Consider the following 125449-nt stretch of genomic DNA (forward strand, 5'->3'; position numbering starts at 1 on the left):
AATTTTTGCTCAACCGTGCCACCGAGTTGGACAACAAGTAATGTCTGTTCAACCACACTGGTTCAAGACAATCACATAATTGGTGATTGAGCTGAAGCAGCCTATGGTTGCATGATGATGCTCCAACCATCAGGCTAGTTTAGGACAATCACATTTAGTCCAAGCCTGGTTTAAGAAATGAAGCAAGTAAAGTGTTGGTAGGGTTGTTACTCTACAAACTTTAGGTGTAGGCTAAATCTTGAGAAGACTCGAGACTGGTAATCACTTGAATAGCCTGATGTTGATGCCTCGAATGCTCCCACCAATCATGACACCACAACTTGTGTTCTTCGCTCCAATGGCAATGATTGAATGCATGCATCTGCAACTGCTTCTTGTTTCTACTTTGCAAGGAGTCTTCTTTCTTCTCGTTGCTTCTCCCTTCGTAGATGTTGCAAAAGTGTCTTCCATTGCCAATTCGATACCATGCCAGTGCTTTCCTCGATCCGCACTTTGTTCCTTGTGCCTTGACTTGGCTTTTCAACTTTCTTGTCTCACAACCTCTGTTTGCTTCTCTTGCAAGCCATGGCGAGCTGCATTTTGCCATTTACGCCATGGCCACGATCAGTCCAAAATAGACCAACAGAACCTAGCTTGTGAGGCAAACAAAGAATTAGCAGTTTTGGCTCATCTCCGATCCACCAGAACAATTGATTTGAAAATGGTAGCCTATGTGATCGGGTTCAATAGACGAGTGTCCAAACATAGGAAGAAATCAAAGAATACCAAATGGTTGAAATGGTTGCTTCCAATGGGCTTTTCCTGCTCCTGCTGCTACTTTCGGGCTTCAGGTCTAGAAGAGCTTTGGAAGGCAATGGAAACTCACGAGATATTTTGTAGCAACGCCAGAGTCTTAAGAAGAAAATTGAAATTGCATTTTGAGCTCAGAAGATGAGTAAAGAGTCCAAGAAAAGGGAATGGCAGCACATCCTCTTATTGGAAACGGGCAGGCAGCCAATTGAATTCCATGCACTGATCAGAGTGATGCAGTACCTAGTGGAAGTACAACAAATGCCAAAAGAAAGATTGCCACATAGAGCATGGACTGCTAGTATGAAACTTCAGAAGAATCATAAAAGCAAGATCATCTGCACAGGATGGGGGACAGATATAAGGAAATGGTTCAATAGATGGAAAGTGGAATCATACCTGACGATGCCCCCTAAAAAGGTCAAGATGCAAGAATTCCAGTTGTCCCTACTATGCACTCTACAAACCCAATGGTTGACATCAAAAAAGAGGACCAAGCTAGAATACTATCAAGATCAAATAAATCCTTTACGCTGGTCATCTTTCATGACACCAGATGCCCCTGCTTAGCCATACATCAGTACTCCCATACCTCTTCTCTATCGCAAGAATATTTCCAGATTCCGCACACGGTCACATACCTTTGCAATAGAGACAGGAGCTTGGCTAAATCTGCCGCAACATGTCAGAGTTTGCAGATTTTGTGATTCGCAGACAGTAGAGATAGAGGCACATATAGCCCTACACTGCCCCCGATATGTACACATCAGAGACGACTATCAGCAGATACTGGCACACACACCACTCAGATCTCGTCAATTCTCTCCACTGCCTCTCCAACAGCGTTGGGATCTTTTGTCACTCGTCTTTTTTTGTACCATCAACGCACCATTTCTACATTTCAGATGATAAGGAACATGACACCTTATTTGTGTAGCATGCTTTTCTACTGCATTGAGATTGTCTAAAAAAGGAAAATCCCCATGCAAAAAATATAAAACAACATTGGGTGTGGTTAGATGGTGCTGCCTCTCAATTTAAATCTACCCGTGGATTCTACTTCGTCTCAAGGTTCAAATCCCTTACCGGTCTAGACATGATGTGGAATTTCTTTGGGTCTAGCCATGGCAAGGGTGAACATGATGGATGCGTTGCTGTTATTAAGCAAGCTCTATTTAAACACCAATTAGCATGCCCTCAAGAAAAACTCAATGATGCCCATGATGTTGTAACATGGCTTATAGCCAACCTCTCCACAGGTGCACATTCAACATACGGTAAACAAAGCCTTAAGAATATTGTAGTATGCAGAGTGTTCCATGAAGTGAAAGTGGATGAAGTGCAAAGGAGAAGCTGACACGATTGCAAGAAAATTAAAGGAGTTCGTGGTTTGCACAGCATATGGGGCTTTTCAAACACCCAACTGATTAAAACAAGAAAATTTTCTTGTTTCTATAGTGTGTGCATCATAGGGGATCATGATGATTGTGAGAACATTGCAACTGTGAATACATGGGAGCAATTTCAAGTTTTCCCTCTACGTTCAGATGGAGTGACAAACAATGGAGAGACAAACAACTCGCCATAGTTTGGGGAGAGTTTCAGTGACCTCACTGACTGTCTAGAAGAGGGGGATAACTTTGCAGTTGTCGCAACATATGGGGAGAATGAGAAAGATGACCCATACTTTCTGTTGTAGTGCACAAAACCTAAGCACAAGGTTGAGGCAACATTTAAGGATAATTGGAAAACAACCTATGAGAAGTGGGATGTAGTAGTCGGAGATTTTTGGTACAAAAAAACATCCAAGAGAGGTCGCAATTATGAACTGCTACATAAGAGTCCACAAACATGTGTGTACTTTCATTTAGTAAGATTTTTTAAGTTCCAGATGCAACGTGTGCCACAACGAAAAAAGGGCAAGAGTGTCTTCAAATTGGATTTAGACACACATGAGCACATCTTGGGGTGTTGTGGAGTAGTGGATGAGGACGACTGAGATAATACTAAGAAAATGTATGTAGTCTCATTGCAAGGAAACAATATGTCCACTTGTCGTAGAAAATGGAATTTGTATTTGAGACTATGCTTCTTGTACATCCCAAACAACCACCGTGCTGGTTTTATTAAATTGTTTTTGTGAATCCGAAACGGTAAATCCCATGCTTGTTTTTAGCATATCCTAACAACCACCGCGCTGGTTTCCCATAATGAATCCACACATTCTACAAATCCATTCATCTTGTAATAATAGAAGCAATCTTGCACTACTACCGTGCATTTGTAAACTACTGCTGTGCTATCCTAAAATTTATTGCACAATGCTATACTAAAACAGTCCCCTTTAGAGTGTTTATTGTTTTGTTAACCATCAGATTTCATCCCATGCTTGTTTTTAGTATATCCGAACAACCACCAGAATGGTTTCCCATAACGAATCCACACATTCTACAAATCCATTCATCTTGTAATAATAGAAGTAAACCACTGCATTGGTGGTGGCTATTAATATCAATCAACCACCATGCTGGCGATAACTTATCTTGCACTACTACCGTGCTATCCTTACACTACTACCGTGCTATCCTAAAATTTATTGCACATTACTATACTAAAACAGTTCCCTTTAGACTATTTATTGTATTGTTAACCGTCAGATTTCCATCCCATGCTTGTTTTTAGTATATCCCAATAACCACCGTGCTGGTTTTCCATAATGAATCCACACAAATCCATTCATCTTGTAATAATAGAAGCAAATCACCACGCTGGTGGCTATTAATATCCTAGTGCAACCAACCACGATGGCGATAACTTATCCTACATTACTACCGTGCTATCCCTACACTACTGCCATGCTATCCTTAAATTTGTTGTAAAGTGCTATACTAAAACAATGCCCTTTAGACTGGTTATCGTTAACCCCATCAGATTTCAACCACCGGGCTACTTAAAACATTTAAGTACTAACATGAAATTAGGGACCCCCGAATTGAATTTGGGCCCTTATTAATTAATTTGTGCGGGGGCGAAATTGGTGAAGGCGATTAAGGTATGTAAGAGGTGGGGGCGGAAATGTCTGATTAAGGTATGTTATGACTGAATCGAGAAGTGCCTCCACATCCAAAATTTTCTAACAGTCCTATAAAAGGAGGAGGGAGTAGATTGTAGGCAGGCGAGAAGGGGGCTGTGAAGCCTTTGAACGACAAGCAGGAAGAGAACGGGATGAAGGGAGGAGGGAGTAAGAGGGGGAGGAAGCGGGAGGACAGAAGAAGATAGTAAGCAAATAGGGAGCAGAAAGCTTCTTCCAAAAGCCTCTTTGAGTGGCGATGGTGCTGGCTTCTTCCAAAAGCCTCTGCCTTGGAATATAAAAAGAGGGGGGAAGAGGATTGCATGCAAAGAAGGGGGGTTGTGCAAGCCCTCCCAAGGAGGAAAAAAAGCGAAAGAATGGGGGAGAGGACTCAAAGCAGTGAAAGAGGGGAGGGGGAGGAGGGAGGGAGTGGAGGGAGAGGGGAGGAATAGGGGAGCACTGACGAGAGAGAGTGGAGGGAGAGGGGGAGGATAGAGCAGAGGGAGAGAGGGGAGGAAGGAGAGGTGAGAGGCAAAGCCAGAGGCGAGAGAGCAGGAGGTAGAGGGGGTCGATTAATTGATGATTAAATAGGTTAATTGCTAGAAAAATGTGGGGGCGATGAAGCGATGAAGTCGATTAATTAATTAATGGTAGGAGAGATAGGAGCAAATAGGAGAGATAGGAGAGACATGAAAGTAGGTTGATACAAAATCAGGTATTACGAGCATTATGAGAAAGTCCACAAGTCCAAGAAATCTCGGCAAGTTTTTTATTTTTTCAAAATACAATGATATTTTGCGGCTCAAGGAAATTCCAAACTCTCAACTATCTTATCAGCCTCTCTATAGCAAGCATCTCCCAACTCTTTAGGCTAGTCTGATGCACAATGGTAGACCTCTTCACACACTTGGATTACACATTGCTTGCTTGACTCTACCGACTTGTATGCCCATAGTAACTCCTCCTTTTGCAAGGGGTCCTCTTCATCCTGGTCTTTGCACTCTATATATCCTCGTGCCTCTATCATGTCCTGCTAAAAGGAACCTACATCATGAGCTTGACAAGTACCTTAAAGGAGCAAGAAAAACAATAGCCAAGGAAATTAATATTCACCGTCTCTGCCGACTCCAAGTAATACACCCACCACCAAAGCATGTCCTCCTTGTAGCTATTTTCCTCCTTCTCTGGGTCTGTTTCTACAAGGATGCCATCCAACATCATTTTCAGATAGAACAAAAGCATTCCAAAGTTATTTGGGTATGCCATATATTTGCTGTAGGCGGATCGGTGTACAGAGTTTTGGGGCTAGATTTCATAATGGGCTCTTAGTTGTGTCTGCATTGCACTTAAATAGGGAGAGAATTCATTGAGCCCGACCTTCTCAATCTTCAGTCTCATGCTAGTTTGGTAATCAAAATCTTTGAGTTCATTGAGCCCGACCTTCTCATTCTTCAATCTCATGTTAGTTGTTTAATCAAAATCTTTCGTCTCACATTAGTTGTCTAATCGAAATCTTTCGTCTCACATTAGTTGACTAATTGAAATCTTTCAGTCTCACATTAGTGATTTAATAGAATTCTTTCGTCTCACATTACTTGTCAAATCAAAATATTTCATCTCATTATTATCACCGTGCTAGCATGGATCAAAGGACACTATCTAGTCACATAGCTGAGAAAACATTGCCCAAGTAAACTCTGGAGAAGATTAATAATTCAATAGATTACACACAGATTACATAGATTACATCTCAAAGACTCCTTTCCTTCAGATTACGTCTCAAGGACTCCTTGTTGAGCTCCCTGATTGTAGGCTCGGCCCTCCTTGCTCCTTTCTAGAGTGGGGCTAGTTCCTTCCTGTAGGGGCCCGCCCCTCCCTTCATGCCGCTTTCTCTTCCTTGATTTCAACTTCTTGGTTGTAGGCTCAACCCTTCTTGCTCCTTTCCTGAAGGGGGCTGGTTCCTCCCTTTAGGCTCCTTTTCCTCATGCAGTCAGGCTCGGTCTTGTCCTTCTTCAATTTGAACTCCTTGTCTTTTGTATCTTTTTGCTCAAATGGCAAATTGAGCTGCAGCATCTACTTTCTTGTTGTACATAGCTGTAGCAGCCAGGCACATTTGATCTATCCATGACTTGGGCAATGGCAAATGGCATTCTCTACATAACAATTTTGTATGCACAAACACCCCAAAGCGAAAAATGTGCATAGGGTGGTAGCACACAAGCCATCAAATACAGCAATAATCTATGTTGGGGGTATGGCAGACCATGCATTTCGAACCCTGCTACATAGCAAGATAGGCGTCTGATTTAACTAGTGTAGCAGATCTTGCTCTGTACATGACAAAGTTGCTTCTTGATTCCTTCCTCCGTCATCCTAACCGGATGTTCTCCTTCATCTCCTCCACTTTTTGCTCACTATGTGTAACAGCTTCATCTGAATCCCTCAGCATCTGTCGAAGCTGCTTAAATTGCTCAAAAATATCTTCATGGGCCATTTCCAAGACTTCCACTCTAGTTTGGAAATCTCTCAGGATGACGGACTACTTTTCATAACTATCAAAAGCCACGACAAGCTTGCGCATAGCCCTATCGTAATCGTCTTGCAGGGTCTTGTAGCTTACTCTTTGGACTTCCCACAGTATTTTGAAAAAAAAAACCTCGCCGTGGCTATTGCACATTGCTCCACTGTGACTGCTCTCTACATCCTTCCTAGCCTAGAGAGCTGCCTCGTTGTCTTCTACACCCGGCTGCTCTCTGCCCTGTCCTTCATAACCTTGAAACTCTCTCGCAGTTCCTTCATCACCTTTCTAGTTTTTGCATTCTCCCTTTTCAGCTCCTCCATCATCTGGTCTTTTTCAATGTTTAATGCATTCTGTATATTGCAGAGCCATTTGTAAAGATCCTCCTTTTTGGCTCTCTGATCTTCAAGACAGGACATGATGTATCTTTCTCAAGAGCGATCTCCAAGAGCGTGTTAACCAACCTGAAGAATTGCGCGAGTGACAAATCCCAATTGTCATCTCGGTCCATTGGAGTTGCAATGCACCTGATGGCATCTACCCTCAAAGGGATTTTTGAGCAATACAATAAGTAGATGTCTCAGAAGGTGACTTTCCCTACAAGAGAAAGCCACCGATGCAGCAAAGGCAGTGCAACTTTAGAAAAGTCTCAGGGAAGGTGCAGAAGCCAAGGTAGAGGAGGCATAAGAGCAAGCTGAGGCCGCTACAAAAATGGTCGACATGGAAAGGCATAGAAGAGAAGAAGCAGAGAGCACATGAAGGAGCTCCAAGATAGGCTCAAAGAAGTGAGAAATGATGGGGACATGGCGGACAAGGAGCTAGAAAAGATGCGAAAGGAGCTTGAACCTGCTAGAACTTGCAGGTTCCTCTCGTATCAGGAAAGAAGTGAATGGTCTTCTTCAGCACATCTTAGAGGTCTATTAGCAAGCTCAAAATCTTGACTACACCATCTTTACTAATCTGAGTGTTGGGGTATACATCTAGAATATCCTGTCTCTTCCACTACTTCTTGAAAAAGTGTGCTTGCAAACTGCCTCTATAAATTCCTAGAGCATTTTCAATTACACTTTCATTGATGGTAATCTTTTGACCTTGACATATTAGTTGCCCCTACTTCATGTTCACCTCCTGTACCAACCTAGTGAAGTTTTGGAGAGCATCCAAATTGGGCTTTTGAAGAGCGAGAGAGGAGCTCCCATATGTCATGATTTCAAGATCAGGGGAGAAGGGGCTCTCGCACTATGTTGGAGAGGGGGAGGAAAGATTGTGTGAGGAGCTCTCGGACTACTATGTAGGGTCCATTACGAGAGGGTATAGAAGTTGCAAGAAGAGTGCAAGGGAGATAGAAATGGTTGAGAGGGATAAAAGATGAAACAATGAAGGAAATGGAATAGTGGAGGCTTAAGTTTTTAGTCCGATGGTGGAGAGGGATAGAAGATGAAACTGTGAAGGAAATGGAATAGTGGAGGTTTGAGTTTGCAATCCAATTGCAAGGGAGAACGAAATGATCAAAAGGGATAGAAGACAAAACGATTAAGGGAATGGAATAGCAGTTGGTAGCCCGACTACATTGTCGAGGTGAGAGCCACCACGGCGGTGGTTATAGCCTGACTACACTGTCAAGGTGAGAGCCACCGTGGTGGTTGGCCCAAATTATGATTAATTCAAGGTGGCAGTACTAACTTGCATGGTAATGAGTGATTAGAGGTGGTGGCATCTAAGATTCCCAGCCACATTTGTGGTGGTGGCTAAGACCCACCGGGCTGGCAATTAATTACCAGCCACCACAGTGGCCCACAATTACTCACCTTCTAGTTACCACCACCGGGCTTGCATGCATGATTACTACGAGTGCAGTAAATTACCAGTCATTGGGCTTGCATGCTCAGGAGAGTACTAGAGTGCATGGTAATGAGGGATTAGAGGTGATTAGGATTCATGATTTACTTTTGTGGGAATTACTGCCTGGTGGCTATGATTCCATCGAGCTGGCAGTTAAAATTACCAACCACCGCTCACCCACCACCAGGCTTAAGCATGCATGATCACTACGAGTGTAGTAAAAATTACCAGTCACCGAGCTCGCATGCTCCAGTAGAGTACTAGAGTGCATGGTAATGAGTGATTACAACCATGTCTATCATGGCTACGATTCCACTGGGCTGGTAGTTAAAATTACTAGCCACCGCTCACCCACCACTGGGCTTAAGCATGCATGATCACTACGAGTGCAATAAAAATTACCAGTCACCGGGCTCACACGCTCAGTAGAGAACTAGAGTGCATGGTAATGAGTGATTAGAGCTTCATGATTTACCTTTGTGGGAATTATTACCCGGTGGTGGTGGCTCTCATTTGCCATGTCTGTCGTGGCTAAGATTCCACTGGGCTGGTAGTTAATTACGAGCCACCAGAGTGGCCTGCTCACCCACCACATGGCTCTCTCTACCTCGGCCCATCCTTGAGCCCCTCAGTCGCACCCCTCATCTCATCGCGACCCATTTTCAGGGGTTTTCTACCATGGTAACTTAGTCGCTCCCCCTCGCGATCTGAATTGGGGGATTGCTCCTTGTTTTCAGGACTTGCAAAGGCTGTTGTCAGTAGCACTGTTCTTGCACCCATACGACCAAAGGGTTGTGTAAGCCCTCGCCTGCTACTGGCGGGGCAGTCCTCACACCCGTACATCCAAGCGGTTGTGTAAGCCCTCACCTCTATTGTGGGAGATGCTTTCACTCCTCGCTTGTAGCCTCGCCACATTCTCAGAACCCCGCCATTCCCTCAGCAGCACGTCACACCCTCAACGCCTTGTCACGTTGCCCGTTTGTTGCCATCTACCTCGCCTTTGCTTTTAAGTCACCTGTATTGCCTCACGGGTCCTCTATAAAGCTCATTACCACACTTGGGTTCAATTTGTACAAGAAGGTTACACTCCACACCTACAAACAACAAAAGAAGTAAAGCAAATCAAGCAAGATGATCAAATGGAAGTAGATTTCAAGCTAAAGCTCTCTTAAAATGTAAGTCCAATGAGGTCTACTTTAGCTTTAGCCTTAGCTTTAATTTCAACAAAGGTCTCTCATATACAACAATTGTAATTGAGGGATTCAAATTTTGGCAATTGGAAAATGGATAACTTGTTGGATACGAAAACATGTGGGGAGAAACAACAAAGATATAGTGCCATTGGGACAAAAATTTACAAACTGGATGATACAAATGCCAAGGCATGCATATCAGCAACTAAGGATATTATCAAGATACATGGTGCTGGGAGGATTGAGTCATTATAGAAAAGGATTGGAGGAACCAAAGGAGATGGAACTATGCACAAGGTAAGAGACTCTATGAAGAAGGATTTCAACAAATGGAAGGAGGAAATGCAAGTAGAGTGGAAAACTTAGCTGAAGCAAATGCAGGAGGATATGACGCGGATGATTGAAGAAAAAGCTAGCCAACATGAGGCCTTTCAAAGACGTTAATACATCTTTCTTTCTTTTCTTTTCTTTCTTTCTCTCATGTTTGTGCGTGCCACAACATGAAAATATGCATGCACACTTGGGCAGGTGTATATGTGCACACACACATGCACACTTGAGCGCATACATGCATGCAAATGCACATGCAAGTGAATGTATGTCTACTTCATGATTACTAGCCCGTCTAGGGTGGCGCCTGAGATTCCACATGGTGGCTTGAAATTAATATGGATGAAACCCCAAGTTCCAACCACCACGATGGCTCAAACTTTATAATATATATAAGATCCGTGGCATTTGGCATTTTACTACGTTGCTCTCATCCACCCCTGCTGCTCCACACCCCTCCTCTAGCTCTTTTCAGCCCCTGCTCTACTTTGCTCCACACTCCCTCCTCCAACTCTTGTCACTCATCTGCTCCCTTGCTCATCTACTGCTCACCCACTCATCTTCACCATGCGTACTACCATCCCCCCTCAATGCTCTGTGATCCCAATGCTATTTGCCTTCTCATATAAGGTGATTGCGTTGCACTCACCTGGAGTAGAAATGCTAGCACTAGTAGAGACCCTTCATTCCCACAGTCAATTCCCCATACATCTACATGTTACCAAAGTTAGATGACATGCCCACAGAGGGTGTTGACCCATCTACATCTAAAAGCTGCATACATAATGTGACTACAGATTTTTGATGAAGATATTGTGGTCAAGTAGTATCATTTGTGAACTTGTATCTTACTTTTGAAAGGCACTTCATCATTCTAATAGCATATTTCCATTACTTAGAGCCATAGATATGAATCCCTTTTTGAATAGTCAAGCAAAAATGTAAAAGAAGACGGATTATGCGATAGTTCTTATTTGCTTCTTATAACACTATTACTAACATAAAAATAATAATTCAATGTGAAAGCAAGTTTTGCAAAACAAAAAATTTGTAGTTAGTTAAAGATAGAAAAGATAAAGCAAGGAGCAATAGCAGCTTCGAAGATGATGATTTAGATTTAAATATGATGAAGATACATAAACATGGCTAAAGTTTTGAACAAATCTAGAGAAGAAAATCGAATAAGTAGGAGAGAGTTGTTGGAAATCTAAAGCATCTAGAATCTATACTAAATCAAAGGATTCCAATTTCTAAAGAAATGGAAAGTAAAATTGTGAAATTCATTTAAAGAAGCATCATAATACACCAAAATGCTCATTATTCTTGTGAACTATGTGTAAATGGTGATACATGCAAGTATTGCTACATGGTGGATTTAGAGGAGGAGTTATGTGCCATCATTAAATCTTTATGCAATGCTTCATCTAAAAGCTAGATAAACTTTCTATTTTTTCTCAATCCTTGGATAATGCCGATGATTGGCATTAAGTTCACAAGGCAAGTAAACATAATCATGTTCTAGCTATAAGACGATAGCATCACTACAATCAGCATTGGAGTAAGTAGAGGAGGCTTATGAGAGTGGCTCATATTTAGAATTTTGATTCATATTATAGTGAAGATGATGTGGATAGTGCTTGCCAATATGTTGGGATAAAGATGCTTAGAAGCAAAAAGAGCCAAGGAGAGTTCTTGAATGCTCCTTCTTTACATCAACTTTACTAGGTGATTAACCAATGCTCATGGGATGATGTTGGATATATATTCTATGCTAATAATGGAAAATTACATAAAGCTCTGGACTAGAAGAAAATTCCATAGCAAAGGAGACTTTGGAGTTTGAAAGTGGTTCTAATATTTGCTTATCACCTTATGATTTAGCGGTGTGGTTTTCCATGGTCTTGAAGCTATACCTACCATGTTAGCTTTTCTAAGTCAACATCCAACATCTTCTTATGTTTTCATTGCTTTATGACATCCATATGACCAGAGTGGTCTTGTTTCTCCAAAGAAGGACGTGTAGATCTTTAATGCAATTTTCAATTATGAGGAAACTCTCATTCAAAAAAATGATCCAAACATAAGTAGAAAACAAGAAAATGACATAATCAAGAATAATGATATTGACATACCCAACATTAGGAAATAGATCAAGAGATAATGAAAAATCAAGGATATGATTTAAAGATGGTCAAAAAATCAAAATAATGATAAAGTGGAGAAAAAAAATCAAGAAAATGCAGGGTAACAAATGAAAAGTCTGCAAGAAACTAAAAATCTCTAGTAAACTAAAAATTTGTAGACACTAAGAATTTCTCGCAAACTAAAAGTTTATAGGAAACTAAAATTCCAAAGCACCTAAAAATCTATAGCAACCATTAGCTCAAGATAATGCACAAGATAAGAAGAGATTGTGGGCAATATGTAAATTGTGAGTATGTAATAGAATACAAATAATCAAAAAAATATTGAAGGATCAACAAGGGTTTGAAAATAATACGTTCAAATGTGAACCATAAAACCAAGCTTAAATAAAGTATCTAGATTTTTACATTTGAAAAATCCAAATGTCAAGTTGTAGTCTTCAATCTGCAATGCCAAAACACAAAGCTTGTTAGAGGGTCCTGAAATCACAAAGCCAATTGCATTCGAGGGTGTAAGCAAAAGTTAGAACAACTATTATCAAGGAAACTCATTACAAAAGGCAGATATTTACCTATTTTTGAGATGGATAATGAGCAAAGTATGCAAAAATAGCAAATCAAAGATGAAATCGAATTGAGGATTTGAACAACAAACAAAAATAAAGAGAAAGAATTTTTAAAATCACAAGATGAAGAAATGTTAGAAATACACAAAGTAAAAAAATATCAGTTGTTGATATTCAAGATATCGTTCAAGAAGAGAGGTCTAATCATGAATATTTTAGAAAAACATTCATAGCTACATAGGATAAATGATAAGATATGGATTTGGGTTCGAGAAAAAAACCCAAATTTAGTGTTCAAGACAAAGAACAATTCAACAATGACCGAAAGTAGTTGTTGAAAAGATTTAAAGATATTTTTATAGCTTTGATGCACCTAGGATGGATTAGATCATTCACAATTGAATCAAGAGAATTTGATATTTGGGATTCAAAGTTTATTTGCCTAATTTGGATATATTTAAAATTCAATCTTTTAACATAGATGAGTAGGTCAAGGATAGAAGAAGGAATTTTACTCTTAAGGTATTTTAGGAAACTCAGGAATGTATTTCAAAAGTCAAGGTAATTCAAAAATTTTAGATTTTAAGAAAATAGAAAATTCAAAATTCAAGAAAAAAGAAGAATCACATTTTAGGAAGACAAAAAAATCAAATTTCAAGAAGACTTATTTTAGAATATAACAAGCCAACAATCCATGTTTTCTTAATGTAATAAGATCCTCCTCCTCTCGAGAAAGAGCACAAACTACACTCAACTTTTCTAGATTTTGTCTTTAAGGACCTCTAAGAGTTTTGAAAAGTGGAGCAATAAAAATGGCCAAACACACCAAATGAAGATCAAAGCTATCAAAGAAAACTACTCAATTAACAAGATGAATTTCATTCATTAGGCCTGCCCCAAAGAAAGTTCATCAGTAACGAACAAAGAAGATGAGGAAACGAATAAGATTTGTGGAATTTACCTTTTGCTTCATTGACACATTTTCTTCGTGGGGTATGCCATTTTGGTACATGTTCTAATGAGATGAAGTATCTATATCAAAGTAAGTAGACAGTCATAGGCCATTTTCAGCCTAAGATGTCAATACAAAAGCTTCATGCCAATTTCTCATGTGGTGGTTTGACATGAAGCACTCCATGTGCTTGGAATGCAGACTTGATTCTTGATGCACGATTATACATGTTTATATTGTATGATCTTGCATGGCATCACATGTATATGCTATATGTACAGCATTGGCATGTTGTTTTAGCAAGGGAAGTTAGAGGGTTCAGATATAGGAATTCTCAAATCCTGCCCACTAGGTGAGGCTAGGTATTAAGCCTACACTTAGCCTCAGTCTCATTGAAAGGAATATGGAAAGTCATGAGTCATCTGAACATGGAAAGTCATAGGACATAGGATATGAAAATTCATAGATATGGAAGGTATGGGTCTTAGATATGTCTATATATAATGATTTCTCTTTAGTATCTAAGATTAAAGAGAGAACTAAAAACAGAAATACACAATTTTTGATGTATAAACCTATCAATATATGCATACTCTTCTACCTTCTTCAAACTCTCTTCTTGTGCAAGCTTCCTTCCAAGAGTAAAGTAAGGCACAATGAACATCATCACTATTTCATAGTCTTGTCCAATCTTCTAGGCACTCATTTTCCCTTTTCTCATAGTTTTCAAATGTGGATGGTTTTCAAGGTTCCTAACTCTAATAACAGTTTCACGGTTACAAAAATATAAAGGGCTAGGAGGGATTGACAATGTTTAAGAGGTCAAAGGATAAAGCACAAGACCATTAGATTATGGTCTCCCATTGAATGGAAGGTGCTAGGGCTTAGGGTCATGTTATTAAGAAAGGGATGCAATGGTCAAGGTCCAAGAGAGGCAGGTTCCTCATGTGGACATACCGCATCCACTAGGGGTTCCACAAGTTGACACCGAGAATGGCAGAGGATTCAAGAAAAGAAACCAAAACACAAAGAGGTCTTAAAGTGATATAAGAGTCGAGGATGGGGTTCAAGAGTCCTCTGGTAGGGTAGTTATGGTTGATCTAATAGTTTCCACACACCCAAGAGGCAATAAGTACATCATGGTGGTGGCAGCTAACTACATCACCAACAAAAGCCTCGAGGGATCGTACACCACAAAATATAGCAAGGTTCCTATATGAGAATCTCATAGCAATGTTTCTTGCTTGCCCAATCAAAGTCACGTCTGATTAAGGAATTCACTTCATCAACTAGTAATACAAAGTATTGCTAAATGAATTCCTAATTCAACATAAGAAGTCAATAAACTATTACATGAAACCATCCTTTACAATACCATGAATGAACCTGGTAAAGAGAAAGAGATATCCCAGCATAGAAGAAGGGAAATAACAATGGGAAATTCCAAACATCTAGCCCCTCCAAAAATCAAGAGGGCCGCTAGTAGCTACTACTGACAAGCTCAAACGAATAGGATTGAGAGATTTCACGGAATTGCCATGGAAGTAATTCTTTGACCACACCACAACAAAGGAGGCCATTGACACAAGCCGAGAACAAAGTTGAGTGATAGGCAAACAAATCTAGCGTACATGTTGGCGATCTTAAAAGTCCCAAACGAAGATGAGAAATCTCTAGAGCTTGTAGGTGCAGAGTGCAATGGAATGTATGGTTGGGCTTAATCAAAAGGCAAATTTCCAGGCATGGAGTACACTCTAAGCATTGTAAGGAGAGAATATGTTTAGGTTTTCAAGTACTCTAGTAGTCTTTTAGGTCTAGTAGCTCTGTGGGTTTTGATGATTGGAAGAGGGTTGATAGTTGTGCAAAGTGTGGAGGCATAGGCATTAAATGTAGTGGGGGATGTGTTAGAGTGTGAGTATAGACAAGGATATGGGTGCCTCGAGTATGGCAATGCTAGTTGTAATTGCTTTGCATAGACGATGAAGTAATGAATGTAACACATCTTTTATCGAAACACTTATGAAGCCTTTAAGCAATTGATATACTTTTAATTGTGTTATCAAACAGATGAATGAGCATTCTACATGAGAGGGTATGATGCACAGTGAACGTGCCTTTTGAATAGCAAGAGCTTCTATTATCCGAAAATAGGCAATTTGAATCATGTCTAGCAAATAAATGTTAGCACCATGCTTCATAGCTAGTGCCAACTCTAGCCTTACTCCGTTTCCCAATATCACCCAATGCTCTCATCCATGTTTCATATAAAAGAAAATGATTGCAAAGAGATTTTCCATAGTTCATGTTTTATTCCATATGATTCTAAAACCTTAAGCAATATGCAGGGCACTTTGTCCCATTGACTCTAAATATAACAATGGAGGCTACTAGCTATGGCAAATAAAGTTACAGGCAAGGAGCTAAAGCCATAATGGAACTAAGGCTATGCAGAACTAAGGAGCTAGAACCATAATGGAACTAAGGTTATGTGGCGAAGCTATAGTGCAATTGAACTAAGGCAATGATAGTCAAGTTGTGGATATGACTTGGGGCTATGATAGTGGTGCTTCAATTGCTACCATAAATTATGGTTGTGGCAATGGAGGTATAGGTATGAACTACTATACCATAAACTATGGTTGTGGTGCATGTGCAGCCTAGAGTTGTGACTTAGAGCGAAGAAGCTACACTATTAACTTAGAAATATTGGCAGTGAAGTTGTACTTGCAATAGGAGCACACCATGATTACTATTTATAAATTTCACTGGTTATGAGCTTGCACACCGCACAATTTAGTTTCTGTCTGAGAATATTGTTAGATCAGTTAGGATTCTCAATCATGAGCACAATGGTGTATTTATGGTTGCACGCCACACAATTCAGTTTTCTATATGAGAATATTATGTAGACCGGCTAGGATTCTTAATGAGCACAATGATGTGTTCATGGAACTTAAATAATTGCCATTCCCAATGACATGTAGAGTTATTTCATTGCCAACACATGGGAGTGTGGAGATCAGTTCAAAGAATTTCATTTTGTAGCTCATTGATAGAAGGTTTAGATCATCCTTAACTCGAAGTCACAAATTGTAAGAGGAAAAACATAAAAAGGAGAACATACACCCGTTTTTGTGTAGTTGAGGAAATCAGCTTTGCTTTGTGAGATCCAAGATAGTTTGTGTTGAGCCAGAGTATACAACACATTGATTATCTCAAAATCCGAGTTCCACTATGTGGCTTGCAATCGTCTTGTCTTACACATGTAGTAACAAATTTTCGTACTCTTTACGTAGTTACCCATTTAATATTTCAGATGTGTACAAAGAATTGAATGTGGGTGAGAGCATGATATGCGGTATGGGTATTGCCTACGAAGCCAATAAGACTGCATGTGGGTATAGAGTGGAGGCAAAGTGTGTAATGCATGAAGGGAAGTTTGATGGAGAAACGAGGGGGTGCACGATGGAAGGTTCACATGGATGTAGGAAATAAGTGGGTGGATAAAACGAGGGTGGGATGCGGGCTCTACATAAGAGATATAGATAGGCAGGGCTCTACATACATACATCAAAGGCATACATGGAGATAGAGAGAGCATACATCAGAGGCACAAAGAGACTATTCCTATGAATGGGACATCTCTGAGTGGGTTGCACGATGGAAGGTTCACATGGATGTAGGAAATAAGTGGGTGGATAAAACGAGGGTGGGATGCGGGCTCTACATACATACATCAAAGGCATACATGGAGATAGAGAGATCATACATCAGAGGCACAAAGAGACTATTCCTATGAATGGGACCTCTCTGAGTGGGTTCACTATGCTAAGAAAGAGTGCTGTGTGGATCACTAAGAAGGGGGGACCTAAAAGGCCTTTGTTCATTCCTCCTTGGAGGATTTTACGGTTGAGGCAGTTTGCTCTTAGGACTCCACACACATCTGGCCTGTATAACCGGCCTTGCCAAATGCCCAACCTACCCATCATCATCATCTTCTTCTTCTCCCTTCGGTTCAGAGACCTTCATCTCAATTCTTAAGCAGTTGACAGATCCTCTCCTCCATCATCAGGTTGGTGTCTCCTCCTGCAGTTGAGAAATCTTCTCATCAGCTTGGTGGGTTGAGAGATCTTTCCCTCCCTCATCAGTTGAGAAATCTTCTCTTCAGCTTTGTGGGTTGAGAGATCTTCCCCTCCCTCATCAGCTTGTTGGGTTCAGAGATTTTGGAACCCCCCACTCTCGATCAAGCTCCTCTGTTGTCATTTGCCTTGCCCTTCCCATGGCTCTCAAGGATGAGCTCGACATTGTCATCCCCACCATCCGTAACCTGGATTTCTTGGACATGTGGAGACCCTTCTTCCAGCCTTACCATCTCATTATCGTTCAAGATGGCGATCCCACCAAGGTTATCAACGTGCCTGAAGGTTTCGATTACGAACTCTATAATCGTAACGACATCAATCGGATCCTGGGTCCCAAGGCCTCCTGCATTTCGTACAAGGATAGCGCCTGCCGCTGCTTTGGATACATGATGTCCAAGAAGAAATACATCTACACTATAGACGACGACTGCTTCGTAAGTACTTTTTGTTGCCGCTTTTACATCGTTCGGCATTTAGTCATGTTTCTACTTCGAATTGGGCATCTTTCGCAGCTCTTTGCGGGAGAAATCAAGCGATTTAAATAAATTTGTAACATCCTTCGATGTCTCGTGACGTTTAGGTGGCCAAAGATCCCTCTGGCAAGGATATCAATGCCTTGGAACAGCACATCAAGAATTTATTAACGCCGTCCACTCCGTATTTCTTCAACACACTCTATGATCCGTATCGTGAGGGTGCCGATTTCGTCCGTGGCTACCCATTCAGTTTAAGGGAAGGTGTACCGACCGCCATATCTCATGGTCTGTGGATGAATATCCCTGACTACGATGCTCCCACACAATTGGTAAAGCCAGCTGAGAGGAACACGAGGTACGAACATGCTCTCAGCATTTTTCAAAAGCTGATGGCACATAGGTCGGCTCTGGTTTTAGAGAAGTGTTGTTTGTTTATCAGATCCAAGCTGACGGTTCACAAATAAGTTGTAGTTTCGTTGACTGGTTCAGAGAGGTGGTCCAGATTTTACTCGATGCGAGGGTAGGATTGGCAATGATGTTTCAACTTGGGCATTTTTCGTCGTAGGTACGTTGACGCTGTGATGAGCATTCCAAAGGGGGCTTTGTTTCCAATGTGTGGCATGAACATGGCCTTCAATAGAGAGCTGATTGGTCCAGCTATGTATTTTGGACTCATGGGAGATGGTCAGCCTATTGGGCGGTATGATGATATGTGGGCTGGCTGGTGCTGCAAGGTATATTATGATCCTTTCCATTGATATGTAGTCGAGGTTTAGTTCCACACGTCAATGTTTTGAGACATCTTGTTGGCATAATGCGCAGGTAATTTGTGATCATTTAGGCTACGGTGTGAAGACAGGGCTACCTTACATCTGGCACAGTAAGGCCAGCAACCCCTTTGTGAACCTCAGGAAGGAGTACAAAGGAATATTCTGGCAGGAAGAGATTATCCCGTTCTTCCAATCCTTGAAACTACCTAAAGATTGCACCACAGTGGAGCAGTGCTATGTTGAAATATCGAAGGGGGTCAAGGATAAGCTAAATCTCCTTGATCCATATTTCGGGAAGTTGGCAGAAGCCATGGTTACGTGGATTGAGGCGTGGGGGGAAGTAAACAGCTCAGCTAAAGGAGCCAAGGCAAATGGAGACGTTGAACGTACCTGAGTCCAGTCTGCATCATGGAGAGCTTTTGAGTTCAAATGGACTTGTACCTTGTGGGACAACATTCCTGCATCTTACCTGGGAATGGAAGAGTTGATGGGTCCAGGCAGAAGATATCAAATGAGTTAATTTGTGGACTTAGATAGTTTTCAAAAGCAGTTAGATAATTTGCTTCTCTTTGTAGGGAAGTCAAATTTATTAATTTTGCTGAGCTTTCTTGATTATTTGACTACATAGTCGAAAGAATTAAAACCGGATCTGTTCTTGTTACATGAGGGTCTACCATAGATTTTTGTTTTTCATCATTTGTTTGACATTTGCAATTTAAACAAATTTTGTACTGAAAGGTAGATTTTCCCCCTTCTCTTTAAAAATATAAGAACAGGGGAAGTTTCAGGCTCTCAAAAATGTTTTAAAATTTTGGATATATTCTTCAATTTTCATGAGAAATACTGCACTGAACCGCACACACTCTTACCAAATGCTGTTTTGGTGCTAGTATGGCTTTGTCATTGCATGTCGCATGTAATTTTGGATGAGCGTAGTGACACCTGTGTGGTTTTCAATACTTGGAGCTGCAAAAAATGTTGATATTGCCTTATTAGAGGCCCCATCTCTTTTAGATGTCACCACCAGTGCTGTGAAAAGTGTTGGAAATCTCTCATCAGACCATAGTTCTGTATAAAGGGGAGGTCGTACATCTCTCTTTTAATTTGAATGGTTCGAAATGTTGTATTTATCAGGAGAAATCCTGAGACACAGGGGCCTCCTTTGGTTACAATGTTCTTAAGGGGCCAAAATTTCCATCTGCACATCTGGAGGGAGATCACCAGGAGTGATGGGACAAAACCTAGCAGACCAATTACCACTTTATAACTGCCCGCAGCTAGTTGTACAGGCGATTATAAAAAGCATTGTCCTAGGAGGGCCAAGCGGGAGGACAAGGTCATGAGTTAGCACTAAAAACATTATTTGTTGGAGAAGCCAGTCATGTTCTAATAGCTCAACACCTCTGCTACCATATTGGAAACACAATAATACTGTACTGCAGGCTCTGATACCACCACATGGGGAATGTCGACACTGTGTCTCTAGTTCACAACTCAGACAACCATGTAACAACGACAATGACCTTGCATCAATCACCAACCTTGAACACAAGTTACCTTTGGTGGAAGTCGAATTGCTCATGTGTAGATAGAAGAATCAAGTACAAAACTTGCCACACTAGCATACCACCACTTACTGCAAGTTAAAGTCAAGTATGGCACCACTATAGGCACCGTTTGCTGCACCTACTGCCATGTAGGATCCTCCCTAGTGCCACATGCCTCTTTGTAGGCTTCAGTAGCTGCTCAAGGATGAGCTCGCACTGCACAATGTATGGCACCACTACAGGCACCGTTTGCTGCACCTACTGCTGTGTAGGATCCTCCCTAGTGCCACGTGCCTCTTTGTAGGCTTCAGTACTGCTCAAGGATGCTCGCACTGCACAATATATTGACTTACATGCACCCACAGCTGATCTCCTATATGCACACTGTGGTGTCCTGAAAGACCCCTGCTGGCTGAACTGTCAAATGATCTCCAAGTGAGGTCTTTACATAGGGCTGAAAACCTCTACACCTGGCTGACTGGCCCATTTGGGTTGGCCGACCAGACAGGGCCCCAAAACTGACCCAACCAGGGTCTTTCTGCCACCAGGGTCTGTGGGTCTGGCGACCAGCAGGCTGAACCCACTCCCATGGTTTGTGGGTCTGCCAATAAACTGGCTGAACCTTGCCCCTCCTGGCCCAACCCTTCATTCTGTGACTGGTTAGGGCAGCAAAGCCGCCTATATTAGGCCTTTGTTATACGCGTCTTTCTGCTGGTTCTTATCCCAGCCCATTTGCCCACAACCTGGGCCAATGGCTGGGCATATACCAGCCCATCATCAGCCCTACACCAGGGCTACAATCAACCCTAAATGCTGGCTTGGGTGGCCCATGTGGCTTCCCTAAAACTAACCCCATGTGGCAGCCTGCTTGTTGCCCACATGGCAGCCTCTCTCAATCCCTCTCTCCTATTGGTGCGACTCCCCCCTTTCCTCCTCGTATGGGGGCTCACAGGTGGGGAGTTGACCTCTGCATTCCAACATTCTTGCCCCTAAAATTCTTCGTGGAAGTCCTAGAGAGGGCACACTCAAGCTTGTGTCTTTACATTTCTAGCACTGTGGTTCCTGAATTGTTTTCCAAGAGGCAGCTAAAATAGAGGGGGTAGCCCCTAGTATTTCCAAGGATAGCATGAGACCTATGCAGCCACCTTTTGATTCATCCAAAGAGACGAATCAGAGGACAGATCCAGAAGGTAGGATAGGGCCCTCTTACATATGACATTTAGAATCAACATTTAACTATTTATGATCCAGCCACATGCATTGAGCCACAGGTGAAGAGTCTCGTCAAGAAGAACTGTGGCCAGCAGCCCAAGGTCTTGCAGGATGCTTGTGATGCTGTTTCAACAGGAGTTAAGGTCCCTTCTGGTCCAAATTTGATAACACCAAGAGATTGTCTCCCAATCAGCTTTCAGTTCACTGTAAATCACCCTGGACTTACCCATTGCCCTTCGAGACAGCATTTTATGACCCATAACTTAAATTGTACCAGTTATATGCACAGCCAAGTTTTCTGTGCTATTCTATCCACTCATTAATTACTTTCTTATAAGCCATTATTGGGTTGCAATTTTGGCAGCTTGTGAATCATGCTATTGCATCATCATCAGGCTTGCTAGAGTTGAAAAGAAAGTATTTTATTCTTTAGATTGCAGAATGATCAGACTCATATGCAAAATGATAAACCTATCACACATTAGAATTATTTATTTTACTCCACAAATGATCCACATGGTGTAGCAAAGTACTGTGGCTGCTAGTGCAAATAAAAAAGGCCAATAAAGGAACCATTCTGTCATTTGCATGGACTGTATCTGAGGCTTTAGGCGCACAAGACTAGCTCAGGAACCCTGGGGAGGCTTGGGCCTTGCAAATCCCTGGTAATATGGGAAAGTATTTCTGTGGATTATCACCGGTGTGCCAAGAATGCGCAAGGGACATGATGCCTTCTTGGTTGGTTACAGTAGACTGTTTGACAAAGATGGCTAGAGTAGATCAACCGTTTATAGCAAGTCAATTCTCTAATTATTTTGCTTGTATGGTTTGCCAACTGACATAGTTAGTGTTCGAGATTCTAAGTTTACGAGTGATTTTTGGACATTGTCTTTGACAAGTAAATAGCACTCTTAGTTTGAGTTCCCTCAAACGTCCATAGTTTGATGGCTAGATAGAACTAGTAAACCAAGTTTGGAAGAGATGCTTTGTGCATGTGTTTCCAAGAGAGAGTCTTCATGGAAAGAATACTTACCCATGACTGAATTTGCTTATCATAGTGCAAAGCATTCAAGTACATGTTTTAGTTCTTTTATGCTTTAAATACGTATTTCAACCTAAGTCATCAGTAATGGTTGGATTCAAGGGATTCAAGAACGATGTTGCAAGATCCTTTTTACAAGATATGCAAGAGATGTTGCAGTTTGCCAAGGAGTCTATTAGAAGTGCCCAAGATGGGGACATGTTTTATTCTAATAGATATTGTTCACCTAAAGAGTTCTATGAAGGAATGACGGTATATTTACGTGTTCTGCAAGTAATCCAAGAGTCTAAGTACTTGTAAGGTTAGAAAATTATTCCCTAAATATTGTGGTCCATTCAGGATTATAAGAAGAATTGGACAACTTGCATATGAACTACAATTGCCTCCTAATGTAGCAGTTATGTCAATATACTAAAGGAATTACTAGGTGTAAGGTTTAGTTGATAATTCCTCAAGGACTTATAGAGGTTGAAGATGGTTGAAGATTTAACCTTTGTACCACATGAAGCTAAAAGTATTCTTGGATTTCGTGAGTTCATAGGTCAGAAATAGGACAATCACGGAATACAAGATTAAGTGGAAGGATCATGTTGAGGAAGATTCTACATGGGAGACATTGAATAACCTTTAAAGAGAGTTTCTAGACTTTCTTATGAACTCAAGAGAGAGTTCTTAGAAGAGGGGAAGGATGTCATGCGCATGGATCATATCTGACTAGTGCTTTAGGCACACAAGACTACCTCAAGAAGCCTAGGAAGGCTTGGGGCTAGGTAGGTGATTCTCGAGTTGAGTTTGTAAGGGGACCGATGGATTAGGGTTACAAATTAGGTTTTTTTCTATTTTAGGCATACTGAGACCATATAAGGAGCCCAGGGGTTTAGTTTTCAATAGCGTAAGCTAGAGCAAGTTTAGTTCTTCCTAGGATGGTGTGGATCCTGAATCGTGTCATGGACGTGCGCTTGCTTCCTAGTGTAGCCCAAGGCCCCGTAGCAGTTCTAAGGCCTTGGGGCACCACCTAGTGGTATGGGACTCCAAGATGGTTGGGAATTGGTTGGGAGACGTGTCAAGAGCTCAGCTCGTAGCTCAAAGGGGACGTCCTAGTTTCTCAAGTCCTTTCCTCGTGGACATCATGATGAGCTAGCCTACACCCTTCTATGTTGTTTCTATGGTAGTCTTCTTTATGCTTGTTTTGTAGGTCCAAGATTTAAGGAGCTCTGGAGTCATGTCACATTCCACCTTTAGAAAACAAACTATATCCCTAGATATACAAACACAGTGCACACCCTATTATTCCTTGGGGTAAGTGTGGTGTCATCTGCAAGGAATAATGTTCATCCTCCCTGTTGCTGCTTGTGCATAAATATATATCTAGATGAATCCAGGAACATACTCAAACTCTTTCGCTGCCAATGAACAATATTTGAATTCTATAATACCAGTGTAAATATTATAATATGCACACTAAGATTACAACAATTGGATGCAAAAGCATTTTTATATACCTAGATGAATCCAAGAACATTCCCAAACTCATCCTCTAAAAGCACAACATGGTGCAGTTTCAATCTCACGATAGTCACTCATAAGATGGAAAACCATAAACTCCATCATGCATAATAGGGACTAGCTACTATGACATCCCCACTAACGTCATCAGCGCCCAACAATGGGTGTAGACCATAGTATAAAAATATGCTCTCACACATACAAATCCGCACACCCACACATACTTGATCATCCGTTTATACAAAGTCTTCGTACTGAGTTTCTGTCGGTACTCTAGAGGTGAAGGGCAGACTTAGCCATGATGAAGGCTAGCACTAAAGGAGAAGGCTAATCAACGAGAAACCTCAAATATAGAATTGACTATCCATAATAAAGACGAATTTGCCTTTAAAAAGGTTTTAGCAATCAAGGTTTTGCTATGTGCCCATTCCTTTAAAACATTCAATACAAGTGTATAAACTCTCATAAGAAGTTTTGCAAGGGAAGAATAGATGCAGTTATGAGCATTGGTAATCCATTTATGAGATCCTTTGTGTGGTTTAAATATTGAACACAAGAAAGGTAGATCATCATGAGATGGTGTCACACTAGGTGAAAGGTGAATTAAATCCTTAAAGAGATTAGAGGCAACTTGTTTTGGGATGGTCCAAGTATTTCCATCCATGCATGGGTTGTAGTCTGGCCCATTAAGTCTATGGCCAGCCATATCACGTATCCAGTGAATGCATTCAAATACCATAGTATTATAGCATTTGTTTGATCTTGAAATGTACAAATGTGATACCCCAAGGTCAAAGATTGCCAGGCAACGGGCGCAAGTTGCAGGTTTCAGCTCACAAGTTGTAGGTTCCAGCTGCAAGCAGTGGTTAAGTGTCTCACGGGAGTTAAGCCTCGCCACTCCAAGTTTTGAGCCTCGTATAGGGGTTTGAACCCCAAATAGCTTAGGGCTTGGAGGCGCGAGGCTAACACAAGCACTATTTGGGAGCTGGTTAGGAACAATTTCTAAGCGCTCTTATATAGTTAACACAAGCGCTATTTCTGCTAGTAGGGAGAGATGGAAAGAATAGCAATATGCATTGGCACCCTACGGGCCCAAGAGCCTTTTAATGTAAAGAGAGGGAGAGTGCTAAAAGGAAAAGGGTTGGCCCTCCCTTCAAAAGGTGACATGTATAAAAGGCCAAATGGTTGACTTTGGTCTTCATTGTTGTTTGCACAAGTTTGAATACAAGCACCCTCTTCTCTTCCAAGAGTGTTTTGGGTGTTTCCTTGTTTCTATTGTAGTGCCCTTGTGTTTGCCACTCCATCCCCCTTCACTCTCCTCTTCCCTTCTCCTTCTCCTTCTCCCTCCCTTCTCCCCTCTCTTCTCCTTGACAAAGTGCAGATCATACTAGCCTAGAGCACACAAGATTAGCGAAAGGACTAAGGAGGCTCAAAGCACACTGAATAAGACATGAGAGGGAGATAGCAAATCTATATCTCTTGCAATGCGTTCTCAACAATACATGATAGGCCTCTGATAGAGAGTGCCCTTTGAATAGTCAACATGTGTGGGATCCTTGGATCCACATCTCTCCTTGTGGATATTCTTGATCCACATCTCCACATCATGTAATCCACATCCTAGGGTGGCTACTTTTATTTTTTCCTATACCATACCTTTGCCTTTAATCTATGTGCTCATGGCACCATATCTCAACACCTCCCCTTGGTGCCATGATCCTTTTGGCTATTGCAAGGTTGTCAAATGTGAGTTACATTCCATCACCTCCCCTTAGTGCATGCATTGCTACTTAAGGTGGTCAAGTGTGGCTTTTACAAGATCAAATCCTCCCCTGGATGCTTACATGGCTGCTCTTAGGTGGTCAGGTTTGATTTACACAAACATATGGGCTGAAGGTGGCAAGGATGTTGCTTCTCAATGCTTGATGTTGATGGCGTTCATTTCTTTGCATGATGCTTTGTTCTTCCATGTGCCTTATTGCTTTATGTGTGGATGCCATGTTCTGTGCTATGGTCATCTAGTGCACTTGTGCTTTTGGCATGCATATGACATCCATGTGTGCATTCATGCTTTGATTTGTCATTTGTTGCAAAGGTCTTACCAATTGATTTCTTTCGATATTGGTAGTGTTTAATTGCTAACAATGCTTTTGATTTTAGAAGCGCGTAGAGCTCGAAAAGACTATCACTTTTCCTTTTTGGAGCGTGTGCAAATTCTTTCTGGATTGGAAGTTATGGCTTGTGGAAGTTTCTATGAAGAAGAGGTGGCCTGATGACGTGGCATAGGGATTCATATGCTGAATTTCAAACTGTGCTTGGCAAGGTTGTTGCGTGCTTAGGTGGCACTGCTGACTGTGCATGCTTATGTGGCATTCTGCCATGTGTCAGTCTTTTGAGCCAAATAAGTTAACCCAAGGTTATCAAACTTACCTATGGTTCAAGTAACTGAACCTGGCGCCACTAACTGAACCAATCCTGACCATGGTTATCTTTTAATCTAGCCACAGTTAAATCCTATCTTGACACGTGTCAGTCAATGGAAGAAGCCTTTGGAATTTCTGATGGAGATTTCCGTTGTTTGGAGATCTCTGTTGTAGGGTGCTACCGTCGGCCGTGATGCTCTTTGGAGAGGAGTTCGAGTCGTTGCAGATCTGGAGCGTGGGCTGAGCAGGAGAGTTGGCTGGCTGTAGTGAAGCTGTGGAGAGCCAGGAGCTGAGGCGGGTCGCTATGAACCCGGAGATTGTTTCGTAGCTGGAGGTGGTTGAGGCACCGTTTGCTGGAGGTCTGTTGATGCTTTGGGCATTCATTTCGCTATGGCGCTCACGATGGAGGCTGAAGACGTTGAAGAAGGTGGGCGTGTCACTCTGCTCTGTGTTGGGCGAGAGGTAATGCAGTGTCGTTTGCCAGCTATTGATCGATGCGCCTTGACTGTTTGGAGGCTCCTCGGTGATGTATGTAGCTAAGGGGTTCCTGCTCGAGAAGTCGTTGGCTGACCGTTTGGAAGGAGCTCGTCGATGAGCTTTGGTCATTTATGCAGTTGCATGGAGGTCCTTGGTGTAGTGGCTCTAGATGGCCGAGATGCTCGTGAGCCGTCCGCTTGAGGGGTTGTGCTGTGGACTATAGAACTTGGATAGTCTTGGAAATCAACGACTTCTACATTCGCAGGCTGTACAGCGAAGGAGAACAATGGTCACGGATGAAGGTCGATGGTCGCTGTTATCATTCGGAGCTTTCTACTTTAATGCTTCAGATCTTCTTGTCCATCGTTGTTTGAAGCTTATTCTATTTAGTTGTTCCCAGTCAAGCCTTGTGTCTTCAGGGACTCGTGGCTATTCTTGCATTCTCCACAAGCCCATGCTTCCCTGCAAGCTTTCTTGGGCAACTCTCTTTCACAAACTCTCATTTTTGGGAGCTTGCTTTTGTAGCCCGTTGCTCTTCTACTCGTGCTGCTTCTTGAATTGCCCTTCTTCACAGCCCACAATTCGTTCTGGCTACCGTGCTGCCTTCATGAGTGTCTATTTATTGGGACACCATTTGAGGCTCAATAATCTTCTCACAAAATAGATCTCTAAAAGGAGTGAACTCTCTCCCTCTCTCTCTCTCTCTCTCTCTCACATCAGGAATGACAAAAATATCTCAAAGCAATGAATGGAATTTTCATTCAATGGACAGAATTCTCTCAATCTAAAACTAAAACTAACCTAGGAGAAAACATGTGCTCCTAAGGCAAGCTTACAACTAATCTAGGAGACTAGACCTAAGCTCTGATACCATGACAAAGTGCAGAGCGGACTAGCCTAGTGTACACAAGATTAGCGAAAGAACTAAGAAGGCTCAAAGCACATTGAATAAGACATGAGAGGGAGATAGCAAATCTATATCTCTTGCAATGTGTTCTCAATAATACATGATAGGCCTCTTATAGAGAGTGCCCTTTCAATAGTCAACATCTGTGGGATCCTCTGATCCACATCTCTCCTTGTGGATATTCTTGATCCACATCTCCACATCACGTAGTCCACATCCTAGGGTGGCTACTTTAATTCTTTTCTATACCATACCTTTGTCTTTAATCTATGTGCTCATGGCACCATATCTCAACACTCCCCTCTTCCCCTTCCCTCTTCTCTTGTGTAAACACATTGCAACAATCCGAGAGCTGCTTGAGTGACACATGTGGATGGCTTGTGCCTTGCATTTCTCTCACAAGGAGTAGCTTAGAGTGGAGGCTCCATTGACATCTCTTCAACATCCCCTCGACATGTGAGTCACCATCGAGACTACACATTTTTGGCGCTGCTGTCGGAAAATGGAGGTATGCTTTTGCAATGCACTTGCCTTCTTTCGTGATCTACCCATTGCACAAGGCTTTAAGCTTAACTTGGAGCTTTTTAAGTGGAGTTGTAGGAGAGGAAAGAGTGAAGAAGTGAGAGTTTTGGACAGAAAAGTTAGGAAAGCTATCATTTTTTGTTGGAGAGTCTTTTTGATAATTTGAAGCTTGTTTTCTATGTTTTGTAGTGTTTTGAGTTAGTAGGAAGTTAGTTGGAAAGATTGCTAAGGAGTGTATAATGTCTAAACACACAAAAAACAACAAAAAATGATGATTTTTGCTGAATTTCAAAGTTTTGTGTGGTAAAACTCACCCCTCAAAAAATCTTGCATTTTGGCTTGCAAAAGTTGTTTTTCTTTCAAGTTGTTTTCATTGAGTAGGTAGACTAGGTAGTGTAGCACACCCCCTAGCATAGAAAAACTGAATAGAAACTCAAAATCCCCCAAAAGGGTAGGTGATGGGTGTCCTCATCCATGATGGTTCTGATGAGGAGACAGCCACCCTCACCACCTCCTCTGCCTCCGAACATGCTTCCACCCAGGGTGACCCAGAGGTACCCCCGAGCTCAAAGGTAAACAAGCCAGTGCAGGCCCAAAGCCTAGCACCCCTACCCTCCTATAAGGAAACCTATCTTGACCCGGTCCTAGAGAAGCAATACGTAATAGAGGCTTAGAACTTGGTACGGGACTGCCAGGAAAAATTTGAGCATAGGCTCAAGGCGAGCAGAGGATCGGATACTATCCATCAGCCCACCTAATGGACCACCGAGGGGCAAAAGCACTCAAGGTGCCCGAAAAAGGTGGATGAAGAGGAACATTTTAGCTTCGATCAATTAGAGGCTCTAGATCTGATGCAAAAAATGTTCCAGGAGGATGCAGTCTTGCAAAACCTATAGGAAGGAGACCTTTACGGTTTCGAGGACCTGTTATCCATGGAACGAGAGTCTTAACAAGAACCCTACAATAGTGTCGGGTTGGTTGCCTTCCTATTGACCGATGTAAAAATGCCAATTGCCTCCCTGCTAAGAGGGAATCCCATCCTTTGGTGCGACCTATCCAACTAGATGAACAGACCATTCCTGCCCCCAGGCCGTGCTAGCCCTAAGGCCAACCAATCATCACCGAAAAAGGGGCAGAACTTACCCAAGGTTCCCTTCAATAAGCTAGGCCAATACTTTGAGGGTGATGACACGAACGCCACTATCCCCATAATCTATCAACACCAAAAGGTTGATGCCATCCTAGATGGAGGGGCGGGAGTGAGTGTCTGTACCAAGGAATGCTAGGTAAAGTGGGGAAAACCTGCACTCGAACAAACCCATCTAGTAGTGAAGTTGGTCGATGGCAAAATTGCAGAACCCTTGGGAGTCCTTACTGGCATTAACATTAAAGTATTCAGATTCACGTACCCTATCACATTCGTAATCATGGACTTCACCCGACAGCTGGGATATGACGCTATCCTAGGCAGACCCTTCTTACAAATGTCCAAGCTCGTACACGACTAGCATACTGATAACATCTATTTGTGACACGAGGAACAAATCATGCGAGTGGACTTGCACACCTACAAGGCCCACCTATTATCAAGACACCTTTTTGCCACCACTGAATCTGACACAACCACTCGGACCACATGCCTGAAGCTATTCCAACCCTGTGAAAAGGAAGAGGATGAAAAGGAGTCCGATGAATTCTAGTATGCACCTCTTCCTGAGCCGGAATTCTCTCATAATTGGATGCACATCTTAGCCAACATTGATGTCCCAGAGAGAATAGGGTTCCATACACTACCCTCGAGCTTGAGGGTCTGACCCCGGTGGTCCCCCTTAGAATGTTTAACATGCTCAAACCCCGAGAGGTGAGCAAAGGAACAGTAAGGGTCAAATCTGATCTCCATTGGTTATCATACGTCGGTGCCACGACCGCTCACCATGAGTTCTCTTCGATAAGTGCAATGAAAGAGTGCCCTTCAGAACCGAAACTCCCCTTATCCAAAAGCTCGACTAAGGCCAAAAGGATCACTTCTCCTGCAGAAATAAAGGAGCAGGTTGAAGAAAAGGAGACTTACGATAGGTTCCAGCACACTACAAGGCCAACACGATCGAGGATCACAAGATCTTATACAAACAATCCAAGAGATCTCGGGAAGACGGGTGCTCCCAAGGATACGATGGGCCAACCTCGGTCAAGGAGGTAAACCTAGCTCCGAAAGGGCAGGACCCCCAATCTATATTCATCTCGCTGATGATCTAACCCCAACGAGGAGAATGCCCTCTCCTACAAGAACATAAGGATTGCATGACCTAGAAATACACCGATATGAAAGGGGTGCCTGCCGAAATAGTGCAGCACACAATCCCCATGCTAGACGATGCCAGGTAGAATCTCATAGATGCAGGATTCATCTATGAGATTGAGCATACAGACTGGGTGTCACCCATCGTGAGAGTCCTAAAGAAAAATGGAAAAATTAGAGTATGCGTGGATTTGAAAAAAATTAACGCTGCCACTAGGCATGACCACTACCCCTTGCCATTCATGGAACATGCCCTGGAAAGGGTAGCTGGAAAGGAAGCCTATACCTTCCTAGACAGATTTTTTGGTTACAACCAAGTGTCTATCGTCCTGCAGGATCAACATAAAATAGCCTTCGCAACCGAGTGGCGTGTGTATGCAGCTAGAGTAATGATATTCGAGTTAACCAATGAGCCTGCCACCTTCCAACAGATGATGATCACAGTATTCAAAGAGTACTTGAGAGACTTTGTGGATGTCACATATGCATGAACTCGATGTGGGATGATCACCTGAAATACCTCAGACTCATCCTAGAGAAGTGTCGCTTATACCGCATATCCCTAAACCCTCTTAAGTGTCAATTTTGGGGTCAAACATGGCGTAATTCTCGGCCACATAGTGTCTCGGAATGGAATCTCTATGGAACACAACCAAAACAAACTCATCTTCGAGTTATCACCCCCCACCAACGCCAAGGGAGTCCAATGATTCACTGGCCACACGGGCTACTACAAAAGGTTCATCTTGTTCTACATGAACATAGCCCGCCCATTTTACAAACTACTAGTATCCTTTGAGTGGACCAAGGAATGCCAGAAATCCTTCGAAACCCTCAAACTAGCCCTAGCCACCACACCGGTGTTGAGAGCACCGGACTGGGATCTAATATTCCACATCCATATCGATGCTTCCAACTTTTCTATCGAGTGTGTGCTAGCCCAACCAAGGGAGCATAACTTGGACTACCCAGTGTACTTCGCGAGCTGCCAAGTAAATGAGGCCGAGGTTAACTACACAACAACTGAGAGGGAAGGTCTGGCCATGGTCTATGCAATCAAGAAGTTCAGGCACTACTTGTTAGCTAACAAGTTTGTCTTCATCATGGACTACCAAGCATTGTTATACTTGGTCAACAAGCCATGCATTACGGGACACATCACTAGGTGGATGCTAATTCTCTTGGAATTCAACTTCACAATCGTTGTGCATAAGGGGAAAACCCATGCCTTAGCTGACCACCTATCGATAATCCCAAATGACGAAGCCTCGATGGGAGTTGAGGATGACCTCCCTAATGCTTCCCTCTTCTTCATCGACATCATACCTGAATGGGCCATCGAGATTGGTCACTACTTGACCAACGGTCTACCCCTTGGCCAAGCTCTTAAGAAAGATAGATCCCACAAACTCATTAAGGACACATTGTCGTATTAGCTAATTACAGGCCAACTATACTGCATGCGCAAGGATGGCATCCTGCAAAGATGTGTGTGCGAGCACAAATACATCGATGTGCTCGAGGAAGCCCACTTGGGAATTGTAGGAGGTCATTTTTCCATTGATGTTATAGCATGTAAGGTGCTCCAAGCTGGCCTTTGGTGGCGAACTCTCTTCGAAGACACAGCCGAATTCATCAAAAGGTGCGACCCCTGCCAACGTGTCCAAATCCCACACAAGGTGGACATGATGCCCTTAACTAGAATCTTAACCGATCAGCCCTTCGAGAAATGGACCATCGATTTTATTGGACCCATAATTCTAGCAGCTAAAGGATCCAAGACCAGATACATCATCTTGGCCACCACAGATTACTTCATCAAGTGGGTAGAAAGGAGAGCCAAAGTGAAGGCAGATGCGAGATCCATTGCCAAATTCTTATATGAACAAGTTATCATGCAGTTTGGATGTCCCTTAGAGTTACTCAACAACCGAGGAACTCCTTTCCTCAATGAAACGATAGCAATCCTTACTAGTGAGTTCATGATCATACATAGGAAGTCAACGCCATACTATCCTAGGGCGAATGGCTTGGCTGAGAGCTCCAATAAAGCTTGCTGCAAGATCATAACTTGTCTTGTAGACGCCAGTTGTACTAACTGGGAGCATAAGCTCATTTACAACATTATGGGCCTATAGAACATCCTACAAGGTGGCCACGCTCTGTACCCCCTTCAGCCTAGCCTTCAGGTGGAGGCGGTGATGTCGATGGAGTATGTAGTGCCTAGCCTTCGTCTTACCGTCAAGGAAAGGCTTATAGAGAATGCATTGGCAAAATGGCTAGTTGACCTTGAAAGGTTAGAGGAGACAAGGTTACGTGCAGCCTACTCTCTCTGCATGGAGAAGGCCCGATGCAAAAAGTGGTTCGACCGCAACCTCAAGAACAAAGCCCTGGTAGAGGGAGGTTTGGCATTCCTCTACAACATCCACAATACTAAGCGCAAGCTCAAGTACCGAGGTATGGGTCCCTACCACATGGTTGAGATCGCTCCACAAGGGGCGTGCTGAATAGCCACCCTTGATTTAACATAAATGGATGGCTACCTTAAGGGAGCAAATTAAAAAGATACTATGGAGCACTCACATTGTCTACTCTTCAAGCCATCCATAGAGAAAAAGAACTCAAGGCCGAGCTAGCCAGAATTAAATGCTAGGCCATCGAAGAAGCTAGAGCACATAATGCTAAGCTTAGACAGTGTAGGCAAATGACACTACTTAAGGCAATGCTTGAATAGTGGGAACTAATGAATGAGTGAATGGTAGAACCAGCTAGGTTGCTTGTTCAACTATAGGGCCTGCGCATACACATCAAAGCACTAGTGGATCCGGGAGTGAGCCACAACTTCATCTCCCGTGACATATGGGAAAAGCTACAGGTACCCCTGAACCTCACCGTCGCTTCAGTAAGGGCAACTCATAATAAGCACCTTGGGTTTTGTGAATTTAAGTCTAACAATTGTTCGCCAAGTAGCAGAAATACACTTTTATGTTTCCCCATAGAAGCAATTGATGAACAGATCATATTGGGAAGGATCTAGTGCTACGCGGCGGTGAACTGTCAAATTGAATGCCACACTTGGATAGCTTCTCTCACAAATGGTGGTAGAATTGTGGTAGTTCTATTGTGTGGACCAAGTCTTGCTCCTTTAGTTTCACCCTTGCTGACCCACGATAAGGAAGTTCTACGGGAGGGCGGACTGGAAGACCCATCCACCTCCAACCCCTCGAAAAGAGTCCAACCCTGAAAGGAGGAGAAGGCCAACTGCAGTGGCAACCCAGTGCTATTGCCCATTTCACCCGCCATTGCCGTCCTCCACTTAGGAAGGTCATGAACAACAAGTACAAGAGGCTATTCTCCATGCTCAATGCTACTTCAACCGGAACCGACAACCAGAGGGGGTCCAAGTTAGCATAGAAGTCCCTAATCGCTCGAGAGACGTATCCTCCGAAAGTATCCAACCATCTCGTGCTTCGAACTCCAGGCTCCAATCGACCTCCTCAACCGTAGCATCCCCCCAAAAGTTGGGTCCCCACCAAGCCCTTGGAAGACCGAGGCAAGTAGGTCATTTGCGTGCCGAAGGTTAAGTTACAAACCGCGAAGGTTTCAAAGGTCGCCACACAAGAAACTGTGTCGACCCGAGATGCAAAACCACAAGAACCTATCTATGAACTGACCGCAGCAAATCAGCCCCAGAATCCTGAACGTGCTGTATTACCATGAATCATCCAACTCAACATGAAAATTGCACAAGGCGGCGAAGGAGCAACACAAGAACCAACCCCTACAATGTGGGATGTTACACAAGAACCTTTCTAACAATCCGAAGGCGAACCCTCGAGGGCAGTTGTGATCATTCAATCTCCAACGATGCCTTTCGACTCACGAGAGCAAATGTCTATGTCGAAGGGGATCACATAAGAACCCGCTTCTTCCGCGCGACAAAGGACCCTTCCACGATGACTAGTCATAATTCCAATGTACCTCTGGCATCCCAGGTAAGACACAAGCTGGACACGTGCTCCACATGGCTTTTAACATGCTATGTGGTAGCACAACGACCGTCGCCATACAGAGATCCCACCAACCATCGCTATCCAGAGATCCCACCAACCGTTGCCATCCAGAGATCCCACCAACTGTCACCATACACATATCACGCCATCGGTCACGACCATATCCGTATTCCGTCGACCGTTGCTATCTAGAGATCCTGCCAACCGTTGCCATCTAGAAATCCCATCAACCATCGCCATCCACAGATCCCGCCAATCGTCATTCCACTGACCGTCACCATTTGAACATCCCGCCGATCATGGGGATGCAAAAATCTATAAAAAGAGGCCATATCCCACCGGGTCGTCACCATAGCGATTCCCCCCAAACTCTGCCAAAATTTTATCAAAATTCTTCTGAAGAACCCAAGTGTCTTGAAGAGGCACAGGGTGATGATAGGTGGATGGAGACTATGCAGTCGGAGTATGGCTCCGTAATGAAGAACAACACTTGGGACCTTGTAGATGAACCACCAAAACACAAGGTAATTGGCACCAAGTGGGTGTACAAGACCAAGTACAAGTCTGATGGCACGTTGGATAAGTAGAAGCCTCGGCTCGTGGCAAAAGGATTCCCACAAGTACATGGTTTTGATTATCAGGATACTTTTGCTCCCACAACTCGACTAACCACAATTCGTAGTGTTTTGGCCTTAGCAGCATAGGAAAGTTGGCCCGTGTTTCAAATGGATGTAAAATCTGCCTTTCTAAATGGAGATCTCAAGGAGGAGGTATACATGGAACAACCACCAGGATTTGTGATCCCTGATTCAGAAGGTAAAGTCTGTAAACTGAAGAAGGCACTTTACGGGCTGAAACAGGCCCCACGAGCAAGGTACCAACGGATTGATGCCTACTTTCTACAAAACAGGTTCAGGAGGAGCCCATCTGATGCAAATTTGTATATCTACAGAGAAGGAGGCAGGTGTATGATCATGGTCCTTTATGTGGATGACCTTGTCATAACAGGGAATCATGAAGAAAAGATCTCGCTGACAAAGCAGTTGCTAGGAAGAGAGTTGGAAATGACAGACCTCGAACTGATGCATTTCTGTTTGGGGATTGAAGTTTGGCAAGAGCCAAAACAGATCTTCATCTCACAGCTGAAGTATGTTGGAGAGATACTGAAGGCATTTGGCATGGCTGAGTGCAAGACAGTTGGCACCCCTATGGAGGTTGACGTGAAGCTCTCAAACGAGGATTCATCACCATTGCTGGACAAAGTGTAAGTACAGAAGGCTTGTGGGTTGTTTGATTTACTTGTGCAACACGCGGCCAGACATCAGTTTTGCGACTGGTGTACTAAGCAGGTTTTCCAATAAGCCCCGGGAGAACCATTGGAGGGCAGGGATGCAGGTGCTGAAATACATCAAAGGCACACTTGATTATGGCATCACCTATACCAAGGGCAACATCTTGACCAGATTCTGTGACTCGGATTGGGCAGGAGACGTGGACAGCAGGAGATCAGTAACAGGTTACTGTTTCTCACTTGGATCTGGAGCTATGTCATGGGTCAGCAAGAAGCAACCTACAGTTGCTCTTTCTTCTACCGAGGCTGAGTGCAAATCAACATGTTTTGCTTCTTGTGAGGCAGTGTGGTTGAGGAGGATTTTAGGGGACATGGGTGCAATGCAGAACAAGCCTACACAGTTATCATGTGACAATCAGAGTTGCATGGCAATTGCAAAGAACCCTATGTTCCACACTCACACAAAACACATTGAGATTCAATATGACTTTGTACGCGAGCTCATCATGATGGAGAGGTCAACTTGGTGTACTGTCTGACTACAGAGAATGCTGCGGACATCTTCACGAAGGCTCTTGGAAGAGACATGCTGGAGAGGCATCTGCATCGACTTGGCATTGGGCCGAAAAAGTAAGTTCACTTGCGGGTGGACATTGAGGGGGGGTGTTAGATATCAATGCTCCACTCTCGTGTAACTACGTGGGAACTAGCTAACTCTACTTGTAAGCCCCCGATATGAGGAGAAGGCATTTGAGTAGCTCGATTATCTGATAAGTCGTGGTTTGGACACTAGATGGGGGCAATGTGTAGCTTGATGGCTGGACGGCTTTAGATAGAGTTGGCACACTGCCAACTAGGCTACATGCAAGTGTGGGAAGGCATCCCATGATTGACCGCATTGAGGGTAGATGGAGCATTTCTCGAGGTAGCTCACTATCGGGTTACGGGGCCCGTTTGGAGCCCCAGATGATCCCCAATGGCTATGGGCCGAACGGCGACCATAGGTCAGTTGCTCTATTCTGTGCCACGGTTCTAACGTGTGGTCAGTGGCCTATTTCGAGACCGACCTCCAGTCGGCCATTTTGGGTCGACTGGGTCGGTCTCCCAATTGGGTCTAACCGACTACGACTGGTGGCTATATAAGAGCAAGCCCGTGAAGCCCATATTCATCACTGGCTACAACAACCCTGATTCCTTAGCATCCAACCTCCATCCTCTAATATTTCCAGCATGCCATCGAAGCTTCTCACACAGGAGCGCACGGCTAGGAGGCAGCGCCATCTATTGTATCAGTTTTATAGTAATCAAATTTTTGATTCTCCATACTATCTGCTTTTCTCTCTTGCATACGAGATCCTGTTATTTGTTGAGCACAGATGTATTATTTTCTTACAGACATAGCAAAATGTTATGAATCTTTATCTCTATATGGGAAGGATGGATTAGTTACCATACTTGCTAGAGTAGTTACTCTATCCTTTAAGCAAAAATCCATGCATCCCTTCATCGTGACACATTTTAATGAGTCAAAAGGAACATGGGTAGACCAAAGTGGTCTAGATCTATGACAAATATACAAGGTTCTATTTGCCTAGTCCAAGATAAATTGATCTTATTTACAAACATGGCTTATCACTCATTGTTTTGCATAATGTGGTGACAGAGTTTGGAAACAGGTTAAAGGGATTCCAATGGGTTTTTCGTGCTCCCCATTATGGTGCAATTTATATTTCTTTTGGTATGAGTCTTCTTTTATTTTAAGGCTCATGAGACTTGGCAAAATCGACTTGTTACCACTATTTAAACATGTGTTTAGATACATTGATGATATTCTATGTATTAATAGTAGTTGTATAAAAAAATTTCTTCATCCAAATGCTATCAAAGATCCAAATAATCCTTTTTGGATTTATTCGCTACCTATCATTGAGATTAAGGAAGCCATTCACAAATCCATTTGTGTGTTAGATAAAGTAATAACTCTATCCACAAATTTTATGAATCTCTCTATTGAAATTATGGGAGATGGTAGCTTTATAGTGGATAAGTTTGATAAAACAAAAACACTTTCTTTTCCTATATCCAAATTTATCCACTTTCAATCTAATAGACCTATTGGCCAAGCCTACAAAATGATCCTTTCCCAAATCTTTCATATTCCCTACTTGTGCAACAGTAATGCCAAAGTTGTTACGGCTATTTTGGAAATGGTCAATTTTATGAACAACAATGGTTTCAAAAAGAAAAAATTATTACACGTCATATGACATTTCCTAACGTCCTCGGAGTTTCCTGGCGCACTACTTAAAGTACCAGAAATGGTTGAACTCCTTATGAAGAACTTTATATGGTTGTGGAGAATGGTAGACACTTCCCATATTGGGGTGTCTACCATCACTCCAATTATGGTGTTGTGCCCACCATGGGATAAGGGCAGGTGCACACACACACCATTTCCTGACAAGTTCTAGAATTGATGTTCCTTATACACCATCTTTTTGCATAGCAGTTAATGAGTCATAAAGCTCGTTGCTTGATTTGGTCAAAGAATGATTCCCTTTATAGCCAGTCCCAAAAAATAATTTTTTTTGTACACGGCATTTAATTAGTCATAAGGTTTCAGGAAAAAATGAGGGCCAAAAGCATTAAAGTAACCTCATAAAATTCATATCATATAGCACATGACCTTCTATTATGATAAAATCACTCAACCATAGAGGTTTGCTATTTGGTCAATAACATATAATTAACCTTTGCTTATTGAGATTAAAGAATAAAAATGTATGCACAAGGGTGGTGGGATATTTGAAATTAACAAGTGACCCTTAATTTTCGAGCATAAGGAATTTCAAAAGGCATAAGGAGTTTGAAAAGGCAAATGGCCCTTCATTTCGTGGGTGACCCTTCATTTATAGGGTTGAAACCTCTATAAATACCACCTCGTCTCCCTAGTATTTCACGGCATGGAGGACAAGTGTCAACTTACTTCGTGGATTGCATTACCTTTGGCTTTGAGTGCTCAGTACATTCTCTTTAAAGGTATGAGAATACGTATACCTTTAAAATCTTGATGTGTACAAACTTCATTAATTCACTATGCTTTGGGATCCACCATCGAGCCGCCGCTCAGCTGCATCCTCCCAATGCATAAGTCTTGGATATGGGTCGCATCGGAATCAGTCGAATCACTCTGGACAGTGGAGTCTATATTACTAGTTCATCTCGATCCGCGGAGTGGAGTACGTTCTGAAGGTCTTTGGATGCCTATTGCCTTGCAATATGCAAAGCATTAAGTAGGGAAGCTTTGGTTGGAGTGTCATGCTAGTCATGGTGCGTTCACTGCGCTGCCAATAATGCATAGTACCAGTGGGTGCAGCAGCTGGCCTTGCAATGGTATAGTCCTGTATAAGGGTGTTTTATCTCCAAGGGCGGAGGAAGCATTGGGATCTTTTCGCTGAGGTTGAATAGCAGGTGGCAGAGGAGCTTCGTGTTTTTGACCTAGAGGAGGTAGGTAAGGTGGGTAATAAGGCCTTCAACTTTGTGTGCATGAAAATGCCTGACTGATTGTATATTCTGTCCACTCTCCTTTTACCTGTCTAACGTTTCAAACCTTGTGCAACCTTTTGTAGACGACAACAAGAGAGAAACAGAGAGAGACAGAGACGTTGGAACAAGTCCACTCCTCGCAGAACTGATCCTTAGCCTTTTTTTCCCCTGCAACAGATCGCCCATCAAGATTAAAAAGTTTCTACACCTAAGATGGACTATTCGATTTCATGCGAGCCTGTTAATTGCATGGATCGAGACGTTCAGAACCCTATGCATTTCCAGACTCCATTGCCCCTGTTCGCAAAACAGTTGGCAATGCTATGAGCTTCCAGAGCTACTGTCCTAAAACCTTCGAGCTACAACTTTGTAAGGATCCGAGATAATCAACCTTGCCTTACTTGCACCTAGGTTTTCCCTTGCGATTCAAGACGTCAAGCTTGCGCTACATGATTACTCAGCCTTACATTGTCTGCTTTAACCTTTAAAGAACTCTATTCGCAACACAATCTCTAAAAGAATAGCCTCCAAGGTATCCTATGGGTGCTAATTTTACACATCGACTCGCGTGGTTTTCTTAGCAGAAAGTGGCAACCTTTCCCTGGTGCATTTGCTCCAAAATCGTTGGGCAGTAGGCTCTTTCGAGCAATTTGTTGCGAAGGCAACCTTTCGACACCAGTTCGAGTGCAAAAGCTAGTTTTCTTAGCAAAAAGTGGCAACCTTTCCCTGGTGTATTTGCTCCAAAATCGTTGGGCAGTAGGCTCTTTTGAGCAATTTGTTGTGAAGGCAACCTTTTGACACTAGTTCGAGTGCAAAAGCTAGTCCTCCCATGACCCGCTTGAAATTGAAGTTGACGAACCTTAGTTCTATGATGCTCTAAGCGCATTTGGACTCATGTAAAGCCAGAAAGGTAGATTGACAGAGATAATTTGTTGTTTCTCCATACAAGAAAGTTGCGGCATATCTCACTCTAGGCCCCATGGTGAGTCAGAATATCTCACCCAATGCTCTCTCTGTAAAATTCATTTTTGCAAACAGTAGTACACTGCCTTGAAAGTTGAAGTTGTTGATGCCCCCCAAATCTTCTTCAACACCGTGAACCAGGGAGCGCTATGTTGAGAAGAGGCTTCAACTTGATGTTATTGATGCAATTGTTGGAGTCCATTGGAGGCACCTATTGTAAGGATCTGCGGTGGCCACTACTTGCCCCAGAAACTTGAGGTTATACGTGATGGTGAAATTTTTGTTAGTTGGAAAGGTCTAATGTCGACAAGCCACTCTGTTGTGAAAGCCAGTCTGGAATAGGACCCGAGAGGTTATTTGAGGACAGATAAAGCATAGAGAGATTCTCGATAATGTTCGGTGCCACCCCATCGGTGAGGAAATTGTTGGATATGGTCATTGTATCTATATTGCAAAGCCGATTGTCAGAAAGATCCAACACCATTGTGCTCTGAAAGTTTTCAAATTCCGCTGGTATAGAATCATAAAGGAAATTGCTCCAAAGCTCTAAAAACGTGAGATTCACTATCTTCGTTAGCTCCATCAGGATTGGACCTGACAATCGATTAGAGCCAAGACTGAGCTCAGAAAGATCAGAAAGGTTTGCAAGCTCGACAAGGATGCTGCCACCATTAAGGCTTATCAGATTCACAAAATCCAGATGAAATGGCAACAATTTTAATGTCGAAGTTGTCGGTTGATCCTCCAACTGGTTCCACGTAATCCAAGCATACCTCATTTCTCCACTTTGTCGAGGAGCATGGATATGAAGCACAGGTCCGAGCAGTCTTGCCACTGCTTCCAGGTGCCCCTCAAGCCCAGGGAACTCAACATATACTGGGCATTCAGACTGCAAAAACTTGGGATCATGCAATAGCGGACATTGAACAAATTGATTTGGAATCAGAGTGTATGTGATGACTTTTTGGGGCTTATTGCGGATGAGATGAAGAATGGCTATACAAGGTTCATTATCCTTAGTATTACCGGGATTGGAAAGTCTTTGTTCTCTATAGTATGGATGCTACAGCTTGTAAAAGATTTAAAATTTATATAATTTTTTTATATAAAAGCTAGACTAATCATTTTTTCTTTAGTAATATCGTATTTTAATACTATTTCCATTTCAGACGTGTTTTTTGGATCTTTTCACAAAGTGAAGCAGACATACATACTTGGTGTGTACGCAAATTTGGATGTTCAACTTGGAATACAAACACGCCCATTGAGATTTAGGTAATTCTTAGTGATTCCAATCTTGACGCACGGGGAAGGGCCCGTTCCCTCGGATTATAACTCTTTGGGGAAGGAAGCACGCCGCCTCCCCGCCCACACTATGTGTGGTTATATAAAGTATATTATATATATGTTTTGAATTTCACCTTGTTTGTTGACCTTTGCTTTTGCATATTCTAAATTCTTATCTGTTTTTGTGTTGAGGTACTCGCAACAAGAGAATGCTTACTCACACACGACATTTGCTCGAACCTACTATTGCTTGCTTAGTTTATAGTAAGGTATTTCCCTTTCTTGACTTTCAACACTTACAGAAATTATATTCTTTGGTTTTCTTCCATCTCCTTGAGTCACCTGTAACGAATATGAGCCCCTAGATTAATTTTAGCCCTTACAAATACGAGCCCTTAGATTGACTTTAATTACTGTCAATCATGAAGGTTTTATTCAAATAGCATAAAAACTCATGGGTAAAAGCATATCTTTGCTTTTCAAGTACAAAAAAGGGAAAGGCATACAATTCTGATATTCTCAGCTTACTTTTTTCATTTCAATTTAAAACATTGTTAGTTTTAATCAACTTATTATAAATTTCGTAATTCATTCCGTCATTCCCCTTAGGCGGCCTACCGCACCCTAGTTGCCATTAATACATTCCCCTACTTATTTTCATGGTAGGGGTAATATAGAAAAAAGAATTCCCGGCAAAGTTAAGTTGGTATAGTAATTTAATGGTTTTTTTAAAAAAGAGGATGGAAATAATTCTTCCCCTTTCAAGATATCTTGTAGGTTGCTCACCTTGGTGATTGGCATCCTCATTACTTTACTTTCACATGGGAAAGATAAATACATGTATGGGATGGAAGTAATTTATTTGCATGTGTGGATGTAATTTGTGTGTGCATGGATAAGGAAAATTCCAATCCATTTATTTTCCATTGATTAATCTTTTACCCTTTTGGTTTAAGCTAGGTTACTAACTTAAGCTTGTTGGATGGTGGCAGGTATCAGCAAAGTGTAGTACAAACGTTCTGTCATGGAAAATTTCTTTATAAATCCTGGAAATATTCTCTTTTTAGGATTCAACCATATTTTTGTCTCTAGTAATACCTTCTCTCATATATCATTTGATGTAAAAATGTTGTTCATATATTCTTGGACCTTCTTGAGGGGTTCTAATCTAAATCTTAAACACACACACACACACACACTTCCTATTCCTTTCCCCCTTTATAGTCACTTTACCTTATCCCCCCCCCCCCCCCCCTCCCCTTCCTTCCCCCTTTTTTTGTCAAAACCCCATTCAATCTCCACTCAAATTCCTCCTTTTTCCTTTTTTTCTTTTATCCTCCAAAACCCCCCTTTTTAAATTATTTTTTCTTTTTCTCTCTTTAAAAAACTTTTTATTTCTCTTCTTTATATTTTATTTCTTATTTAATTTCCTTTCTTAAATTCCTCTATTAATTTCTAATTACTACTTTCTCCCTTCTTGTTTTCATAAAATCTCTACTTTTTTATTAACTTATTCTCTTTATTGCCTACTTTATTTTTTGTTCTATTTATTCCCTTTTATTTCCCTTTTACTAGTTTATACCTTTTTAATATATTCCCTTTTCTTCCTAAAATGCATTTTTTCCTACCCCCCTAACCGACTACCTTATCCCCCTCTCTTCAATTTTAAATTTCCCCCCTTTTTAAAAATTTCCCTTTTCAACATCTCTTTATTTTACCTAATCTTTCTTAATTCTTAAACCCCCCCTTCTTAATCTAACTCTACCTACTTGTTTTTCCTTAATTTATGTTGGTTTTTTAACCCTTCTTTATTAGACCAACTCCCCCTAACTCCACACGCGCGACGCTTTCTAACTGCGCCTCGATTCACACTTCCATCCATGCCTCGATTCGTGTTCTACGTGCCTCACTTCATCCTTTGTACTGACTGTCACGCTTCTAGACCCCCTGTTCCACACCTCTCCAAGACCTCTTCATCTCCCCGACGCTCCCGTCTCTGACTGACCTTTGTTTACCTATAAACATGACCTTCTCTTTATTATATTCCCTACCCCTGCTCTCCCTACATGCTCGCCTTCAATTCCCTCTGAACCTCTCCTACTCTTTACTGGCTGTCGCAATACACCTGCTCTCCATTCCCTGGCGCTTCGTACTCTCACCACCTCCTTCCTGCTTAAAGCTCTCCTGCCCTTAGTCCTTTAGCTCCGTGCTCGATTACCATCTACGAGCGGGCTATCTGATTTCGTGCTTGCTCTCCTCTCCATTCCTCGACTGTGGTGTCGCTTTTGATTTCTGCATCTCAATTGCGAGTCTTTGCTTATCAAATCTCGCCCATCCTGCGCCTCCACGACCCATCGCACGCGGCACGCCATGGACTCTCAGACTTGACAGTGCTCCTCGTGGTTCGTGCGCATCGACACACCTAGACTTCACCACCCTCATAACTCCTCGGGAGTCGCGGAACATGGATTCATAGGTTTCTCTGTCTTTTATTTCAATTGATTATTATACCCAAAACACCCCCCTCCCTTAGCTCTATAACCCCGCCCTCCCCCTCCTTTTCTTTTACACTGCTTTCATAACCCCTCTCCTCTTCCTTTTCTTTAACACTCTCGTAGCTCTATAACCCCCCACTTCCCCCCTTTTAATGTCTTAATTCTTTCTATATGAAAACCAAACTTTTTTTCATCCTACTAATATTTTAAAATTTTCTAACCTTCTTTATACCCTCCCCCTTCTCATCATACACTAAATTCTGTTTCATAACCCCCCTTTTTTAGGGTTATCTTTCCTTTCTTATCTTTCTATGTGTTCCAAAAATCCCATATTAATTCCATCATGCCCTCATAATTATGTTAAACTCTTCTGTTATCCCATGATTTACTTGTAAATGATCATCCTCTCTTCTAAAAACCCTTCCTCTCTCATTGCAAATCTTTCACACACTTATCTAATTTTTCCTTTTTGTTACTCTTGTTTTCTCCTAACCCTTGAAAAGCTCCCCCATACCAATTTCAACTTGACGTATTCTCTTTCATTTTTCAAGTACACATCTAGCTGGTTAAGTCTGTAACTTAGCTTCTATTTTTATTGTGATCCCGATAACAAGGGAGGGGTGTTTATGACACCTGTCTTCCCAACTAAGTTAAAACATGGTTGTTATCATTTTTCTTGTTGGATGGTGGTAGGTAGGTAGACTCCCCTCTTCAATAACCAACGACTCAACTGCTCACATTTCCTTTTTTAGATAAAATTGTTCACCCTCTAGTGATGCTACTTCACTCTTAGTGGATGCTTATTTTAAAGTTTATCTATAAAACATTTCTCATTCCTACTCTAAATTGTCTTCTCTTCACTATGGAAAGGGGTGTGGTAAATGTCTTCCACACACACATATCACCAAATGATATGTTCCAAAGATTAGATGAATGCTAAAAGTAAAAAATAAAAGTTAGAATTTAGAAGTAATCCATATACTTGCTTATGGCCGTCTCAAGAGATTGTTTTGTTTCCACATGATTTCTTCCTCCTCAATTAGATTGTTATAATACTAGCCATGTCTCACCATGCCATTGCTCCCCTTATTCAACTGAATTTTCGGTTGAAAAGCATGAGTCTCTTGATCTCTCTCATATCATTAGAGTTCATTAAAAAAGAAGAAGGCCGTATCATCTAACTACTTCCAAAGTCTCTTCAAGTACTATGCTGTCACACTCCAGCTATCAAACGCCACTATGCTATCAAACGCTAGCTATCAAACACCATATATCCCTTGGCTTTTGATCTGTAAATGGTAGATTATCGTAAAGCCCCCAAAAAATATAGGTGGACTGTGGAAGTTATGCACAGAGAAGAATTCGCATCCCAATATCGACCATTTATTTGACCATGACGATGGTAGAAGAAGCGACATTCAAAAGTGCCAAATGTTTTGTTCCCTCCCGCTAAATTGCATACACAGGCCAAACCCGAAATGTAAAGAAGAATGCAGGTTTGAATCAAGTTTCAACAGCCCTCCCAAATTGGCAACTTTCTACTTAGAATAGAACATGAGATTCTTGGACGAGCGTGAGAGAAAGGGAAGCGGAAAAAGGAGGTTGAAATTGAGTGTGACTAAGAAAATGGTGACTTGTTACCCTTCATAATAGCTTGGTGAGAGAAATATATCTCATGTGTTTTGTGGATGGATTGGCTGAGCGCTATGGCGCATGTACAATGTTGGTGAATCGTACACTCCTTCCTCTTCCGTCCAAGCCCATTTTGCTCTGTCGCCTAAGCTCCTTTTCCATTTCACCACTCCTCCTTCAAAGCACAGCTCAAACTCGGTTTCCTCTAACTCTATTCCAAGCCATGGCGTCTTCTTTGCTCATGAGCCTGCTCTTTGGGCAACCACCTTTCGTGCAACACAGTAACTTCTTCAACCGACCTGTAGGCTGCCACCCGTGACCACATAGAGTAATCTATGAACAAAAATAGTATTGTCAAATGATTAAATCTTCAAAAGGCTTGAGCGTTGATGGCTTCAACCTTCCGGCAAGGCAGAAGTAGAAAAAGCTGTAAGAGGTTGAGGCTTGAGCGTTGAGCCAGGAGCAATGGTGAGTGGGTAAGTTAGTGAGTGAGGAAGCCAACTGCCATGGGTGGGAATTTTGGATAGAACTAGATATCTCGAGATTCTATTCCACGATGCCACCTGAGGGAGTCTAGGGGGTGGAGTATGGACTCTCTAGCATAAAAAATCTTTGAAGTCTTTCCAATAAAGCTACTCTCCATAAGATGAGCCTTCTTCGTAGAAGGCCAAAATATGTTTTTGGAGTTTCATTTGCAACGCATTAACCTTCCTATAAAGCTTTGGAAGGCTATGAAGGCCATTGAAGGCTTCAAATTTCAGGAGACTCCATAGTTCGCCCGCTCGAAAGTGCTTGCTCGCCCATCTGTGAGTCAGATTCCACTTCAAATTTTTGGACCGTCGAGGCGAGCGAGGGACAGGGTGTGCAGAGTTGGAGGGGAAAAAGGTAAAAACCCCTTGGGGATTGTGTATGTTTTTCCCATTTTTCGCACTTGAGAAGCGTAGTTGAAATTCGAAAGAAAAGCATCTGAGGAAAGGGAAAGGGCGGGAGCTCAAAGCAACAGTTTACTATAGAAACCGCGGGAAAGATGAGGCATTTAGACGGACTAGACATCACCTGTTTCCGTGATTGTTAAATGAGCTGATGCTAGTTTGAGTAGCAAAACGCCCAGTGCCAAAATAGATCTCTTGTGTAGCCACAGGGCGCAATCCATTCCGAGGACGAGCTAGAGTAAGGGAAAGAGAACGATTCATTTCTCCAAGAAACACACCAGTGCTCTGCCAGATCGTCGCAAGCGGCTACAGTGCAGATACTCAAGCAGAAGCGAACGGATATGGATTTTGAGGTGATAGCGAAGCCGTTGCAGCTAAAGGGTCTCCCCCCTTCTCCCAGAGAGGCGCATAGTATGCTTCCCCTTGACGCTCATCGCATCTTGGTCTACGGGGGTGGGTGCATCTCTCCCATCTTCGGTCCTCAGCAATTCAACGATTTGGTAAGTTTCCTGTGTTTCTGGTTGTCGTGGCTATTTATTCTGGCGCTCTCTTTGACGAATATAATTGCGTGATCTGCAGTTCCTTCTCGATCTGAAGGAATCTGGTTGGTCGTACATCCCCTCCAAGGGCGATCCGCCGAGCCAAAGAACGGGGCAATCGGCGACCTTGCTTCAGGACGGTCGGGTGTTGGTCTTTGGAGGATCGTCAATGACTGCGGGGTAAGCCACCGCCCAACGGGTTAATGTTGATGGGTGTCTTACGTTTAGTTAAGCAATGTTTTAAAATGGTCTCTGCTTCGTTATTTTGCAGATACATGAACGATGTGCACCTCTTAGATATCAAAGAATGGGGATGGTCTACTCCCGACGTGACGGGGAAGCCACCCAGCCCTAGGGATAAGCACAGTGCCTGTTTGTGCGGAAATAGGCTATATATCTTCGGAGGATTTGGCCCTACTGGAAAAGATGAATGTGAGGATGAGGGCAGTGAGTATCAGGTCGGATCTACGAGCAGTGGGGATGAAGGGGGAAGTTCTGATGAAGAGGAAGAGGATGATCTTAGCATGTCGTTCACATGGTTTAATGATATTCATGTGCTTGATCTCATATCTATGCAGTGGGAAGAATTGCACGCCAGGGGAGTGAAGCCAACTCCTAGAGCAGCACATGCTGCATTTGTTACAACCATCAAGGACGGGGAAAGTTGTAAGCTCCGTGAGAAGATGATGGTTTTTGGTGGGAGAGACCCCAGTGGTAGACAGAATGATCTCTTTTGCCTGGATCTGGAAGCCATGGAATGGAGCAAGGTAGATGCCAAAGCTCCTCCTCCCTCTCGCTCTTTCCATGTGATGTTACCTTTGGGCGGTTCCAAGATGGCTGTTAGCTATGGAGGGGTTGGTGCAGCTGGAGGTTGTTTTTCAGGATTGGAGGTGCTAGATCTTGACACTATGCAATGGTCAAATCTTAGAAAGTGTGGGGGGGCTTGGCCTTCAACGAGAGGGCCTTCTGCAATGGTCGGATTTGAGCATGGTGAAGAATCCAAGCTGGTTATCTTTGGAGGCTCTTGCAGCTCTGAGGAAACGGACACCGTTTATTTCAATGATGTCTATGTCGTAGATGTGACCCCCCTTCTCAAGAGTTCCCCCTGAGCATGCTGCGTGATGATATAGTTTGGCTTTATTTTCATCCCGAGTCACATATTTGCCAGTCACATGTTAGCTGTTGGAGAATTAGAGAGTTGCATGTCAAGTCATGCATTCTTTTCCGCAATACTTCAATACACTCAGGCTTATTGTGTATGGAATAGCGTCGTAATTGTAAGGCATGGGTTCAGTCATGTCAATCTGTGACATTATAATACATGTTTTTTGATTTGTTCTATTGTTTTTTTTTGGGGAGGGGGGCAGCTTGTAAAGTTTTAGTTTTGTAAAAACATTTAGACACTAATAACTTGGGAAGAAAAAGTTGTATTGTATTTGCAATGTTCCAATTCTCAAAGAGTTACAAGTCTTGTTGATTTTATGTATATATTGTGTTCTAATATTCAAAAATTGCCAGCCTTTAGACATTAGTAACTTGGGAATAGAAAGTTGTGTTGTATTGTTGTTTCAATTCTCAAAAAAAGTGTGGATCTTTGGAGAGAGGTCTTTAAAAACCTTGTTTCACTTCTTGTGTCCATAATTATATTTGTTTCTTTTGTTCCTCACAAGAAAGGATAAAAGTAGTTACTTGCTCTATAGAAGAACAAATTATTAAAGCCAAGGTTTAGTGCTTAATTGAATGTGAATGAAATGTTCATATACTAACAAGGACTATTGAGTTTGAATTGTGCAAACACTTTCACAAGAGTTACCAAAAAACTCTTAGTTTGCTTACTATGACAGCAATTTGATGAGTACCCTTACAACTTCAAATTTATACCAATTTAAACTTGTATGCACCTTTGTGAAATAACATAGTGCCTAAACAAATAGAGTTAACAAACAAAAAGATTTCCCTAAAAAGTAGGGTTCACCTTAAGTTGTATCTTTGTGAAGTAATTGTGTGAATAGACAAATAGAGTGCACCTTAAGTTGGCTAGCTAGCTACTCATCTCCAACTTTGGGGGAAACCCACCTTGTCATCAAGAAGCTTGATCAATTGCTATTGAACTTGCCATAAGAAATGATCACCATAGTAGATATAACTATGGTCGAGTATTGGGTAGCGTGGGATGTAGAGCCCTAGGCCATCATCATTTGGACTATTGCAAACATTAACCTTCCTCCTAATTGGTTAGATGAAACATTAGTGGAGGAATGGAAGATGATGAAGGAGGTGTTCAAGGTGAATAATGAAGCCTAGATTTTGACCTAAAAATTGTTGTTTACAACTTGTAGATGGGCAAGGGCAATTCAATGCATGGCTACATCATGAAGGTGAACATGGTGGGATGATATAGATGACTCAAGACTTTGGCATGAAAAATTATGCCATGTTAACAAGTCACTCCTAAACAATAGGTCAACCTATTCAATAGGTAATGTAGATTGGAATCTAGAGATGGTTGATTGTGGTTAGGTCATCCCAACAAGGTAAGTGAGTGAATATGGTGCTCAATGATCATTTTGGCAAGAGAAGATGAGTTGGATGTGATAGACCTCAGCCTTCTTCATTACTTTCTTGACATCAAAATCTAGCAAGAGTAGGGTAGGATGATATTGAAGTGATTTTGGATGGAGGATTGTTAGGTAAGAGTCGCATTGAATGGAAGTCCAGGCTAATTTGGGCATAGAAGCTACTACTCAGTTGATAGACTTGACATGGCATTGATAACAAGACAAGAGTCTACTACATCCATCCCTAACATTGTGTTCTCCATTAGATTGCTTTGCATCTGCACTAAGGGGGAGACATTAAAAAGCATGCATGTGTTTGCTTCGGTGTTTGGATATCTTCGAATATGGAATCGCGTACTGGATTGGAATTGAGTTTTAGGGTATTGTGATTTAAATTGGGCCAAAGATGTGGAAAATTGATGATCCACTTTTGGATATTGTTTCTTGTTAGGTGAGGGGCCATCTCATGGCAGCCCATACTTGCACTATCCAATGGGCAGCCTCGACTTGGTTCTAGATAAATAAACCTAGATATGATCCGAATAGAAACCAAACTTGGACTTGGATGAAACCTAAACTTGCAAGCATCTTGAATGGAATCGATCCATCCAATTAGGAATGGATTTTGGAATGATTCTCCATTCAAAATCAAGGGGTAATCACCATGATTTCCAGAAGTGCATTAAAGGAACTAGAACCACTGCTATTCCAATTATACCCCCCCCCCCCCCCCCACCATCCCTTGAGTAGTCATAGTTGTAGTCAGTTAGTGCAACTATACATTTTGCTAGTGGTTAGAAGGATCAAAGATCCTTGATGAGCTTTGTGGGATTGAAGTTCTAGTTTTGAATTACATCATTGTTCTCAGCTATTATGATGCGATAGCGGTCAACATAGGACCAGAGAGAGGATTTAGTCCAAAGGCACCTAAAAAATAGTTTTTGCTATGTAATCTAAGCGAAAGATGGTTCCTCCCACAATATCAGAGTCTCACTGTCAAAACCTAGGAGATCTCCTATACATCCATACTCTACAAAGGGAAACATAGACTTACACATTTCCAATTCTCAATCAAATCTTATCTTAATGTGCATTGGAAGGCCACAAAGTATCTTGTGAAACTAGGTGGGATTAGCCATTTAGTGTGCAAATTGGTTAATTTTCCCTTAAAAAACTTGGGTGTGGAGATTGAGTAGGACACACACAGTTTGCAGCCAACCATGAGTGCCAATGCTCATGATGATGGACAAGAGGAAACTAGTACATGAGTGAGCTCATGTAGCCAGACTCAAGCTAGCATATGCGGGAAAGAAAAGGCTCAAAAGCATAAGAAAAGTACAATCCAATGCATGATCCTAACCAACAAAGTTAGGCTTAGTTGACCTACATGGACTAGTGCAGCCCAAAAAAGAAGCTTGAGCAGATACAAACACTAAGCCTTAGGAGCCATAAAGTTAGGCTTGGTTAACCTGGATGAACTAGTATAAACAAAAAGATAACCTTGAGGAGATGCAACAATGATATATAAAGGCCTAGACAAAAGTCATAGAGTAGTGAATCCAATGCCAATGATAGATTACGATAGAACCATGCCCCAAAAACTACTTGACATATTAAAGTAGGCAATAGCCAAGACTCTTGACGCCTTAAGGATAAGGTAACAAAAACTTAGAAGAACCTTGGATGAAGTGCAAGTCCAATGATGGCTTGCATTTAACAAAACAATCAAAGGCCAATGATGGCTTGCATTTAAGCAACAAGGTCAAATGATTAAGCCAACTCATAGAAGGGCTTAAGGCTATTTGAGTGTAGAGTGGTGTAGTGCTCTCCTAGGAAGGCCAAGATAGCAAGCTTGCTAGAAAAACTTTAACCAACATGCATAAGAAATATTGGAGCTACATGGATGAATTAAACATATCCTAAAAAGGGCATTGTGAAGGCATTTATATGAAAGCTCATGATCTCCAAGCAAAGTAGCATTAAACACCTAGAAGGGCTACCAGCCCCACTAAGGCCTAATAGGGTAGAGTTTCATGACGTGAAATGGTGAAAGAATACAAAGAATTGAGAGAGAGACTCTCCTTGCATGACCCATGGTAGTATGGCATTTTTGAACTTGTCTCCCCTTTTACAATCATGCAATCCCTCATGGAGGCATGGCTAGCCCAAGGAGCTAATATATAGAAGACTAAGGATTTAAATCTAGTTTGTGGCAACTTTTTCTATTTTTTAAAAGGATTTTTTAGAGAACTAAGGGAGATACTTGGAATTATGAGAAGCCCCCCTTGATGACATCATTTAGCACAAATGCATTGGAGGTCTTGGAGGTGAAAAGATAGTTGACTTTGCTATGTTGAGCATCTTCACTCACATCAAAGTTTTTTTGAAAAACTTTAAATCTAAAGATAGCAAAATTTCCTCTTCTTTTCCATGATTGTACTTGGAACCAAAATGCACTAGATTTACAAAGGCATATCTTTTTTCCCATAAGTCCAAATACCGATCCATTTGCATTACTCAAATAGGTTTGGAGGGAAAACATTACACACCATCAGTGAGTGCATATATTATGTTTTGATATAGCATAACTAATTGCATTGATCATTGACATGATGACACCAATGGTAGAATTTCAAGTGCTAGGCGACCTAGTCCTTAGTGAAAACAACTTTTACATTTAGAAGCATAGAATGAACAATTTATTTGTGGGAAGGAAGTTATTAGACACTTATTGATGGTTACTTGAAGATGGGATATCAATAAACTTCTTTGTATACTAGCTCAGCTTAAACTGCAATGGTGAATTGAATGCTAAGGGTATGCATTGACATATATGGTCTTTAATCAAGTGATAGATTTTACAAAAGTAGTAGAGGCATGGGTAACATTGAACTATTTATGAGGGTTAGACGTTTATTACCTACATTAATCTCAAGGCATAGTTGGCAAACTTGAGGATGCAAGATGGTGATGCTATCATGAAATAATTGAATAAGAGATAGAATGAGGGGAGAAGGGCTTGTCATGGAGGATACAAAGCTCATGTAGAGGATTCTATAGAGATTACATTTGAATCCCTTTGCACAAGGATATACTTAGAGGGTATATCATCAAATTAAATGAGTTGCTTAGGCTCATAATTCAAAATGGTGCAAAAAATGTGCAAGGAATAACTATATTTAAGCTGCATTGGTTTCCAAGGTGTGTCATATATAGTTCAAAGACAAGAAGCATCATAGAAATGACAACATAGAGGTCCTTCATCCAAGCTTGGATAGAGCAAAGAGAATCAACATCAATAGCTATCAAGAGTAAGGTGAAGAATTCCAATTATTGTAGGCTAGATTATATTGCTAGACATTGCCAAAATAGGCCCAGGAATGGGCAAGACGATAAGGGAAAGACATAGTTTCAAGCACATGTAGAAAATGCAGGATATGATTTTGATAAAAGGGACATGCCACACAAGAAACATTGTGCTATGGCTAAGGGTTGATAATTCCATCAAAGACACACATAGACAATGGACACCTTAACCTTAGGTTAAGACAAATGTATAGTGGGTTTTGGAGCATCACAACCTATGTGTTGCAAGAAGAAGGACTAGCTCAAGAACCGTACTCCAACCAAGGAGATAAGAATCTATCTTGAATTCATTGAAACCTCTCGTGTAATGTAAGCAAATACATCAAACATGTGTGTGTGTGTGTGTGTGTTTCCTAATACCATAGCACTACTAGTGTCATGGTCATGCACCCCAAGGCAATGCAATCATAACCATCACTTTTCCATAAATTGAATTAGGATTTCCACATGCATAACATCCATTCTCCTAAAGGATACAATATCCAATAAATTGAACAAGTTTCAATGGCTAATGGACCCCAATCCACAGTAATACATTCCTACGTTGACTAATACATCAATAGAAATGTACAACAAAACATTTCTCAAGTCATAGTGTTCTATCACAAGTGGTGGCAAAGCGCTCTAATCTCATTTCGGCTTCATCCATGCACTGAAGGTAAGCCGACTCACCTGGCACCATCACAATACGATGACTCTTAGTACATTTCATCGATATTGTGGAAGCCAGGATTCTATGTTGACTTACAATTATTATCCCTATCACCAATACAAAGCAAACCACAAATGAGACATACAGGAATGACCTTTGTCATTAGAAGCTTCAAGTAAGCTACTTAGTATATTCTATAAAAAATAAGTGTAACTTATCAAATCACAAAAGAACAATTTAAGACTTAGTCTAGCCTTCCATTTTGCATCACACACACACACACACGATCATGCCTCCAATAAGGGACCTAGCGTGTTCAAAGATCACAAGCCCAACTAGACAAAGGAAGGCTTAGCAGGACACATACACACACACACACACACAATCACGCCCCCAAAAAGGGACCTAATGGGATAATAGACCATAAGCCCAATTAGACAAAATAAGGGCAGCCCCTAAAACTAAAAGAATTACAACATTCCCTCAAAGTAACTAGCTAGCCTACAGTTAACAGGCTAAGGGATGCTACTTGGTAAATTCAAGATTTGCCCCTATAAGGACTACGACCATGGTAAAAGAGACCCCCAAGGGGGATACGAACCATGTATTTATCGCTCCACCACCTAGGAGCATGATAGTCTACAAAAATACTAGCCACCTAGGCCACCCACCCATGAACCTTGAAAATGATGGAGGCCGCCCCCGAATCGCACGACATGAATGCTATGTGATGGGGTCTCTATATAAGTACAAAGTACTTAGGGACCTTGGCACATGCTTGACTTCCTTCTCGCCTCTCCACCTTCACAACGGCCATTCGGAGACTCAGCACCGGATAGGATCCAAAGGGCATTGAGCCCAACGCTAGAAAAGACAAAGAGGCATTCACAGCAAACCTCTGACAAGCCCGGTCTTCGAAATTACTCACGCCCTGGAGAGAAAGCGGAGCAGCCTGGCGTGACGGACCAACCCTGACATCAACAAAGGCCCCTCGATAAGCACTCCTCTAGCACCACCTTAACCAATGGAAGGCACCCAGGTGAGTAGCATAAGCTCACTCCCCACCTCCCACCGAGCCACGAAATGGCATTACACTCTCTGATCCCCGCTTGGGATGAGCTCACGTGTACGTTACCTTCTAGCCCTTAGGAGCCCCAAGTGTTCAAAGGAACACAGTGAGGAGGCGCCTTGACTCGGAGCGAGAGGTCGAGATGATGGGTTGGCCAAGCAAAGCACCCCAAACAATGGGGACTACGGAGCTGTATAAGGGCGACCCCATTTCTACGTAATAGTAGTAGAACCCATAGTCCTACATATCCCACCGAACTATGAATGCCTCCCTGGGGATGGTGTAAATAACATCGAGTAGAAAACTGCGTATGTGTAAAGATTAAGTGGGTTATCTGTAAGCTACAACGATGCAAACGTTTGACACCCCCAAGGGATAACGTCAGAGTGCTGAAATAGCACCGAAAGGATGAACAGAAATAGTCCATGCATGGGAGAAAGCCAAGATATGAACGAATGCCCACTTTGGCTAGTTCTCTAAGCATGGAGCTTATTTTGAGCGACCCAATGATGAGATTTGTCTGCATATAAAGAATGCAAAACATTGCAATTCTTACGTGATCACAAGTACTTTGGTGCGGCTACGTAGACAAAGAATAGTATAGATTCAATGGATAAACGTTGGCCCCTAGTCGATAATAAGAAATGCAATCTCGGTAGAAACAAGAACTATTTGGACCTTGTGATGGAGGCGCACACTCAAGGAGCATGCCCCATACGATACAGGTATCCGTCATGTCGTTACGTTCCATACACTTCTTTGATAATGACCGCACTAGATAAATGCATTGCACGATAGGTTTGTGCTCAGGAGACCCTTGATCGAACAGGGCCTGAAGGTTATCCACCACATCCTCACATCAGTATGGAGCCTGGGCACTCCTTGCAAGAACACATGTTGCAAGGATACTAATCTGGAGGCTGAGGGCTCACATAAGCCCTGTGAAGCAGCGAATAGCGGTTCGTAGCCAGCTAATATGAACTTGCACCAGTAGTACAAAACTAGTCAAGCCTTGGGACACATACTGATGCTGGATCGAAACCAAACGGACATCTGAGCTCATGCGCTTGTTTTTTTCCTTTGCTTACTTTAGTCTGTTTAGTGTCCACGTCGTAGATGCTATGGGATGGCTAGTTTATCGGTGTGCTCCCTACCTTAGTGACTACCCAATACCCACCCTTGTGTATCACTACGCCACCGAGCGAGCACGGCCCTATGAGCACATTCCCATACGTTGAGAACACTATATTCATGAAGTTTAGCGGGATCTGCTCATGTATGAGCAGTACGCTTGAAATTACTCTCCTTTTAAATACTACGCTCCTATAAGCCTTGGTCTTTAAGTTACGCTACTGGAACATTTTATATGGGAGATAAGGTAGCTTGAGATCCTCTTGAGCTATGTGGACAAATATGTATGAAGTAGGACTTCAATCACGACTGAGGCACATGCAACTGCCTTATGTTTCCCTCTTTGGCTATCTAGGAGGAATATTGATGATCTATAAGAGGATGCTACGATATCAGGAGTAGCTGTTCGACTCTAGGACATGTTTGTGATTTACTGAGATATCAAGATAGGCTTGGTCTATGGCAGTATTGTATGTACATATAAAATTTTGCTTACTGCAATTATAAAGACTAACACTGTTATGGGTTTATGGCAACACTTTTTGCTTAAAAATCATTTAATGATAGGATGAAAGAATGGCGCTAGTAATCAGTCACATACCTTATGACCTTTAAGGCCTCCGGGCAAAGGAAAAAGGATTATTAATGACTATTCCAGACGATAAGATCTTAGAAGAAAAATCATTAGTACTCTCTAAAAATCATCACCATAAGCATCTCCTTCTTGATCAAAAAATTGTTGGGGTTGACAAGGATAACAACTGTGGCTAGGCTTTGAAGCTTGTAGTCCCACATTGCATTGTGTTCATGTTCTAACATGCTGTGCTTGTGGATGGATGTAGGTGAGTCCGGCTACTTGCCTCAAATTTCTGATTAAAGGGAGGAAACTGAAGGGATGCAAACAAACAACTCAAACTAGTTTACTGTGGTCCTTGGCTTAAGTACAATGGCCAATGAAATACACCTTTTGATACCCACGGGCGTTTTTGACAGTTTTGAGATTTTTCTGATAGTTACTTAGAAATTCCATGGAAACATTATGGATTTGGCTAATTAACTGTTCAATATAACCTGGTTTCTACACAGACCAAGGATTCATAGCTCTTATGAGTCCAAAGAAGTTGAATGAGCTAGGGATAGGAAGAGAAGAAAATGGAAAAGAAAACCATCCATACCCTTAAACAAATCAGCATAGGGGTTCCATCCGGCCATCAAGCGATGAATGGTTGCATGATGGAACTAAAGAATAAATCAAGAAGCAAAGACATAGTAGATGACCTAGTAGTGTAGAACCAATTCATCACGGCCTAGGAGAATTTCCAAGAAATGAAGATGACAATTTCCATTGCCAACTTTGGAACTCACTCTCCATTGTATGAAGTTATTACAGAGTCCACAATCAACCAATGACCAATTGCAAAGCCCCTAGCCACAAAGAATTTGGATATAGATGTGCCCATGATCGATGTCAAAATGTAGAATCATATATTGAAAGAAATGCTCACAAAGTCTCTGGAGTAAACATCATCTAAGGAAGTCCAAAAGAGGCTCAAGCTGAAAATTTGAAGCCTTCTCTATTCAAAATTCACATGGCAGATTACAAGTTAGTGATGTTGATGGGCACATTCAAGGTTGTTTGCATCAATATGAATGGACAATACTTCATGGGCATGTCCATTGTTGTCATGATGGAGAGTAATCAGGATACCCCATGTTGGAATGACCATGGCTCATGGAGGTGGAAGAGGCATACATCCATAGGCATTGAAGCTAAGCTACTCACCCTCAACATTGTGCCAATCACAATGGTTGATGCAACGTAGGTAGCCACTGAGATGTTCTCAAGAATGTCTCTACCCTTTATAAACCCATTTTGCTGCCTATCAACTAATTGCATACAAACTCCTTGTAGTCTTATCGCGAGCGTTTTGGCTATCAATTTGTAGGCCACGTTGAGCATGGTGATTGGTCTCCAATCACCAACACTCAGCTTATCCTAGCATTTTGGAAAAAGCTTCAATAGCCCTGCATTCAGGTCCTCAGAAATGCAGCCCCTTTCCACCGAGGCATTAGCCATTTTAACAAAATCTGATTTCAACATGCTCCAGAAATGCTTGAAAATTTCCACGAAGAACCCATCTGGGCCCGGGGACTTGTCTTTCTTCATTAGCCTCAAGGCTTCCCCAAATTCTTGCTCTGAGAAAGGCCTGGCTAGTCTTGCCCTTTGTTCTTCTGACACTCGAGCCTTCACTAGCTCCAAGATCCTGGCAACATGCTCTTTCCACTCACCAGCCAAGGCTGGTTGTGAACCACTAACTGCAGCAAGCTCTCTTCTAAACACTTCTGCAACTTGCCAAAACCCAGTGACTAGCTTCCCGTTCTTATCTTTCACTCTATCAATTGCCTCCCGCGTGTGTTTCCTTCTGACAGATTGAAAAAACATATTCGAGGGACAGTCCCCCACATTCAGCCAGAGCTGTCTACTGTGAATTCTAGCTGTCTCCACCCTGCTCAGTTCTGCTGCTCTAATAGCCGCCTCGCATTCCACTAATAGGGAGGTAAGGACCACCACATTCGATGGCAAATCCATTACTACTCGACTCAGGCATTCCGGCACCCAACTTAGGTGAGACCTCTCTTTTTGAGCTCTATCTCTTTGTTGTTTGGCCCAACCCTTGGCAAAAACATGCATCCCACGAATCCCCGCATCCCGAAGTGTCCATGTTCACACATGCAACGGTTGAGAGAGGCCGAGCACTTATGAATTGTCGCCAAGGACGATGGGAACGAGGTTGTAGTAGTGAAAAACCGCCAAACCGGGACAAAAGGGCCAAAAACGAGGCTAAAAAAACCGCCAAACATATGAAAAATTTGGAGGTTTTTTCTTCATCATCAAACAGAACGTTAATCTTGATCGTCTTCCTCAGAGCTCTATTGATCGTCTTCCTCAGAGCTCTGTTGTTGTTTTGAGCTCTCCATCGCCATAGCCATGGCTGCCTCCTCCCTCGTTTCTTCCCCCTCCTCTGCTTCTTCCCTCTTCCTTTCCTCCGCCTCTCGCCTCTCCTTCCTCTCCAAACTCCACCATCAATATTCCTCGCCCCTCCTTTCCTCCTTCTCCCGGCCTCATTCCCTTCACCTCCACCTTCGATCCCCCCCCACCCCCGGTACGTGCATTTCTCTTCCCTTCGTCCGACAATCTTTGAACCCTCCCTTCTCCCTCATTTCTCTCCTCCGATTTGCGGGTTTTTTCACCTTTGCATCCATCCAGTTGCGCTCGCTTTTTTGGAGCCCGTGCATCGGGAAGTCTGATTGCTGTTCTTAGCGAATTTAGTTAGAATCGCATTTGTGGCCTCAACCTATGAGCGACACGTAGCTCAGGGGTCAATTTGTCAGCGCACATGCAAAGGTTGTTGATTGCTGGAGTCGAATCCGCGTCTTGCGCAAGGCTGTTTCTAGTGCATTGCCTAGACTTGAATTCATGCCCCAGACTACGCAGCCAGCTCGTCTACCTTGATTTTTCGTTTGCTTTGCAGCATGCACTCGATGGTGTTCTTTCTTTGCATCTGCGTTTTTCCGAAGGTCTGTTGGTACGAGTTGTCTATATTTTGACATCTCATGAGTTCTTCGCACTTAAACATATAGTTAATTCATTATGAAGACTACACAATCGAAGGATTGATGGGATTTATTTTATGAAATTCCTGGTGAAATCACAATAGAGAAGGCTTGTGTTGCTCTGCGTGGATGGTGCTTGACCTATGCGATGATTTTTGTCAAATATGTTGGCTGTATTAAAGGAAAAATTCCATGCTTTACTCAAATGGTACGGCTTGGTTTTAAATTGTCAGCGAAATCAGGGGGTTAAATTTGCTTCTAGCCCGCTCGTATGGAGACTGGAAAAGATTGTTGTCAGTCGCATCGTGGCTAAAAGCTGAAACTATATTTTGACCCTAAACCAATTCCAAGGTTGAGATAATTTTTCTGATATCGACCACATTATGTGGCAGGACACACTAGCACGATGCTTCAGCTTTTCAATTTTTGGAGCTCACGGGTCGTCGAATCGTCCGTCTGAGGCTGCGTTTGTAGTCATAGCCACTTATAGGCCTTGTTTAGAGGGCTAGACGCTCAGTACTTGAGGCTTTAGTACTGGATATTGTGCAGTCCGCCACCTATTATCATCTCTTGATGTTGTGATCGATTTGTTTTGGGCATTCAGGGATGGTTCTTCATTCCGTTGTGTGATTGCCATTGCTGCTAACATGATATCAAACCATAGGCACCGGCATGGCCACCAGGAGTTTCCGTTAATGCCAACATCAGAGTAACCTCTAAGCGAGGATAATTCATCTCGGGAGCGTGCTACATCATATAGTTTGTAGTGAAGCATCCGGAAGGTGCACATGGGAATTTGCAGCCTGCTGGTTTGATCTTCGTGGAAGCACAACTGGGCTGTGCAACGACCAATAGTTCCTGAGCACATACTGCCATACCAGCAGTGTGGGACTGCTATGCGAGACAATAACACTACTTTGGTACACAAACAGGACAAGTGGTGTCCTTTTTAGGGGTTCAAATTTTTAGCACTGCCTCCTTAGAGGAGTGTTATAGAGAAATAAGTAGACCATGATAGAAATAAGAGGGCTTGTTCCAGTCCATGTCTTTGCACAAAACTTGCATACTGTCTTCTTTATGTTAGAGGTGCCATACCCGTTGATGCAGATGGTGTCTTGCCATACGTCAAGCTTTGTGCTTTTGTCTCTTCTTGGCCATGGTGGGTACAAGGGAGAGAATGGGCTCAAGAGAAGGAGAGTAAGAGAAGAGGGATTGGATGATGAAGCTTCAGGGAAATGACGGTACTTTGCCTTTGTTTTCGTAGAAAATGGCAAGTTGGGATATTGACGTTTTTCAGGATCATACGATGAATAACTTGTTGCCAAGCATTTGTGCAAAGTTTTACTCAAGACCTTACACTTAGGGTGAATGCAGATGTATGAGGATGTGGAGATTGTATAAATGGGGTGCATTTGTTGTGAATTTGTATTGTGATATCAATACATGCAATTAAATAATATTTGCATTTGAAACGTGCAGTCTCTATGTTTATGCAGCTGTAAGGTCAATGGTTACAACAACACAAGAGGCTTTTGTGGAGGCTATTAAGCTTGTTGAAGCTCCAGTTGCTATTGTGACTGGGGCTTCAAGAGGCATTGGCAAGGCAGTTGCTCTTGCCTTGGGTGGAGCTGGTTGCAAGGTAATTTCAAAGTTTTGTATGTGTTTGAAAGTTTACAAACCTTTGCTTCAGGCAGGTTTAGGGTTATACTTCCTTTTCTTTTTGCTTTGGGGGATTTTGTTGATCTTACGCTTTTTGGGCAATTTGATGTTGATAGGCACATGAAAAGAAAGTTCAGGTGTGGCACTGGTGAAATCTGCTTGTTTGTTTGGACTGGTGCAGGTTCTTGTGAATTATGCTCGTTCATCTAAAGAGGCAGAAGAGGTTGCTAAACAAGTGAGTGTATAGCACTCTCTTAAGAATTCCCTAAGCCAAAATTTCCATGTTGTAAAGGTCAGACTTCAAATGATTGCTTTTTTGTCTGCTAATTGATGCCTTCTCATATAAGGACCTCGCTGCTCTTCACCATATGGTACAGCATCATGTAACTGCAAACGCTAAAGCTTAAAATCAGATGGTGTAGAACCCTCATGCCTTTCTTGGAGAATGATTAAGCTGCATGTTATGGCCCTCTGCAAAAGCTACGCCTTTGCTGAAAACTATCTTTATGGCGCATCCATTTCATTTAAGATGTCCAATAGTACTAACACCAGTAACTTAGCTTGTTTTCCCCCCTTCATTACAAACATCCCTGCGTAAAGAGTTTTGCCCTTAATTACATACAGCTCTGTGCCTTAGGGAGAGTCTCACACAGCCTTCAATTTGCCAAAAGGTGGGGGTGCCCCCACACGATTCTCTATGGCTACCATTAGTCCTCATCTTTTGATAGGCCCTTCCATTTGATGACATACTGACTCTATGTAAACCTTGTTTTGAAAGACTGGATCTTCAAGCCCATGATTGGCTTTGGGACATAGTGGATGTCACCCTCATCCATAGGTGTCACCTAAAAAATATTTGCACATTTTGATCCTCATGCGTTTGAGTAATGAAACACGAAACACATCGTTCGCCATCGTTGTCATGCTCGAGGTGGATTTGCCCGCTGAGTGATCACTTTCATGCTTGACGTGGATAACCTTGGCAATTGGTGGAATTGCTATCACGACATTGCTCAAGCATCTGCCCACAACACTCGTGGAATTGCCGTCACAACAATGCTCGTCGTTTTTGGGTTGCCGAACACCATACACACTGCTCAAGCATTTGTTGAAGGGCTGTGGAACCCATGTTGCTGACTCATTGCTGCTATTCGACGGATATCCGTGTGGTCGCTGCCTAGGCCCCAAGTTCCGAAACCCAATTGCAAACAGACTATAATATCTTGTGGTCCAAGGAAGTAGCTACCTAGGTCCTACCTATGATGTCCACGTTTGGGCATACGTGTCTAGTGTTATAGGGTCAACTGACCTAGGGTTATGTAACCTATCCTTGGGATAGCGAGGACATGACGTAACCTTTGGTACAATTAGAGTAGTCGTAGGGTTGAGACCTGGCTTTTCCTTTTGCCTACTTGTTGGGAAACAAATTTCACTTTGGAAGCTTATGGATTGGAATAATCAAGCACTGCTTCTCATAGTGCAAATCAAAAGTTGTGCGTACCCTCTGTTTGGTCATTTCTAACATTTCCTTGGTATGTACCCCACACATCTTATGGCTTTCTTACTCCTGCTTTAGAATTGCATAGCTCATATCCGCCAGTGGAGACCAATTACCTGCCTGAGACCCCATCTTCTGGATATCATCTGTGAGACGCAAACTGGCTTTGTCCAAGAGTGCATCATCCTGGATAATATCTTCACCTTCTGGGAGGCAGTGGATTGGGCCAAGGAGGAGGCACAACCTCTCGCTATCCTGCTTCTTGACTTTGAGAAGGCATATGACAGAGATAAGTGGTCCTTCCTGAAGGGGACTGTGCGGAGACTCGGCTTTACAGAGAGATGGATAAGAGGGATTTCAGCTCTTTATGTAGGCAGCTTCAACCAGGTGATCATTGGGGGCCATACAGGAGAGATCTTTCCGCTTTCTTGTTTAGTGAGACAGGGCTGCCCATTGGCCCCTTATCTTTTCCTTTTTGTGGCGGAAGCCTTGGGCTATTTTTTGCATTCGCAAGCACTTGGCCTTACATGGATGAGCTACCAATCCAGCAGGAGGAGGAGCTCCTAGATTCAGAGTTTGCAGATGATACTGTGCTCTATGTTGACGGCTCTACAACTAGCCTAGAGAGCGTCAGAGGAGTGTTGTCCATTTATTGCGAGGCCTCCGGAGCTCGCATAAATTGGACCAAATCTGTTGGCTTCTTCACAGGTATAGAGGTGAGTCATGAGTCCAAGGGTGGGGAGCATATTTTGGCTTTCGGTGGATTCCGAATGGAGAGACGGCCAGGTACCTGGGCTGTCAAGTAGGCATCGACATTCGGCAGAGCAGCAGCTCAGCCCAGTTCTGGAGAGTGTTTGACGGAAGCTCCTATACTGGAGCTGCGGCAAGCTCTCGCTAGCAGGTCGAGCACTAGTGGTGAACCAGATACTCCTTGCCACATCCTGGTACATCACTTCTTGCTGGTGTTTTCACCGAGGCTGGATGGGGCAGCTACAACGCTTAGTTCGGAATTTTCTTTGGTCGGGATTGGATGGTACGTGCGATACCAGGGCCAGGGTGGCTTGACAGACAGTGATTTTGCCCCAGGCACAGGGTAGACTTGGCATTATTGATCCAGAGATGCAGAGTAGAGCCCTCTTGGGCAAGCTGATAGTGAGAGGCCTCACCCTAGGGGCAGAACCTGGGAAGCTCTACTCCAGAGGGGGCTTCTAAGGAATACGCCTTGCATCGGTGGACAGTGGCAGCATTACTATAGGTGGATTTTCTCTGAAGCCCCGCTGGCAGGGAAAGGTTCTGTGTTGATGAGGAGTCTCTACAGAGTGTGGCAGAGATTGGTAGGAGGAGTCACTCGGGTTAGGCCGTCTTGTAGAGAGGAGTTTGAGAGACAGTTGCTCATTTGGCATCCGGAGGTCAGAGATTTGGAGGGGCACATGCTTGGGCAACGGACTCCTATCGGATGGGCACAATGGGACAAGGGACAAGCCAAATCTTTCGGGACATGGAGACGATTTCCTAGAGAGATAGAGGCCCGTAGGTAGGCTCTCTCTTACCTCCGCAGAGCAGGCACTAAGATACAGGAGATGAGGAGGCGATCCCGAAATTTTGGTGGGAGGGATTATGGAACCCTTGGACCCCTCATTGTTGGTTGAGGTAGTTCTCGCGATAGGGATACCGCTCCGGATACGCTTCTTTTGGGAGTCTCTTGGCCTCCCCCAGTCTTGATTCTATAGGGTGGGACCGGGAGGCTCACTATAGGCTGAGTTGGAGATGGAGGAGGAGACAGAGGTGGGGGATGGTGGCCTTGCTCGCGGAGGGAGGCCATGCATTTGCGATCGACCCCGTCACGCCGGCCTGCAGGATACATGGACAACATATCTCCCGGATTGAGATCCATGACACAGCTCAACCCTCCCGTTCACGCCCACCACCTCTCTTGAAGGATGATGTTTGGGAGACTGTTTCCAATATAATTTATCTTTTTCTAGGAAATATATAAAAATATAAAATAAAAGCATGTACTTGGGTGCTTCTAATTAAGTGAGTCATTTGAGTCGTGTACAATCTCGATCTCGTGTATTGTTACATTTCTCTCTCTCTCTGCTCTCACATGCAATACCGTGGAGATCTTCCCTTAGCTAGGTCTCTACTTGTGCAGCTCCAAGTCAGCATTGATGAAATAGGGGGCTGAGCATGCCATTTAATTCATTTAAGACGGCGAGAATGCCAATAGGGCAGCAGGTTGAATTTTGGAAGCACGATATCTACAACTCTCTTTTAGTCCATGCATAGCACATTGCTCTAATAATCTTTTAAAGAACATAGGCAAGCTTGGTGGGTGCATCCCATAATTGATTTTTCCAAGCATGTTATCAGTTTCATCACTAGACACCGCTACATCATTGTAGTGTATCACGACCTTGCTAAAAAGGTTTTGTTGAAGTAGTCCTAGGTGCTTTTTCCTTACAACTTTATTATGTTGGAGTGTCTCCAAGATGTTAAAACAGCCCTTAGTTAATTTGTTGTTTGTCATGAGTGAGAGGGATGGTGAGGCTCCAACTTTGTAGCTGCAAAGGAATGCAAGTCCATTTCTCTATTTGATGCTTTTTGGGAGGATGTCAGTTATGTGATTCAAATAGTGAAGTGTATTATTGTATTGATGAGGCTTATGGACAATGATGAGCCTTGCATTGGCAAGGCTTACGAGTGGATGGACAAAATGATTGAAAAATGGAAGGAGTTTGGTGAACCCCCCTAAAAAGCATGAGTTGGTGGACTTAGGAGTAGATCGGTAGAACCCTCATCATTCGCCCTTGCATGCAGGAGCTTATGTTTTGGACCTTGAGTTTCAAGAGGCTAAGCAAGAGGTAGATAAGGAAGTAATGCAAGGATGGGAAATAATATTGAAGCAACTCGTTCTTGATCGAGTAAAGCGCAGACAAGTGAGGATGAGTTGGCCTTTTATGGACTATTTGGTTTTGAGGCTGCACAACAATATAGATACAAGGTGACACAAGATAGGGGCAGCCTTATGGTGGGAGGATTATGGAGCGGAAACTCCTTTCTTGCATAATTGGTGGTCCTCCTTGGGAACGAATATGGAGGAGCTCTAGCATAAAAAATAAGGAGCAAGCTTGGGACACAAAGGGCCAATGAACTCATATTTGTGCATGCCAACTTGTGCTTGCTTGAGAAGGTTGTTGGTGGCTTCAAGCATGTGGAAGCCGGAGTAGGGTTAGCTTGGTGGTACACCATTGTTGATCTTGAGGTTGAGTTAGATGATGTGCAAGATAGACAAGTAGAAGCATATGCTAGTGAGCATTGTTCACCTTTGCCTGCCATAACCAGAGTCGTCCCAAAAGGAAAATGTACTCCGGCCGCAGTGTCTCCATGCAGAGCACGATGAAGGAAACTATGAGGTCGATTCTGGCAACCTCCATGCACACGTCTCGCAACATGCCCAAAGGACGTACCCGTTGATCAGCCATTCAGACAAAAAACGGCGCCGGCTCCGAGTCATTCCAGCCCAATTCTTCGCACATGATGATATTCACCCCAAATTCACCATCGACCAGTACATGTGAAAAGCTTCGTCCATTGATGCTCGTGGAGATAACTGGTATCCGCATGTCCGTGAGGGGTACGGCCGCAATTGGCACTGATGCGGTATGAAAGACATCCACCTCTGGTACCATCTGCTAAGTGTCCCCGTTTCTAGGTACCTATGTCCTCATCATCATTCAGTGTATAGAATGGCATAGATCACTAGTGCTCAACTCGTGTAACTTTGGGAACATGGTGTGCAGCTAGTGGTGGGTTGAAATTTGAATAGTAACCCTTTTCAAATCCTCAATCCCAAGGTGTCGTATGCAAAGCACCGGTATATTCACTAGATCCCAAAAAAAAGAGGGACTTAGTCCATGTTTTTTCAAGGTGGTTCCACCAACTCACATTATCTTTTCTTGAGAGAGTCATTATACTCTTCTTTCTTGGGATGTAGCCACTCCTTGGATTGTACTGTGTCTTGGAAGGATACATGTCCTTTCACATGTGCAACATATTGTATATACATAGCTTATATACATAGCTTGTAGTCTTTTGGGTTTTATATAATGCACCCAGTGAATTTGAGTTCGCCATGACCTTGGTGATGCTCTCCCATTCTGCTGAATAGTCTTGCTAGTACTACGCGGTAAGTCATTAAATGCTCCACAGAATATGTATGCAATTTTGTATCTCTAACATTGTCTTCAACCAATGTGGGTCTTCTCTTTCATTTGGCTTTGCATGAGCAAGATGGCCTCTTGCATGCTTGACCTTCTCATCAGACACCATATATTTGGAAGTAAACATCTTGTGGGTTGTTGGATTATATAGCTTGTATGCCTAATGTAACATTTTCAATTGTAACATATTTCTCACTTTTGGCATCAACTTATCCCATTTCTCTTTTAGCACATGAGTTTAGGCAGTTGATCCAAAACATTGCAATGATGAAAACTAGGTTTTGTGTCCAATCCATGCTTCCTTTAGTGTGATATTCTATTGATTAACTACATCAGAGTGCATATTGCTTATGCTAACGCATATCCTTGTTTGCATCATATTGGGATCTAGGAGGCAGTTGGTGATCTATTCATTAACTACATGACAATGCATACTTGCCCAAATTAAAGGCCTATCCTTAATTTGCATCATATTGGGATCTAGGAGGCAGGTCAATCCAGGAGGATAATGCAGGTGCCCTACTTGTGCACTACCACATCAACAAAAATTTGCAGCTCTTCGCCGCCTACCCCAGTCCCCCTCATGGGAGAGCCATTGGCTTTGGAGCAAGAGATATTGCACGTGGCGCTTGCGAAGTTCTAGTCTCGGCTGGTCTGCGAAGTTCTGGTCTCGGCTTTGGACCAGCCCTTGGCCATAGAAGATATTGTACTTCTTCTAGCTAATGGTACATATTGAGGAGGGATGATAGTTGTCATTGTTACTCGCCTAGGTTAGAAGATGTTTTCCCATTGTTTATGGATTTGTCCTTCAATGTAGAGAATGTGGTGGTGCTAATTAACTGCTAGCCGAGTGGATTCTTAGCCACCACCACAGATGTGGTTGGTAATCTTATATGCCACATCGGTGGAATCTTAGCCGCCACCACAGATGTGGTTGGTAATCTTATATGCCACATTGGTGGAGTCTTAGCCGCCACCACCACGAGTGGAAGGTGGTAGTAACAAATGTAAATCATGAAGCCTAATCACCTCTAATCACTCATTACCATGCACTCTACTGAGCATGCAAGCCAAGTGACTGGTAATTAACTTCACTCTACTGATCATGCAAGCCTGGTGGTTGTAACTATCCTGGTGTCCGATGAGTTTTACATTTGAGATGGTAGCTTGGTTGACAAAGGGGAGGCATACCTTCTTCATCAATATGGTATCTCTTGCTTACCTAGTGAGTGGAAAGATAGCTATGAGCCATGAGATACACAAGATGTCTCCGCCCTCTAGATAGTACCTTGAGTTCTCTCTAAAGGACAATGTTTAAGAGATCATAGCCAACAGCACCGTGTAGAACGTCTATGCAGCACAATGTAGACTTGCAGTGGGGGGCAATAGGTTTGTCTAGCCGCTACTCTTGTCAATCTATGGCTCGACATTATTTACACCCCTTGTAGGATTTGGGACAAAGAGTCCCACGAAAACCGTCATACGGCGTGAGTGTTTCCACAAGACATAGCCTGCAAGTATCTTTATTGTTCTCACAGATCAAGAAATCCACTTGTTGTATAGTCCACCATGTTGGTTGTTGGCATATGCTCCCAGGTTACGATAGGTAGTGAGCCACGATTGGAGAAGTAGGTTGCAAAGTAGCTTGGATTCTCCCTCAACACCTCACAAATAATTGATCTTTCTTACTATTTTCAAAGCTTTAAATAATGGTTTTATTAAAAAAAACCTACCTAGCCAATCTAGGTGGCTAGATGATCTGCTATATCGCTTGCACTTGAACTTGAGCCATGCTCTAAAGCATACTAGAGACTGCACTTTTGCAGCAAGGGGTGAGTAATACAACCATGCATATCGAGCCACTAGTGGTTACCCAAGGAGTGACATGCAATGGTTTAGATGGAGCTATCTCCATCTAATCCTCACTCATAGGCCCAAGTTCATTGGTCACTCAGTGCCAGATCCATGTTGTATAAAGGCCAAAGAATGCCACATCTACAAGTTCTGAAACTGGCAGACACAGCTGCCTCACAAGTACTCACATAAGATACAAAAAGTTGGAAAGCAAAGATAATAGAGTCACTACAAGATCTATGAGCACCTAGAGTAGCAGGATGATCTCAAGTCACCCATTGCCATATAGTAGCCTAGTAGTAGGAGAAGCTTAGTATAAGTACACTAGTAGTAAGAGAATCTTAGTAGAAGTACAAGAAGCTAAGGAGGCTGCAGAGGAGGGGTGGGAAAAGGGAGCGGTAGAGGAGAGCCTTGAATGGGTTTAGGTAATTTATAGTGTCTCTATAGTTTTTGATGAATGGTTCCTCAATTGAAAAGATAGTGCAAAAATTATGCTTATAGTGAAGTGTTTCTAGAATTCTATTGTGCATGAGAATATGTGTGATTGTTAATTTTGTGCTTATATTGCCATAGATTGAGGACATAGGTGGGGCCGCTATTGTGTGCGGAGGAGATGTTTCCAAAGAGGAGGATGTTGAGGCAATTATGAAAACTGTGAGTATGGAACATTTGTGGAGGAGTGAGCTATGGATTGAGTGGGATTCAATTCTATCTTTTAGGTACGTTTCAATTGAATAAGTTGTAATGTTCATTGTAGTACTTATATATGTTTGATTTTGCTCTCTTGATTTGGATTCATGTGCAGGTTGTTGACAAATGGGGCACAATTGACATTCTAGTGAACAATGCAGGTATGATATTGTCCTATGAGGTGTTTGTATATGTGCACGTGTGTGTTTTGGGTATCACTAAATTAGATTTACGTTATTATAAAACTTGGTGATGTGATATACTAGGTCTGAGATACTTGTTATAGGAGAAGGGGGCTTAAAATTTTCAAGCTGTAAATTTCACGTAGGGCATGATGATATGATATAAATAGGTAACTCATAGTCGACCATATGTTCACTGCAGCCTTGGACTGATGCCTTTTTTATGTACTAAGTGAAAGAGTCTGTTAGCACGAAGTACAATTTGTGGAGCCAAAGTTGGACTCATGCAATTGCAATATGCATAGCTAGATTTTAATTTACATCATGTTACCATGTATAGAGCACACAATCATATAAGTCTTGTTGTGCGAAGTACAGCCAAGAGGCACACAGCAACGATTGAGCAACCAAATATAAGCTTCTCCATCACCAGAAGCAGTGGCAGCATCATCTCGAGCATCTCGAAACCTCCAAGGTTTCACATCATCTTTCATTGAAGTCACCACAAGTCCCACAATCTTTTAGCCGGAGCAGGAGTTCATCTCACCCTTCTGTTTGCAAAGTTGGCCTCATGCATGGTAACCACTCCTAACTCGCAGACCTGTGATGCTTGGACTTACTACTAACCATTTAGATAGCCCGACTACCCTAACTATTTATAGCAAGTACCAACAAGTTCTCTCTCAAGCTGAGGCAGCTATCAAGGCGAACTTGAATAGAAGAAGTCCAATGTCACTCAACCATATGCTCCACTCATGAACTAATGAATCTGTGACAGTTGCATTTTGCTGACACCACTTAGATAGGTGTGACCAATCAGCTGCTAGACTGATTAACAGTTCATGCAACTTCTACCATATCTCCTTAGAACCATGCTTCCTTTTTAGAAAGTCAAAGTCTTAATCAACAAACCGCTTATACTGTAGTCCTTGTAGATCCATGTAGCCTGGAATTCCTGTTCTCAGTCTCAACTCCTGTGTTTACATCTTCTTTTTGCTTTCTCGAAGCGACACTTCTCATCATTGTTGTCATGTCCGCATTAGCTGCAAACACCTGTCTTTGGACCAGTGCCTCTTACCTTTCTTGCCAGTAAATGCATTTTGTTAGGGTTGAGGAAGTCCATCTTCCTATTTTGCAGCAGAATGTCAACAGCAACTCATCGAATTACAAATAGGGGGCTATCCTTAAAAAGCTGTCATATTATGTTCAGGCCATATAAGCTTTTCCTTCGAGAATTCCTTGGCACTTCTTATGGTACAAAATGTTTTTTCTTGGTATAATTACGGTATAGTGCTGTCAAAGAGACATCAAGATGGTGCAGAACTCACCTAATGCAAAACTTATCAACCCATGGATTTCTCAATCTTCAGGTCTCATGCAGCCCTACTGGTTGGGATTGCTGCACTTTTTGCTCTGGCTAAAACACTCCAGATCTCCCTTTGCCATCTGCGTATGCGTCTGCCAAGCATGGTGTGGTTCCTCTGTTGAACCTTGCAAATACATCCTTAGGCAGACAGCTCCATCTTGGTCACAAGCTCTGTTCACACGCTGACCTTCTTCCTCTAACATTGCATGAAAGAATCTGTCAACCCTCACAAGTAGCCAGCTTTAGCAGTGGTCAAAAGTGGCCATATATTTGCATGGTTGGCCTCATGCATGTTACTCCTAAATATGATGAATACATGGCGCTTGGACTTTCCTTTCCTAAGAATCATTTTAGATATCCATTTGACCATTTGACTAACCTAACTAATTGTAGTACGCACCAATCTACCATTCTTTGCAGTCATCAAGGGCAAGCGAGTTTAAGTTTCTGGATCTGTTCCATGGCGGCTTCGGGTTTGTGATCACCATTGTACTTGCAGGTACTCACATAATTTTTTCCAGGCTTACTCTTTGTAGAGATATATACAATGATATGGTGGTGTAGGATAGACTAGGACTTAGTCTATTGTGGAGTTTGAGTGTGTGGACTATATATACCAAGTACTTGTACTTCATTTGGCTGAACATTTTTGTTGGATTTCACTTGTGTTCACTTCTTGTTCTCGTGTCCACAACTCTTCTCCATTCTTGTTCCTACATGTGGTATTAGAGCTAGTCTTCCAGCCCTGTCACTTGCTTCTCCATTCTCCCGCATGCTCTTGTTGTACTTCTGTCGTGGGGAGAAGAAGTTAGTTCTTGCTGGTCGACTTCTCTTTTGGCTGTCTTGAGCTCACGAGCTTCGCGTGATCTCGAGTTTCATTTTTTTGCGAGATTTTGCACCAGGAAGAACTCCTCAGCTTGGCGACTTCGTTTTGCATCACGCGCACATTTTTTTCAGGCAATTTTGGATATCGGAATTTTTGTAGCTGCATCGGGCAACCTGGAGAAGTTTTTGAGCACTCGTATGGGGGTTTTACCCCCCTTTTGGAGCTGTTAGTGTTCTCAGAATTTCATTATGAGAAACAGATCAGAAGATACCAGCAATATCATTTACGTTTTGCTGATTTTTACTGATTTTCGTACATTTGGCCTACCCACAGCGTGGGATAGCTGCCTCACCATCCATATAGCCGTACACCTTGACTTTGCAGTCCGAGACCAGCTCTTGCTAAACCTACACCTCGACACTGCTGCCCATTGCCTCTCCAGCTCGCCATTTGCCTCTCCAGATTGCCATTTGCATTCCTGGCTCAGCTATTTTTTCTGCTCAAGCTCTTGATCTTTGTTGGAGCTCATTTTCAGCCTCTTCCAGTTGGTTCTTGTAGATAGCATTGCATAGGTGTCTTGCAGATTGCATTGCATAGGTGTCGGTGCATTTGGGACAGTTTTGGGCTGCACATTAATTGCAAATCATTGCTCAGGTGTTGCACATTTTGAAGCCAAGTGTTGGCTGTATGTTGATGCACTTTTGGATGCCTATTGAGCAAGAGTTTGCTATTGCATTGTGAGCCATTGTTTGGCTGAGATACAGGCTGATTTTTGGGCAGAAATATATTGCATTTGAGCCAGTGTTTGGCTTTGGTTGAGGACAACTTTTTGGGGCAGAAATATAGTGCTTGATTGCATTTTGTATACCGGAAGGGATTGAGTTTTGAGCAGAATTTTTTGGGACAGATTTATTGCCGCCACTGTTAGTGAATGCCATTGCAATGATTGCATAGCAGTGTGGTCTTTTAGTTGTCCATTTGTTGTCTTTTCCTTTGTAGGTACACTTGCAATTATTCTTGAGCTTGCAATCATGTCTCTCATTGAGAATTTTGGCACCATGACTGAGGCAGATAAGTTGGATGGACCCAACTATGCTTTGTGATCGTTGACACTCAAGAATATCTTAGTTGGAAAGGGCTTATGGGACATTATGAATGGGGATGAGACTAGACCTGGTGCACCTAGCTCTAGTGCATCTTCCACTACCACTCAGGGTTCTACTGCCACTACTCATGTCGCTCCCACAGAAGATAAGAGGAGGTTTGATTGAAGGGATGCCCAAGCTTTTTCTTTGATTGCGTTGTTTGTGAAGACACACATTAAGTCCACTATAAAGTCTTGCAAGACTTCAAAGACAGCTTGGGATTGAGTGAAAAGTATGTGGAATGTGAAGAATGAAGCAAGAAGCATTGCCTTGCACAATAAGCTTAATGACTTGTACATGCAGGAAGGTTTGACTATTTCAGCTCATATTGCAAAGATTACTGACATTGATGAGGATATAGAAGACAAGAAATTGGTCTCTATCACCCTCAATAGTCTGGGACCCTCATATGATACGTTTGTTACTTCCTTGACCATTATGCTCAAGGTTGCTTCACTCAGTTTTGAGGAGTTAGCTGGCTTGCTCTTACAGGAAGAAACGCGGACTTCCAATTCAGCCTGTTTCTCTAGTCAGAGTGAGCAAGCACTTGCCACTTATGAAAATGGTAAATTTCAGAAAAAGACCAGCCATGCTTATTAGCCCAAGAAGAAAGGGAATGCAAACATAAATGCAAGGAATGCAGATAAAGGTGCAAAGGTGAAGAAAGGTAGATGCAATTATTGCAAGAAGCCTGGTCATTACATTGCAGAGTGCCAGGAAAGGATTGCCAATGAGAAAAAGAGGCAAGGCACAAGTAGTAATTATGTGGCACCAGCTGAAAATGCCATTGCTTCACCATCTCATGCAAACTTTGCACAAGAGGGAAAGGATTATGTGTTTACTGCATTTCAGGACAGCTTTGGTGCTAGGGGGATTTAGTTGCACATGATGCTTCTCTTGCTTTATCTGGTGATTCTTCATTTGCTGCCATAGATACTTGGTATCTAGATAGTGGTGCATCAAAGCACATGACTCACATGAAAGAGTGGTTTGAAGAAATCAGGAATTCCAGGATGATCAATGCAGGATCAAGGATCCAAAGAAAGGGTATGAGATTGTGGCTACAGGTTCTAATGAGGCCAACATGGGTCTTTACAAGCTTGATGCTCAGCCCTATAATCAGCATGCTATGGTTGTCTCTTCTACTACTGCAGGTGATTTATGGCATGCAGGTTTGGTCATGCCATCACAAAGCTTTGACATATTTGCATAATCATAATATGGTTGAAGGGTGACCAAAATTTTAGCAGCCCGCTCAAGAGGTGTGTGAAGCTTGTGCTCTTGGAAAGTTGCATCGCCTACCCTTCCAAAAGGATGGTCCAGGTTCAGTAAGAGCACAAAGGGTGTTGCAGATTATGCATAGTGATGTTTGTGGACCAATGAATGTCACCACCCATAGAGGGTATTGGTATTTTGTCACATTCGTGGATGATTATTCTAGGTTCACTCGGCTCTTTCTTTATGAAAAGCAAATCTGAAGTGTTCAATTGGTTTAAGAAGTTCAAAGCATTGGTTGAGAACCAAACCAATTCTACAATTGGAACACTTAATTCTGATAATGGGAGAGAGTATACTTCACATGCTTTTGAGGGATACCTGAAAGAGCATGGGATAAGGCATCACAAAACAGTGCCATATACGCCTCAGGATAATCCGATTGCAGAGAGGAAGAACAGGACTCTCATGGAGATGACGCGGTGTATGCTGAAATTTAAGAGAATGTCAAAGGCATTTTGGGATGAAGCAATTGTTACAACCACATATATTCAAAATCGTTGCCCTACACAAGCATTGGTTGACAGAACGCCTTTTGAGGCATTTTATGGGTACAAGCCCGCCCAAGGTGAATCACTTCAAAGTGTTTGGGTCTGTTGCATATGCTTTGGTACCAGCTGAAAATCGATCCAAGCTTGATGATAAAAGCATTAAATGCATCTTTGTGGGGTATAGCACTGAAAGCCGAGGCTTTAGGATTTATGATCCAGCCACAAGGAAAGTAATCATTAGCAAGGATGTTTTGTTTGCAGAGCATGATAGCATGCAGCCCATCAGTGAGGAGTTGCCTCCATATGATGATACAAGTATGGACATCATTCAGTTTGAGGATGATGCTGATTTGGGTTCTCCAGTTGATGTTCCCTCTACCTCTTAGGCTTGCCACATGTTGAGGGTTATTTTCTGTCGAATGTTTCAGATTTGCAGCCACCGCATGGGGAGGGACAGTCCAATATTTGGAAGCATTATCAGCACCGTGCAAAAGATGTTACTCCAGATGCTATCCCAGTAGGACATCTGAAAATTCAGTTCCTAGATGGGCTAGGTTGACACTTACAAACGCTAAAGATCAGCCTATATTGGGGAGAACCATGGCCAACACTCATAATGCTAAGAAGCAGGTGAATTTTGCTCTCATGACCCAAGTGATGGAAGCTGAAACTAAGCCTCAATGCTTTGAGGATGCGTAGGGCAATCCAGCATGGTAGAAAGCCATGGAAGTTGAGATTAGATCGAGATTAGATCCATTCAGAAGAATGCTACATGGAACTTGCTTGATGTGCCCATTGGGAAGAATGTGGTTGGCACCAAATGGATCTACAAGAGTATCATGTAGATGGTACGGTTGAGAAGTACAAAGCCCGCTTAGTTGCCAAGGGTATGCACAAGAAGAGGGGATAGATTATGAGGAGACCTTTGCTCTGGTGGCCAAGATGACTATCATTCGCTCTCTCATCTCTCTTGCTGCATTTATGGTTGGTCTATGTACTAGATGGATGCCAAGACCGCCTTCCTCAATGGGATCTCAAGGAGGAGGTCTATGTGCATCAGGCCTAGGGTTTTGTTGTTCAGGAACAAGAGCACAAGGTATGTAAGCTCAGGAAAGCCTTGTATGGACTGAAGCAAGCGCCTCGTGCATGTTATCATAAGATACATAAGTTCTTGCTGTCCCGGGGCTTTGTCAACACTCATACAGAGCGAAATTTATATGTTTTGCAACAAAATTCAGATTTGGTCATGCTTGTGCTTTATGTCGATGACATCATACTCATTGGCAGTAATTTGCAGCAGTTGTGTCAAACTTTTGACATGACAAATTTGGGCCTCTGACACTATTGTCTTGGCATTGGGGTTGTTGCAGAAATTTAAGATGGAAAGCTGTAAGCCTGTGGCCACTCCATTGGAAAAGGGAATCAAGCTAAGTAAGCATGATACAGCTGAAAAGTTTGATGGCATATTGTACAGGCAATTGATGGGCAGTTTGATCCACTTATGCTCCACATGGCCAGACATTGCCTATGCCACATGGTTTCTTAGCCAGTTCATGCATTGTCCCACAATCACGCATTGGAATGCAGCGAAGAGGGTTCTCATATATGTACATGGTACACTTTTCTATGGGCTGCATTATGCTTCAGATGGTGACATTTCTATGAGTGGCTTCACTGACTCAGATTGGTCAGGGGACATCGATGATCGTAGCTCCACTTCCGGCTATTGCTTCTCATTGGGCTCAGCATGCATCTCATGGCTCATTAAGAAGCAAGACCGCGTGTCTCTCTCCTCCAGTGAAGGAGAATACAAAGCTGCAAATTCAGCCACTATGGAATGTATGTGGTTAAGGAAGCTTCTGCATGACTTGCATCATGCTCAGGAAGGTACTCCGATCTTTTGTGACAACCAGAGTTGCATTGCTATTGGGAACAATCCTATATTTCATGCTCGCATGAAATACATTGAAAACCGCTATCATTATGTGTGGGATTGTATCACAGATGGCTTCATTGATCTCACATATTATTCCACTGAGGACAATGTGGCAGATATCTTCACTAAAAGCCTGTCAGTTCCTCTCTTCACACGACATCGACATGGCTTGGGGATACGGGACGTTCAAACAATGTCAATGGGGGTTGTAAATTAACATTGTTTTCTTTTGTACTTCCATAGGTTGCTATATCCACATTTGGATGAATTTGTGCAACCATGGTATTGTAGGTACTTCAGGTACTTCTGAAATCATTCCAGAGTACTTAAGCCATATCATTGAGGGGGGGTTTATAGAGATATATACAATGATATGTTGGTGTAGGATAGACTAGGACTTGATTTATTTTGGAGTTTTAGTGTGTTCTAGTACTTTGACTATATATACCAAGTACTTGTGGTTGAACATTTTAGTCGGAGTTCACTTGTTCACTTCTTGCTCTCTTGTGTTCACAACTCTTTTCCATTCTTGTTCCCACACTCTTCCTATGGGAGTGACATCTATGTGAAGACCTCAAAGGGTTGTGGGGAGAGGGAGATGAAGAGTGATGGCGTCTTTTCTTCTTCAATTCGTCTTTTCCGCCATGTTTACCTTCTGTTCTCATGTCCTATTAACCTTGAATCTCCAGCTGTGAATCTTTGACCAAGTTAATATCTGCACCCCTCATCAAGACACATGTCTGCTGCATGTCCTTCCTAAAGAGTTTCAAGACTTGAGATGGAACTAGAATTGGAGTCTCTTTCTTCCTCGCAGGATCATCATGAATCACTGCCTCACCATGGCGTGCCTGATCAGCAATTTCTCCTGTATGCTCTTGGGCTGCCCTTCCTCTAGATTTGTGTCTTCTTCTTCTTCTTTGGGCCCTTCTTGATTTCATTGATTGGGGATAACTTGCTCCCTGTATACTTTGGAAGCTACATGGGTTTCAGTTCAGCTTCAAACAAATGTCTCAAAAGGCTTAGTGAGAGTATTGTGAAACACCAATACAGGCTTAGGACAAGTCCAGGCCGACCGAAGGATCAATATAAAGTGCCCTCATGGATAATGGGAGCGGAGCCATAGTCTTAGACCACTGGCAGACGTAACCAACGTAAACACGTAGGTCCCTCACTGAAGCATGTAAGATCATTTAACTTCCCAATGTGTCCCTTGATTTGGAAAAAAATTATGCCTCTCTTTTTGGACGTTCTTCCTTTTATTGTGATGTTATTGAGACTCACTTTGATTGCTCTCTTGTTGATGGCTATTGCAATTGTAGGCATCACCAGGGATACTTTAATGATGAGAATGAAGAAATCTCAATGGCAGGATGTCATTGACTTGAATCTCACAGGTGTTTTCCTCTGCACACAGGTGAGCAAAGATTCGATCTCAGCAAGAATCTGAGGAAGTTATAAGATAGGAAATAATATTGCAATTGTCCTAACGTTGGCCTTTTTCCATTGAATTCTGTGTACAGGCTGCTGCCAAAGTAATGATGAAGAAGAGAAAGGTACACAGAAACCATAGTGCTTAATTTGTATATGGTCTTTTGATCTAGCTTCACTAGCAATGTAGGGCTATACGGCTCTCAAGTTTGCAAAGTATTGGTTTACCAACATGGAAAGAGAAGCCAAGTCAGGAGTTAGAGGAAGTTCGTGCGAGTGTTTTAGCTCATAATAATAACAAAGAAATAGATATGGGTAGGTAGATAGTACACACACGCGCGCGCGCTTACACACACACACACACACACTTATTAACCTCAATGCTGTATGCCTTTGGATGCAGGGAAGGATCATCAATATATCATCTGTTGTTGGTCTGACAGGAAATATAGGCCAAGCAAATTATAGTGCTGCAAAAGCAGGAGTCATTGGGCTAACAAAAACTGTAGCTCGTGAATACTCATCAAGAAACATTACTGTAAGTCGCCACGATTTTGTGGTTCAAAAAATGCAGTTTAGAACTATGTTCTTAATATTGAATTTAAGTAATATGAATATGAGTGCTGCAAGGGTAAATCGTAGAGATTTGAGCTTAATCCTCAAGCGTATTAGAGATCTTCTAACACCTTTTGCGTTGCCATTGTACTAGCAAGCTGAAACTATGATGGATGGTATGCTACTGTTTTGGGAGACCTTCAGATACATTTTTGATACTATATCTTGTGATAAGACTTCTTGTTATAAAAGATAATGTTCTTGCATATTAGTGGATAATGTTTTGTTAGGGTCCCAAGGGAATAAGAGAGGCCTTTGGTGTAGGGGGGAAATTTTCTGAAACTTTTTATGAAGAAAGAAGAAACACCAGCTGAAGCTATATAGCTCCATACACAAACTAATGATTCAATGAAGATACAAACCCTGCAGGAAAGTTACATTGATTCAACAAAATAATTATATGGGGAGCTTGGAATACCAAAGATACTCTCGCAGCAGTGATCAAGGAGAGATAAACAACTGTAGCGCTAGCTCCAGTTGAACAAGGATGATAGGGATCAAAAGTTTCCTTCGCGAAACGTGGTAGCAAACTGTTTCATTCTTAAAGGGGGTTATGGGAATGTTGTGCATTGTAGACGCACACCTGGTTTGAGGTTTCAATCCTTGTTTTTATCTCTAAAGATCCAGCATTCTGAGATTGGCAAGCTTTAATGCATGGAGAGTATTTTGTGAATGAACTATTCTTCGTTCATATACATACATACATACATACGTATTTCATGTGTGTACACACACACACACACGCACGCACGGATGCCTGTAAACTATACATGCAGGCATACACCCATGTGTGTGGAGGCGCGTATGCACACACTCATGTGCACACTCACATGCATGCGCTTCCACACTTGGTCCCTTGTGAGATTTATATACGAGCTTTTCTGAATTTATCACCCTTAATCTTGAAATGAGAATTGTTAAATGTGTCCTTGCAAGATATGTGAAGTTCATGAACAGGATGGTGGTTTTAAATATTGATTTGTTAAATGTGTGCTTGCATGATATGTGGAGTTCATGAAAAGGACGGTGGTTTTAAATATTGATAAGGGTGACCTTTTGCAGGCAAATGCAGTTGCACCTGGGTTCATAGCATCAGATATGACAGCAAAGCTTGGTGCAGACATCGAGAAAAAAATTCTTGAGACCATACCCCTGGGTATGTTTTAAGTTAAAAATGTTCTTCCAAGTGTATCTTGCAGCTATTGCCTGCAAATGGTTATAGTCCAAAAACATTGGGCTAAGGGCAAGCAGGTTTTTTGTTAAATTATCAGTACTTCCTCACAATTGCTGCACAAAGAAATGTTCAAGCCTTAGTGTACAAAGGAATGCTCAAGGTAGAATGCCAAATTAATTGCCAGTGTTTGTCGCTTGCAAAAGGGCAGACTAGGAGGATGTCAAGGCAACGTGAGTCGTGCATAATTACTTACGTCTTAGAAACTTTTAAGGTGCTATCCCTAGGTGCATCTGATACTCCCTCGTGTGTTTGTTAGTGCAATGCTAGAACCTTATGTTATTCTGCCAATATAAATTTATTTGTTTTATGTCTATCTTTATGTTGTTTTTGTCAAAATGAATGGATTATAGAATCCAGGAGTAGCTTGGCTGATGTCCGGCTTTACAATTGAATACTACAAGGGTAACCAGCAGCATGTGTGATACATGTTTGCAATAGCTCATATCTGCAGATATGGTTTTGATCTTGACAACCTTCATGACCCTGTATGATCTGTTTCTGCAGGTAGATATGGTCAACCAGATGAGGTTGCTGGACTTGTGAAGTTCTTAGCTCTTGATCCAGCTGCTGCATACATCACTGGCCAGGTCCCATTGCTTTCACAGAGATGTTCAGATTGTGAATGATTTGTTCATGGCCCTAAAAAAGAGTACTCTTTTAATAGCTGATGATTTGTCTGTAGGTAATGACCATTGATGGTGGAATGGTGATGTAAGAGGAGATTCACGCCATCACAAAGAGAGTTTGTGCATGATGTAAGAAGTCGAGTTTATGAACGCCTTGCCTGGAATCTTTTGCTCACATACAAGTCATTTTGGAGGGGAATGTATGGATCAGCTTCTCAAGTCAGGTTTTGGCATGAAGTTGTGCTCACTCCTCAGGTTTTGTTAGGCCGAGGCAATTCGGTGTCCCATTTTCCGGGGATTCTGTAGCATTCACAGCTGGATAAGGCTCCACTGCTGAATTTTTTAGTAATTTGGTAGCTAGGTCTCTAAGTTTATGATATTTGTAGTTTTATCGGGATGCCATTACAAAAGATTGTTCGAACCTGTGCACCTGGAAGAGAGTGCAACTGAGCAGTCCTTTAAAAAGGAGGTCTACACAGTCATATACCTTTCTTCTGGACGTAAGGTGTGGCCTTGTGTGACACATTTATGATTATTTAAAGACTGTAAAGGTGGCCAGAGGAAGGCACCAGTGTGTTGTTCCCCTTGTGTGGCTTCTTACCCAAGACAGTTTCCTTTCTCTCTCATTGCTGGATGTGAGTCTTCACATTAATATAAGGTGAATTGGGGTTGTGGTTGTCCATGACAATTGAAGCAGTCCTAATAAAATGTAGGTTTTCAAGAAAACGCAGTAGAGTTGAAAGAAACGTGATATATGTATATCTATCCTCTTACATACAAGATCTCCCATCTTGATACATATTTCAAAAAATTCATGAGGAAAATCGCCTCTACCCCATGTCTAGGTGTTTACAAATAATCAAATTTCCTCTTGTATTACATATCGTGTAATCATATGAGCTGAGAGAGCAACACCTCACATTTACATACAGTCGTCTATTTTGTTAATTATCTTTGCATTGTTAGAACAATACAACCAACAATCGTTTATTTTTCTTTGATTCCTCAATTAGACAAATGTTATCAACAAGCCCTAGTTTCATAGGGCATAAGGACCCTTTGACATGGAAATATGACCATGAGGGTCACTTTATTGGTACGTTCTTAATCATGACCATCCATTATTGATCATAGTAATATGTACAATACAAAATTTGTTGTGCATGATAAGCCATAATGACATTGCCCATTATTTAAACAAAATCATGTTTGTTCTAGGATGAAGTAAAGTAGGAAGGAATCATCAGCACCAAAGTCGGCTAGATCAAGGTGGAAGTCCTAAAGAATGTTGATTTGCAATATTATGCATTCACGCGTGGGGATAACGAAGACATATCAATGACACCATTTTATTGTTGAGTCTAATAAAGGTATACTCCATTGCTTGCAAAGTCAAATAATTTCTTGCAAGTCTCCCTCTATTGTATCAAAGGCATTTTGAGATTGCAATTTGAATGAGCCTTTGTGATATTAAAAGATTTTAGGTAATTAAGACCTTTTCTTGATAAAGTAGATTTTGTCTGCAAGTAGCATCATCTATAGAGCATTATAAAGTATTTCTATTGGACAATGATTGTGTATCTATCATATATCTTGCAATGTTGCTGCACGCTACCTCAAAATGACATGTGGGTTATGTGTCTCAATTTTGGGGAAATGGATTATTATGTTGCTGTCTATTTCACACAAATCTCATTATTTCACAAATGGAATTTCATTGATCATGTTCTACCAGTACCTTTCAAGAAAGTGTTGAATATTGCCACTATTTGTTTTTTCTAAGCTTTAAAGAATATTGTCTCTTTTTGTCTTATCTAAGTTCCAATGTTTTGATCACCTACCAATACGCTTGGTTGTTTGTTATGATGACAATAGCTATGGCATAGGGCATCGGGTTGTACTCTAGTTAGAGATGTAGGCTCAAGCATGGAAAGTAGTTCTCTCATTAGCTTAGGTGAGGAGTATAATTGTTGGTCATGGTGGTTGATGGATATTTGCACTTACATCAAGAGTTTTAAGGGTAAGAAAGAGTCGTATGGTTTAGGAAAAGGTTGCAAGGTTTAGAAAGGAGAGTGTGTAGAGAAGTCTAATCTAGGGTTGCAAGGGTAGATTAGGAGTGTTAGAGCACACAAGCACATGAGAGTGGAGTGAATAGACTTCTATGCTAAGCACGTGGTAAGGGATTCCTCTCTTTATGATGAGAATGTGGTAAGGAATTCCTCCCTCTATCTGAGCATGCATTAGAAATTTCTCTCTCTATGCTAAGCAAGTGGTAGCTTGTAGGGAATTTCTCTCTCTATGGTGTGACATGTGGCACGTGGTAAGGGATTCATCTCTCTATGATGAGCATGTGAATTCCTCCCTCTATCTGAGCCTGCGGTAAGAAATTTTTCTCTATGAGCATGTGGCATGAAATTTCTCTCTCTATGGTGTGACATGTGGTGGGGAATTTCTATGGTGTGACATGTGGTAAGGAATTCCTCTCTCTATGTTGAGCATGTGGTAGGGAATTTCTCTTTATATGCATGTGGTAGGGAATTTCTCTCTCTATGTTGAGCATGTGGTAAGGAATTCCTCTCTCTATGTTGAGCATGTGGTAGGGAATTTCTCTTTATATGCATGTGGTAAGAAATTTCTCTCTATGATGAGCATGTGGTAAGGAATTCCTCTCTCTATGCTAAGCATGTGATAAGATAAGCGTGTGATAAGATATTCCTCTCTCTAGATCGTAAAGAATGCTATGGATAGAGGCTTGAGGCTGCTAAGGTTAGAGGTTAGTAGTTAGTAGTTAGATGTTGGAAGTTAGTGGCTAGAGAATGTCAAGATAAAATTAACCCAAAACTCTCACAAAAGGAGATTTCTATCTTCCCCTTGAGAGGATAATAGTAGGAGAAAATTTTCCCGCAAGATGAAAAGATAGCATGGAGAGGAATTGGTCAATGATATGAGAAACTTCCTTCCATGGATATAAGAATTTGAGTAAGGGATCCTTGGAAATGAGGAGGAGAGAAAAAAAGAGGGATTCATAGTATATTCAATTTAGTTTCATGCCTTTCTTTGTAGACACAAGTTTAAATACAATCACTTTTAATTAGACTGTATAAAACCATTTGACATCTATAACAAACCATTTGACATTTGCCAAGCCTCTCATTTCTAAGAGCCCTTACTCTCCAACTCTTTATCCATGAAGCATAGTCATGGCTTGAGGTTTGCATAGCTACTAACAAAACACACAGTGATTACTATAGGTAATAAACCTTTGCCATGATTGGAGGTACTTTGTCTTTCTAATAATGGACCTAAAATGCATTTTGGGGGTAGCATTTCTTTGAGAAAGTGTATTTGCTCATCAACATTGTTGCTTCAAGCTATAATTACTAATAATATGCCTTAGCATTGGTTTGATAAACTTCATTAAAGGCTATGATGAATGATATCCTCAATTGTTAGCTCTTAATCAATGCCAATAAGCTTGAGTTTGGAGAAAATTTTGCAATGTTTAGAGGTGTACTTTGAAGCCCAAGGATCAAACCCACATCTTGAGCTTCAAAATATATTTGATTAGTCACATAAGATTTTGTAGTTATAAGATTTCAAACTTAATACCATCTCTTCTTGTCTTCTTGTGTGCTCTACAATGCAAGGATCACTCCCACATCTTGGGTTGCAACATATATTTGAATCTTCATAGTTATACGATTTCACAATCCTAAGATCTCAAATATCAAGGTAGAAGGTAGAACTTAACACCATCTCTTCATAGGCACTATAACCTTAGGACGACCAACCTCTAGTTACAACAAGAGGTTTTTAAACCTCTAGCTATGTTTAAGGTTGATAGCATTTCTCTAGCCTTTAACAAAAGATCAATAGCTTTTTCCTAGGGATTTCAAATCTCCATCCACAATGCTAGAGGTGATCTTGGCTTGGAGGTGGAGTCTTTGTACATGGAAATAAATGTCTCTCTTTATGGACAAGCTATAGTTGTGAATTTTCAATCAAGTTTCATTTGCCTTTACGACCAAGCTCACTTTTGCATTCAATCAACTATTAATTGACTTTTGGTTATTAGATAATCCATATTCCTTAATGGTTTGTTCTAGAGAAGCTTTTGCAAGTTGAGGACTTTTTTGTGGTCTTGTGTGTATACTTGATGCACTCTATATACCCAAATTCATCTTGAGCTTCTTAATATATGGTTAAGTTTATGCAATGTTGTATTTGAAGAGAAAGTTTATCCATTTTACTATCCTCAAATTCTTCAAAGTATTTGAAAATTGACAAACAACCTTCCTAAAGCTATCCTAAGGTCTCTTTTGAGAATTTGGGTTTACAATCCTCCAAAACCATACTAGGATTTGTATGCAAACTTAGACTTCATGGTTTTCACTTTAGTACTCCTTGATAGTGTCCTTGTAGACTTTTGAAGTTCAAGAAATATGAAGTTATACACCTTTGGCCTCGATTTGATGTGCATGCTGTCTATGTAGCCCTCGAGTGGATGCGTAAAAAATCTTTATCCTTACCTTCATGTGCCTGCCTCATCACTTGGACAAAGTATAGGGAAAAAGGTTTGTGAGTCCAAGAAGGACTTTATAGTAGGTTTATTTAGTCCATGTTGAGTAGTCTATTTAAGTATGAAGAATTGTCTTGCATAGAGGATGCAAAGTTGAGAGACGGAACAATCAAGCAAGAAATGATGAGAGCCCAAGAGATGAAAGTAATGAGAAGAAGAACTATGTGTCTGGCTGCTAGGTAGACGACCTTGAATTCCCTCCCTTCTTTTCCATTAGCGTTGTCTTACTTCTATTGTAGATTTTGTTGCAAAGAACTAAAATGTGAAATTGTCTTATAGTATGAAATGTTGTGCTATACTAGTTCATTTTTATTGGTTGAATTTTTAATTGGATTATGGGTTTACAAAATTCAGCTCTATGGTTCACGAGTTGCTTAATGGAACTATTAAGTGAATACATAAGCTCCTTATAGTAGAACATTTATATAGTGATGGTAGATAGGATTGATGCATAATTCACTTAGGATCTTGTCATGCCCCCATAGTGTTCACCTTCTCACCTTAGTAAGACGAACATAATGAAGATTTTTCAAGTTTTTACCCATGGTCATAATACTGCTCATTTTGAGGCCAAGTAGTCGATCAATCATTACCCAACTCTGCTAAGCAGACAAACTATGAGAGATTAGGTGGTGTAAGAATCATCAATATTTGGTGATCATTGATGTTGGACACTAGGTTGTTGTGAGTTGGTCCAATGGCAGTGTTATTTATGCAAAATGCATGTATGTGTCTTGAGGATTGGTTTGTTGTGTGATGTAGACGATGTGGTCTAGAATGTCAAAGATAAGTAGTTTAGGGTCAAAGAGAGTAGCCAAATTGTTGGCAAGATGCTAGAAAGTTTATTTTAATACAGTGCCACCAGGGCCTGAACTCATGCACGCTCACACACACACCTACCACAACCACTAAGCTAGGATCCCATTGACAAGATGCTAGCAATTTTGGTAAAGTTTCAACCAAGGAACTGATGAAGTCCAATGGTGGAGGCATGCACCCAATGAGGAGAAGTAGACAATGGTATAAGACTAAGCACACAAAGAAACATGAGAAGGCCCAAAGTGACTTCAAGAGCTAGTGCAACATCACAAATGAAAACTTGAGCTCCTTAGACTTCCTTTGTAGTGTGCAAATATATTCAAAGTTAGCTTTTAGAAATGGTTATTTCCAGGTTAAGCAATTACTTTGAGAGAGTTGGTTCTTATGTTAACAATGCCTGTCATTGATTTTATGCTATGCAAAATATTTATTTTAGCTTCTTTGGATGAAATAGTGGGTGTCAACATGAATGCACTCTATAGAAGAAAGGGGAAATTTAGCTTGACTCCACCCCATGATGTTGCACATGGTTAAAAGTGAAACTAGCAAAGGATTTCAAGCAAACTACGATTTCCTTCCGTTCTAGGATGAAGCGGTATTGTTTTGCGATAGACTTTTGTTAATAGAAAAAGTAATTTTATTATCTTTTTATAAATATACTTTTATAAAAAAAGTGAATTGACAATTTAGAACATTCTTTTGATGAATGTGTTATCTTATGTGAATTGCCTTGGATTTGTATTAGGCTCCTCTTAATGGTAAAAATAAGCCCCAGATTACGGTCATTGTGTTTGTGGTGCATACATTGCCTTATTTCAACCCATTGGAAATGACCATCCCTATGCCCCTTCTCATTCTTAGCATAGCTTGGCCGATGTTTATCTTCGAAGGCCCCTCCACATGTAAAGGATCTAACTGGACCTTATTGAGGTGTTGGTCAACTTTGTTGGATCTTGTTAGAGGATTGTGGATATATTTGCAAACAGCATAAAGCATTGGGTCATATTCTATTGAGAGGAGGTGTGAAATGTGAATAAATGAAACAAGACGTCTAATCACGGAAGGGGTCTATAGATAACCATTCCATGGGATTTTAGGGTAGGGTTTGAGGATTTAGGAAAAGGTGGAGTTAAAAAAGCATAGGAAATGAGAAATGAATCTCAGAGGAGGTAAGGGATTTTCATACTCTAAAAATGCTAATCTAGGAGTTTTGGGTTGAGAAAAGGGTCTCTCTCTCTCTATATATATATGTGTGTGTGTGTGTGTGTGCACGCATGCACATATGCATCCTTGCAGGTACATACATATGTATGTAAAATGGTCAATTGACCACATATTAAAAAACAACTCACTAAATGAGTCGCAATAGGGAAATGATAATAATAAAATTTTGTTGAAGCATAGAGTTGATAGTCAATTGTTGTAAAAAAAGAAACTAAGTATGTTTGATTTAAAAATATGGAATTGTGATAATAAGGTATAAAAGATAGTCGAGTCTTCAAGAGAAATTCCTTATGAAACGAGGTGGACACTTATTTTGAGATAATAACATTATCAGGTTTATCCAATACTGTTCAGGAACTAATGTGGTATGTAAAGGCTTTAGCTTCTTCCAATTGGATGGAAGCGGGTACATGATTGGTGGATGTCATTAAGAAGTAATGTTGGTCAATCATAATGTTGATTGAGCTGTTTACGACCATAAAAACTTGTTGGGCCTAGGCTTTTTGGCATTTTCTTTATTACTCCTTGGGCCTCAAGGTTAATTTCTAAGGGTTATTTTTTATGGTTCATGGCTAATCATTTAGAAAATGGGAGCCTATTTTCATTCTTTAGGCGCTTATGGCTCAAGATTTTTTAATTGGCAAGCATATTTACATATGGTAATTTTTCTTCATCTCTTGCTAATCAAGATCGTATTATTGCCATGTATTCACCGGAGAGGAATCCAAAGAGTGCTTTATGCTTGAGCTCATGTTTCACTTTGCTTCGTACACTCGGTCATCATTTTGGCAAAGTCTCAATAGCAAACCCTTTATGGGATTTGGAGAGGTCATTTTCATAGTGACATGCTTTTTTTACTTTACGCTCACACTCATTTTTTATAGCATTTTGATGTGACATGCCTTTTATTTCTTCACATTTTTGTAAAAGGAGTAGACACTGCCCTTGAGCTTCATGAAAGGCAAGTGGTAAGACCCTCCTTTTGAAAGGCTTTTCCCAAGTTATATCACTTTATGATTGTACGATACTTCACCCTATTTGTATTGAGGGGGAGAGTTGAGATTTAGACATCAAGATGATTGGAGGGAAATAAAATCCACATTCACATGGTTGGTGGATGTGGATATAGGATAGGATTTGGATTAGAGGATGAGGACTTGGCTCCTACGTTGGTGGTCACCCCCCTTGTATGATCTAGATCACCTAAGCCTTCTTGTGATAAGGTTGATAATCAAAGACTTCCCTTTGATTCCATTTGTGTGTTCTTCCGTCGTCTTCTCTCAGCCTCTCCTCCATTGTGTACTCTCCCTCCAATGAGTTCTAACAATGATTGCCTTCATAAATTGGAGCATTAGGGAGATTTAATTAGTGTTAATGTAATCAAAAATTGCGATCTTGAGAGAATCCCAATTGGATCATCAAAGAGATATTCTTATTAGTGTTAATGTATTTAGAATGCTCAATCTTCAATATCCCTCACGAGATTTATTTCTACATCATCTCCATTTTTCACATATATAAGAGAAACAATAACCTTCTAAATTTCTTGTTCCCAATTGAGTCAAATCATTCTTTGAGAAGTTAGAAATAGAATGTAAGTGGCGAGAGTCATTGATTTTCTTATAGGCCTTGTTCTTGGACCAAACCATAGTCCTCAACTTCACCTCCCAAAATACTTTGAAGGAGTAGAATGAGATATAATCAATGCATTAGTACTCTAATCATGGACACAACCTATTGACATATTCATATTGAGGGGAAGAACAAGATTAAAGAGAGATTCAATTCTACATCTCTTAATATTTTACCCCTCAATCTGAATGTGTTAATATGTTGTGTACATGACTAGAGTACCAATGCTTAATTGTATCCTCATTCTCGTCCTTGAAGTTCTAGTTCTTAGCAAAATCAACGACAAACATTACAACTTCGCTAGGAAATTTCTGAAGTAGCCTTTAGCTTGCCAATTTACAAAGAAGTTGTAGGGAACCAACATTTGGAGGTGCTCCTTGAGCATTTCTTGTGCACTTTGCACATTGTCCTCCTTGCACAATACGATCTTCCTAGATTTCTTCTTCCCTACATCGGTACACTAGCATCTAGATTTTCAAAAACCTTTCCGTTAACATTTTGATTTGTGCCAGACAGGTCGCAAGGATAAGGAGGCATTTTCTCAAACCCAAACCTTTGTGATTTCTTGTGAGCCTATTTTACCTTTTATTTGATGTCCACAAGGCAATCTACAATAGCATGCCTTACAAGCTTTGAGAAAATGCCAATGTGTAGGGAAACATAGTACCTTGAGAGAGACAACACAATCCTTTTATTTGCACTACATGTTGTGACTTCCAAACTGGAAGAGTTTTTTTCCCTTTTCAAGATGATGAGACATTAACCAATCGAGGAACAGATTGGTAGCTATTCAAAAGTTATGTGGTAGAAACCAAGGATTACATATTTACGTAATCATGCCACGTTTTGCATGATTTACATTTGTGAATATCCTTTTCATGAAATCCTGCACGCAATGACGACAAAACTTTGCTGACCTAAAAAGAACTGAAAACTGGCTATGTACTGCGAGTACTCTACCATTTATCATGTATATGTAGAAAAGTTTATCGTTGACAAACAATCTAATATCATCAAAAATGTCTATAAAACTAGCTTGTAATGCTAATTGACAACTATGAAACACTTGCCTGATGAGGAGTAAAAGTTTAACTTCAGGCCTATTTCCACCACTAGCTAAGAAGGACCACTGAATGATTTTAATGTAAGTATGCATTCCAATTTGGACTAAAGGATATCTAGTTATGCTGAATTTCTTAACATGGTAAAGATGCTTGGAATTTAACCCCCAAGAAGTTCGTCCTGTCGTTCTCATGTTTAATATGAGATTCAACATGAAAATCACGTCCAAATTATAGTAATATACTTCATAAGACTAGACTATATCAATTTCTTACAAATTAATTCCTCTCTAATAATTGGAGGACAAGTATAATAATGTGAGCAACCTTACTAAAAGCTCAATTTTATATCAGGATGTTATGGTTTACTGTTCGCTCAAACCATATCTGACCATTTGTTACCAATTTGTTATAAGATTCACATAAGAACACACCAATTCTCTTACCTAACCTGCTTTCATCGATTCACAGAGAAAGCACAACACGATCCATCCCTTGATTGAGATTCTCTTCCAAGTGACATTCCTAAGTAAATTTTGTGAAACAAAAAGGGTCTCAAATAATGGGACGAACAGATGTGTAATCCGCTTAAGGAACGGAAAAGGTGCCTTTTCATTTCAGACTGCACATAGTGGACCGTTGGCCATACTGCTGTGATAAGCCCAGATCATGGGTAAGCCCGTAGTATCTTCAATAATAAGAGGATGAGAGATGAAGATACAGCAATCTGCAATGCACAATGCCAAGACATGGAAAAAGAGAGACAGAGAGAAGGAAAAGGGGAGGGAGGGGTTGAGTAATACAACCCAGATCTGATCGAATTCAAGCATGGAGTGGTGAGGCAAGACGGAGAGAGCTGGGAAATCGTGTCAATCCGCAGCTAGACTAAGTTTAAGCATGGAGAAGTTAGCTTCAGACAGAGACACAAGGAGCTGGCATTGCCTCAAAATAGAAACACCCACATCATTGGAACTCAGAGGAGGAGAGTAGAAGATAGGAGGGACGAGAAGTGGAAATGGGCACCAGGATCAATTGTGATTTAGCTCTATGCATACATACACAGAGACACAAACAGACACACGCGCTGTCTGAAAATCCAAGACAGCAATCACAAAGCTATTCAAGGATTAGACCTATAAGTTGGAAAAATAAGCTGAGAGCACACACACTCACAGAGCTGGCATAGTCTGGTTCATCTTCCTCGTTGTCCCCCAAGGGGGAGAAACTGGAAAACTTACCTGAGAGCGCATACACACATTCACAGAGCTGGCATTATCTGGAAAAGGAGCAGGAGCTGGTTCATCTTCCTCGTTGGGTAGGGAAGTGAGATGCAGGATTAAGCTTGAACATGGAGGAAGAGTTAGGCTGCGCACACAGAATTGTCTGAAAACCGGACAGCAGCAAAGGCAAGGCTATGGTGGTGAGCTGAAGCATGAACTTAAGAATGGAGAAGCAAGCAGAGCATCGTCTCAAAATGGAACAGAAGGTGGAAGTTAGCTGCACGAACAGAAAAAACAAAACACACACACGCGCACACACAGAGGACTGTCATTTCCTGGAAAGGATCACGAGAGGAGGGAAGTGGCTATGGCGATGACGAGAAGGAGAAGCCACACGGGATCCATCAGCAGAATGGAGGAGGCACTGCAGGGCTCGCCGGTGCCGCTGAAGCAGCCTTCATGCTGCGACAGGGCCTTCCCACTCGCAAAGACATAGGTGGAGTTCGGACCTCCATCGCTGAACAGCACTCCCCAGTAGTAGGGACTTCCCCCTGAGTAGCTTCCAACCGCCACCCCAAACTCTGTGTGGTTCGCATTGTCGATCACGGATTCGCTCTTGTTGGAGCTCCCTATCAGCAGATCGAAGGCCTCGCTCGCCTTCACGTAGCTGCTCTGGCAGTACACCAACGCGCCTGTGAGTGACGCTACCGTCGATGGCTCTACCCCGCAGCTCGCTGCGAAGGTCGTGTTGAGTAGATCTGGCGGTGGCCTCTCCTTCCCCAACTGGTCGCACGCTTGCTGGAAGTCGTGGACATACTGTAACGCCAGACAGGCCAGCCCTGGATTGTCCACCAGGCTCGGGAGCTTGCTCGCTGTGCGGTTGCTGTTGATGAGACTCGCTAGCTCGTCTGCAGGATTGGCTGCAACAACACAAGCAAAGAGCTCGTCAGATTCGAGCATCTAGCTCCTCCCCAAAAAAAAAAAACACAGGCGATCTATTGCCGATCTATTGCCAAATGGAGACGGATCTTTAGGCGCATCGCAGAAGAGTGAGCTTCGCCGATCCTTGGCCAGCATTGCGGGACCGAATACGTACTGTTGGAAGCTGCCCAAGCAGAGCTCCCCAACGCCGAGAGGAAACAGAAAAAGAGGGGAAGGTGGAGCTTCGCCATAGCTGTGTGGGCAGGCTCGTCGCTCGTCGCAATGCTGCTGCAATGCAGCCTAGTAGGAGGCGAGGAGCTCCTTCCAGTCCCTTCGCTAGATCTTGCTCACTCCCGCCGCCCTCCCACAGAGTTCCTCGCCAGTTCTCTCTCTCTCTCTCTCTCTCTCTCTCTCTCTCTCTATCTGTCTCTCTGTCTGTCTCTCTCGCTCTCTCGCTTGCTGGATCAACTTCGGGCTCCTCACTTCCCCCCCCACTGCACAGGAGATACGACTAGGTCCATCCTGCACCAAAAACGCTACTGTGGTTCTCCTGTCGCCAGGCGAAAGCGAGGGACCTACGCAATTGCTGGTCGCCAAAGGTAGCACAGCGATGTTACAAAGCTGTGATGCACCGACAGGCAAGAGATTGCAGGGAGGGAACGAAATCCAATGAGAAGGACGACAGCGAGAGGACAGCAACTGGCTGGTGAAAGATGTAGGCGATGGCGTCCAGGGAGGTCAGCTCAATCTACGTCTTGTGTAGGAGAATACTTGCTGGTGATCTAAGTAGCTCTATACTTGGACCTCATCCATCACACATGGGTTACCTAGCTGCCCTTGGGGTTTCAACTCAAGACCAATAAGGGTTTGTCGCCCCACGTGGATGCCAGGGTAGGTTCACCCGTGGTGAAAACCTCGTTGCTCCTCACGTCCTTACTCTCGAGTTTGGGCCACTAGAAAAACTAGCTTCTCGTCTACAAACTAGGCTTGTGTCTGGGTGGGTAGGTGAGTTTGTGGGAGGCGGGGACGGGGAGCATGGCCCTTTTGCTTACCACTCACAACCCTCGTGTTACCGGACCCTCACACATTTAGGTCAATGGAAAATCTATCCAGGCTCTCCAATTCAAACCCCCTGTCACCGTTCCTCACGAGAGCCTTTCCTATCACCACATCGATGCATGCCGTCCGATGTGGCAACTTGTTATGTTGCCTGGGAGGTCCGCGCTCCCTCTCATAAAATGCCTTTTTGGAGAGGCATCCTTGCCTACTTTCCCAACACTATCATGATGAAAGGTTCCCCTTTTTCTAGTAAAGTATGTCATAAATGGCTATGGCTAGGGACCTCACTAAATTTTTGGTTCAAAGGATGCATTTTGCTCTCAAGAAAAAATTCCAAGGAGGTAATTCTAGTTTGGAAGTACCAATCCATAGCTTTTTCTTTAGGAAGTACTAGTCTAGAAAGTTCAAGTGGAATTCTTGTTTTGGAAGGCCTAGATTGAAAATTCCAAGGTAAGGGTCCCCTAGACCATGACATTAGGGAGGGCTATCATTTGGAATTTTCAACAAATGAGAGGAGCTTTACTAACTAAAGGAAAATTTGGTTGATCCATAGGTCACTGTCATTCCTGCAAGCCTCTACTGATTTCCAGAATCCGAGGTATCATTGAAGCCTCTAACAAGTGAGGTGTCAGGAGGATCTCTCCCCTCATGTCCCCTCTACACACACCCTCCCCTTTGCTTTCCTTTCCCTAGTTCATCATGCCCATGATGCAAACATTGACCTCTCATCCATGGCATGCACACTTCCTCAAACTCACGTGAGACCCCCCTTCTCACCCCTCACTGTTTGGAGGCTTTTCACCATTTGTAGGCTTTTAAGGCCAATGTTGCCCTCATTTAAATGGATTGGTGTTTTGTAGTCCAATATGTTTGTTCCCTTTCGAAAACCATTTCCTTGGGGGGTTGTAAGACTTGCCCTGCTTGCTTCCAATGAGCCCTCTTTGGGTTCACACAAAATTGACTAAATTTGCTAATTGTTGTGGCGAACTTAGGACACAAGTACCAAACTACCAAATAAATGAGGAACTCAAACCCTCCAAGAAAATGTAGAGATTCTAAATGTTGAGGGGGAGTTTGTCATTGTTATAGGTGCTAGAGCCCTCCTAGATATTCTCAAAGATGAAAGAGTGATGACCATTTCGAATGGAGAAGGTTGAGTGGTTTTATTGGAAGATGTACTTATCCTCATTATAAGGTGGATTTTCAAGATACACCCATGGATATCCTTTCTCTCAAAACGTTAGATTTTGAAGGAAGATGTAAATGTAAATGTTTGGTCCAAGTCTATGTATGGTTTAAAAAGCATTCTAGTGTCCTATTCAAGATGGGTGCTACGCAGGGATCAATTCGTCTTTATGCCTTCAATTTGACTTAAAACCTTGCGATAAACACAAGAATGCTTAGATGATGAACTAGAAGCTTTAAAGTCTAACAAAATGGGTTTATATCCTTGAGAATTAGCTCCCAAATAACATCTACCACTAGATGTCTACGTGTTGTTCCACCCATAAGAGGGTTGGCTTAAAATACTATAGACTTTTGAATTGGATACATCTCTTTCCAATATCATGTATCTCTAAGCTAGACATGTAAGGCTAAATGGAACTTGCATCCAAACCCAATTTAGACCCCACACACATGCATCCATGTAACTCATGTAGAAATAGAGTTGTATGACAATCTAGTGGCGTGATATATTCACACCCTTTGATCAGCCTTCTAATGCAAGCATAGGAAGGTTGCCTCCAAGGAAAAAGATATTACTTGCAACTCAAGCCATGTTTAGATGTGCATGAGCTAGCTATACCTCTAGGTACCCCACATGTTTATATAATATATATACATGGAACTTGCATCCAAACCCAATTTAGACCCCACACACATGCATCATGCATACTCGTGTAGAAATAGAGTTGTATGACAATCTGATGGCATGATATATTCAAACCCTTTGATCAAGCCTTCTAATGCAAGCATAGGAAGGTTGCCTCCAAGGAGAAAGATCTTATTTGCAACTCAAGCCACGTTTAGATGTGCATGAGCTAGCTATACCTCTAGGTATACCCCACACACATGCGTCCATGCACACTCATGTAGAAATAGAGTTGTATGACAATCTAATCGCAAGATATATTCACACCCTTTGATCAAGCCTTCTAATGCAAGCATAGGAAGGTTGCCTCCAAGGAAAAATATATTACTTGCAACTCAAGCCCTGTTTAGATGTGCATGAGCTAGCTATACCTCTAGGTATACCCCACATGTATATATAATATATATACATGGAACTTGCATCCAAACCCAATTTAACCCCACACACATGCATCATGCACACTCATGTAGAAATAGAGTTGTATGACAATCTAGTGACATGATATATTCAAACCCTTTGATCAAGCCTTCTAATGCAAGCATAGGAAGGTTGCCTCCAAGGAGAAAGATCTTACTTGCAACTCAAGCCACGTTTACATGTACCCCACATGTAAGTATATGTGTGTGTATGCATTGTTTCTAGACCTTGCCTAGAACTACATGTAGCTTACTCAAGAGAGAGCTATAATGAAGTGGAACCACATTGTTTAACATGCCTATACAACTATTTGCATTTATACCCATCATAAGCATACACTACTACAATCAAGTTGTAACAATACCTTGAAAATATCATAGTGTAGTTTCTTCTTGTTTTCCTTGGGGGATTACTTTATATTTTCTCAAGTCACTTTCTTCAAACTACCCATTTCTTTAAAAGGTATGTGCTTGAGGATTCCACATTCTAAGGTATACTATATTAAATCATAATTTCTATCATGGTGAATGGCATTATTCCACTGGAGCTCTAAAGTGTGAGATAACTATAGCATGCAACACCTTTAGTAAGTATATGCATTACTATATGTTGTCAATTAAAAAGGAAATTCACCTTTTATGCTAAGTTTACCAAACCCTTTTAGAAGATTCTTTTTATAGAAACGTTTCCTAAACCCTTTTAGAAGATAAGAAAGAATTCAACAATTCCTAATGTACATATGTAATGCTGAAAAAAATAGCCTCTAATAGTAACCTAGCTTGTAAAAAATAGATCCTCTTAGTTATTTTTGTGTTTTCCTCAAAGGCAAATTAAAGCTACCCAGCCTCCATATGTAATTTTTTTTCCAAATGAGAATCCTCAATATTGAAGAAATTTGTCGTTCCTATATATCAAAGTTTCTCATAGATGTATATGACAAGGTTTAGCAAGAATGAAATGACACTTCACAAAATTTTCTTAAAAAGATAGCAATTATAAAAATAACTCATTTTGCATGTAGCATCAACATAGTTAAAGAGCTATAACTTGTTTAATCCCCAAAACAATTGCATTTAGCAACATCAATATTTTGCTCAAGAGATTAGAAAAAAGTATTTCTTATAGTTTCAAAAAGAAATAATTTATTGCCTTTGGGTTTCCATCAAAACCATATGGAGGCTAATTCTATACAACTTCAATCATAGGAATATTTGCACCCTCAGCCTACACTAGACCCTAAGATGTGTCGAAATTAGAATCAGATTCCTGCTAACAACAAGGTCCTTTCACCTATAGAATGATGGCAACTTCACGTTCAGCAGTCACTTCACCCTTGAAGAACAAATTGTTTCTTACCTCCCACACTGCGATCATCACGGCTGCACGGATGTAAGCCCAATAGGTGTCAATAGACGGCAATAGATGAGCGTCCTCCCCTAGCAAGACCAACCTCCAATTAGAACCTAAGTAAAATTGGCCATTAGGCCCGACTCGCGCACCAATTGCTTCACTTTCATCCACACCTCGCGAGATATCTAGTAGTGCTAAAGCATTGCCCTATTGCATAAGGGGAAAACTGATGAAATAGGGAGATGTTTTGCTAATCTTGCCCGCACTGGCATCCACTAATGGAGAACTTTTTGAAGCAGAAAGCGGGCCTTCCCAGCCACGCAACTCTTCCAGATTGTCTAAAGATGTTGATGCCACCAAGCCTCGCCTCTTCTCAGAGACCATTTCTTATTTAAATACTGAAATAGGGGGGCTTCCCATAGTAGATGATGGTACATGATCTTCGACAAAAATTTTCGGGAGCCACGTCCTCCCATCACCCATTCATCCTCCCTCCATGAACCAACCAAAATTGTGTTTGTCGGCCAGTCTTTCAGGATCATTTCTAGAACCACTAGAAGTAAGTCCCTTTTCCCTAGACTGAGCTTAGCCTGACTCTCAATGTGAGCACTAGACAACCAACTGGCTGATCTCTCATCACATAAATCCTCCAGACTCTCAGACCCTTCCTAAAAAGGTTTTGAGCTCTCACCATGTCGTGAAGACCAAACAGCTTGAACCTAAAAGGGGTGCTCCACCAAATACTCTCCTTCATGCCCGCTTCACCTCTAAGTCCTTTGTACCCTTTCCAAGCCAAGCATGTAATACCCTCTTTCCAAGCGACCACTAATCCTGCTATCAGATTTGACCCATGCATAGAGACAAAAAACTAGAGAAGAGATGATGATACCACGACAGCCCACCCCAACTCCCGACATCGCTACCTTTACCATTTTCTATAAACAACTACCCACGGGGAACACCCATGAAAGAGACACAGAAGCCACTTATAGATCAGCAACCAATTACGAACTTTGATGTCAGGCAACCCAAGTCCCCGGTGCTTTCGACGCCTTCAAGGGGCTCCAAGGCATATAATGCATCTTTCTTTTGGACTCACCCTCATCCCAAAGAATCCTCTGAATAGCTTTTTGATATATTGCCAATTGGACTTGGAGAAGTTTCAAAAAGTTGCCACATAGGCAGTGGTTGCTGAGAGAATATGCTGAACCATAAGGATTCTTGTGTTCCAACCTATAACTACAGACCATTCCAAGCTTTAAGCTTTGCCTTTACCTTTTTAGCAAACCTCGTAAATCTTTGCTTGATTGTTATGTTGAGACCTAACGGGGGCCCAAATACCTTACAATTTCACCTCTAGGGATGATTTGAACTTGAAGATCTCTTAACCAAGCCAGAGGGGGGGCACAATTTTGACCTGAGGCCAAATGATTTAGCCCAGCTGCATATTGAACCGAACGCTTTGCAAAAGCCTTTCAACACCTCCATAAAATTCTCAACACTTTCCCTATCCTCAATGGAGAACAACACCATGTCATTGGTGAATAACTACGTGCTCAACTATTCACCCGATGGGAGCTGAACCCCTCTAATTTTTCCATCTGCAATAGGTGTTTTCAAGGCATGAAACATGGGCGCTGTGCATACGGTGAGCAGCAGAGGGGATAGGGGGAATCCCTGTCTTATTGACCTCCTTAGATCATATGTTCCACTACTCCACCATTCAGGTAAAGGATAGCTGAAGCGTTACCAAACAGAGTGGATACCATCTTGACCAAATCCATACCAAAACTGAGCTTGGTAATTTCTTTAAGGATAAAATCCCACCTTTACCATATCATAGGCTTTGTCAAGATCGACGAATCTCAATAGGATAACCTTTTGACTAGAAAAGCAAGCATTGTCCACCTAGAGACATGTTTAGAATGTTGTCGAAAATATCTCGGCTCTTGACAAATCCACATTTCTCTTGATCGACCACATCCATGCAGTCCCCAGCCACACACATGGGGGGATTGCTGCCCTATTTGTGGGCCGTTGTGGAGAAACCTGCTGTGGGTTGCGGTTTTAAGCACACACACTTTATATTAAAAAAAAGTGAAATCACACACACACACACACACTCATCCCCTTAGGGACCCTTGTGATCTTTGGGTATACAGACACTGTGATATCCCTTATAAGAGAGATAGATAGTTTTCAACTTTATTGATCCAGACATCTCTTAATTGTAATGGGAACGAGCTTATATACCCCATCTTTATGTGGATACATCACTGTCATTGAGCAATATGGCTCATTGTCATCAAGGCCCAAGGGGGAGGCTAAGGCATGGTATTTTATGGCAAAGGTATCATTCTTTGACGATCCTTGTAAACTTGGGTTTATTGACACTTTGAAGCCCATCCAAACTTTATTGGCACCTTCCTATGTCACTGAGTAACTTTTGCAAGAGTTGACACTAGGAATTTTCAAGCATAACCTTGAGGGTTAGCCCTCTTCAATATATCATTAGGGGTACTGTTTTACATACCCATGATCTTGTGGAAGTAATGGAATGTAGAGGGGGAGTAGGTAGGAGACTAGTAGTCTAGTTGTTTTTTGTCACTACTTTGCAAAAAGGTCATGGAAAATGTTGCATTAATAAATATGGTGGAGTTAGGACATCAGGGTAGATGGTTTCTCAAAGGCGAGTGTTTCACTTGGAAGAAACATGTAAAGTGGCCTTGCACTTCTCCCTTTAAGATAAATACTTTTACACTATTCCTTTGGAGGCCATATGGTCTTTTGCTTGGCAATGAGAAGCTTGGACTTTAGAGCCATAAATCCTTTTGCTTGCATCCATCTTGAGGAGATGGAGTATATCATTGCAATGGTAGAATCCATCTATTCATAGAGTATTCAACTAGTGAATTTCAAGGCATTTATACTAAACTCAAGGTAGCAGGACTTGAAGCACTGCTTGAGTTACTCAAACGAGCATTTGAGCAATGTTCAGAGATGGCAATAGCTTTTATGACACCCAACCTTAGCCAAGTAAGGGCTTTCATAGGTTTCTTGTTGCTATTAGGAATTTCCTTTCTCAGAAATGAGAGACCATGACTAGGTCTACGACTCCACTTCTTCTAAAAACTCCTCCCTTCTCACCTACTAGCAGGGATACTCTATCCTTCTTGCCAAGCATTAAGTCTACGAACCACAGGAGTGCCCCTTCTTGCCAAAGTTGAGATACGACATTCCACTAGGTTCTTGAATTTTTGCTTGATCTCAAGAAAACAGAGGGGATGGACATAGATATGGAATTTTGTTTGATCAATGGACTTGTAAGCAGGCCGTAAGGAGCTGTCATGCTCTTTCTATTGACTAGATTCAAAGTTTTGAGTCCCTCTTTTTGCAAGTACTATTAAAGCACAATGGTTAGCTTCAACATTTTTGAGTCCCTTTGTCTTTCTCACACTATGGATCAGCCTCAGCCTTTTCAGATTCTAGAGCTTGCTTTTTGGGTAATACTTCATATTTGAAGGCTATGAACAACTCAAAGGCCTCCTTCATACATTTGTGGCTTCATCATGGACGTAGATATGGAATTTTGTTTGATCAATGGACTTGTAAGCAGGCCGTAAGGAGCTATCATGCTCTTTCTATTGACTAAACTCAAAGTTTTGAGTCCCTCTTTTCAAGTACTATTAAAGCACAATGGTTGGCTTCAACGTTTTTGAGTCCCTTTGTCTTTCTCACACTATGGATCAGCTTCAACCTTTCCGGATTCAAGAGCTTTCTTTTTGGGTAATACTTCATATTTGAAGGCTCTGAACAACTCAAAGGCCTCCTTCATACGTTTGTGGCTTCATCGTTTCAAGACATAAGACTTCTTGTTAAGAGTTTTAGCTTGCTCTATGACATATATTATTGCTCCTAGCCATGACCACCTCGTGATTGTTGCTTGTCATGCTTAACTCGTTTTGGAGTTCAACACCCTCTACTTGTCAGTGTATGTACTTTAGAGGGAAAAACTAGCAGTCGTTGTTTACTGGAAGGATGTTTTCAAGAAGTTGATTGTGAGCACCTTTATGTTTGAGCATACTCAGGATGCACTAGGTACATCAACTGGCTTGTAGAGGAGTTTATAGGCCGTCAAGGTGACTTTTTGGTTGTTCATCCAAGTTTTTTTGAATTGCAAGGCAACCAGATTGCCTTAAGGATTCCTTGAGGATGACCGGAGTCTCCAAAGTGCCTATGGGGTCATCTACCCTCATGTCGACATGTTTGGGGGTATAGTAAAACTCTACGTAATGCTCATCTTTGCTTGTGAGCAGCCTAGTCTTCAGTTGCAAGTCCTTTTTGGTTTTTTAAATCTTGCTAGTACTCAGTATCCATTGCGTAAGGGAACTTACTATTCAAAGTCTTTCAACATGCATTAGAAGTTCATGAGAAGGCTACACTATAGCTAGCATATCTTGTAATATGCCTAATTCAACGCTTGACCTAAGTTTGAGCTTATGGAATGTCCCTCATAGACTAGAATGAATGGAAAAATCAAGAAATTTTTCCTTTTCCTGCGATACATTTTTGCATGCCATGATACTTATAATAATGGACATCATAGTGGACTACGTTGAATACAGTTGGATCTTTTATGCTGCTTGACTTTACATTGGTCAATAGAAAGTTTGTCTACTATTTGGGATGTACCAAAGACCACCCTTGGAAGTATAGAAACCATTCTCTTGACTTTTTAGAATACATGTCTTGAGTTAAGACATTATTAGGGGTATGCAGGTTCATTAGAGAAGTCCCTAATAAAGGTTGATTCCGTGCAAGGTCACATATATCTCTCATGTATATCGCAGAGATTTTGGTTGCTTGCTTTTTCTTACATGTGAAATGCTTTCACTATAGTTGCATATAAATTTTTACTCACTTTTCCCTATGTCTTGCTATCTCTTACGTTGTTGGTCCTTTTGATTAGCTGGTTGTAGATCTTTACGATTTGCAATTGTCTGATGGAGACACACATTTATAAGGACTACACTAGTAACTTAGACACTTATACGTAGCTAATATGTTTAGTCTTTTTTATGTTTAGATCCTTTAAGTACATTATGGAAAGTTCCCTTAAGATGCAATCATGGTTTCATCATTCTTTTGTCACTACTAGTTTCCTTTGATTGCCTTGCCTTTACATGTAAAAATTGATAAGGCCTAAGGAGAAAGGGTCTTTTAAGACTAATGATGTAGAATATCCAACATGCAAAATTTGAACTTTTCACGGATTCAATATTACTTTGGTCATTGAAAAGTGGGAGTTCTTTGTACATGGGAGTTCTAGGATCTCTTTGGTGAGTTCCTTGGATCTCTTTGTACATGGGAGTTCTAGGATCTCTTTGGTGAGTTCCTTAGATCTCTTGTGATAAATGAGCTTGTTTTTGTGTCTATGAAATTTGTTTGTGGGAGTTTTAAGATATCTAGAGTGCCAAGGTTTGATTATTGCTAATCTAGAGTGAGTGACATGGATAACAACTGTATGCTAGCATTGCCACGACATGAAATGGGGAAGCTTATGATGACTACACCCTAGATTTGTAAATACATGACATTGTCTACTACACCCTACATATGTAAATGCATGTCATCATCTTTAATTAAAGATATAGGCAAACACGTAATTCCCACTTACAAATTCATGTGCAAATATTGGTGGCCATAAAAAGCACTTGTATATCCTATTTTTTCGTGTGATACATATAAAGGAAAAATATATTTTCCCATTAAGGCATTTGAAGTTTGGTATCTTTAACGGTCCAATGCATTTATGCCCTTTCAAACAATTATCTAATGGCAAATAATTATAAGGCCGGATCTTTCTACCCTTTTGAATAACTTTGAATTTGGGTCCACTATTTTAGTTGTCAAAAAATGCACCTTACATCTTGGCCACCCTTTTGGACATCCCTTTCCACCCACTTTTCTACGAGTGCATAGTTACAACAAAAGGCGTGCAACATCCATAGGTCAAAGTGCAACCAAGTCATGATTCCCCTCTTTTACTTAGTACTATCCTCTTAATGGTGTGAATAACACAAACCATAAACCTCTCATTGGATGGCCTTTTGTAGTTACTCTCAAGCATTCACGTTCTTTTATGTATCCTAGCTCCTTTGGAATTCTCGCCACACCCACATCCCTTGTGAATAACTCTTTCATGGCATACTGGCCGCCATAGCATAATGTATGGCTTCCTCTTTGGCCACATCTTGCACTTTTTAACCTATAAATTTGCCCCAAGGTTATTTGCTAGGGTCCTTCAAAGGGATGGTGGATACCTTACTTACACCTTTACAATTAAGGATTAAATGGTTGTCACAAATACTACCACGATGAAATGTATTGTATGATCTCATTGTTTAGTTGATATGTGTAACACCATAGTTTAACACTCTTCTTTTATATTTACATTAGGTTTTCCTTAGTGCTTGACTTTCCTTGGCCTTTAATGTGTACTCATGTGAAGGATGTTTATGCCATAAATTCAGAAGGAAGAGGTGAGAGGCATACCAAAAAAGAGTTCATACTATTAAAAAAGTTTATGCTCAAGGTTGAAGCACTATAAGCACGTATGATGGTAATGCCATAAAGACATACCATACAGGAATATCAAATTATATTTTTGATTATAGCTCAAATTCTTTATGGTGACAACAATTTTATTTCTATTCCTTGTGCAATCATAAGTCTCCATACAAGGGGGTTACTCTTAAAAACCCATAGAGCATGTGTATTAAAATACCCCTATATTAAAATTTCACCCTTTCTGTAATTCTTCAATGCCTTCCATATGTGTACTTGTTTGGATATCGAATCTAAAGCTCCCCACCATGTATCTAGAGGAAGTGGGCTCCTATAGGTTAATCCATTCAAATCAAAGTAAAATCAACGACAACATTACAACATCAATTTCCATCACGCAAATGTACACAATAAATATTTATTGACTAGCCATTCCTAATTACAATTGGTTTACTCAGTACATCGAGCATGTATGATGTTCCTCTAGGATTTCTCCTTAGAGACTTTAACATGTAAATAGCATGAAAGTCCCCCAAGTAAAAGGTCCACCTCTACTAAGCAAGGTTGTTAGGCTAAATGTAGCCTTTAGCTCGTGGAAATCATCATCGTTGTAACCAGGAATTTCTAAGAGGACAACATATTGCTTCCAACCCTTTAAGAGTGTATTGCTTGAGATCAATTCGACACACATGTTACCTTAGAGAATTTAAAGTTAGCATATGTAGAATAGGCACAAAAGAGTTTTTCCTTAGCCAATAGGCGTTTATGCATCAAGAACAAAAGTCTCATTTATCTAGAAGTCTTAAGTGCAAGTGGTACTTAGTCCAATGAAGTATCCCTTTAAAATTTTGTTAAAACCATGAAGATATATGTGGAAGAGGTGTGAAAAACATATTTTGACAACTTGAAGATTTGCATGTTAGGATTACTCCCACACTTGTGTGTACCTTAAATTGCTTTTATATTTCCCTGAGCCAAACAAGATAAGCATCCTCATTAAGTTGAATATCTTAAAAAATTGTATTAAGTAGTGGCTTTTGAAAATGAATATTGGGATGGAAGTGGGCTTTATTTCCATGGTTGCTTATTGCAATGAGGAAAAATAGGGTTTACTAAGACACATTGATCTTTAATGCGTAAATGATTAAAGGGCTTTTCCGTTAAAGTTCATAAAATGGGGATTTGTTCTAGATATTTGTAAATATTCAATAACTACTAAAAGACAGTCATGATCTCAAGGGGCTTTCAAAGATATAACACTCTTACAAATGGTCCTTCAAGCATTTGAAGAAGCCAAAGTTGAAATCTCAATTGGTTCGACAAAATGGGCACATATATGAGCATATATAACAATAAGTACTGAAAAGAAAATTGACATTTCATAGGATAAAATGCAAGGCATAAGGGAAAAAATCCTGATGTATATTAGCAAAAAAGATTTCCTATAGTTCGAGTAGTGTAAAGCATGTGTGATGAGACTTCATATAGTTCAACTAGTGTAAAGCATGTAGATGGAATTCCACAAAGATTGTTTAATTTTAGACATTCCATATGCATCAAGACAAGAGCTATTTTTTCATTTTATGAAACTCCTCTCTTTCTAGTACTTATATGTGTATTGCTCTTTCAAGGGCTGATGGTGGAATCTATAATCTTATACATGAATCTATTAAGAATGAAGTGCAACGTTAATTTTTTGAGTTCTCCCAAAAAAAGAAGCCGCCTGAAGTTATAATGCCATAACATAGAGCAAGATGCATGTTTCCTTGCTTAGGAAAATGTTTAATATCATTGGTGGTGTATGACTTCAAAGGTGCATGACTTGAGTGAAAGGAAGAAATCATGGGTTGAAAGGCATGGCATTGTATCATGTGGGAGTCAAAATTCATCAAAGCCATCAATAAAGCGATCAATTGGGAACTTAAATAAAAGGGATGAGAATGAGACAAATGAAGTTTGACAACATACAAAGGGAAGGGTAAACTCAAATGAGTGTGGTTCTTAATGCTTTTCTTAATTTAAAGTAGAAGACCATGTTTGGTGGGCTATGAGGGGAGAAGGATACATGAAAATGGCATCTTTTGATGGAGATTCAAGCTATGGAAAGAAATGGACACGTGGGTAGGTGGAGCACAAGAGGTGGTGATTATTTTGCTTTTTGCTCTTTTTCATTTGTGCCTTGTTGCTATCCCATGCCCAATGTGTTGCCAGAAAAAGAGGTCAGTGGAAGGTACAAGGTGCCGTCATAAAAGGGGTATGAGCTATGGGAGGAGCATATCAAGTGCAAGGCAAGTGCAAAAAGGAGGTAAAAAAGTTGAATAAAGCTTAATAACAAAATAAACAAGCTACATGTCGATCAATACTTTAGATTGAAGCCAATAAGCCTTGATGAGTCCTTGCCCATGTTCAAAAGATGAACAAGTGCTCTTGAGCACTTCACAAAAAGGGGGAAAAAGAGAACATGAGCACATTTATTTGCTAAAAGGCTAAATGCTGAGATGGTAGCCATAAAATGCTTTGTCGTTGCTTTCAATATCTCCCTAGTTCTCCCTCGGAGCCTTAGTGTGCATTGAAGAGCTTAAGGAGACTTGTGGTGCATACATGAGTGGTTGAATGCTTGCCATTTTCTCCTGCATGACAAGGTGGTTGAATGGTATTTGCGATTTTTGTTATGCAAGAAGGCTGGCTCGAATCAAGTCACATTGTGAATGCCACGACATAAGCTAGTTAGGACGTTGAGTGCCATTTTTTTTGGGGTGAATACCACGACATAAGGCCCAGGAATTAGGAAGATGCAAGAGAGGGCCATGACCTTGAGAGGCCGACTTGAGGCTATGACTTAATATCTATAAACCCTAAGGGTCATGAAAGAGAAAAATGAGAAGGGAGAGATAGGTTGGGAACATGTGTGGATTGTAGTCTATTAAGAAAGTTTCATTTTGGATGCTATCGAAATCCAGGGGCACATGACAACCTAAAGTTTACCGGACCCTATCGGATTACATGCACATGTTTAGATTGAAATCCGAAAAGTAGTGTTCTTCATTTCTATTGGGTACCCTGCTCTTAGCCGGCTGAACTTTGCCAAAAGTGTTGCATGTGCCCACGGTGAGAGAGAGAGAGAGAGAGAGAGAGCACATGTGACTTGGACATTGCATCTGTTAGGAATGCTGTCTAGTGGATGCTATCCGAATTAGGGGGCACATTATCGATTAAAGAAATCCGACCAAACCAGAGGTACGGGGGCGCAGGAGCGGATAGGAATCAAGGGGGCAAAGCATCCGAAAGATTGGGGAGGGAAGCGAAATGGTAAAGAGGGCTAGAGTGAGGTGGCAGCAGGGTTGGGTGTGAGGGAGATGAGGCATGGCATCCGTTAAAGAGCTAAAGTGCCACATCAGCATGAGAGAGAGAGAGAGAGAGAGAGAGAGTATAATAAGCAAAGGAGAGGCCTCGTTTTTCTTCATTTCTCCTTCGTTTCTCTTACACACAGACGGAAGATCCAACGATCTCCAGGTATTTCCTTCCTTTCAAGATCGATTTTTCCTTTCGCCATCGATCCCTCTGCCTTCCTTTTGCCTTTCATTTCGTCGAACTGTCGGATCATTGCTCAGACGCCCATGACGGAGGGTTTTCACCCCCCCTCCCTTTCTGAAATTCCACTCCCGTACTTGTTCTACGACCTTTTTCCGTTCTTTTACCTTTTGAAATCGTCCGCTGCTGGCTTGATCCCGGGTTTCCGTCTTCTACGCTTCTGCTTTGTATTGGATGCTCCTCTGCCGGCACGATCGCGGTCGCGGTTTCCGGCTGCTATTCTTTGCTTGCAACGCCATTTTGATTCGTCGTGTTGCTCAAACACGTAGCTTTCCTGCCGTTAGTTTACACCGTGGCTTGGAAAACATCTGAATTTTGTTTGGGAAAGCGTAGCTGTAGAATCAAGAGTGCCATGAAAGGCAGTGCCGCTTTCCCAGTGTGTTAAACAATCCTCCCCTGCTCCGGTCACCGAGATTTGGACTATGCGGAATTTCAGCCTTCTCTTTGCTTTGGTCGTCTCTCCCTCCAAAGCACAGCCTTTCCAAGAGTGTTTCCTCTTAATTTCCTTATTCGAGCTGTTGTACGAGCCATCAGGAACGTCTACACATGTACTTGGGAATCATTGGATACGGTACTTGGAATGACCGAGACAGGCTACGATCTTCCGTTGCCAAAACACGTCAGGTTTGCTAGGACTCTCTTTCTTTTGTCTTTCTTTCTTATGTTTTACTGGTTCTTGTTGAAGCGTGCATTGTGTAATCGAGCTGCAAATTACAAAAACCTTTTTGGTTTCTGTCTTTTCACGGTTAAATAACCTTTTAAAGGTGGGGGATCCGAGTTGATCAAGAGATACTGATGCAGAGGTCTCTTCGTCAATGAATTTGGAAAATCTTAGTGAGGTAGCATGACCTCGGAAGAATCAGTCGACATTTTCCTTAAAGGATCTATCTTTGTAATATATTAATGATCGGGAGGGAATTAATGTCAAGGTCCTGGGTGAGGATTGATAGCACCAGACTAGGTGGATCTAAGGCTAAGGGCCTAATGCAAAGAATGTGCCTAGGGTCAAAGGATTTAATGCATCCCAAGAGAGGGGTGAAATGTTGCATTAGGAAGGCCCTATATGGACGACATGTGGCATCTAGATCCATCTAGGGAGATGGGGCTTGTTGAGGCTTGAGAGAGAAGAGAATAGTGATTTTCACGTATGTTTGATTCGGAATTCTCTGTCTGCTTAAAAGCTTCAGCAAGGTTGGCTGAGTGGATTAACTATGGTATTGCTCCCGTGATCTGCAGTACGAATAGATAGTTAGTGTGTTAGATGTAACATTTGGTATCAGAGCCCAAGGCTAGGAATTCAAGAAGGGATTGACGAACATCGCGGTGGTCCTCTGGCGCTGGCTTACGAACTGGCCTACGCATCGATCGGCGATGGTGCTGCTGTCGTGATTGCGACGTAGAGATTGGCGCTGCCCGTGGTCTACGGTGAAGTGATTCGGGAATGAGGGAGACCCTTCGACGAAGATAGTCCGTGACTGGCGCCAGATCAACGCAGAGCGCTAGTCGACGGACAAGCTGGACGAACGTCAAACCATCAGCCTAACACCGGCTGTGACGAAACTCGGGTTGATCGACGTATAGCTGTTGGCGCTGTCGTGATTGCGACGGAAGGTTGGCGCTGCCCGTGATTTGGAGCGGACGATAGGCGTGGAGCGCTAGTCGACGAGTAGTTGGCCCGAAATCAGGATTTGGACAGCGAGCACGTAAGCTGTGATCTGGAGCAGACGACAGGCTGGGAGCGCAGAGGTGACGCAGCGGAAGCGTGGTGGCTCGTGTGCATCTTCGAGAAGATTTGGGGATGGGCAACCCGTAGCCAGAGAACATCTCGATCAGACATCTACACCTTGGCAGACAAGGAAGAGGCCACGCAATCCAAGAAGGCTGTGGTGAAATCGTTGATGACCAGGGAGCTCTCTTTGACCTCCATCAATTCCATGTTTTTTTTTTGGACTTTGTTGGTTAATGCTGTGCTTTCATAAACAGGATCTTGTGAGTGATCAGCCTGCATGAGGCTTTGATGTTGTAGCAGGGACAGATTATGCTTGACGGTATGCCTATGTGCTGCAGTCAGAGTTGTTTGCAGGAGCTTCCCTAGGATAGGAAAAAGCGTCATTTGAGATATATGCCTGTGTTAAATGCCTAGTTAGTGTGAATCTGGGATTGCAGGAATTCCCTAGTATAGGGAATTGTGTCGGAGGATCAGTACACTGAATTGTGTCAGTTTGTAAATACAGTTTTCTAGCGGTGTTTAAAAAAAAAAAAAAAACACCCATGGAACTGGATGGAAGCAGAAGAGGGAGCTTCTAGGAGGGACCCTGGTGAATCAGGAGTCCGGCCGACCCAGCAGGTGTCGCGCCGAGTAGCTCATACTTTATCTGGCAGGATTGCATTGCTTGAGGATGCCTTGCAACAGTTATTAGCGCAGCAGTTGCAGGCCAATGCAGGGCAGTCTGAACTTAGGAGAGCGATACACAGTATGTCTACCAGACCTTCTCGAGAGGAGAAGGGAAAGGCTCCAATGGAACCGGAGTCTAGTGTCCATATGGTTGAGCCTAGGAAGGCTAAAGTGCCAAATATTGCCAATTACAGACCGGAAAAGTATTCTGGTCGGATGAACGACCGTAGCTCCGATGTCATTGAGACCTGGTTACACAAATGGGACGAGGCGTTCGCCATTTGTGAAATCAGAAATGACATCAAGAAGATCTGTGAGGCCACCCACATGTTTAGTGAGGCAGCGGATCGGTGGTGGATTAAACAACAAAAAGATGGTATAGCATTCACTGCCTGGGAGGGGTTTAAAAGAGAGTTCAGGAAACACTTCTTATCTCCTGACAAAGCATCCCGAGCTTGGGATCAATATAGGAACCTTCGTCAGAGAAATTTATCGGTGGCAGAATACACTGATAAGTTTCGAGAGAGTGTAATGAAGGTTGATGAATCCCTGCCTCAATCAATCCAAGTGAAAGATTTCATATTTGGATTGAATGATCGAATAAAAATGGAAGTTCGGGCTAAGTATGCGAATACGTTAGATGATGCAATAGACGTAGCCCTGAACTATGAAGATGCCAAGGGTAGCAGGCGAAGTGGGTTTGCACAGGTCGGAACCCAATATGAGTATCCGAAGAAATCTGGGTTTAAGAAGAAATGGATTAGTAGAGGGAGTGGTTCTCAGCCGAGTGGTCAAGCCAAGTGGTCAAGCAGGCGAAATCGGCTGAAACTCCTAAATCAAGTACCACCATTGGAGTGAAAAGGAAAGTAACCTCAATGGCAGTCCGGGCTTGGTCTAAGTCTCCCTTAAACCCAGAACAAAGGGAAAAAGCGAGGAGAGAAGGCTTATGTTTTGGTTGCCTTCAGCCTCATCAGTGGAAGGATTGTCCACGTAACAAAGATCGTCGGATGGGTGAGGTGGTGATCTCAGAATGTGACGTGGAGATGGAGGGAAGTCCCAGAGCGGAAGAGATGCAGATGCAGCTAGCGGGATCTTCTCAGAGGTTAGTACCTTGTTTATTATGTGTGTCTGTTGCTAAGCTAGTGACGAGTGCACCTGATAACATTCTATCTAAGCCTGCAGCAACGGGGTATACAGTCTTTAATGATACGGAGTTAATTAAAATGAAAGGGCAAGTGGCCAATCATGGTGTCATTGTGTTGTTTGACTCGGCGTCAACTCACAATGTGATTAACTCCAAGCTCGTGAAGAGGCTGAAATTAAAAACAAGTCCATCTGACTATGCGTATACAGTCAGGATGGCAGATGGAAGTTCAACTGAAGTATGGGACCAAAGGGTTACCTAGTTGGAGCTTCGGATTCATGACTATGCTGAGAAGCTTGATTTTGAAATGACCAAGCTTGCTCATGCAGATATAGCCTTGGGTATGGTGTGGCATTCTAGGAAGAATCTAGCCATTGATTGGAAAAAGCACGTATATCAATTCAAGATGAATGATGTGCTTTATGTCTTGCGAGGTAAGAAAGATATACCTCAGGGACCGTTGGTTTCCGTGATGGAAATCCGAAAAGCTTAAGAAGAGTTTTTATTCCTTTGCACCGCATCGGTAGAGCCGGTTAATGATTCTTCGGCTAGCACTGATGTTACGCAAAGTGATGAGATGGCCAAGCTGGCTAATCTTATAACAGAGGAGTTCTCTGAATGTTTTAGGGATGAACTACCTTATGGGTTACCTCCAGAGCGGAAAGTTCAGCATAAGATTGAACTGATCCCGGGGGCAGAACCTGTAAATAGACCTCCCTACTGAAGAGGCGGAGGTGCGTAGACAACTGGAAGAATACCTCAAGTTGGGGCAGATTCAACCAAGTTTCTCACCTTTTGCTTCGCCAGTGATATTAAAGAAGAAAAAGGATGATACGTTTCGCCTCTGTATAGATTACAGAGCATTGAATAATATCACTGTTAAGCACATGGCTCGGATTGATGATTTGCTAGATGCGTTACATGGAGCCGTGATTTTCAGCAAGATAGATCTTAAGTGTGGCTACCATCAGATCCGGATTAGAGCCGAGGATGTGCATAAAACCGCTTTCAGAAGCAAGTTTGGTCATTATGAGTTTTTGGTAATGCCCTTCAGACTTACCAATGCTCTGGCTACATTCATCATGCTTATGAACGATTTACTACGTCCGTATATTAGAAAGTTCGTAGTACATTTTATTGACGATATCCTGATATTCAGTAAAAGTATTACTGAGCATCATGAACACTTGAGAGTAGTGTTCAGTGTTTTGAGGAAAGCCAATCTGTATGTAAATAAAAAGAAAACTATATTGTGTATGGTTAGGCTTGAATATTTAGGATTCATAATTACTCCAGAGGGGGTAGAAATGGATCCAAAGAAAGTGGCTGCGATACTAACTTGGCCAATCCCTCAGAGTCTGACCGCGTTGCGATCATTCTTGGGGTTTGTTCAGTTTTATAAAAGGCATATCAAAGGATATTCCGAGATAGTATCGCCATTGACTGATCTGACCTCAGATAAAGTACCTTTTATTTGGGGACAGAATCAACAAGAAAGTTTTAACACCATAAAGCAAGCTGTGGTCTCAGGACCGGTGTTAAAAATAGTTGACCCCCAGAAACCGTTGTTCCTGGAAACCGATGCAAGTGGCATTGCGGTAGGAGCAGTCCTTCTTCAAGAGGGAAGGCCAGTAGCCTTTGAAAGCAAGAAGCTTTCTCCCTCTCAAAGGAATTGGCCAACTCATGAATTAGAGTTGTATGCTGTTATCCATGCTTTGAAAACATGGAGGCATTATTTGTATGGTTCAGAGTTTTATGTGGATGTGGATCATGATACTCTGAAACATTTTTGTAAACAGCTTGACTTGAGGGGCTGCCAAGCTAGGTGGGCAGAGCTCATGCAGGAGTTTAATTTAACGATTCGGTACCGAAGAGGAAAAGACAATAAGGTTGCTGATGCGTTGTCTCGCATTATGCATAACCTGAGTTTCACGGTATTAGAGAGTGCTCTAATGACCGAGATTAGAGAAACTCAAAAGGTGGACGAGTTTGTCCAAAGCTTATGGCCTAAGGCTCATGTGTTAAAACCCGGGGAAAATGAAAAGGATGACCTGGCATCCAGAAAAGGCCAAACTTATGCAAGATATACCATAAGGGATGGTATGCTGAAAAGAAATGGCAAGGTTGTAGTACCTAGTTAGAATGATCTCAGGCAGAGAGTCATTCGACATTGCCATGATAGCCCATGTGCGGGACATCCAGGAGTCGAGAAGACATGATCTCGTGAAGCGAGATTTCTTTTGGCCAAAGATGAAAAAGCATATTCATAAATATGTGACACGGTGTTTCTCGTGTCAGGTAAGCAAGGCCGAGCGGGTGAAGCCACCTAGACTTTTACAGTCGTTGGAAGTACCACTAAATAAGTGGGAGAGCATTTCCATGGACTTTATTGTAGGGCTGTCTATGACACGAGGAGGGTATGATTCTATCCTTGTGGTGGTTGATCGTCTAACCAAGATGGCTCACTTCATTTCGACTAGAGAGTCTGTTAGTACCCCGCAAGTGGCGGATTTGTTTATTAGACATATATTTCGTCTGCATGGATTGCCTAGATCCATAGTGTCAGGCAGGGATGTCAGATTTACCGGTCATTTTTGAACAGTGGTATTTGAGACACTAAGGACTGAGTTGGGATTGAGTAGTGGGGATCATCCTGAGACGGATGGTGTCATTGAGACAACATACATGGGACAAGTGGTTGCCATTGTTGGAGTTTGCCTACAATGATAGAAAACATTCCTCTACCGGGTTCAGTCCGTTTGAACTGAACTATGGTTATGGGTATGTGTGTGGTAGAGTGTACATTTGGCTCATATTGGCAGTCTGGCATGGCTATGTTGTCATATTTGATTGGCATGCACACAATTTGATCCTGATTGTGGATCTCAATTCTCTCTCCGTACTATATGCTACCAGATGTGAGTACAAAACACTTTGGTCCTTTGGAATTGTGCATCACTTTTTGTTGCTTGCTTCTCTGCAGTGCGTGCACACTACAGAGAATTTCATTCTCATGATTCCTTCATCAATTCGATATTGTCTATCCATCTTGGATCATGCCTTCGCTTCCTTCTGTTGACAGCTCTCACTGCCAGCTTTTCTTATGGAGTTAAATTACTACTATTGCACTGCCACCTTTTCTTCGATTTATGCTATCCCTTACTGTCCAGTCTTGCTTTGCCAAATATCTGTGCTGCTTTTTTTATAAATACTATTTCATCTTTTGTTTTGATTTGTGGTTTGATCTGTTGTTTAATCGGTACTGATTTTGAAGCCTTTTGCATTGTTCTCTCTTTGCCTCTTGATTGCCTGAGAAACAGATTTTCTCCTGATTTAAGTTCTCCAATTTAAGTTCTCTTTTGCCTCTCTTTCCAATTTAAGTTCTCCTGGGTAGATTGTGGCCATGTCACATGCTCAATTCAGGCAAAATGTTCGTCAGGATGTGCATGTCACCATTGCTGTTTTCATTTGGCTTTCCGGTTTTGTAAAGACTTGAAATGGGGGATCACCGTTTCTCTCTCTTCTGTGCTGTTTTTAATTCCAAGGACCCCTGTTAAATCTTCGTTGCTCTCATGGTCTCATTGCTTCTAAGGGATGCATCCCTCCACTGCTATGAGATTTGAGTTTAGTTTCTGTGAAAGGATTTAATTCAAAAAAAGTACGTAGCATGGCCACTTTTTTTGCATTGTACCCTTTTTCGTCCAAGTGGTGATCAGCTGTTCAACTATATTGAAATATCTTACGAGGGTGTAGAACTCCCAACAGCTGAATTTTGGTCTTTAGAACAACACAAATCTGTATTTGGGTTATTAGATATGTTCTAGTTTTACAAAGGTGTATTTTTCTATCACCTTCGTGGACATGCAAATTCTTTGAATTTTCGTCCACTTGGTGATCAGCTGTTCAACTATATTGAAATATCTTAGGCGAGTGCAGAAGCCCCAAAAGCTAAATTCCAGTCTTTAAAACAATAAAAATCTGAATTTGTATGGTTGGATATATTCTAGCCTATTTGATTTGTTTAGGGGCATTGAGGACAACATCAACACACACACTTTTTTTTTTTTGGTAAAATCCAGTGCACTGTATTTATATTGTCATAACTTTACAAGAGGGAACATCAACACACACACACACACACACACACACACACACAGATATATGAGCTTAGATTTGTGGCTTAAAAAAATTTCTGATCTTAGGTCTCTTGCAGCTTGTATATTGTATATATATCAATCTCTCTCATATATCTAGGTGAAGATCACCTTTGAAGTCAAGAAACATATGCACCAGTTTTCTTAAAAGTATTACTCTACACATAGACAACATATTCAAACCTCTAAAAATAAGATTAACCATAAAAAAAGCTTAATTAGGCGTTTACTTTCAAATGCTTCATGTATTTCACCCCTGAACTTAGTTTGCTTTCCTATGTATTAGTTATATATAGTAAAGAACCTCTCTCTGTTTTTCTCTCTCTTTCAATCCCCCCTCCCCCCAAACAAGTGTGTGTGTGTGTGTGAGTGAGTGATCCTGTTCTTAAAAGAACGAATTATAGTCTTATGAAGTTATTTAAATACGGTTTCTCTTATTGCTACTGTCCTTTCACTGTCATGCTTTCAACTTTCACTTGATATGGCTAAATATGGAGTGATCACTTCCCAATTCTATAGGCTCTCATCTTGCGCAAAAGAGTGTATTTATGTCTCAATTTAGTAATTTAATTCCCTTACTTCTCAGAAAGGGCTCTCTGTCTCTGTCTCTCTTTTTGTTATCTTATTTTCTGCTTTGTTTCACTTTTGCTATCCAAGTTTTTGTTGTTGGGTTGGGATATTAAAGCTTAGTAAGCACTGGTATACCCCCAAGAGATGCTGGAATCTTATGAAACCCAGATGGCATCTTATGCTTGGGTACTGATGAGAACATAAGGGTAGCTTTGCTTACTTCTTTTTCTTTCCTCTATTTTAATTTGTAAGATTGAGTCTTATGAAGGACTCAAATCATCTCTGTTTGCTTCTTGGCGAGGTTTCATTGTTTGTTTTCTAAACCTGTTTTTCATAGGATAGCAGGGTGGTTTGCTTCTTTTGTCTCAATATAGTTGTGGTGGTGAGTTTTGAGGAGGAACGGCATTGTTTTTAAGGATGTCAGTTTGTTTAACAGGCAGTGGGAGTTAATCTTGTCGGTTTTTTGGAACGAAAAATACAGAAACTGTTAAGAACTTTTTGTGTCTGCAACGTGCTCAGATGGCACAGGAAAGTTGGAAGATGGATAAGGATGAGACAGGCTGCCAACCACCTGAAGGACCTATATTGTGCTATAATAATTGTGGGTTTTTCGGAAGTGCAACGACAATGAATCTTTGCTCTCAGTGCTATCGTGACATTGTTCTAAAACAAGCAAAGGCTGCAGAAGCTGCAGCTGCCATTTCAGCAGTTCAATCCGAATCTGGGATAGAAAGGCCATCTCGGGCAGAGGCGATTATTCTTGAAGTAGGGTCTTCCAGCCAGCCTTTAGAAACTGAAAGGGCTGGATCAGCATCATCCTCTGAGCAGTTGCCTAAGCAGCCAAACAGGTGCTTTTCATGCAAGAAGCGTGTAGGATTGACAGGATTCAAATGTCGGTGTGGCAATGTGTTCTGTTCTCTTCATCGATATCATGAAAAGCATAATTGCTCCTTTGATTACAAGGCTGCCGGACGGGATGCCATAGCAAAGGCTAACCCTGTTGTTAAAGCAGACAGGGTTGATAAAATCTAAGGTCCAGAATACAATAGATGCTACTTTGCCTGGCAGGTATGTAGAACTCAGCTTTACATGTATAGGCTCGTGACTGTCATCAGCATCTCTTCCCATCTATGAAGGACCTTTGACCTCCTGACTTAATATCTGTATAGCAGAAATCTAAATTGTTTCCAAGCTTGCATATATTCATGTTGAATCGTAGTTGTGCTCCCAATTGGATTTGAGTTCAATTTCCAAGGCTGGTTTGGTTGAGCTTCTGAATTCAAAATAATGTAAAGGATTGAGGTAGGCCTGTTGTGTGGTGCTTACGTGGGAAATTCATATGTAAGCTCTGGAATAGGGAAGGAACAGCTTGCCATAGATTGTAAAATCTTATTACTGCTTCAGAGAGGATTTGATCTTGTTTGTACTACTTCAGGGAGGCTCCAAGTTCAGTTTTGTACCCTCATTTTCCAATGTCAGAGTCATATGCCATGTGTGGACAGTAGTGATTGATGGCTTGATGTTTTGTAATGACTAGGTGGTCACAGTGCAGATGGTATATCAAGCAAGTGTTTGCAAGTATTATCTATACACTAGTGGTGGAAACATCATCAGGTGGATCCCTGGGAAACCTAAGGATTAATTTCCTATCAAGTAAAAGCTTCTTCTTGTCAGGCTAGATTCCCCCTTCTTTTCTATTTCTATAGCTTTCAGTTCCCATAGCTTAAGTATCGGGTAATGAACTTGTAAATACGGGCATGCTTGTGGACTGCGATTCTTGATAGATATTGGAAAGCTGGAGTAGTCATGATGCTTTCTTCACTGCAGTTTGTGAGTTTGGGGATATCATATCAGACTTAGTTGTTTAGTTTGAGTATGCTGTATCGATATGTGTAGGTTTGTAGCCTGTTTGTACTCTAGATCCCACAGCAGAGTTGGGCTGCATTGATGGTGCCGTCATACAATGAGTTCTTTTGTACAGCTTGTTTGGCATTGCTTTTGTGTTCAGGTAGCAGGTACGAGACTTTTGTCTTACAGATCTTTAATGTTAGTGGCGTTCTGTTCCATTTTAGATTTCAAGGAGGATATTGAATGGATGTGTGTAGGTTGTAGCTCCATTTGTGTACAGGGCACAAAATGGTTCTAGTGTTGAAGGTGCTTCACTGTTGATCGAGCCCCCCGCCTCCCGTGGGCCCCTAATTTGGAAGCTGTTAACCAATAGTCCTACGTGTGATAAGAGTCTGTGTTTTTAACCTTGTGTGTACTGTCATGAGTTGGAATTGCACTGTTCTGTTTTTAACAGGATGAGTTTGGGCATGTTCTTTGATTCATCTAGATATAGTTTTGTGGAGGGTTCGTTGTAAGGTAGAGAGTGAACTAGGGCTCTTCTTGGAGCAGCCCCTAGGCCTGTATTGCTTTCAGTGAATAATGCATTAACCAGCTTTGTATTTCAAGTGAACTGGCTTGAGTGATAATAGGCATCTCATTGTGACATTGGGTTTACGAGCTGCTCTTGGCTTGTCTGTTGAATGTACCATGATGCTTATTACCCCTATGCTACTTGTTGGTAGCCTACCTATGGGATCTAGGTACATAGTGGAGGCGCCTTCCTGGTCGTGCTATCACGATTGAATGGCCTATTTCATGTGGGAGAGTCCAGGGGTTTCTAATTTGAATCTTTTGCCACATGTTAGATGGTGTGGTTTCTAGTTTTGTTTAAAAGTTTTTTGGTTGTCTCCCTGGAAAAGCTGAAGGTATGGCTAGCACGTCTCTTGTTGGGTCTTGATGCTCTTGTTTGTGTAAATCTATGTGTGGCAAAATGCACCTGACTGACTGTGCTGATCTGGAGTCAATTGTGAACGTTTTTGCAGCATCAAATATTTCTCAGTTGTTATTTATGATTGTGAAATTCAGCTTGTCACCCCTCTTCGGAGCCTTGGTTATATACCACTTCTGCCTTTAACTAGCTCTGTTGGAGATTTACTTGAGGCAGATTATGGTGGGTAAAGACATGAAGGCAGGCTCAAGGCTTCCAAAAGCCAAGCCGTTTCAGCATTCTTGCTATGCATGGCCTTCGATTTAGCTCCAGCTTCTTTCAAATAACTGTTTCTCTTACTGGTGCATTTGTTGAGAGCTTGATGTGCTCCCTTTTTACAAAGGGCACTTGCTACATATGAGGAACAAGAATTGGCAATTGGTGCAAGTCCTTAAAAAGATGGAACGAATAGCCACAATTCTTTCTTTGCAATTGCCGGTGTTTGTTTTGTTTTGAGAGCCGGCTTTGCTGGGTGAGGCACTTACACTTAGCAAGTATCTCATGGAGAACTCTTGTGAAGTCTCATGGTGTTCAAGTGTATGAAAGTCTCCAACTATTGTGTAGTTGCATATGCTAATAGCTATGATTGTTTTATTGAAATTGCAGTTCTTATCCAATATCATGGTGAGCAGGGTGGTGATTGTTATCTATTATCATCTCAATGCTTTTTTAGTAACTTAAGAAAATTTAATAAACAAAGACACCATTTTATGCCATTGGTAATGGTGGCATTTTGTTTTAAATTATAGTTGCATATTCTAATAGTTATGGTGTTTTTATTGATATTGCAGTTCTTGTCCAATACCATGGTTAGTAATGAGTTGGTTTGCTATCTATGATCTTTTCAATGCTTTCTTAATAATGCCACAAAGTTTTTGATATTGTGTAAAATCAGTGCGTGTGTGCAAGATGTTTGTGGCCTCAGTTATAATTGGCGAAATGAGAGCGGTCGCCTAATAAAAAGAATTAATTGTGAATAATTTTCGTATTAGACCAAATATGATGGAATAATGAGTATTATTGAAAAATTTTCCAGTCTATCTTTATACCACCAGCCACCTTCTCACAAATATAAAGTGTTTTGCATCTCCCAAAATTGTGCACTTTGGTTTACAGATGGCATTAATATTGGGTAGGATGCTCACTAATGAGAACAAAAGGAATATAGCAAGTGCACACAAGTTGTGAGGGTAGGGGAGAGGAGCACAAGCCACTCACCACAGCAAGATAATCCTATGCTTTACATCTATTAAGAAAACAAAGCTAATATATGTCTGCGGTCAATATGGAGATCATCACCCACCTAAGGCACGAATCTATGCAATACTCTATTACATCATGAGACCATAACTTTGAGACTTTAATAAAGCTTCCTCTTAATGGTTCTCACAAATGAGAACTAAAAGGAATATAGCAAGTGCACACAAGTTGGAGAGGGTAGGGGAGAGCACATTATCGGAGGAGCACAAACCACTCACCACAATAAGGTAATCCTACACTTCACATCTATTAAGAAGAACAAAGCTTATGTCTACCTAAGTAGCACGAATCTATGCAATACTCTATTACATCATGAGACCATAACTTCGACACTATTATAAAGCTTCCTCTTTAATGGTGGTCTCGTGTCAATGACACATCAAAGTTATTTCAACTTTTCAAACATTAATTGTGGGTGAATATGGGAGAGCACATTGGAGGAGCACAAACCACTCACCACAATAAGTCAATCCTACACTTTACATATATTAAGAAAAACAAAGCTTACTTATGTCTACCTAAGTAGCTAGAATCTATGCAATCTATTACATCATGAGACCATAACTTCGACACTATTATAAAGCTTCCTCTTTAATGGTGGTCTTGTGTCAATGACACATCAAAGTACTTCAACTTTTCAAAAATTAATTGTGGGTGAATAGGTCAACCAATGGAGCTTTAAAGATGGTCAAATTTGTCCTTTCTTAGTTTGATGCATGCTTAATGAGCTTTGTCTTTACATGATCTTTTTGATTCTTTACTAATAGGATTATGCTCATGTTTTAAAAAAAGATTGTACTAGCTTCCCCTTGGACTGGATCAAGGTTCACCTAGCAGTCTTCATAGCCATATCGGCTTGCATCCACGTTGTGGATAGAACAATGCATTGTACTTCTATTGTTGCAAGCAAAGTAATCATTCCTTGTTAATGCTTGACCATGTTATAGTGTTGATTGAGCAAAAATGTATAGCTAATATCTTGCATAGCAATTTGATGAGGTGGGGTCCCTAATTTGTATCCTTTAAAAATATATATATATAAATATAAATTTAAATTAATAAATATAAATATATAAATATTATATATATATATATATATAGATATAGATATAGATATAGATATGATAGAGAGAGAGAGAGAGAGAGAGAGAGAGAGAGAGAGAGAGAGTTGATGGTCCATTGTACCTTTGAGATGCTTGAAGATTCACTTCACGATTTCAAATGATGTTTGCATGGATTTTCCATAGTCATTAGGAAAATTAGTTTGCCAACTACTCACCAGTACAATGCAGCATCTTAGAACGCCTCTCTAAATCTTGAAGAAGTCGTGACCTATTTTAATTGGAGTGCTACCAAGTTGTATTGTATTAATCAATGTAGATTGAGAAAGGTCCCATCGTCTAGTGCAATTCTACTAGTGTATGTTGACCAACTCTCTACAAAATGGCATGGATACGTAATGTACAATAGTATGACCTATCCTTGATTTGCATAGTTTGAGATTAATTCATAGTGATCATTTTCACTTTTGACTTAAAGTACATCTATGTCATGGTGCCCTTTTTCTTGTAGCTCAAAAGTTAGAGGTTGTTGCATGTGGGCCTCTTGTATAGCACCATAAGAAAGTTGACTTGCCATACATATGATGACCATATAAGTCCAATATGCATTCAAATTCAATGATGATTGGTGCAACGATTTCCTCCCTCTTGCTAATAATGAGTTTTGTCAACCACGATCTTCATTTTTGCACCACTTTTCTAACCCACCTTGTTGCAAGCTGCTCACTTTATTGCATTCACATGAGCTTGAGCCTTAATTTGATGTGGATGTCTCAAGATCAAACTAGAATTCTTGGCCAGGTTGTATGCGGCATGTGCATGAGTTATATTGAGTTTAGTAGACATGTAGACCTCTATTCATGTGATTCGAAGTTTTGATGTGCATGATAATTGACATGATGTATACAATCTCATTTGATGTCTATTTTCTAATTGTAGCATAGGTCTCGCATAGGTGAAAGGTTGGGATATGTATACCTTTGAAGAATATATTCGTTCGAAGATGTTTGTTTTGAATTTGCAAATGCTAGCAACAATCCACCTCTTCCAAGACAAACAACTATCCACCTCTTCCAAGACAAATAATATGAGACAGTTAATGCAACAAGTGAAAGCAAGGACTATAGCGTGAGGCAACTTGTAATTTAGCATGAGGGTCTAGACAAGCCATGTTTTTTTGGACCCTTCCCTAATTTTAGTCAAGAAAGGTTGTTTTTAGACTTGAGATCTGATGCTTTAGAATGCACCACATGGCTTCATACGATTTTAGAATTTGAGAAAACGCTCTAGTGCTGGCCAAGGAAAGATGACAAGCTGGCATCATCATCGATTACCAACAAAAATTCACATTTCGAGGTGTAGCTTGTCGAATTGTGGTGGGCAACACACAGATAAGCATGGAGAAGGAGACACAAGGTATACGATAGCCTATGTAGACCACCTCTCTTCCAAAATGAGGAAGATAACACAACACTCTACACATACAATGATCTCATCTTTATTGCTCTAGACTGCAATTCTGTTCCTCGTTGCTGCAAAGTGAACATTGACATTGACTCGGGGTTACTTTTTAGTGGGATTTGGGTTCATCTACATATCTACAGTTTCAAACACCAAAATGGGATTGTAGCTGACATCTAGTTCTCATTCGATTTGCTTGTATATAGCTATAAGTTGAGATCTTTCCTATAGTTTGGGGGAGGAGAACACATCTTCTACTGCTAGATTTATTTGCAAAAACTTTGGATGTTTTTTGATTACTTGGTTTAATTTTGGTGTGCAAGATAACCCTAATAAGTGTCAAATTTCTTCCCTTGTTTGTGTGCATGTATATGAGTTCTAGATATGCAATTTTTGAGTTCTTATTTCAAACTTATATAAGCAACTAGCTTGAATTTTGGATACAATTACTAACTTTGGATTCACTTATTCTGTGGTCCTGATTCTAGATCTACTTGTTCCAAATCCCAAACTTACTTGTCTTGAATTTTGCAATTCGAGTCATTCATTCCAGGTTTCATGTTTTTGAACCTACCTATTCCAAGTTCAAGATATACATACTTTGGCATTTGGGATCACGTACTCTGGATTTTCAATCCCTGACATACTGATTACAAATTCTAAGAAGAAGAAAGGATCCAAAGTTGGACCAATGAGTCTACATCCAACTAACAACACCAAGCCAAATATAACAAAAGGTACATGGGCAAAGGAGGATGCAGTATAATGACTGTACCCAAGGGTTTGTTAGAATAGTCTGATGGTAAAACTTGTGGGGAGGCTCTAGACCCCAAGGTCTTAGAGTTGTGCATGCTTTGTGTCATGCCGCAATACTCCATGTAGGCATTGGATGTGGCCACTAAAACGTGGATTGTTACCGCCTTGTCTTTTGGGCTCTTCACGATTCGATTGTTCTTTGAGGGTCGACTCCATGATTTCAGAAGAGTCTACTGACCTCTGCACTAGGCGACATCTGTGCTTGGTCCTTTGAGCTTTCTAGGTGATGGCTAGTTCATGGATGACATGTTTTTTTGTGGCATATAAGAATGTGCATGTGTTACCCTCATCAGAGTTAGTGTGGCTGTGTGCTCACCCTCACGGTTGTGTGGAGTATCTGGAGTAGCTTGTTCCCAAGTGATGATCTATAGCTGCATGTGTTGCAGCATACAAGTCCATCAATTTATGTAATTCAGTGCTTTTCAATCCTTATCTCAGTGATTGTATGGTCCAGACTTGTCACAACAAATTTGGTCAGATTGATCAACCAGTCTTTAAGTCAATTTTCTGTGAGGTGGGTCTTGACATTTTATGTGAAGTCTGCTTTTGATAACTAAGAATTGGTATTAGAGGAGCACCTAGTGTGCGTGTGATTGTTTGTGAGAACCTATGAGTCTATAGTATCTTGAACTTTCCCATGGATAGTTGGTCCAAGGTCTCCACACAAAGTTGGGTCTACCTGAAGCATCTGTAGTCAAATTCAATGGGAGAAACTTCCCCTCTTGGCAGCTCTTTGTTCGACTTCTTCTTATGGAGAAGGACTTTGGGAGGTTGTCTCATGGATAGAGAGAGACCTACTAACAACTAGGGCCTTGAGAAAATGAATGCTTGGGATCTCAAGAACGATAAGGCTCTTGGACTCTTGGGACGATCTCTTCGAGTAGAGTACTTTCACCATGTCGACATGTCAAAGACTTGCAGCATACAATTGGAAAATACTAGAGACACTGTTCAGTTCGAAAGTACACAATTCGAAGATCATGCTCAAGCAAGACCTATTTGCTCTCCAAATGTGGGATGGTAATCCTATGGCAACACATCGCAACCGGATGTAAGCAATAATGAAAAAACTTCAAGCTCTTGGAGTACGAATGGAGCACGATGGCCAAAACAATCCTATTGACCATCCTTCCACCTCAATACAACAAGTTGGTCACTATTCTATGAGTAAAATCTGTTTCGTTAAAATTTTCATGATGTTGTTACAATGTTTCTCAATGAGGAGAGGAGAATGGAAATGAACATCATAGGAACAAGAGAGCATGCATATGCAGATAAAGGCAAGAAAAAAAGCAAAGATAATGGAAAAAGGATCGTGCCAATGTGTGAATATTATGGACATGAAGGCTATGAGGAGAAGAACTGCTGCAAGAAAGCCTATGATGTCAGAAGCAGAGAATCCAGTAGCTTGAAAGCATGTTTGGTTGATGGAGAACGGGAGAATCACTATGCCAATTTAGTCTAATACGAGACACCACCATTCATTGATATAGATGAAGATCATGTATTCCAGTTAGATGTGAATTTGTTGTTTTTAGTTTGCTGATACTTTAAGCAGATAGCAACACTTTTTGGTTTGTTAGTACTTTTCCCCTCATCTCGATTTATGGGGGGCTGTTAGAATAGTGTGGTGGTAAACCTTATTGGGGAGGCACTGTACCCCAAGATCTTAGAATGGTGAATGCTTCATGCAGGCATTGGATGTGGCTAGGTGGATTGTCACCGCCTTGTCTTTTGGGCCCTTGACAGTTTGATTGTTCTCCATGAGAGTCGACTCTATGATTTCAGGAGAGTCTACTGACCTTTGGCATTGAGCGGCATCTCTGGTTGGTTCTTCGAGCTTTCTAGGTGCCAGCTAGTTCGGGAACGAGGTGGTTCTTCCTAGCATGTAAGTATGGGCATGTGTTGCATGGCTGTGTGCTCACCCTCATGGCTATGTGGAGTATCTGGAGCATCAAGGTGTGTCACCTTGCTCAATAAGCTTGTGTAGCTTGTTCTCAAGTGATGATCTATAGCTGCATGTGTCGCAGTAGACAAGTCCATCAGTTTATGTAATTTGGTACTTAGTGTTAGCGGGTTCTCAGTCCTTATCTGAGTAGTCATATTGTTGAGACTTTTTGTAACAAATATGGTCGAATTGAGCAACAAGTCTTCGTCTCTTCTTTGGGAATATAGTGTCATATTTCATGAGAACTTTGACCACAGATTACTTGTAAACATTCAACATTGTATGTGAAGTGTGATTTTCAAGGTTTAGACACACATGATTGTACCTTATGTATACAAATTATTGCACTAGAGGGTCCAAACAAAAATCTCTCCAATAGGGAAAAACCAACTTTGTGGTGTTAAGGAACATCTCTGGTAGCCATGGTCTATGTTTTCCCATGAGAATGATTTCCTAACAACTATATTTGATATGTCTCAAACGTGGATAAGCAATAAATTCCTTGCACTACACTAGAGGATTCCAAGCCTGCACTCCCAACAAAGTCTAAGCATGCACGTGCACCATCCATGGGTGAAAAAAGGTAGCTACTAAGACTACAAATGTATAGAGGCTCAAACCTCTAATGTTAGCACATAAGAAGTAGGT

The 125449-nt window shown here is 41.7% G+C and overlaps 5 protein-coding genes and 1 long non-coding RNA gene across 8 annotated transcripts; 5 read left to right on the plus strand and 1 right to left on the minus strand.

Moving 5' to 3' along the window:
* Positions 1–17261: 17261 nt before the first annotated feature.
* On the plus strand, positions 17262–19515 carry LOC147904821 (putative UDP-arabinopyranose mutase 2). The gene is made up of 4 exons (XM_087388541.1): positions 17262–17980; positions 18127–18377; positions 18588–18756; positions 18845–19515. The coding sequence occupies exons 1-4, from the start codon at positions 17684–17686 to the stop codon at positions 19184–19186; spliced, it is 1059 nt and encodes a 352-aa protein (XP_087244667.1). The 5' UTR covers positions 17262–17683; the 3' UTR covers positions 19187–19515.
* Positions 19516–46758: 27243 nt separating this feature from the next.
* Positions 46759–48849, plus strand: LOC147904822 (acyl-CoA-binding domain-containing protein 5-like). Its single transcript, XM_087395645.1, has 3 exons — positions 46759–47386; positions 47466–47605; positions 47697–48849. The coding sequence occupies exons 1-3, from the start codon at positions 47228–47230 to the stop codon at positions 48532–48534; spliced, it is 1137 nt and encodes a 378-aa protein (XP_087251771.1). The 5' UTR covers positions 46759–47227; the 3' UTR covers positions 48535–48849.
* Positions 48850–59091: 10242 nt separating this feature from the next.
* Positions 59092–81693, plus strand: LOC147904823 (3-oxoacyl-[acyl-carrier-protein] reductase 4-like). The gene is made up of 11 exons (XM_087395655.1): positions 59092–59365; positions 61313–61455; positions 61657–61710; positions 69624–69704; positions 69856–69901; positions 78281–78375; positions 78482–78514; positions 78793–78927; positions 80067–80160; positions 80743–80825; positions 80921–81693. The coding sequence occupies exons 1-11, from the start codon at positions 59191–59193 to the stop codon at positions 80951–80953; spliced, it is 972 nt and encodes a 323-aa protein (XP_087251781.1). The 5' UTR covers positions 59092–59190; the 3' UTR covers positions 80954–81693.
* A 9060-nt stretch (positions 81694–90753) lies between these two features.
* On the minus strand, positions 90754–92975 carry LOC147904824 (ferredoxin-like protein). The gene is made up of 2 exons (XM_087395667.1): positions 92496–92975; positions 90754–92319 (listed from the first exon to the last, which is right to left on the minus strand). Exons 1-2 carry the CDS (start codon positions 92569–92571, stop codon positions 91745–91747), a joined length of 651 nt encoding a protein of 216 aa, XP_087251793.1. The 5' UTR covers positions 92572–92975; the 3' UTR covers positions 90754–91744.
* A 14031-nt stretch (positions 92976–107006) lies between these two features.
* On the plus strand, positions 107007–116717 carry LOC147904825 (zinc finger A20 and AN1 domain-containing stress-associated protein 8-like). Of its 3 annotated transcripts, none has more exons than XM_087388557.1 (2): positions 107007–107099; positions 115960–116712. In XM_087388557.1, exon 2 carries the CDS (start codon positions 115960–115962, stop codon positions 116470–116472), a length of 513 nt encoding a protein of 170 aa, XP_087244683.1. In that variant the 5' UTR covers positions 107007–107099; the 3' UTR covers positions 116473–116712. The 3 variants fall into 3 exon arrangements, with proteins under 3 accessions (XP_087244683.1, XP_087244690.1, XP_087244678.1); XM_087388564.1 differs by having other exon boundaries at positions 107073–107099; positions 115877–116717; XM_087388552.1 differs by lacking the exon at positions 107007–107099 and adding an exon at positions 107705–107801 and having other exon boundaries at positions 115960–116715.
* A 368-nt stretch (positions 116718–117085) lies between these two features.
* LOC147904826 (uncharacterized) lies at positions 117086–118812 on the plus strand. Its single transcript, XR_015542475.1, has 2 exons — positions 117086–117455; positions 118311–118812. It is a non-coding gene; the product is annotated as an uncharacterized LOC147904826 (long non-coding RNA).
* The last annotated feature ends 6637 nt before the right edge of the window (positions 118813–125449 follow it).

The sequence above is a fragment of the Dipteris shenzhenensis genome, chromosome 2, assembly GCF_047967505.1.
Source record: "Dipteris shenzhenensis isolate YYH24624 ecotype China chromosome 2, Dip_SZ_1.0, whole genome shotgun sequence".
Taxonomy (NCBI): domain Eukaryota; kingdom Viridiplantae; phylum Streptophyta; class Polypodiopsida; order Gleicheniales; family Dipteridaceae; genus Dipteris; species Dipteris shenzhenensis.

Excerpts from the sequence above, each read along its gene's own strand:
- LOC147904821 (XM_087388541.1), top strand. The coding sequence starts at position 17,684 with ATGGCTCTCAAGGATGAGCTCGACATTGTCATCCCCACCATCCGTAAC. Across the intron at positions 18,378-18,587 it reads CCAGCTGAGAGGAACACGAG|GTACGTTGACGCTGTGATGA; the intron begins GTACGAACATGC and ends TTTTCGTCGTAG. Across the intron at positions 18,757-18,844 it reads GGGCTGGCTGGTGCTGCAAG|GTAATTTGTGATCATTTAGG; the intron begins GTATATTATGAT and ends CATAATGCGCAG.
- LOC147904822 (XM_087395645.1), top strand. The coding sequence starts at position 47,228 with ATGGATTTTGAGGTGATAGCGAAGCCGTTGCAGCTAAAGGGTCTCCCC. Across the intron at positions 47,387-47,465 it reads CTCAGCAATTCAACGATTTG|TTCCTTCTCGATCTGAAGGA; the intron begins GTAAGTTTCCTG and ends CGTGATCTGCAG. Across the intron at positions 47,606-47,696 it reads GGATCGTCAATGACTGCGGG|ATACATGAACGATGTGCACC; the intron begins GTAAGCCACCGC and ends GTTATTTTGCAG.
- LOC147904823 (XM_087395655.1), top strand. The coding sequence starts at position 59,191 with ATGGCTGCCTCCTCCCTCGTTTCTTCCCCCTCCTCTGCTTCTTCCCTC. Across the intron at positions 78,376-78,481 it reads GTGTTTTCCTCTGCACACAG|GCTGCTGCCAAAGTAATGAT; the intron begins GTGAGCAAAGAT and ends TTCTGTGTACAG. Across the intron at positions 78,515-78,792 it reads TAATGATGAAGAAGAGAAAG|GGAAGGATCATCAATATATC; the intron begins GTACACAGAAAC and ends CTTTGGATGCAG.
- LOC147904824 (XM_087395667.1), bottom strand. The coding sequence starts at position 92,571 with ATGGCGAAGCTCCACCTTCCCCTCTTTTTCTGTTTCCTCTCGGCGTTG. Across the intron at positions 92,320-92,495 it reads TGCTTGGGCAGCTTCCAACA|CCAATCCTGCAGACGAGCTA; the intron begins GTACGTATTCGG and ends GTGTTGTTGCAG.
- LOC147904825 (XM_087388552.1), top strand. The coding sequence starts at position 107,724 with ATGTACTTGGGAATCATTGGATACGGTACTTGGAATGACCGAGACAGG. Across the intron at positions 107,802-115,959 it reads CCGTTGCCAAAACACGTCAG|ATGGCACAGGAAAGTTGGAA; the intron begins GTTTGCTAGGAC and ends CAACGTGCTCAG.